Raw genomic sequence first — 118,721 nt, forward strand, 5'->3', positions numbered from 1 at the left:
TATTTTTAGGTCCAAAATCAGGGTATAACAGCCGAGTCCGAAGGAATCGTTTGTTGTGTATTGTAATGCTTCTAAGATGGGTCTTGGTGGTGTGCTTATGCAGAATCGCCAGGTCGTGGCTTATGCTTCGAGGCAGTTGAAAGTGCATGAGAAGAATTATCCGACTCATGACTTGGAATTGGCGGCAGTTGTGTATGTGTTGAAGATTTGGAGGCATTATTTGTATGGTTCTAAGTTTGAAGTGTTCAGTGATCACAAGAGTTTGAAGTATTTGTTTGACCAGAAAGAGTTGAATATGAGGCAAAGAAGATGGTTGGAATATCTTAATGATTTTGATTTTCAACTAAGTTATCACCCTGGGAAGGCGAATGTTGTTGCCGATGCTTTGAGTAGGAAGTCGTTGCATATGTCTACTTTGATGGTGAAAGAGTTGGAATTGATTGAGCAATTTCGAGATTTGAGTTTGGTTAGTGAGTTAACACCGGAGGGTGTGAGATTGGGAATGTTGAAGCTAATGAGTAATATTTGGAAGAGATCAAGAATGGACAGAAGGAAGATTTGGAACTTGTAGATCGAGTGGTTTTGGTTAATCAAGGTAAAGGTAGAGTGATAGATCTCTGGCAAGTGCACCAAATACTATCGAAGTAGTAAAAATATCGTTCCCACGAGGACTGTTTTTAACTTCAATAATTCAATCGCGTTATAAAAATAGGATGTATAAAGGTTTATTTTTGTTTGCCACTAGGCAGTAGATTTGGTTTGATTTTATGAAATCAAATAAAAGAATAAGATTTGATTAAGAAAATATGGAGAGAGATGAGATCAGGTCTTCGAATCCTCTATATTTCCCCTAATTGGTTACTGCACCTATTATTACTAATGATTTTCTAGTTTCACGATAGTTAACAAATTAGCCCTAATCAATCCCTTGAGTTAGGACCCTCTTCTTAAACTACAGCCCCTAATTCCTTAGGTGGTCTAATAATCCTTGAAGGTTTTATGAACGTTAACCTAATATCACTAACAAACGATTATCTATTCCTAGACTAACCATGTTTATCAGAACAATTCAATTAGGTCTAAGTCGAAAGCTATGGTCAGTAGTCATTCGATCTCACAAAATCATGTTTATATTTGATCAGGATATAAAAAGCATTAAGAACAATTGAATTGAATAAAGACTAGAAATTCATTAATAAATAATAGAGTTTCACAGCAACATATGATCAATTAGGGTTACATAGGTTCATCTCTGACCTAATCTCTAAGAGATTTAGCTACTCATAATTGAGTTTACAAATAGCATAATCAATGGAAGAATTAAAACATACATAAACTGGGTTAGAGATGATGAAATCCTCTCCGCTGCAGCCTTCTGGGTGTTAAAATCGCACTTTAGTTCTCCAAAATCGTAATCCCCTTTGTTTGAGACTGACTTCAGCTTAAATAGGCAAGTTCTGATCGCCCAAAATCGTACCACGATGGCACAAATCGTACCACGATTGGTACTTTGAACCCTAATTTCCTTTAAAGCCCTCCTTGAAATCGTATCACGATGGTATGGATCGTATTGCGATCCAACTCTTCAAAAAAACATGCTTTCTGACTTCAAGAAATCGTATTGCGATTAGCAAATCGCAGTACGATTGGCTTCTTCCAGTTCTTCCATATTTGATGCTTTTAACTGCTCCTGGACACTTAATGTTGCTTAGAACTCTATCAAAATGTCAAAATAAGTCCTAAAAATTACATAATGACAGCATGTCATCACAACCCCAAACTTAAACCATTCCTTGTCCTCAAGGAATTTGCTTGCAACAGTGACAAACGACAGTAAAATAACAGTTACCTGACAAAACGATAGTACCCAAAAGTTCATTCTCCTTCTAGCTAAAGATGAGCTAGTTTGACTTGTTCGCATCCACCAATTCACAACTCCACGCATTCAATTGAAACAGGGTTCTACCAGTCGACATGCAGGTCTACATATTACCATACGCTTGAAAAGTTTCTAAACATCAATCAAAGTCAATATCATTACACACTTTTGAGGTCTTTAGGGTTATAACGGGGCTTAGGTGAAAGGTGGGATATATTTGGATAAGTAGGCTACACAAAATTTGAGTTAGGCATTCCTACGGAAGTTAAAGCACAAAATTCAATCCTTCAATCATTCACCTTGTGGAATAACAATTAATGCAAAGGTACTAGAGAATATTTTTAACATTTAGGGACAATCGAGTTTGAAGTTACTCGGATTTTAAATGTTTTGTCCCTTTTTCATCATTCAATTTCTTTTTTTTTTTTTTTTTTGATACACCATTTTTGTGTATATTTTGCATGACAATTTCTTTTTCTTTCATTTTTGTTCTCTTATTCTCTAGTACCCCCACCCCAAACTTAATTTGGTTGCAAATTCCAATAGCAACCCCAAACTTAATCTTTAGCAACATTCTACAATGCCTTAACTCAGAAAATACATTAAGGGACAAGTCCTAAAAGTCTCTAGGCTTGTAATGTAGTTTGTCACCGAACAAAAAGTTCTAATCCTACCGGCTCACAATTGGTTAAGAAAGGATAAATTCAACAAATTAAAACAGGGTAGGCTTCAAAAAGGCTCACAGGACCAAGCACTTTTGCCTCAGTGTGTAATTGACAAAGACCAATTAATAATAGAGAAACAATGCAAGTTCTAGAAATGTAGTTGCATGGAAAACTAATCTAAATATAAGTAAATTGAAAAACAAGATTTGGCAATGAACCTTATGGCTGAGATTTGTGGGAGTATGTGACTACCTAGCAACGCCGTACACTTCGCCTTTGAATCAAGTCACCCCTCCTTTTGAACTTTTAGAATACCGTTTCATCAGACAACTGTTACTAAACTGGAATAGGTCACATAACACAAATCAAATTCATTAATAATAAACAAGTGCAGGAGCAATTACAATAGGGAAATAAGTTCAATGGACTTCGACATTAAAAAGAAAATAAAAAGAAAATACACCAAAAGAAAAATGACTGAAAATAACATGTAGTGGGTTGCCTCCCACCCAGCGCTTCTTTATCGTCACTAGCTTGACTGCTAAGGATTCTCAGAGGTCCTTCAGAATGAGTGCCACCCTTCCTTTTGGTAGTTCACCACCTAGGTATGGTTTAACTCTTTGTCCATTTACTTTGAAACTTCGATCTCCTTCAGGTGTCACTAGTTCAACAGCTCCATATGGTGACACACTTTTGACCAAGAATGGTCCAGACCATTTTGATTTGAGCTTCCCAGGAAACAGCTTCAACCTGGAGTTATACAACAAAACTAGCTGTCCACAGTTAATATCCCTAGGCACTAAGTTTTTGTCATGATACCTTTTTGTCCTGGCTTTATAGATGAGCGCATTTTCATACGCTCTAAGCCTCATCTCCTCAAGTTCATTAAGTTTCAAAATTCTTTTCTTACCAGCGGCTACTTGATCAAAATTTAAGGCCTTAATGGCCCAATAAGCTTTATGTTCTAGCTCGACTGGAAGATGACATGCCTTCCCATATACTAACTGATAGGGTGAGAACCCAAGATGGGTCTTAAAGGCTGTCCTATATGCCCACAGTGCGTCATCTAATTTCCTAGACCAATCTTTCCTATTTGACGCAACTGTCTTCTCCAGAATCTGTTTCAGCTGTCGGTTTGAAACCTCTGCTTGACCACTAGTTTGTGGGTGATAGGGAGTTGCAACTTTGTGCTTAATGTTATACTTTTTGAGCACATTTTCAAGAAAATTATTGCAAAAATGCTTCCCCCCATCACTGATCAATACTCTAGGGGTTCCAAACCTAGTGAAAATATTCTTTTGAAGGAAGTTGACAACCGTTTTGGCATCATTAGCAACACATGGTATCGCTTCAACCCACTTTGTGACATAATCAACACAGACTAGAATATGGAGATAAGAGTAAGAGGAAGGGAATGGTCCCATAAAATCAATACCCCAACAATCAAATGGTTCAACTTCAATGATTCCTTTTAGGGGCATTTCATTCCTCTTTGATATGTTACCTGTCCTTTGGCATCTGTCACATCTTGTGACAAAGTCGTGGCAATCTTTGAAAAGGGTGGGCCACCAGAATCCACTTTGCAAAATTTTTGCAGCTGTTCTTTCTCCACTGTGGTGGCCTCCATAAGCTGAGCTATGGCAGTGCCACATGATACTATGTGCTTCCTCACCTGCAACACAACGTCTAATCAAACCGTCAGTACCTACCTTAAACAGATATGGGTCATCCCACAAGTAGTGGTTTGCATCTTTGAAGAACTTTTTCCTCTGAGGGTAGGTCAGATCATCAGGAACTATGTTGCCGGCCTTAAAGTTTGCCATGTCAGCAAACCAAGGTCTTTCTCCAATAGCAAACAGCTGTTCATCAGGGAACTCGGCCTTGATGGCCTTCTCCTTCTTTGTTACCTCATCATTCTCCAGCCTTGAGAGGTGGTCAGCTACCACGTTCTCGACTCCCTTCTTGTCACGAATTTCAAGATCAAATTCTTGCAATAATAGGATCCACCTCAACAGTCGAGGCTTTGAATCCCCTTTAGTTAAGAGATATTTGAGAGCTGCATGATCTGTAAAAACAATGACTTTGGAGCCTATTAGATAAGAACGAAATTTTTCCAATGCAAAGATTACCGCAAGCAACTCCTTTTCAGTTGTGGAATAGTTAACTTGATTTTCATTTAAAACCTTGCTTGCATAGTAAATTGCATGAAAAAGTTTGTTCTTGCGTTGGCCTAGGACTGCACCAACAGCATAATCACTTGCATCACACATAAGTTCAAAAGGTAAATTCCAATCGGGTGCAATGATTATTGGTGCAGTCACCAACTTGTTTTTAATCAAAGAAAAAGCATTTAGACATTCAGAATCAAAATTAAACTCATTTTCTTTGACTAAGAGGTTACAGAGGGGTTTGGAAATTTTAGAAAAGTCTTTTATGAACCGCCGATAGAAACCGGCATGCCCCAAGAAACTCCTCACTCCTTTAACATTGATGGGTGGAGGAAGTTTCTCTATAACCTCTATCTTGGCTTGGTCTACCTCAATGCCTTTAGCACTTATTTTATGCCCCAAAACTATACCTTCAGTTACCATAAAATGACATTTTTCCCAATTCAAAACAAGGTTAGTTTCGGTGCATCTTTTAAGTACAGCATTTAAATGGAACAAGCATTGCACCTTTGAAAGGTTGCCGGCGCATTACACAGCCCAAAGGGCATCCTTCGATAAGCAAACACTCCAAATGGACAAGTGAAGGCAGTCTTTTCTTGATCTTCCGGAGCCACTGCAATTTGATTATACCCCGAATACCCATCCAAGAAGCAATAAAAGGCTTGGCCAGCTAATCTCTCAATCATTTGATCCATGAATGGTAATGGAAAGTGGTCCTTTCTTGTTGCGGTATTCAACCTCCGGTAGTCTATACACATTCTCCAACCAGTGACGGTGCGGGTAGGTATCAATTCATTTTTTTCATTTGCTACCACCGTCATTCCTCCTTTCTTGGGTACCACATGAACTGGACTCACCCATGAGCTATCTGAGATAGGGTAGATCATACCTGCATCTAGTAACTTCAGCACCTCTTTCTTCACCACTTCCTTCATTGTTGGGTTAAGTCTCCTTTGAGGTTGAACTACCGGTTTGTATTCAGCCTCCATGTGTATTTTATGCATGCAATAAGCTGGACTAATACCCTTCAAATCAGAAATGTTCCACCCCAAAGCTCCTTGATTGTCTCTTAACACCCTCATTAATTTTTCTTCTTCCAAAGGTGTCAAGGTATTGCTGATGATTACTGGTTTAGAGGCATCCTTAGTGAGAAAAACATATTTCAAGTGAGAAGGGAGTTCTTTTAATTCTGGATTTTTCTCTCCTTCTCCACTCAAAATAGGAGCATCCATAGAGTGCTTACCCATTAATTCTTCTATTTTTACCGGACCCAACTCTTGCTTGCTTGCTGCTAGTTGCTTCACACAATCACTTACTTCAAGATCTTCATCATCTTCACCTTTTGCTATAGAATTCACAATTGCACGTTCAAGAGGGTGTGTTGGTTGATGTTCACAAGAGTCATCTTTAACTATTTCTTCAACAATGTCAATCCGGTAACACTTGGGATTTTCATCTTTGTGCTTCATGGCCTCAAATATATTAAACACTACTTGCTCCTTATGAAATCTCAACATTAGCTCTCCTTTCTCAATGTCAATCAAAGCACAGCCAGTTGCAAGGAAAGGTCTTCCTAGAATGAGTGGCATATCCTCATCTTCAGCCATATCTAAGATCACAAAATCTGCTGGAAACACCAAGTCATTAACCTTGACTAGTACATCTTCAAGTATACCGAAGGGATAAGAGATCGACCGATCAGCTAAAGTAATGGTCATTCTTGTTGGTTTTGGTTCCCCACACTTAAGCTTCTTCATCATTGAGAGTGGCATCAGATTTATACTTGCTCCCAAATCACATAAAGCTCTACCAATGTCTACCGGTCCAATTGAACAAGGGATAGTAAAAGCACCAGGATCCTTCAGCTTAGGTGGTAGCTTCTTTTGAAGAATAGCACTACAATTCTCAGAAAGTGCAATGTTCTCATCATCCTTAGGCTTCCTTCGTTTAGTCAACAAGTCTTTCATGAACTTAGCATATAACGGCATTTGATCAAGGGCTTCACCGAAAGGAATATTCACCTGAAGTTGTGAGAAAAGTTGCATGAACTTCTTGAATTGGCCTTCATCCTTTTCTTTCTTCTTTGAAAGGTGAGGGTATGGAAGCTTCACATATGATGGAACAATTTGTGGTTTATCTCCATCTTTCAAAATTTGACTCTTCGACTTCCTCAAGATTGAATCTTCATCAATTAACTTCTCACTTTTTTCTCCCTCTATTTTTTTCTTCCTTTCATTTTCAACTACTCCCTGATCATTTTCTTTTTCAACTACACCCTCATCATTTTTTTCAACTACATCATTCTCCTCCACCTCAACTACATCATCAACCTTCTTTGGAGCTTTTGGAACTAAAGGTGTCAAAACCTTTTTGCTCCTCAATTCAATAGCATTACAAGACTCATTCTTAGGGTTGTCTTTAGTGTTACCTGAGAATCCGCCTTTACTTTGTTCAGCCAATTGCTTAGCTAATTGCCCCAGTTGAGTTTCAAGCATCTTCCTAGAAGCTTCATTGTTCTTTCTTTCAGCTTCTTGACTCTTCTTCATCTCTTCAAAGTTGCCTTGAGTCATCTTCATGAAATTCATCATAGTTTCCTCAAGAGCTGATGGCTTCCTTTGTTGTTGTTGAGGAGGAGTGAGCATCTGAGAGTTCAAAGCATTGTTATTTGAGTAGCTTAGATTTGGATGCTTGTTAATGCCTGAATTGTAGTATTGATTCTGCCTTTGATAACCTCCCATGAAGTTAGCTTCTTCATTTGATCCTTCTGGAACACATTCACCATTGGGATGTTCTTCACCACATAAGTCGCACTTGATTGCAGCTACTTGTTGTTGCTTATGAGCCAAAGTGAAGCCTTGAAACTCCTTAGTTAGAGCTTCGATTTGTTTGTTCATCGCTGCTTGGTTAGCAAGGATAGCAGTTTGTTCACTCACCCCAAACACTCCTCTTTCCTTCTTCTTAGCTTCAGCACGATACTCATTTCCAGCCATGTTTTCTATCAAAGCTTGGACTTCATGATCAGTTTTGCTCTTGAGACTACCTCCTGCGGAAGCATCTAAGAACATTCTTGTGTTTGGTGTCACCCCCTCAGTAAAGATTTGGAGGTATTGTTTCTCGGTGAACTCATGATTAGGGCATCTCTTAAGAAGCAAATTGAATTGCTCCCAAGCATCATACAATGATTCACCTTCTCCTTGCTTGAAGTTAGAGATCTCCATCTTCTTGTCCCAATACTTAGACATCGGGAAATATTTCTCCAAGAACTTCAGCTCTAACTCTTCCCATGTTTGGACAGTCCCGTTTGGAATTGTTAGCAACCAATCTTTTGCTCTTCCCGTCAAGGTGAAAGGAAATAGCCTTAGCTTCTTTTGTGCTTCAGTCACGGTGGCTGGTTGCACACAAAACTCGCAGGTTTCAGCAAAGCGACTCAAGTGTTCATGAGGACTCATAGCTTCAGTCCCATCGAATTGCTTGTCCCTTAAACCGTTGAGGACAGTTGTCTTGATGTCGAAAGCTACGGGGTTAGCTGGTTGAAAAGTGTGGGTCAGTTGACCGCGATGAGTGGCTAACCCGTAGTCTCCTAGTTTAGGTCTTGGTGGTACAACTCCTTCTCCTTCCATAGTTGCAGATTTAGGAGAAGAGATTGTTTCAGATTCACTTGAGAGTTGCTCCGGTACTTGTTCTCGAACACCCGGTGGAACGGATTGAGCTAACCTTTGCGATCGGACAGCTTTCCGAAGTGCTCTAGCAGTTCTTTCAATTTCCGGATCGTACTCTAAGTCGTCAGAGCTCTGTTTACCTCGCATAAACAGCAAAATACCTCAGTAGCACTGCACAACGCAAAGTAATCAAGTGAATATGAAAACAGAAAAATAAAAATTAAAACAGAAAATTAAATTGCAAAAACCCTAAATTATAACGTAATTGCCTTGTTGAAATAATTCAACAGTCCCCGGCAACGGCGCCAAAAACTTGATAGATCTCTGGCAAGTGCACCAAATACTATCGAAGTAGTAAAAATATCGTTCCCACGAGGACTGTTTTTAACTTCAATAATTCAATCGCGTTATAAAAATAGGATGTATAAAGGTTTATTTTTGTTTGCCACTAGGCAGTAGATTTGGTTTGATTTTATGAAATCAAATAAAAGAATAAGATTTGATTAAGAAAATATGGAGAGAGATGAGATCAGGTCTTCGAATCCTCTATATTTCCCCTAATTGGTTACTGCACCTATTATTACTAATGATTTTCTAGTTTCACGATAGTTAACAAATTAGCCCTAATCAATCCCTTGAGTTAGGACCCTCTTCTTAAACTACAGCCCCTAATTCCTTAGGTGGTCTAATAATCCTTGAAGGTTTTATGAACGTTAACCTAATATCACTAACAAACGATTATCTATTCCTAGACTAACCATGTTTATCAGAACAATTCAATTAGGTCTAAGTCGAAAGCTATGGTCAGTAGTCATTCGATCTCACAAAATCATGTTTATATTTGATCAGGATATAAAAAGCATTAAGAACAATTGAATTGAATAAAGACTAGAAATTCATTAATAAATAATAGAGTTTCACAGCAACATATGATCAATTAGGGTTACATAGGTTCATCTCTGACCTAATCTCTAAGAGATTTAGCTACTCATAATTGAGTTTACAAATAGCATAATCAATGGAAGAATTAAAACATACATAAACTGGGTTAGAGATGATGAAATCCTCTCCGCTGCAGCCTTCTGGGTGTTAAAATCGCACTTTAGTTCTCCAAAATCGTAATCCCCTTTGTTTGAGACTGACTTCAGCTTAAATAGGCAAGTTCTGATCGCCCAAAATCGTACCACGATGGCACAAATCGTACCACGATTGGTACTTTGAACCCTAATTTCCTTTAAAGCCCTCCTTGAAATCGTATCACGATGGTATGGATCGTATTGCGATCCAACTCTTCAAAAAAACATGCTTTCTGACTTCAAGAAATCGTATTGCGATTAGCAAATCGCAGTACGATTGGCTTCTTCCAGTTCTTCCATATTTGATGCTTTTAACTGCTCCTGGACACTTAATGTTGCTTAGAACTCTATCAAAATGTCAAAATAAGTCCTAAAAATTACGTAATCACAGCATGTCATCATAGAGACTTCAGGTTGGGTGAGAACGGTGTTTTGATGTTTCATGATCGTGTTTGTGTACTAGATGTTCTTGAGCTTAAGAGAAGGATTTTGGATGAAGGTCACATAAGTAGTTTGAGTATTCATCCAGGAGCGACCAAGATGTATCAAGATTTGAAGAGGTTGTTTTGGTGGCCTGTAATGAAGAAGGAGATCGCAGAGTTTGTATATGCTTGTTTGGTTTGTCAGAAGTCTAAGATTGAACATTAGAAGCCGTCAGGTTTGATGCAACCGTTGTTTGTGCCAGAGTGGAAGTGGGATATTATCTCTATGGATTTTGTTGGAGCTTTGCCGAAGACTGCAAAGGGTTTTGATTCGATTTGGGTGATTGTTGATCGGTTGACGAAGTCGGCACATTTTGTTCCTATCAAGACCGGTATGTCTGTGGCGAAGTTGGCTGAGATTTACATTGAGCAGATTGTTAGGTTGCATGGTATACCTTCTAGTATTGTGTCGGATCGGGATCCGAGGTTTACTTCTAAGTTTTGGGAGAGTTTGCAAGCTGCTTTGGGGACTAAGTTGTGGTTGAGTTCTGCTTATCATCCCCAGACTTATGGTCAGACGGAGATGACTATTTAGAGTTTGGAAGGTTTGTTGAGGGCTTGTGTTTTGGAACAAGGAGTCAGTTGGGTTGAATGTTTACCGTTGATTGAGTTTACTTACAACAACAGTTTTCATTCTAGTATTGGAATGACACCGTTTGAGGCTTTGTATGGTAGGAGGTGTAGAACTCCGTTGTGTTGGTTTGAGTCAGGTGAAAGTCCCTTGTTAGGACCGGAAGTTGTGCAAGAAACTACGGAAAAGGTTAAGATGATCCAAGAGAAGATGAGAGCGTCTCAGAGTAGGCAGAAGAGTTATCATGACAAGAGGAGGAAGGACATTGAGTTTCAGGTTGGTGATCATGTGTTTTTGAGAGTGAATCATGTAATCGGTGTTGGTCGTGCTTTGAAGTGTTGGAAGTTGACTCCTCGTTTTGTTGGACCGTTTGAGATTGTTGAGAAAGTTGGGGTTGTAGCGTATCAGATTGCGTTACCGCCATCTTTGTCGAATCTTCATGACGTGTTTCATGTGTCTCAGTTGCGGAAGTATGTGTATGATGCGTCTCATGTGATTCAAACGGATGATTTGGAGGTAAGAGATAATTTGACCGTTGAGACTTGACCAGTTAGGATTGAGGATCGTGAAGTAAAGCGTTTGCGTGGCAAGGAGATCGTTTTGGTTAAAGTGATTTGGGTTGGACCGACTGGTGAGAGTGCCACTTGGGAATCGGAGAGTAGGATGAGGGTTGCATATCCAGAGTTGTTTCCTTCAGGTAATTTTCGAGGGCAAAAAATTTTTTTTAGTGGGGGAGAGTTGTAACAGCCCGATTTTTCGATTAGATTTTTTTTGTTATTCTTAAATGTGTTATATGTGCTCTTGTGTGATTATTTGCCTCTGTGTGTATTTTTGGTTGGGAATTGTAGAATTCGGTGTTAGAAGGGTATTTTAGTCATTTTGAACTTAGGGGCATTTTGGTCATTTTGAGAGCAGGGGTAATTTTGTAATTTTTGCTGAAGGTTATTTTTAGTGCTTTGTGAGAGTTCTTATTTTACTAAGTGTTGGAGAGTGGGGTAATTATTTAGTTTACCGTTAAGTGACCGTTAGTGTTATATTTTACCGTTAAGTGAGTAGTAACATTTTTGAGGTTAGAATAGAAATGGGTTAGACCCATTAAGGTTTGTGAGATGAGCCCAATTAAGTGAGCATATATAAACTAATGTTAGTAAAGAGTTAGGTTTTTTCACCAACATTTTTCATTTGAGAAGAGAAGAGATAGAGATAGAGAAGAGATAAGAAGTGAAGAGGAAGGCTAGAGCTAGAAGAGGAATTCATCATCTAGGTACTAAATTGAAGCTTGGGTTAGAGATTCTTGGTGCTAGAGGTAAGAGGGTTAGAATTCAACCATAATTCATAACTTTTCATTTCTACCCATTTTGTGAAATTGATGAATTGAACCTAATTAATTGTAAATTCGTGCTTATGTTTTGATGCAATGTTTGGGTATGCAAATTGAATGTTAATTGAGTTGTTGATGATGAAACTACATGCTTATGTTGTGGTTATATGTGTGCTTTGCATTTTTGTCCAAAAATGATGATATGAGGTGTTGTTGTTGATGAATTATTGATGAATTCATGATGGTTAGTTGATATTGTTGTTAAGAGATGTGGTTGTTGATGATTAAAACCTTGGGTAATCATAATTGTGGAGTTTGCTATGACCTTGTGTTGTTTTTGAAGTTTTAATGAAAAATGAGTCAAATGGTGATTTTTGTTAAGAGAATGTTTTGGGGCAAATTTTCTATGGAATCGAGTGTCTTTTCATGTTTGGAAATGTTTAAACAAACTTTGGGATCAAATTTGAGCTTTGGGATGTCAAAATTGGGGTTTTGGGGTGAAAATGAGTTTTTTTCCCGAGACTGAACTGTCATAACTCGCCTCGCGAGTAAACTTACTCGCAACGGCGAGTAACTGATCACTCGCCTCGTGAGTGGACCTGCTCGCAACGGCGAGCTGCACAGGTCAGTACTCCCTGTTTTGCGTTTTTGTGCCTTTATTCCTCGTTTTTGTTTTGAACTGGCTTTTGGTATAAACATGAAAATTGTAGATAATATTTTTAGCTTTCTAGAGGCTTTGGTTTGACTTGGATATGGTTTTTGGTTTTCAACTTATGGGGAAAATACTCTTGAAAAGTTTTATCGAAAAATCCCGCATAACTAGTTCTAAGTCGACCCAAACCTTGTGGACTGTTTATAATCTTTGAAACTTGATTTTTTTATGAGTTCAACTAAGGTATTTAAACTGTGATGTGGTGAATCTAACTTGTTTTCTTTGAAAATGGAAATTTTGTGGAAAATGATAAAGTGAGACGAACTTTGGGTTTTTATTTATTTCGTCACACTTGGCCGGTGAAACGCCAAGGCATCCTCTACTGCACTCATATGTGGCCTAGGGGTATGTTTAGTTGAGGCATTGGAACTTATTTACTTGGTTTTGGCTTAAAGGCTCGATTAATTTTAAGTTGTGATTTAAGAGACGAACTTTGTTGAAAATGGCTTTAAGAATCCTTTGTCTTGTGAATTCTTGTGGATATTTGATATAAATTATGTGGAGATGATTGGTGGTGTATGTGTGTGACAACTACATGTGGATTGAATTATGAATGTTGTCGGTGATTCTAAAATTTGTTATATAAAGGTCTATATGAGCAAATCTAGTTGATTATGTAATAAAATGATTGTGATATCACTTGCTGTGAGTAAAGATCACATCCTCAAGAAAATTATGAACAATTTGAATTTTTTAGGTAAGGACACTGATGTATTTTGCTTATTATATATATATATCATGGTATTTTATTTTTGTCAATGTTAGTAAATACAGATATTGCAGCAAAGTCAAACATAAAATTTGTATCTTAAAGAAACAACAGTATCATCCGATCATTTGAAAATGTTAGCAAGACGAGAATGCTCTTTATTAAAGATTATGATTTTATACATACAAGAAACTTGCGATATTCTGATTTTAAAAGGAGGTTCTTTCAACAACTCAATATGAAGATATTTTAAGAGCTGCTAATTTGGAGAAGAGAATGAAGATATATCATATCTTTCTACAGAGTCACCGCCAAGTAAAGATTTTGAGTAACTACTATAAAAGATTCTGAATTTCTTCGTTGTCTTTATGAGGGGGAGACAAAAATGTGTTCTGCACTCTTTTTCCCTTAACCATGGTTTTATCCCTTTGGGTTTTCCTGGTAAGGTTTTTGACGAGACATATTATGACACAAAAAGATGTTGTACTCTTTTTCCTTCACTAAATTTTTTTTCCCATTGGGGTTTTCTCTAGTAGGGTTTTAATGAGGCATATCCTTCATGGACATCCAAGGGGGAGTGTTATGAATAATATTAATTTGAGTGAATGCCAATATTCATTGTTAATGACACTTAGTCTTATGGCCTTTCATGTACTTGTAACCTACCACATTTGTGTGATATAAATAGGACTTATATCTCAATGTAAAACACACACTTGTGAAGAGAATAATACAAAGTGCTTTCGTCTTCTTCTTCCTCTTCTTCTTTGATCTTGTGCTTTTAGTTTATTTTTAACAAGTAGTGTGATTTTACTGCGTATAAATCCAAATGGTTGAGCTTTTATTGTTGTTTATTCCCTATTTTGTTGGAAGTGATATATACACCAATGCCTTGAAATATTTCTGGTTACTCCAATGCCTTGAATTTTTTTTGCTGGTGTGTTTTCATTTTAAGAGTAATAATAGTGGCAAACACCTCATAATGATAGGTGTGGTTCAGTTTCATATTTTTTATTTAGGACCTCCATATATTTTTTTGGCAATTTGTACACCTTTGTAATATTTTTTTACTATGCTCCTAGCACGAACATGTCTGGTAATCTTACTACTCTTACTTCTCGAGCCTCCATGTCTGAATTTGTTATCTTAAAGCATTTCGATGTTAAAGTTAAACCTCCTAAACCTCAAATCATCAAAGAAGTAATTTGGGCACCACCCATTGCAAACTGGGTGAAGTGTAACTCAGATGGTGCATCTATAGGTTGTCCTGGAGCTACAGCCTGTGGAGGAGTTTTTAGAAACTCAAATTCAGACTTTCTAGGAGCTTTTGCAGTTAATCTAGGAATCTCTAATGCTTTATGCTTAGAACTGATAGGTGCTATGTTGGCCATTGAGATAGCTCACGAGATGAATTGGCGGCATCTTTGGTTAGAAACCGATTCCATGTTAGTCTCCTTGGCTTTCAAGTCTTCCAAAGTGGTCCCTTGGCATTTACAAAACAGATGGAACAATTGTATTCATCTCATCTCTTCCATGCATTTCTTTGTCACTCATATTTACAGGGAAGGAAACAAATGTGCTGACATGCTTGCAAACATTGGTCTATCTACTGCCTCCCATGTTTGGTTTTCTCAACCGCCTGATAATATTAGGGCAGACTTAGTGACTAATAAGCTAGGTTTACCTAATTTTAGAATTGCTTTTGGTTTTATGTCCCCCCCCCCCTCTTTTGTTTTGTACCTTTTCTTTATCTACATATCTATTTTGGGGTTGCAGCTGCTGTAATCTCCTTTGCTTAATTTTTTTTTTTACTATGCTCATTTTGCATTGCTCTTGCTTTATTCTACCAATATAGGATACAACTATCCTTTGTTATATATGCTAATATCATCTAAACTATTTCAGCAACTCATATAAACTATTAATTATTTTAAAGCAACTATGTGGCAATGATCATCATAGGCAATAGTTAGGTAATGAAACATGAAAAAATCTTCACTGCTTACGATGGATATTGAAAAATGACTGGAAAGTAGTTCTATTCACCATATTTCCATTGGAACTAATATTAATACATAAATCAATTAGTACATTAGATTTGTGTCTCTCCATTTTGGGTACTTCTGGTACAAATTTATAATGCAAGTATCTTTTCCTAAAAAAATATTAGGAAGACGTGGTTAAGATGACTTGGAGTCTATAAAGTTGTTGCCCTTGCTATTTGCACATCAACTATTTGGAAATTAATTGCATAAAATATGTCAATATAACCATTTCGTGAAGACGTTGATCAATTTAATCATGTCCGGCGCGTGTTCATCTATATTTGTTATAAGAGCAATGTTATATCTCTAGAAAAATAACATCAAGAATTCTTCAAGAATAAAGAGTAGCCAATCACAATGCACTATTTGCCACAATTCAAGGAGGTGTGGCTGGAAAATAGGAAGTGGACAAATAAATCATCCAATTAAAATTTGCAAATTGTGTCTTGAAAAATTCTTGAAGCTATTTTTCTTGAGAAGTAGCATTTTCCTTGTTCTAATTATGTGAATTATAACTGAGACTTGATTATTTGATGTATTGACTTTTAGATTTTCCTGTAAGCTATAATAGTTCTTTTTTAAATTATCGTAGGGTATGCTTTTCTTTTGTCTAACATACAAATAAACTAGACCATCCACCCGTGCTGCCACACGGGTCATATCGATTTGAAACAAATCATGCACATAAGCTGACATTAAAATGCTTGTGGTGCAACATAAAATGTTTGTAAAGAAAAGTAATATAAAAAAATACTTCATGTTGGTAGAAAGCATTCAAATCTGTCTGTAAGCTACATTATAAATGCTTTCCATGCGTTGACTATCTCTTGGAAACAAAACATGTAAATAACATTGCCGCGTCATTTTTCGGACGGTCGAAAGGCCATTTTAATCTGGTGTTCGACCCGCTTTTGATTGGTTTCACGACTGAACATTTAATTCTTTTCAAAAGAAAGTGGAAAAAGGTTCAAATACCACATTTTTTAGGGATTAAGGGTTCGGGGGTTGGTTATTTTTAGGGAAGGTGTTAAGCACCCTAAATATTCGTAGTACTCTACGAGAACCTCTTGATTTTATTTAACTTTTGTGCTATAAACTTGCTTGCTTTAAAAAATGGAATTTGTAATGATAAAAGAAAATAAAGACCTAATTTATCTACATTTTATCGATTTGGAAAGACGCGTGTCCCTTGCCTACGTACCCGTGAGGGATCAAAACCTCGTAGTTCGGGGTAGAAATTGACGTTTGATTGGTTTTTGTGTTTTTTATGAGTTTTGAAAAAAGGTTTGAAATAAAAAGCCAAGTGGCAAATTGGAATTTGTTTGTCTTTTTGATATTGAAAGAACGACGACTCAAAGTAGAATTAAGATTGATTTGAAATTTGATTAAGAAAATAAAATAAAACGACGATCGCTTGATTTGAGATCAAGGTTTATTTATGAAAATATTTTTTGTGATTTTTGATTATTTGAATGTTTTTGTTATTTTTAATAATGATATGAAAATTATATAAGCAGAATGAGAAAAAAAATAATGTTAAGCTGAAATATGAGGTTATTTTAACACGGACCAGAATACTCTGGAGAATGATTTATATAAGCGGAAATAAAAATATTAACAGTTGATTTAGGACCAGAGCACTCTGGATTAATTTAATTAACAAGGACCAGATCGTTCTGGAGAATAATTAAATTAAACGAAAATATAATATTAACAGTTAATTAGGACCAGAGCACTCTGGATTGAAGTGTGTATTAAAATGACAAAATTTAAATATGCATATGATAATAGTAGATGATATAATGTAATGCGAAAATAAAAATAAAAATGAATGCGAACTAAAGTGGACCAGAGCACTCTGGATTGAAGTGTGTATTAAATGACAAAATTTAAATATGCATACGATAATAGTAGATGATAGAATGTAATGTGAAAATAAAATAAAAATGAATGCGAAAATAAAATAAAAATGCATGAAAAAATAAAAATGCTAAGGAAATTAAAATGCATGAAAGAAATAAAATAGGGTGCCGGGGGGGGGGGGGGGGGTGCAAGGAGTTATAAAGGGGGTAGAGTAATTAAAAAAGTCAGATTGGGCCACAGAGAGAGCTGCCAGCGCATTGGGCCTTGTGGCTGGGTTTAGGCCGGTTCAGACCGGTTCAAGGTCTGAACCGGTTCGGCCTGGGACTATATATTTGTGATGCTGGTTTTTTCTCTCATTTTTTCATCTCACTTCTCTCTCTACCCTTTTTCTAGAGAGAGACTCTCATCTCTCTCTTCTTTCTTCTTCTTCTCCGACGAGAAGACAGGGTAGCCGGCGGTGGTCCGACGCGGCGGTTAGCCGTCTCCGACGGCGGCGCCGCCGCGGTTAACCCTTTTTATTTTTTTATTTTTTTTTGCTCTTTCCAACTCTTTTCCCCTCCTCTTTCCAATTCTTCCCTCAAAATCTCCAAACAAAACTTACAAAGCCCTAGATCTAGAAAACAAAACGAATCACACTACCTTTGTTCTTTTCAAAAGAAGACGGCTGTGGTTCAGTACGTGTGTGTGTCGGTTCGTGGTGGTTTTGGATCGGTGATTCGATTTAAATGGCTTATTTGCTGTTTGCGGTTTCAGTGACGGTTTGAGGGTGTTGATTTGAGTTTGTGGTGATTGATGTTGGATTGAATGGTTTGATGGTAAGGGTCGATTTTGTAGTGTGGGTTGTGGGTGTTACAGGTTTTGATCTGTATGATGTTTGAGTTGTTGTTCTGGTTCGTGCGATTTGTGTATGTGTGGTAGTGACTTTGGATTAAAAAAAGGAATGGAAATTATTGTGATGTGAAAATTTTCCTGCAGGTTTATGCGTGTTTTTGTTGTTTTCTTGCTGGAAAAAAATTCCTCTTTTGCTGGTTGCATGGCTTGTATTTATAGAACTGGATTGAGACATCCTGTCTGTGAAGACAGGAACAGAAAACTGCCCTGGTTTGGGTTGAAGGAAACACGACAGCCTGCTATAAGCTGGCTTTGGATATTTTCTTGGACAAAATTTGGACTTTTGATATAAATAAATAATAATAATAATATTAATAAACGAATAAATAATAATAATAACAATAACAACAACAAGAATAATAATAATAATAATAATAATAATAATAATAATAATAATAAAAAAGAATGACTAAAATAAAAAATAAAAAATTGAGAGAAGAGGGCCCGTCTCGGAACCAAATCTGAGGTATTTTAAAATATCTCTCTGCCGAATTTTTCACTGAAAAGTCAGAGACTGGTCGGGGTTAAAGGACATGTGTCAGTGTTGTATGAATGTAGGATCCTTAGGTCAAAAATTGGGGTATGACAGATGCCCCTATTTAAGTTTTCTTCGTCCGGAGGTTTGAAGATGGAATCTTTGATTTGATGGGCCGAAGAGACTTAAATATATAAGTGCACCAATTTTGACCTAAGATGTTATGAATGCTCGTGATGTAATTATGAATGCAGGATGACAAAGATGATTTGACTGAGACGAGAAAACACTAACGGGATACCCAAGTTCATTGAAGAGAGGGATCCGACTCTGCTAGGGGAATGTAGTTTCACTGGGGAAGGATATTGTCTGATATCGTATTGGTTTGAAACGATAGTTTAACAGGGACAAAACTTTTTAATGACACCTCTCGACCAGACATACTGGGGATGACATTTTCGAGAAATTAAAATGTGATCTCAAACTGTTCATTGATTGGAACTGGCTGTTTGAAACATGATGAAAGGTAAACTCAAGCGGTCCGTTGTTTAGGACTGGCGGCCTGGAACAAGATAGAAAGGTAAACTCAAGCGGTCCGTTGGTGGACTGGTAGCTTGAAACAAGATAGAAAAAGTAAACTCAAGCGGTCCGTTGGTAAACTTGGTGACTTGAAACAAGGTAAAAGGTAAACTCAAGCGTCCGTTGGTGAACTTGGTGACTTGAAACAAGATAAAAGGTAAACTCAAGCGTCCGTTGGTGAACTTGGTGACTTGAAACAGATAAAAGGTAAACTCAAGCGTCCGTTGGTGGACTGGTAACTTGAAACAAGATAAAAAGGTAAACTCAAGCGTCCGTTGGTGAACTTGGTGACTTGAAACGGGATAAAAGGTAAACTCAAGCGTCCGTTGGTGAACTGGTGACTTGAAACAAGATGAAAAGGTAAACTCAAGCGTCCGTTGGTGAACTTGGTGACTTGAAACAAAGTAAAAAGGTAAACTCAAGCGTCCGTTGGTGAACTTGGTGACTTGAAACAAGATGAAAAAGGTAAACTCAAGCGTCCGTTGGTGAACTTGGTGACTTGAAACGGGATAAAAGGTAAACTCAAGCGTCCGTTGGTGAACTTGGTGACTTGAAACAAAGTAAAAAGGTAAACTCAAGCGTCCGTTGGTGGACTTGTAGCTTGAAATGATTGATTAGTGACATCTTTGGAACAGATATATTGGGGATGACACCTTTGAATTTGAAATTGATTGATTTGACTCAAATCGCCCTTTTGTCGGAACTAGACACTTGAAATTGATTGGTTAGTGACATCCCTGGACCAGACACACTAGGATGACACTTTTGATGATAGAAAGGTAATTGACAACCGTTTGTTCATAAAACTTGCTGTTTGGCATCATGATAAACGAGGACTTGACTGAAAGGACAAAACCAAAGTTCTGGGTGACCAATGCGACCATGTATGAATGACATTGTGTATATGTTGTGTATGCATGAATGTATGAATACGTGAAATTATTTAATGTATGAATGTATGGATGTATGAATGTATCAGTGTATGAATGTATGGATGTATGAATGTATCAGTGTATGAATGTATGAGTGTATGATTGGATTGTGACAGGTGAACTAGATGAAATGAGATAAGATAGGTAAGATGGGAGGCGGACTGACGACGCAGTACAAACACTCGACATACTTCCCTGGATTGTTCCTTCATTGGCATGCTTCAGCAGTCATGTTTTTCTTTGAAAAATCCCTAACTTTTTCCTGGACCGCCCTTTCGGGTTTTCAGTCCACCGGGACGCTCTCTATTGCCTAAGCTGCCTTTTCAGGTTTTCAACTTAGCGAGCTTTTCAGGTCCTCTCCATAATGCTTAGCCATGTTTCTCTTCTGCAATGTAACTGTTCTCGAGGCAGATGCTGATGTACGCTTCACCTACTCGTGAGTTCAAAGAGAGCGTGTTTGTTGTTCATACTAAAAGATGTAAAAAGGTTTTGTATTTTTTTTGAGAAAATTTTGCTTCAAGTATTGTCATCAATAAATAGAAGAAATTTTTGCAAATAGAATAAATGAGAGTTCCAAATAAATGGGCAAAGGCTCAAATTTGATGAATTGAATGATAGCCTGCCAATGGCATGACTCCACGGATCTTTTGAAATTTTTTGGAAAATGGGAAATATAATGGGAAGCGTACATTGAACACAGTAACCGTTATACTCCCTGACAACTTTGAATGCCCCTGTTCTGAGTCTTGGATCTGCAGATGCTTCGAATCGGAGGTCTTTTGATAACTGGATGCCCCAAGTGGACTGTGCCTGACCGGATGCAGTTACTTTGTCATGATCCTTAACTTTTGCATAGATCGCCCTTGCGGGTTTTCAATCTATCAGGATGATCATTTTTGTTCATGTCTCTAATTTTGCCTGGACCGCCCTTTCGGGTTTTCAGTCCACCGAGACGCTCATTTTTGCCTAAATCGCCTTTTCAGGTTTTCGACTTATCGAGCTTTCATTTTTTTGACAAAGTATTTCTTGACTGCACCGGCTTGCGGATGTGCAACATCCGTAGTCACAAGAGTTATTGCACACGAGCCTTCATAGTTAGGCGTCCACTTGCCCCTGGAGTCTGGTTGAAAAGATTTTGTCTTTTTTGAGCACAAGGTTTCTTTCTAGAAATTTACGGGGACGAACCTTCTTGTTGGAAACTTGTTTCAACCTCTTTTGACATAGCTGTACAAGGTCGTCATGCATTTTTAAGTTCAATCAAGTTTGGACTTTGGCAGAACTCCGATCGACGGGACTTCGACCTCCATGGGAAGCACGTCCTCCATGTTGAATACTGAGGGAAAGAGGGGGGGTTGCCCCTGTTGAAATGTGTACTGAAGCATGATACTCATGTAAAGTAAAGGTAACATCTCTCGTTAGTCTTTGTAAGTAAATGTCATCATCTGGGCAATCTTTTTTTTTTGTTGGCAGTTTTGACGACTAAGATGCCCCAGTATGCGAGAGATCTCATCGGGAGTCTCTTCATTTTCCTTTTCTTCATCTTCGGACACAGATAACTCAAAGTTGGAAGAAAGTACATGGTTACTGTATTCAACGGGTTTATTAATGCATGATTTGATTATTGATTTTGACAAGTATACGTTATGATCATGCAGATATTTTGAGAATGATTAAAAAAGATTTTTTTTGGTTTTTTTGTATTACCATTTTTTCCAGAAAAAGCACAAAATAAAAGCAAAGTCGGGATCGAAGCGACTTTTTATTAATGATGGAAAATACATGAAGGAAAAAAAAAATCCTATACAAGCTCACTTTCGTCTTGGGTGGGACAAAAGGATGTTTTTGAAAAGATAGTAAACAAACAAAAATATCACTGGAAACAAATTGAGTAGCGGAAGAAGACATCAACATCGACCTAATTGCGGCTAATCCCTCTTTATGTTGTAACATCAGATGCTATGATCCAGTAGCGGATTGACTTGCACATTTGGGTTCAATTCTTTTTGGCTTGAATCAGCTTCTGAACTTCGGTTTTCAAAGCGTAACAATGCTCAATGTCATGGCCGGGTGCCCCTTGATGGAAGTCACAGGAGAGATCAAATCGATACCAAGCCGGCAACTTGATAGGCACCCGGGGAGGCGCTCTAGTTTGGACAAGGTTCTTCATGAGCAAGATGGGAAGCAGCTCCGCATACTTTATGGGAATTGGATCATAACGTGCTCCCCGAGCCTGATTATGCAAATTGGATTGTTGAGGGGCCTGTTGTCGGGGATGTTGTACACACAACGACTGACATGGTGGTTGGGGCCCTTGCTGGAGTTGTGGCAGGTCCTTTGTAACCATTAGCGAAGATACCAGGTTGGTTAACTTCTCTACCTCGGAACGAAGCTCGCGGACCTCTTGCTCAAGTTGATCCATTTTCTGGGTTTGCACGAGTGTTTGCATATGCGAGCTGAGATTGAATGAAGACATGGTACCCTTTGTGGAAAAGAAAATTCAGTGAGACTCGGACTTGAAACTATGAAATGCAAGATGATGCATGATATGTTTATGCAAAAATAGACATGATTTTTTTTATTTATCGAAGGACTTATAAAAGTATTTTTAGTAAACGTCATAATTGAAAATTTTATTGAATAGTTAAAGTATTACGAGATAATTCCCTTTCTAAACACAAAGCCAAGGGATATACTTACAAATAGAAACAAGATAATTCCCTTTTTAACAAAACTGAGTCAAGGGATAGACTCTAAAGTACATGATAGAGAGCTAGAAAGTAACATAAAGGATAGAACAAAATGGGAAACTCTTGAGCCCTTGAAGTAGACTACTCATCGAAATCTGAATGTGCACCATCAAACAAATCCATGAAATCCATGCGCTGCTTCTTAGTGGTACGCTTTTCAAGCAGCCTGTCCTTTTCTTAGAGTAGATCATCTCTCTCGATCATTTGTTGTCCTAATTTGAGAATCTCACTTTTCTGCTTTCTTATTTCTTCATCTCTGTCTTCTACCATAAACATAGCCTCATCATATTTCTTTTTCCAAGTGGCAACTCCTCGGTCTTTATCAGCCAATCGTTCCTGGTGCTCTTCCATAGTTTTAGAGGGTAAGGGTAAAGATGATGGTGGGGCTGTTGCGGATACGAGTCTCGGCATGGTGTAAGGCATTTTATTCTGAATTGCTTTACCGATGACCCATTGAATATAGGATCCATGCAGAAGATCATCCCTTTTTCCTAGTTGGTTCCTGTTAAGTCTGTGAATACTACGCCAAGTACGCACAAATTCCTTTCTTTTGCCCAGGCGATCATTGTCATTGTAGTAAAACTCATTGGTTAAAGAAAGGTTACTTGGTTTGGTTTTCATTAGGTATCCCAATTGATGGCGGGCGAGGATTGGGTTGTAGCTAATTCCTCCCTCCATGCCAAATGAGAGGCACGTTGGGGTATTCACCACACCTGATAATATCTGTCCCGTTATCCCAGATTGGATGGTACCAAACTATATCAGATGGTGTTAGGGCCATGATTTTCTTAGACCATGGGATACCTTCAAGGTTGGCTATGAAAGAACGGGGTTGAGGTAGATGAGAGACGAACCATTTGTAGAGTAAAGGTGCACAACAAAGGATAGCTCCATGACTTGCAAGAGTTCGATCATGGATGGAATGGTAGGTGTTAGCTAAAAGAGTAGAGGTAGGGTTTTTGGTGAGAAAAACTTGGATGGCACGGATGTCGATGAAGTCAGGAATGTTCGGGAAAAGCACAAGACCATATATGAGCAGGGCTATGACAGAGTAAAAGGCGTAGTTGGTGCCTGCTTCCTCAAAAATGGAGGCTTGATCGTAAAGGAAATTGGTAGAGAAGCCTGAGAGACTCTTTTTGACTTTGACAATAAGATTGTCTTTTATGATGGAGGCTCTAAGATGGAGGGCTTTAGCAATAGTTGAGTATTTAGGAGCAGGCTCAAGGCCACTGAAGGGTACTTTGTTAAGCACGGGCATACCAACCAAATAAGAGTACTCTTCCAATGTAGGGACAAGCTGATAGTCTGGGAAAGTAAAACAGTGACAATGACGATCATAAAATTGGACCAAAGTCGCCAAGACTTCTTTTGTAGCGTCTATCTTGAGGATATCAAGCAATTTCCCATGACGTTCGTGAAAATCGTCCTGACTAGCTACCTTTCTTCCTAGCTCCCTTAATTTGGACACATCTGGTCTCTGGAAAGTATAACTCCTAGTGTTTCTCATAGGAATCTCCATCTACGATGTTTACAAGAAAATTTCTATAAGTCCTTTGATATTTAATGATGAAAAGGAAAAGTTTTATGAATGAATGCATGTATGCATGATTATGCTAAAATACGGAGAAAATATAGTGAGTTTAGGTCCACAATGTTGGAGTTAAGGGTAACAACGCCATTTGGTAAGGACTATGGTTTTCAAATGTACTTGTATCACGGGTTCTACCAAGTTCCCAGAGTTATCAACCACTCCCGAACACTATCGGGTTACGGAAATACTTCTGATCCAACAATGTTCGTAAGAAAGTCTCGTCTGAGTGTGGTATCTCGTGTCAACTAAACCAAGATTACTCATGATTAGCCTCCGCACCACGTCCTAAACGGCCAAGAGGGGTTAAAGGTAACTAAAGGTCCTCAACTTTTGACAGTCACTTGAAAATAACATGCCAAACAGGAATACTCATGCCAACATAGTATACTTCCAAGATCCCTCAGTTAAGTGGGGTTATCACATGTGTCACAAACCAAAATTCACTATTGGTAAGAGACTATGATTATACCACCGTCCTATCTTAAATTTCTCTCAAGTCTGGGTGTAGGACTTATCTCACCACTCACATTAGAAAGAAGAAAGAAGAAGGATGAACAAATATACACGTATTTCCATCCTTTTTTTGGATTTTTAAGCAAGTTATAGCACAACAATTAAATAAGACCAAGTTAGGCTCAAATATACACGTATTTCCATCCCCAGTGAAGTCGCCATTTCTGCCGCGTCATTTTTCGGACGGTCGAAAGGCCATTTTAATCTGGCGTTCGACCCGCTTTTGATTGGTTTCACGACTGAACATTTAATTCTTTTCAAAAGAAAGTGGAAAAAGGTTCAAATACCACATTTTTTAGGGATTAAGGGTTCGGGGGTTGGTTATTTTTAGGGAAAGTGTTAAGCACCCTAAATATTCGTAGTACTCTACGAGAACCTCTTGATTTTATTTAACTTTTGTGCTATAAACTTGCTTGCTTTAAAAAATGGAATTTGTAATGATAAAAGAAAATAAAGACCTAATTTATCTACATTTTATAAATTTGGAAAGACGCGTGTCCCTTGCCTACGTACCCGTGAGGGATCAAAACCTCGTAGTTCGGGGTAGAAATTGACGTTTGATTGGTTTTTGTGTTTTTTATGAGTTTTGAAAAAAGGTTTGAAATAAAAAGCCAAGTGGCAAATTGGAATTTGTTTGTATTTTTGATATTGAAATAAAGACGACTCAAAGTAGAATTAAGATTGATTTGAAATTTGATTAAGAAAATAAAATAAAATGACGATCGCTTGATTTGAGATCAAGGTTTATTTATGAAAATATTTTTTGTGATTTTTGATTATTTGAATGTTTTTGTTATTTTGAATAATGATATGAAAATTATATAAGCAGAATGAGAAAAAAAATAATGTTAAGCTGAAATATGAGGTTATTTTAACACGGACCAGAATACTCTGGAGAATGATTTATATAAGCGGAAATATAAATATTATCAGTTGATTTAGGACCAGAGCACTCTGGATTAATTTAATTAACAAGGACCAGATCGTTCTGGAGAATAATTAAATTAAACGAAAATATAATATTAACAGTTAATTAGGACCAGAGCACTCTGGATTGAGGTGTGGATTAAAATGACAAAATTTAAATATGCATATGATAATAGTAGATGATATAATGTAATGCGAAAATAAAAATAAAAATGAATGCGAACTAAAGTGGACCAGAGCACGCTGGATTGAAGTGTGTATTAAATGACAAAATTTAAATATGCATACGATAATAGTAGATGATAGAATGTAATGTGAAAATAAAATAAAAATGAATGCAAAAATAAAATAAAAATGCATGAAAAAATAAAAAGGCTAAGGAAATTAAAATGCATGAAAGAAATAAAGTAGGGTGCCGGGGGGGTGCAAGGAGTTATAAAGGGGGTGCAGTAATTAAAAAAGTCAGATTGGGCCACAGAGAGAGCTGCCAGCGCGTTGGGCCTTGTGGCTGGGTTTAGGCCGGTTCAGACCGGTTCAAGGTCTGAACCGGTTCGGCCTGGTACTATATATTTGTGATGCTGGTTTTTTCTCTCATTTTTTCATCTCACTTCTCTCTCTACCCTTTTCCGACGAGAAGACAGGGTGGCCGGCGGTGGTGATGAATCATAGATTAGTCTAATTTAATGCTTTATTTAATTTAGTTTTATTAAAGATTTAGTTTTATTTTATTGCATTTTATTTCCTTTTAGAATATTTTACTTTAAATTGCTTTTTATTTTATTTTAGGAACGAATATATGGTGGAAGGTGCCTTGGAGCGAAAGAAAGAGGACTGGAGCAAATACAGCGCAAGAATACGAAGATACGGGACAAAAATATAATCCCACCAAGTCAGAAGCTTGGCACGGCCCGTGCCAACATGTGGCACGGCCGTGCCTGTCTCCAGAACCTGTTTTGCTGCTTTTTCTTCGGGCCCAAGTTACCCTGTTGCAGCTTTACCGTTTTATCCCTTTAGTTGCTTAGTTTCTAAGTTGGTTGTAAAGCTATAAATAGAGTAGCTCTCCACCATAAACATGACCCTTTACTTTGCTTAGAATATTTCTATTTTCAATAAAAGTCTTTATTTCTTTACTTTCTTTCTCGCAATTTTACTTTACTGTTATCTTCTCTCTTCTTCCTCCATGTCTACGATGAACATGAGTGAGTAGACTTCTTCGTATTAGGATTGTTGGGGAGTCTAAATGACATAATCCTGAACAAACCAAGCTTAAACCCTAATTTCTATGTAACCCTAATTTCTAATCTAGATTCACCGTCTTAACGTGGATTAACAATTATCAAACTGTGGAAGCGAAAGCGGAGGGTTTGATAATCGTTAATCCATCATCCCAAACATCAATTCATAAAGCGAGAGCGGAGTTTTGATGTTGGAACAAGTGAATCTAGACAATAATTGCAAAACAGTGAAATAGTGTTTGCAATTATTGAGACAAAGAGTAGTTTCAATCCTCTATGCATCTTCTAGTAATCAAGTCAGCGAAATAGGCTTGGTTACTAGAAGTAAACTCTCACCGAACTTTCATCGGAAAGGTGAGGGGCTAAGGGAAACCGGTCTTTAGAAATTAGTGTGTAAACCATGAAATTAGATGTTTAAGTCTTGTCTAGTGAAGGGTTTGTTATTATGACAAACCAATAATCCTAAGGCTCTTTATTAATATTGTTATTTACCTTCAGCAATCAAACTCCTCTTTACTAAGCTTTCTCTCTTCTAATCATTCTTTAAAAAAGTTAATTAAGTTGAACAACTCCCTAGCGGAACGATACTCTTATTTACTACCATTACTTCGATAGGCCGTGCACTTGCGGTTTGGCCCTATCAGGTGGTCCGACGCGGCGGTTAGCCGTCTCCGACGGCGGCGCCGCCGCGGTTAACCCTTTTTATTTTTTTTATTTTTTTTGCTCTTTCCAACTCTTTTCCCCTCCTCTTTCCAATTCTTCCCTCAAAATCTCCAAACAAAACTTACAAAGCCCTAGATCTAGAAAACAAAACGAATCACACTACCTTTGTTCTTTTGAAACGAAGACGGCTGTGGTTCAGTGAGTGTGTGTGTTGGTTCGTGGTGGTTTTGGATCGGTGATTCGATTTAAATGGCTTATTTGCTGTTTGCGGTTTCAGTGACGGTATGAGGGTGTTGATTTGAGTTTGTGGTGATTGATGTTGGATTGAATGGTTTGATGGTAAGGGTCGATTTTGTAGTGTGGGTTGTGGGTGTTACAGGTTTTGATCTGTATGATGTTTGAGTTGTTGTTCTGGTTCGTGCGATTTGTGTATGTGTGGTAGTGACTTTGGATTAAAAAAAGGAATGGAAATTATTGTGATGTGAAAATTTTCCTGCAGGTTTATGCGTGTTTTTGTTGTTTTCTTGATGGAAAAAAATTCCTCTTTTGCTGGTTGCATGGCTTGTATTTATAGAACTGGATTGAGACATCCTATCTGTGAAGACAGGAACAGAAAACTGCCCTGGTTTGGGTTGAAGAAACACGACAGCCTGCTATAAGCTGGCTTTGGATATTTTCTTGGACAAAATTTGGACTTTTGATATAAATAAATAATAATAATAAAATTAATAAACGAATAAATAATAATAATAATAATAATAATAATAATAATAATAATAATAATAATAATAATAATAATAATAATAATAATAATAATAATAATAATAATAATAATAAAAGAAGGACTAAAATAAAAAATAAAAAATTGAGAGAAGAGGGCCCGTCTCGGAACCAAATATGAGGTATTTTAAAATACCTCTCTGCCGAATTTTTCACTGAAAAGTCAGAGACTGGTCAGGGTTAAAGGACACATGTCAGTGTATGAATGTAGGATCCTTAGGTCAAAAATTGGGGTATGACAAACATGAAAATAAAAAGGGCTACATTATAAATGCTTTCCATGCGTTGACTATCTCTTGGAAACAAAACATGTAAATAACATGAAAATAAAAAGGTTGCAGTGCAAATTAAATTGGTTAAAACAGAATTACAGTAAACAAAGCCCTCAAGTGGGTAGATTGCGGAAAAGCTCCTTGTAAACTACATTAGAAATGGTTTCACTTTTATCTATTCATCTCATATACCCTTTACTTGCACGCATATCTACAACATTATGTTCACAGAGACATACAGTGAGCCACAAAACTTTTAATGGTTGCACGACTATCTTTTTTTATCTCTTATTCTCCGTACTTGCATAGCTATCTAACGTGGTTCTCTCACAGATACGTAGACATAGAGTCACGCAATCTTTAATGCTTGTATGTCTATCTATTCATCTCCTATATTCCCCGCTTGCAAGCCTATCTATAATGATTCATTCATAAATGCACATGTTGATCGACACAACTATTAATGAGTACGCGCCTATCTAACAGCTTATAGGCATATTTACCATTGTTTCTCACAATATTTAATGTGTGCACGCTAATAGACACACTACTTCGTTAAGCATTGGAAAACTCAATAATTGCACGCCTACCATTCATTGAGCCATGCAAAATTTAAAGATTGCACGGCTATCATTCATTGAGTCGCGCAAAAATTTAAAGATTACACTCCTAAGATTCATTGAGCCTCACAAAATTTAAAGATTGCACGCCTATCATTCATTGAGCCAAAAAAAATTTAAAGATTGCAACTTACCCCTTATTAAGCCACCCAAAATTTAATGATTGCACGTCTAACATTCGCTAAGCGACACAATATTTAAAGATTGCACACCTACCATTTATTGAGCCACGTAAAATTTAATGATTGCACGTCTACCATTCATTAGAAAGAGAGAAATTTGGAATTAAATACACTTTTTTCCAATGATAGTAATTAACCAAGTTAAAGAAGGGTCAAAATGGGCCTAGAGTGGTTAAGATGACAAAATTTCACACTAAAAATTTTAATAAACCACGAAAAAGATTGCCTCAATTATCTTAAAAAAATTTCATATATTTTATGAATATTATTTAGAGATTGTGATATTTCATTGACTAAAAGTGATAGTTTCTTCATTTTTTTGGGAACCAAATAAAATATTTTTTATAAGTTATATTAGAATACATATTTTAACATGCAGAATGCTCATTTTAAATAAATGGATTGCCTTCCAAAGAATCAAATATTTCTTTGCATATTGCTAGCATTTATATCTCAATGAATCACAACATACACCTATTCTTTTTTTTTTTTTTTAATAACTTACACCTATTCTTCTTTTTCTTTTTTTTTTGCAAACTTACATCCATTCTTCTTGAAGCTAAAAGAGACATGGTGTGACCCTTTAGACAATTCAAAATATATGGCTAGTGGTTACGATTCAATGGCCTTCTTGGTTGGTTTTACAAATGCTTGTCATGAATATTTCTAAGAGCGTGCATGATGGAATACTAAACCAGCAAGAAGATACCAAACACAATATAGTAGAGGAGGGAATGTTCAAAATAGAATTGATAGCAAATTGTGACTATTGAAGAAAATCAGTAACAACCTTTCTAGAAAAATCAATTAGCAATGTCGAAAGTTATTCAATATCAGTTCACAATTCATATAGAAAAAACAATGTCAAATAATCCACAAAATATTGACTAAATATGTCATTGGTAGTTAAACTTACATTAGACAGCCCTTTGCATCAACACAGGGACACTAAATTGGTCGTTCATGACATATTGTCTTGCTTTTGTCATTGGTCCTTACTTATACAAAAGTTGTTCAATTAAGAAAGTAATGATAAAAGGAAAAAGGTATAGCAGAACTTATATATCTTAGCTCAGCAACTTCTCCCACAAATTGACAAAATCCCTTAAATCTTTTTCAGAAAATTCGTGAGGAATTAATTCCCCCAATTGAGACCCATGTTGTGGAAGCTGGAAGGGCACAAAGAAGAGATATAGACCTGCACCCAATCCTTTCGTCAAGTAAATTCCTTGATTGTTCCTCTCACGTATAATCTTAATATAATTAGAGCTACAAAGAAGAGATATAAACAGCATAACAACAAACAGGAAACTCACGTATAATCTTAGTATAATTAGAAGAACATAATCCAAATCTCTTTATAGTTTTATCTCTTAATATAAGAACACAATCCACAATAGGAAACAACATAGAAAAAAGAACAGAGTCCATAATAGGAAACGATGTATAAAATAATAAAACAGTAAACAACATAATAGCAAATAGGAAACTTACGTATTCAACATCCAACTCTATCAGGTAAATTCTATATTGCAGCCGCAATTCATTGATCATCCTGTCCATCTCAGTCTGAGGATTTGGATCGAGAGGAGCTTTAAAGAAAACATTAAACAAATAAGAAAAATTAGACAATGATTACATACGAAAATAAAACGTTAACAAATGATATAAAGCTATAAATGGATTAATACCAATCAAGCAATGGTAGGAGAGCATTGAAAGCAGGTTATTGTGAGCCATCTTTTAACCCAAAACGGAAAAATAATGAAGGCATGGTGAAGAGATGCGTTTCTTTTATAGGAGGTAATGACAGAGCTCGTTGCTCTTTATTTGCCTTGGAAACACGCACCTCAATTGTAACAAATGGAACATGAAGAGTTGTGTAAATTGCTTAAAAAACCTAGTTAAGTGCCTCGTAATGGGAAATATTCATTTAATTAGCATCAACAGATGCATTAAGCGCCTAGGCATAAGTTAAGAGGAATTTGAATTTTGAAAATCGCATTAAATGAGTAGGTTTGCAAGATTTCCCGCTCAAACTAAAGAATTAGGGTTTTGCATATTTGTTTACATTGTAGGTTAGGATTAGATAATAAGGATAAGGATTGTATAAAATCAATTTTAGATTCCGATGGAACTAAAATGGAAGCTTTGGTTAGATATAAAATATTACAATTTTTTAAGGTGTTTTTAAACAAGTATAATTATGTTTTTAGATCCCTTAAAACTAAAATAAAAAAATTGGTTCCTTCAAAAAAAAATTGGTAAGATTCAAATGTCATTGAAGGTTAATATTGAGATAAATGTCATTCAAATTGGTAAGTTACAGTCTCAATAACGTCATTGAGAAATATTGATCAATCATTAGAATCTTTGCAATGAAACATGTTTGATAATTGTAAAAAGAGGAAAAATACATCGTAAAAATATATATAATAATGTCAACAAGCAACATTTATTAGAAGATTTATGTACTAAGGATCCATATCACTATTTTTTATATGAGTTGTGTTATTTTAACATCATATATAGGACAACTTTTGAAACAACCAAAATTTTATAAAGAAAATGATGTATTGACATAAAAACCAAAGCAATAGAGAGATAGATTAAAAACATAGAGCAGTGATATTTTAACAATCATTTTGGTACAACCTTTGAGACAACTTTGTTGTTCTCTCTTCTCATTGGTAAAAAATAATAGAGAGAGAAAAAGGAAGAGAGAATAAAAACATAATGTGAGTATGAAAGAGAAAGTTGTACAAAAATTGTACCAAAATGATTGTACAAATATCATTTCTCAAAAACATATTGTGAGTATGAGAAAGAAAGTTGTCATAAAAGTTGTTAAAATTGTTCAAATATCATTTCTCTTTTTATATAATCTCATTGCATACATAATGTTAATACAAGACAAATTTGTAACTAATTTTTTTTTTATTATCTAATGTAATTACACAATGTAAAAACAATTTTTGCTTCAAACTTACATGACCATTTAATATGTTAATAAAAATAAAATATCAAGAAACAAATTGGGTTCTGCGCTCTTCTCTACCAAAACAAATAAAGATACAATATCCATGGTTAAAATTGTTATAACATTCAACTCTAAAAAACCCGTGCGGCGCACGGGTCAGCGTTCTAGTAGTTTAAAAAGAAGAAAAAACTAACACAATTCAACCCCCCTTCTTGTATTTTTCTCACCTTCACGTATTAGGGTATTCCTTTCCCAAGTAGATCTCTGGAGTCCCAACCCCTCCGCCATGAAGATCTCCCCTCCCTCCGTCATGGAGGTCTCTCCTCCCTCCTTTATGGAAGCTCGTCTCCTCCTCCATGGAGGTCCTATTCTCCTCCGTTATGGAGGTATGTTTTTCCCGTTTACCCCTCCTCCATCTCTTCCTACCTCCACTGTGAGAAACCCACCACCACGCCAACTACCACCAACACGCACATGACCTTAACAACAATAGATATGTTCTTGTCTGATCGGCCGCCACCAAAGCCTCCACCCATTTCCTCCGCTACCATGAAGTCTATTGTGCCGCTAGATCCAGATTTATGTCGCCCACCACCAAAGTCTCCATGGGTGATTTGTTGTTTGATCTATTTTGTGTTGTTTAATTTATGTTTTAATGTTTGTGTTTGTAGGTAACTAGGTGTTTTACGTGTGTTGTATTTTGTTTTGGATCTTGTATTCAAGTTTAGTTTGTATTAAGTGTGTATGTCAGCTGAGTTTTGATGTTTGGAATCACATAAGGTGTGCAGTTCTTTATGAGGCTGCTCCTGACTTCACTTTGTTTGCCTTTTAACAACTGCTTCTTATCCGGTGTGACATAGTGAACAAGATCGAGACCAATTATAGTCGAAATGCGCGTGATGAAGTTGAAAAATGATTTGTAGCTGAATAGAAATAAAGACTGTGGATTCTCGCATTTTCTTTGTCAATATCAATCGATGGACATTGTTGAGGCATTGGTTATTTGGATATGATAGTTGGTTTAAGTCCTCACATTTCTCTGCAAATTTTATGTGTAATTTACATCACAATTTAGTAGACTACCTCTATAGTATTTACTCTTTGAAATTGTTAGGGAATTCCCCCATCAATGTTAACATTATCCCTTTGTAATGTTTTACTCTGTCCTTCCTACAATAAGTGAATCATTTGCAAAAAAAAATATTGTCCCCAAAAAATTGACTCATTTCACTTTTCTTTTTTTGTAAAAAAATATTTTCCCCAAAAAATTGACTCATTTCACTTTTCCATACAACATTAATTATTTTTTTCTTCCAAATATAACTTTAATTAATACTACTTTGATCACCCCCAATTCAATATATTCCACTTTGCATTTATGATAGTGAGAATGCACCAATACTTAACAAAAACAATTAAAATCATTTTTCTCTCTCCTTCATTTATACATTTATCTTAATATTTGTGAAATGAGCAAATGACTCAGTTAATGTGGGACGGAGGGAGTATATTTTATGGAATGATGAAGCTTTGTTTTACTGTAAAAAAAAAGGTAATAAAAAATCATATATATGATGGTGTCAGTGCAATTCACATTGAGGAGAATTTCCATGTCTCCCTAGAAATAGCATAAAGTTTCACATGTAAGATATACTAAATATACTCACATTTGGGACGGGTGGACATCATTTATGTATGTGTGAAAATATACAATAACCCAAAAATTGTATGCAAATATGCATGGGTGAATGAAAGAATAATCTATCAAGATATGCCAACTACATGTAATAATCTATCTTCTCGTTGCTTTTCCTAAGATAAGTTTTTTTTCTTTCTCTCATGCGAAAACGCTCTCCTCTCTCTCCTGCGAACAAGTTTTCCCAAACCGCCTTACCTTTCCCTCAGATTAAAACTCTTCTATCACCATGTAGCCTTCAATTTCTCGGTGGTGCGATGATCGACCTTCCATCTGCACCACCTCTGTGCCTGACTTTTCGGCGGAAGCTCAGGCTGTTTTCGTGGAGGGCCCAGTTCTGTCTGATTGTTGTGCCAGTGGTCGATTGTTCTTCTTCTGAGTTCGCAGTAGCTGGATGGATGTTCTTGGGTCGATCGCCGACGTCGTTGTGACAGTTCTGATGTTGCTCCGGGCTTTTTTTGTGTTAGCCTATTTTTTATGTTCCTCTGTTTGAATCAGTGTTTTGTTTACAGGAAGATATAGTTGGTGGAGTTTTGATCTGGATATTGATTTGTTGTTAATCTTAAATCTGGATTTTCTAGATTTAGGGTCTGGTTTCAAAAAATTTTGTTGCATCTGTGTGGATTTGATTCGCCGGATGTTACTCGAAAGATTTTGGTACGTAGATGCTCCGTGTTGGCGAGGGTAGTCGTTAATCGTACCTTCAGGGCTATTTAATCTGTCGCGGTTGTGTCATAGGTGGACTGAGTTTCGTCGTTAGTTTATTGATATGGACTCCAATGGGATTGATTTGGCTTGAAAGGGCGCTTTGGCTTGCTGTTGATTTTTAGGGAGCTGTTGGACCTTGGATCGTTTATGTGTTGGCAGACTATTCATATGCCTACCTAGATACTCTAAACTCTCACTCTACGTTTTTTTGCAGTTCGGTTTCGTATCCACACGTGGGTTCGCTGGACTGTCCACAGTCGTGTTGTTTAGAGTTGCTTTTATTTACCACTTATGTACTGATTTGTTGTATAACCCGTCAGGGTTTGTATTTGTGGTTATCTGGGTCAGGTTCACGTCCCCCAGTATTGTACTTAATTTTAATTTAATTTAATTTCTACTTTGCTTAAAAAAAATGTTTACAATAATATACCGTGGGAAATTCCAAAAATATTAAACTTTTTATGTGAAGTCCAAATATATTGTACCATCGAGATCAAAGTTAATTAAGGACCAGTTTCCCTTAAAGAAAAAAAGTTATTAGGATAGCTTTGTCAATTTTTATTTTTCATTCTCTTAGATCATTTGAACTATGCATATGACTGGTTTTGTGATTCAATAACTTAACTTATAATCAAATGTGGTTCGACATCTTTCTTTTTTATGATAGAATATGCGATTCACACCTAAAATTCCAAAAATAAAAAACTACAATTGTTTAATTACTTATTTCATATAATTAAAATTAGGAACATAAAAAAACGTTAATATATTCTCAGTCATCCAATAAACAATAAAAATAAAGACTCAAGGAAAAACTTCAAAATAACATACCATTTTATTCCGCATGGTTGTTTTTTTCTTGCCATACCATTTTTGCAAAATTCACATGCAACAATTTATGTTAAGACTAATATAAGTTGTCATCACCCAATTCAATTCAGATGAAGTAGAAAATTATGTTACCTGGCCATGATATTATTTTGGTATAAATCTAAATGCATTCTTCTTTGATTTCCTATTTATTTCCTTTGTAGCCTTCATGTGTATTGAGTTGGAATTCTTAGAGTCATAGAGAAAAATATTAGGAACAAACACTTGAAAGATTTAAGAAATAACATCATATCTATATAAGAGAATAAATTGAGCAATGCAAATGAAAGAGGATAAGTATAAAATTACATTACCTAACCATATGATTATTTTGGTACAAATCTAAACGTATTCTACTTTTATTTCCTTTTTATTTCGTTCATATGTATTGAGTTTGAAATCTTAGAGTCATAGAATTCAAATTGGCCATAACAATGTAACAATAAAAAAAATTGGCAATAAGATTGAAAGCATGCAATTAAAAGAATTAATAATATAGTGGTTTCTTAGTCTAATGATAATCATCAGCAAACATCACTTTCCATCCGACTACGCCTTATTCAGTTTCTGACACTTAGTACTGATGTGACCAGATTCTCCACAGTTGTAATAAACCACATCCTTACTTCTGCATTTGTTTGCACGGTGCCCCGTATTCCCATACTTAAAACAAGCCAAAGTTGGGTTTTTGCACAGTGCCACGACACTCGAATCTCCCCACGTCTCCCCCATTTTGCTCATTCCCACCAGTAACCTTCTATAACGAAAGGTTTGCTATGGTCTTGACCCTTACTATAACAAAATCGAGTATCGAGGGTACTTCTATACCTGTTGCATACAAGGGAATTAATAAAGTTATAACTTGGTCTGACTGGACCGACCTACTATGATACCAACTATGTAACACCCTAACCCAACTAATATTTTTTAAATTAAAAATATAATTAATATTTAAACATATGAGGGTGTCACACATTTTCATCGTTCAAAATTACTTCAATTTAATTATAAATAGTGCAGCAGAAATAAGTTCAAAACAGAGCCACATCATCCTAACAATTAAACCAATCTCTAGTGTTACAAAATCAAAGCATTGATACAAAACGATTCCCAACGACAATAAAAGTTTACGAGAACGACTCCACACCATCCTCTAAGACTCACAACTTCTAAGAATCTTCGTCCTAAGTATTTGTACCACATAAGGGTACAAACATCTAACAAAAGAAGGGGAGTGAGCATACATTCAAAATAATATGGGTGCATAAACATCATGAGTAGATAGAAAACATGATACACAATTAATTATCATCATTTAATAATCACCATTCAATCATCATCATTTAATAATCACAATTCAATCACCATTATTTAATAAACCTCAATCAATCATCATCGTTTAATAATCACAATTGGTCACTCAAAATATAAACATGACAATTATCATTTATGAATTCAAACTCATCAACAAAATACATTTATGTATGCAATGCTCCTAAACTCGACCAAACATGCATGTGGTACCAATCCTACTCACCAATTTTTGATATAAGAGGTATGTTACTGATTTTATCCAACCTATTTTTAAATACGCATCTTCAAATAGACATGACAATGAATGAATGTCACATCATAACTTATCAATATACATAATTAAAAACTCATCATTACACGTCATCAAATAACCCAACATTACACATCGTCAAATAATTCATCATTACACTTCATCAAATAATTCATCATTACACATCGTCAAATAATTCTTCATTACGCTTCGTCAAATAATTCATCTTTGCCCATCATTTAATTTCACATCAATTCAATTTATTATCTAAAACATATTATTTCAAAACATATCAAGTTTGGACACTCATCCTATCATAACTAACATTGGAAGTTAATCTCTTATGGTCTTCATCCTATTACATTTAACCCTACTATTATCCAAGTACACTCCACAGTTAATCCTCAACTAACTGATTTGATTTACTAATTTAAGTTCACTAAAATACCTTTAAACATGATTTTTCTGAATACAGAAAACCAAAATCGCGCCTCCTTCTTCCTCTCAGAGAAGACAATGAAGGTGAGAAAAACACAAGAAGAGGGGCGGGGGGTTGAATTGTGTTTTGAAAAATTCTTCGTTTCTCCTAAAACTGAACACACTGATCAAAAGCTAAGTGAAACAGCTTCTGAAGTGATAATCAGAATCTACACGCAGCAGAATAAAACAGAGAGAGAGGAGAAGAACGACACAAAGCAATTATACCGGTTTATACCGGTTCCTTCCACAATCCGGAAGTAGTCCAGTCCCCCTTGCACTTCCAAGGAGATTTCACTAAGAGTAATATCTGATTACAATTGCTCAAGCACACCTGCAAGAGACTTCCTTTGCTCAAGCACACTTTGCAAGAGTCTTCCTATGCTCAAGAACACAATCAAGAGACTTCCCTGCTCAAGCACAACTGCAAGAGACTTCTAACTAAACAAAATTACACAGAAAATTGTTTAAGGTTGAACACTTGATATACAATCAGAGGTGCTCACAATACAAATCAGATACAGACTCAATAACTTAAGAATTTCTAAAATGAAACTTTGAGACACAGAAATTCTAAGTGAATGCAGAACAATTTCAGTAGAGGTTTGGCACTTGTAATAATGTTGTGAGTCTTTCGTTCAGCATTACCAAATCTCTAAGTCTTCACTCCTTTATATAGAGGTGTGAAACAGACGTTGTGAAATTGCCAGCACATCAAAGAGTCGTTGTTGAAGCTTGATCTTTCACCAATGATCTTTTGCCTGATTTGGTTGTTGTCCTATGAAGAACCAATTTGAAATCCATTCCCATTGTGAAGGAACATCTTTGCAGGCAAGCTGTTATTCTGGAGCTGTTTTCTTGTCCTGTAGCGTGGACACAAAACAGAGTAATGGAGAAGGTGGTTGTACAGTTCGTACAAAGTACAATGTCAACGCTTTTTGAAGATAAGGTTCTAATGCCTTCAAATCTTCACCAAAATGACCGTTGCAACCATCGACTAGTCTTCTGTAGTGTTTTCGAATCCAATAAACAGCTTTTGAAGTGTTGATCTTTAAATCTTCAGCTTGTGGTGATAATCAGCTTCTGATGAGCTTCAGCTTCTGATAAAGTCGCTTCTGAACTATCTGTTTCTGATGACTATTCACTTCTGAAGGCTATCCGCTTCTGTTGACCTTCAACTTCTGATGACCTTCAGCTTCTGACGACTTTCAGCTTCTGATGACTTTCAGCTTCTGATGATCTTCAGGTTCTGATGACGTCATCATTCTTCAGTAGCACTTATGACTTCAGATGCACTTCTTTTCAGATGCTTTCAAGCTTCCTTTTAGTCCATAGCTCTCTATTTGTTCTTCAGAACCTTTATATGATGTAAAATTTTAACTATGGTCCTGTACACTTGAACAAATATTAGCTAGTCCAATTTACAATTTTTAATACCTTGTTATCATCAAAACTCTTTAAGGTTCATTGTTAAACACATTTTGTTCCAACAATCTCCCCCTCTTTGATGATGACAAACAATAGTATTTAAAATTGATCAATTGTTGTTAATCTAATTAACAAGTTGACTTTGGGGTTCTGAGGTTTGTAAGCTCAGAATCTGAGGTTTGTAAGCTCAAACTCCCCCTGAGTCTGATAGTCTTTAAGGTGAGGTTTGTAAGCTCCCCCTAAGTTCTATCCAGGTTAATTAAAGGCCAAATACCTCCCTGGGTCCTTTAAGTTTCACGTTTGTAACATATAGGTCCTTTAAGTTTCAAAGGTTACAGATAGGTCCTATAAGTTTCTAAGGTTTCAGATAGGTCCTTTAAGTTTCGAGTTTGTTTCAGATAGGTCCTTCCTATCAACCTCCGTTAAAGACCTATCTGAAACCTTAGAAACTTAAAGGACCTATATGTAACCTTTGAAACTTAAAGGACCTATCTGTTACAAACGTGAAACTTAAAGGACCCAAGGAGGTATTTGGCCTTAATTAAATTCATTTAGCGCACAATAAAAATATCAGAGCTTTAAAAATTGAAAGAATTAACTTATAGAAGAGAAGAATGGTTCAATTAATTTTATTTGAAATTTGATACTCATTCTTTCGTTCATAGCTTATACCTTTAAGGTAAAAATGATAGAAGTTTTTCAAAATAATTTTCAAATATCATTAATGGGGCTCAGAGCCTTTAAATACTATCACATATACTCCCCCTTTTGTCATTATCAAAAATAACAAATAAACATAAAGGACAAAAGGATTTGAGAAAAACTCAAACAAGAAGAGAGTATAAATATGATCAGAACCTATAGTCTTATCAATAATATAATCAAAGCAAAAATAAATCACTAAATCAGAGCAATGAATGTAAACAAAAATATTCAGGCATTGTTAGTCAGAACCATTAAGAATTCAGAAGCAGTAAGAAACGTAAGACAAGAGGTATTCAGAAGCAAGAAATAGAAAAAGATTAAAACAAACAACAAACAAAAATAAACACTAAGGTGTGCAACTAAGGTTTGGTTTGCAGTTGTTTCATCATCTTCTCCATTTCTTCTGCTTGCTTCTTCAACTGTTCTTCAAGAAGTTGTTGCCTCTGGAGAAGAGCCAATTCCCTTGCCTTAGCTTCTTGCTGTTGATGTGCCATCTGCTGCCTCAGAAGCTTGAACATTCTAGCTTCTCTTGTCATATAGTCAGCTTCTGAGTAGAATGGCTTGTTTGAAAGAAGCAGCCTTGAACTTCTCTTGGCTAACTCCATATCATTCAAAAATTTCCTTACAGTAGCAGCCTTGATTCTGATGCATTTCCTACTTACAGATGCTATCAGATCAGTAGCTCTTTTCTGCAGGGATTCCCATTACTCTTCATAAGCTGATGACAAATCAATTTCCCATCTATGATTAACCAGATGATGTACATCAGAGAGGATCTTGAGTAGCTCAATGTCAATGTACTCAGATTCCAGTATGTTCAAGGGTGGTTGTTCAAGAATTTCTAGGTCTGAGGATTGGTCAGAAGCACTAGGGGAAATGTCTTGAACAAGGTTAGGTTCTGGAATGGTAAGATGTTCAGCTTGGGTTGAGGATGATGGTTGGTCAGGATCAATGTCCATGGGAATGTATTGGGGAGAGGATTCTTCTGGTTGTGGTTCAGGTTGTGGTTCAGTATGCTCTGGTTGTGGATTAGATTGAGGTTCAGTTTCAGGTTCAGTGTTGGTTGGTGGTTGTTGTGGTTAAGTTTGTTGAGTTTGAATGTTGGGTTGGGGGTCAATGTCAACTAATTGTGATTGTGGTTGTGGATGTGAGAAGGGTTTGTGTGGTTCTGGTGTTTGTTGTTGGGGGCTTTCTAAAACAACTTTTTCAGAAGCAACTGTTTCTGGGGTTGTTTCAGAGGCTTTCTCTGAGTTAAGTTCAACATTTTCTGGTATGATCATGTTGAGAGGTTGAACGTTGAGAGGTTGGGAATGATGGCAAAGTATACTATCAATGACTTGGTCTCTCCTTACAGCTATTTCAGCTAACTTTTCATTGATAATATGACCCACTAGCTCATAAGTGCTTGACTGAGAAGGTTTTGTGTTGGTCTTGGTTGATGTTGGATGGCTTTTTACTGTTTTTCGAAAAAGAAGTCCTATGGGTATATCATCATCAGAATCAGAAGATGATGATAATGGGGTTTCTAAGGAAGTTAAAGGAGAGTCACTGGATATCCCATGTATTACCGGTTCTGACTGTTCAGCTGTCCTCTTCTGATCATCTTCAGTAGTACCAGGTATGTTAAGAAGTTATGAAGCCTCTGTCATGACCATCTCTTGAAGATCAGAAGCAATCTCTAAAGCTTTTCCAATAGCTTCAGAAGCAGTAGTAACAGCTTCTGCTTTCTCAGTAACATGAGGAAAGTCCTTGGTCCTCCTTACTGCTGGCTTCCTCTTCTTCTTTGGTATTGCAGGTTGATCAAGAGCAATACCAACATCCAGGATCAACCTTGAATCCATGTCTTCAATAGCTTCTTCAATTGATGGTACTGAGGAACCACCAATCTTGAGCTTGTCAGAAGCAACTTTTGCTTTCTTAACAGACTTTTCAACCTCCAGATACTCTTCTGCAGTCATCTTCCTCTTTGATTTTCTACCTCTGGCTTGTGGCAGTGCACCACCATACATCTCCTCAGGTACATCTTCCAACCTGATTCTTTCATTGGTTGCCTCAAAGTGCTCCTTGATGTAGTACATCTGCACATCAAGAGGATCCTTCTTGCAGATACGAGGAAAGTCTTTCATGAGATCAGACTTTGCATTGGATTCATTCAAATCAGTTTCAAGCTTGGTGACCTCACTGATTAGCTTCATATTTTTGAATGTATGAGCATTGATGAACTTCCCAGTCTTAGTGTCAAGTATCTTATCTGTGAAGGCTTCAACTCTGCTTAATCTGTCCAAAACTCCTCCTTGATAGAATATTTCTGATAAGAGCCTTCCATAAGGAACCCAGGGTCTATTTTGCAGTTGACTCTGTTTCAGACACTCTATCAAGTACTTGAACATGTATTTTGGCACGTTCACTTTTCCTTCTTAATGAAGTGCTGGAGAAAGACTTTCTGTGCCAAATTGGGTTTATCATTCCCACCACATGGAAGCAAGTTTTCATTCTGAATCTTCAGAAGCAGCTTCTTATCCATGCTTAGCTCAGAATACTTTCCTGCCTGCGTGGAGTTGTACAGAGCCAAATTCACTTTCTCTTTACAGATGCGTTCTTCAGCAGTGCTTGAAAGATCAATTCCAGAGTATTTCCCAGAAGCTTCTCTACGGAGTACAGCTTCTATCTGCCATTCTGCAATGCTCACTGGAATACCACAAATACTTGACCTGATTTCAACACCGGTAAATGGCTCAAGTCCCATTTCTTCTCTGGTTTTCCCTTCCAGTTCTGGATAAATCAAAACCATTTGACTTTCTTCAGCTATAGACGCAGCTTTGTCATACACCTTAGCTCTCACCCAGAAGTGTCTAACCAATGCTTCGTATGACGGTCCATTCAACATCTTGAAGTAATGCATAAGTTCTTTCACTTCATAGTAGCTTCTGATCCAACACTCATGGAAAGCGAGTGATTCAAAATCCACCGGATTTTCTATTTGAACCTGTAGTTCCCACTCTTCCAATTTCATACTTCTTCCTCTGTAGTCATATTCAGGAACCTTTCGTGCTGTAGATTCTGAAACTCTTGAACTTGATGATGCCATTGATGATTGAAGAAAATTTGAAAAAGATGATGATTTTAGGGTTCTAGGGTTGAGAGGATGCGCTTACTTCGCAAGAGGTTTGAAAGCAAATGTGTTTGTTGTGAGTGAGTAGTGTGTGAATTGACAAAGTGTAAGAGTAAAAACGATTGCAATTCAAAAGAGACAAACAGACATAACATTAATGACAAATTGGGGGCGCGTGAAAGTACTTTTCAAAGCTATTAAATCATCATTGCCCTTTTAGTTATACACCAATTCAGACAGCCCACGTCAGACACGTTAAGAGTAACTACCAAGTTAGTGGGCCAGAAGTTACCATAAAAAGTAACTCCCAACGTTTCCACTAACTCTACTATTCAGAAGCATAAAATCCAGCTTCTGGACTTCAGTTGCTGACGTCATCATCAGAAGCGAGTTTTCCTCAGAACCTTAAAAAAGAGCTTCTGATGGACTACTGCTTCTGAACTAACTTCAGAACCTAAAATCCTATTCAGGAGCAAGCAAACATTTAATCAGACACAAAGTGCATGTTCAAATTTTTCTTTATAAAATCAAACCTTTCAACAGTTAAAGGCTTAGTAAATATATCAGCCCATTGATTTTCAGTATCAATGAATCGTATATCTAAAATTCCTTTTTGAACATAATCTCTGATAAAATGGTGCTTGATTTCAATGTGCTTAACTCTTGAATGCAAAATTGGATTTTTAGACAAACAAATAGCAGCAGTATTATCACAATAAATGGGAATACTGTTAGCAATTATCTGATAGTCTTCCAACTGATGTTTCATCCAAAGTAGTTGTGTACAACAACTTGCAGCTGAAATGTATTCTGCTTCTGCTGTAGACATAGCAATATTTGTTTGTCTTTTGCTAGCCCAGGATATAAGATTATCACCCAGAAATTGACAATTGCCACTGGTTGACTTTCTTTCAATCCTATCACCAGCATAATCAGCATCACAGAATCCAATTAGCTTATAATCTAAGGATTTCCTATAAAGGAGTCCAAGATTAGATGTTCCTTTCAAATACCTGAAGATTCTCTTGACAGCAGTCATATGAGATTCTCTAGGATCTGGTTGGAATCTTGCACACAAGCATACACTGAACAAAATATCTGGCCTGGATGTAGTGAGGTATAACAAAGAACCAATCATACCTCTGTACAGCTTCTGATCTACTTTAGCTCCTTCATCTTCTTTGCTCAAGGTGCACGTAGGGTGCATTGGAGTGTTCATCACTTTACAATCTTCAAGCTTGAACTTCTTCAGAAGCTCCTTTGTATACTTTGATTGATGAACATAGACTCCATCTTTGCATTGGTTAATTTGAATGCCCAGGAAGAACTTCAGCTCTCCAATCATACTCATTTCAAATTCATCATGCATTAACTTAGAGAATTCCTTGCAAAGAGATGCATTCGTAGAACCAAATATTATATCATCAACATATATTTGCACAACAAGAATATCTTTCCCAAGGGTCCTTCTGAAGAGTGTTGTATCAACCTGTCCTCTTTTAAAATCATTTTTGATTAAGAAATTACTTAGCCTATCATACCAAGCTCTGGGAGCTTGTTTCAAGCCATATAGTGATTTCTTCAGTTTAAAAACATGGTCAGGATATTTGATATCCTCAAATCCATGAGGTTGCTTAACATAAACTTCTTCTTCAATGACACCATTAAGAAAAGCACTCTTGACATCTATCTGATATAATATTATGCCATGATTAACTTCATAAGACAGAAGTAACCTGATTGCTTCCAATCTTGCAACTGGAGCAAATGTTTCAGTGTAGTCAATGCCTTCTTGTTGACTATATCCTTGTGCAACAAGTCTTTCTTTGTTTCTTGTTACTTCTCCTTGCTCATTCAACTTGTTTCTGAATACCCATTTTGTTCCAATAATGTTCTTGTGCTGAGGTTTGGGTACCAGATCCCACACATCATTTCTTTGAAATTGATTCAGCTCTTCTTGCATAGCTAAGATCCATCCATCATCTGAAAGTGCTTCATCAACTGTTGTAGGTTCAATCATTGAGATCAGTCCAATCATTGATTCTTCTTTTCTGAAGTATGATCTTGTTCTTCTTGGACTATCTTTGTTTCCAATGATTAATTCCTCATGATGTGAAGACTTGTGCTTGAATGTGTTTCTGGGAGGATCTGCTTGATGTGAGCCATCTTGTGCTTCATCAGAATCTGCTTCATCTTGCGCTTCTGATGTGGGTTCAGCTTCTGGACTTTCTTCAGATTCAGCTATCTGATCAGGTTCTAGAGTAGCATCAGGAACCTGTATCTCTGCAAAACTTTCACCTTGCTTTGAAGTTTTATCTTCAAGCTCTTTGTCATCAAATTTAACGTGCATAGATTCTTCAACACAGAGTGTCTCTGAATTATACACTATGTATGCCTTTGACCTTTCAGAGTAACCTAGGAAGATTCCTCTTTGGGCCTTGGCATCAAATTTCTTTAGGTAGAGCTTGTTATTCAGAATGTAACATGTACATCCAAATTGATGAAAGTAAGAGATATTGGGTTTCCTTCCTTTAAAGAGTTCATATGCTTTTTTCTCCAAAATAGTCTAATATAGATCATGTTCTGGACATAACATGCTGTATTCACTGCTTCTGCCCAAAAATGTTTTGGTAAATTGTTTTCATGGATCATGGTTCTGGCCATTTCTTGTAAAGTTCTATTCTTTCTCTCTACAACCCCATTTTGTTGTGGAGTTCTAGGAGAAGAGAATTCATGGACAATTCCATGTTTTTCACAAAAAGCTTCAAATGGCTCATTTTCAAATTCTCCACCATGATCACTTCTGACTTTCAAAATCTTTGATTCTTTTTCAGATTAAATTTGAATGCAGAAACTACTGAATACATCACAAGCAACATCTTTACTCTTTATGAATTTCACCCAAGTCCATCTGTTGTAATCATCAACAATGACTAATCCATATCTACTTCCATATAAGGATGCAGTACTAACTGGTCCAAATAAATCAATATGGAGTAGTTTTAAGGGTCTGGAGGTTGAAACAATGCCTTTGGTTTTAAAAGATAATTTCACAATTTTTCCTCTCTGACATGCACCACAGAGTGCATCTGAATGATAGTCAATGTCTGGTAGCCCTTTGACAAGTTGTAACTTACTAAGTTTAGAGATTAATCTCCAGTTAGCATGTCCCAACCTTCTGTGCCACATCCATTTCTTATCATTCACTGATAGAAGGAAAATCACCTTCTGATCAGCCAGTTCAGAAAAATTGATTTTGTAGACATTATCAACTCTCTTTCCCTTGAACACAATGGATTTGTCTTCCTTGTTGATTACAGTACAGTTGGTTTTCTCAAAAAGCACATCATAATCATTATCACAAAATTGACTAATGCTCAAAAGGTTATGTTCAAGACCATCTACCAACCATACATTATTAATTAAGGTAGAGGAATTACCAATAGTTCATGTACCTATGATCTTGCCAGTTTGGTTGCCTCCAAATTTCACACTTCCTCCTTCCTTCATGGTTAGACTGAGGAAGCTGGAATTTTCTCCTGTCATGTGTCTTGAGCAACCGCTGTCTAGGTACCATGATTTTTGCTTTGGTGTTGCTCTTAGACATACTTGCATCATTGACATTTTCAGATTTAGGTACCCATTGTCCTATGGGTCCTGAAAGGTTAGTACTTGAGGTTTTACTCTTCACTTCCTGTACCTTGTGCTGTGAGTTGGATTGCTTTTGATTAACCATCACCTTAGGTTTTGGTACTTCAGAAGCAGTAACTGTCTTCTTCTGAAACTTAGACTTCAGAACCTCAGATTTTGGTTTCACCAGACTCTGAGGAACATGTTCTGATCTTTTCAGGATCCTGATCTTTGAAGTTTTGGATTCAGATTTAATCATAGCCTTTGGCTTAGAGTTCTTTGGCTTTGAAGTAATCTTAGCCTTAGAGCCAGAAGCTTCAGGTTCTGATTGAACAACAGTTTCCAACTCAGCACCTTCAGGTACAAAGAAGGTTTTCAGACCTTCCTTGATGCATTCACAACAAGATTTGAGATTGGTTTTCTCACGTTTAACTTCTGGAAAACCAATTCCTTTGCCATTGTTCTTGTAAATGCTATAAATCTTAGAAGCCACTCTGCTTCTGTCAATGCCAGATATGATAAAATCTTCAAGAGCAATTTCATGGTTGCTTAAAGGTTTTTCATTACACTTTTCTTGTAGCTTCTGACATAAGAACCTGAACTGATCTTCATAAGTTTTACACATGAAGTCAAAGCCCCTAAGTCCTTGTTCAGAAGCTTTCAGATCCAATAGAGTTGATTTTTGTTGTTTTACCAAATCAGCATATTTTTCTTTTAAATCCTTCAACTCATTGGTTCTTACTTCAAAATGTGTAAGAAGTTCTTTAAGTGACTCAACAAGTTCATTTCTGGGAATCTTAGAATATACCTCATTTTCATCTTCAGAATCTAATTCTGATCCAGCTTCTGAAGTTGCTGTGGCAACTAACCTAACTGCTACCTTTGCATCTTCATCATCTTCCTCTTTATCAGATCCTGATTCACTTCCCAAATCATCCCAGGTTGCCATTAAACTCTGTTGGAACAAAATGTGCTTAACAATGAACCTTAAAAAGTTTTGATGATAACAAGGTATTAAAAATTGTAAATTGGACTAGCTAATATTTGTTCAAGTGTACAGGACCATAATTATAAAGTTACATCATCATTGGTTCTGAATGAGCAAATAAAGAGCAAAGGAAATGAAGCTTAGATGATTCTGAAGGCAAAGCGCTCCTGAAGTCAAGCTGCTCCTGAAGAAATAGCGCTCCTGAAGTAAGCTGCTCCTGAAGAATAGTGCTTCTGAAGACAAGAGGTACAGAAGCCACATCATCAGAAGCTGCGTCACCAGAAGCTGCAGAAATCATATCATCAGAAGCTGCATCATCAGAAGCTGCCTCATCAGAAGCTATTTCACCAGAAGCTGAATCTCAACTGAATTTACAAAAGATTCAAGATTTGAAGAATTATCAATGCAAAAGCTGTCTATTGGATTCGAAAACGCAAACAAAGGATTAGTGGAATTTTGCAACGGTCATTTCAAAGGTGTTTGAAGGCTTGTGCTTGCAATTTGGACGAAAGCGTTGACATTGTACTTTGTACGAATTGTACAACCACGTTCTCCACTACTCTGTTTTGTGTCCACGCTACAAGACAAGAAAACAGCTCCAGAATACAGCTTCGCCTGCATAGATGTTCCTTTGGATAAGGAATGGATTTCAAATTTGTTCTTCATAGGACAACAACCAAATCAGGCAAAAGATCATTGGTGAAAGATCAAGCTTCAACAACGACTCTTTGGTGTGCTGGCAATTTCACAACGTCTCTTTCACACATCTATATAAAGGAGTGAAGAATTAGAGTTTTGGTAATGCAAGAACGCTAAACAAAAGACTCACAAGATTTTCACAAGTACCAAACCTCTGCTGAAATTGTTCTGCATTCACTTAGAATTTCTGTGTCTCAAAGTCATATCTTAGAAATTCTTAAGTTCATTGAGTCTGTATCTGATTTGTATTGTGAGCACCTCTGATTGTATATCAAGTGTTCAACCTTAAACAATTTTCTGTGTAATTTTGTTTAGTTAGGAAGTCTCTTGCAGTTGTGCTTGAGCAGGAAGTCTCTTGATTGTGTTCTTGAGCAAAGGAAGTCTCTAGCTTGTGTGCTTGAGCAAAGGAAGTCTCTTGCTTGTGTGCTTGAGCATTTGTAATCAGATATTACTCATAGTGAAATCTCCTTGGAAGTGCAAGGGGGACTGGACTACTTCCGGATTGTGGAAGGAACCAGTATAATTGCTTTGTGTCGTTCTTCTTCTCTCTCTCTGTTTTATTCCGCTGCATTTAGATTCTGATTATCACTTCAGAAGCTGTCTCACCTAGCTTCTGATCAGTGTGTTCAGTTTTTAGAAGAAACGAAGAATTTTTCAAAACACAATTCAACCCCCCTTCTTGTGTTTTTCTCACCTTCAAACTCTGCTTGATCTGCTTCTTGAATTTGCTTGGTTTGAACGTTGACTTCTTTGACTTGTCCTTTGACTTCTCCTTCTGAAGATCAGGATATTCAGCAATAAAGTGTCCAGGCTTCTTACAGTTGAAGCATCCCTTCTGATCTTCTTTCCTTGAGCTTCTGGAGTTACTCCTTCTTGCTAGAAACTTTATGTTCTTCTTGGACAGATACTGAAGTCTGTTGGAGAGCATGGCCATTTCAGCAGCATCTGGTTCAGAATCTGAACTTGATTGTTCTTCCTCTTCAGATTCAACCACTTTGAGAGCTTTTGATGACTTGCCTTTGGAAGGAAGAGCTATTGATTTACTCTTCTTAGTAGACTCATGTTCATTAAGACTTAACTCATGAACTTTGAGAGAATTAACAAGATCTTCGACACTTAAAGTGTTTAAATCTTTAGCTTCCTCAATGGCAGACACCTTTGGTCTCCATCTTGCAGGCAAGCTTCTAAGTATCTTGCTCACATGGTCAGAAGCAACATAACTCTTCTTTAGAATTTGTAGTCCAGAGACTAAGGTTTGAAACCTTGAGTACATCTCCTCAATAGTTTCATCATCCTTCATCTTGAATAACTCGTACTGATGTACAAGCATGAGAGCTTTAGTTTCTTTGCCCTTTTTGCTGCCTTCGCAGTTAGAACAGAGAGAAGCAAACATAGCTTTAGCAGTGGATTTGTCACTCATCTTCATGTACTCTGCTTTAGGTATGGCAGTGACAAGAGCTCCTCTGATAATGTGATGCTTCTTGTAGAGTTTCCTCAACTCAGGAGTATGTTTCTTTCTATCCACATCAGCTCCTTCTTCATCAAGGTCTAAGCCACTAACACCATCTTCTAGAATATCCCATAGTTCTTCATCTAAGCTCATGATATAACTATAGAAGTTGGTTTTCCACCAAGAAAATTCTTCAGCATCTCCGTTGAACTTTGGAATCTTTCCAACACTAGATTTCTTGTCAACATTGTAATCATATGCAACACTTTTGTTGTTGTTGCCATATCCATTTCCAGAAACAGATTCGTCAGACATGTTTTTCTCTGATCTTGGACTGTTACACTATTAGGTGTTATCAACAGAACCAAGGCTCTAGATACCAATTGAAGGTGAGAAAAACACAAGAAGGGGGGGTTGAATTGTGTTTTGAAAAATTCTTCGTTTCTCCTAAAACTGAACACACTGATCAGAAGCTAAGTGAAACAGCTTCTGAAGTGATAATCAGAATCTACACGCAGCGGAATAAAATAGAGAGAGAGAGAGAGAGAGAGAGAGAGAGAGAGAGAAGAACGACACAAATCAATTATACTGGTTCCTTCCATAATCCGGAAGTATTCCAGTAACCCTTGCACTTCCAAGGAGATTTCACTAAGAGTAATATTTGATTACAATTGCTCAAGCACACCTGCAAGAGACTTCCTTTGCTTAAGCACACTTTGCAAGAGTCTTCCTATGCTCAAGAACACAATCAAGAGACTTCCCTGCTCAAGCACAACTGCAAGAGACTTCTAACTAAACAAAATTACACAGAAAATTGTTTAAGGTTGAACACTTGATATACAATCAGAGGTGCTCACAATACAAATCAGATACAGACTCAATAACTTAAGAATTTCTAAAATGAAACTTTGAGACACAGAAATTCTAAGTGAATGCAGAACAATTTCAGCAGAGGTTTGACACTTGTAATAATGTTGTGAGTCTTTCGTTCAACATTACCAAATCTCTAAGTCTTCACTCCTTTATATAGAGGTGTGAAAGAGACGTTGTGAAATTGCCAACACATCAAAGATTCGGTGTTGAAGCTTGATCTTTCACCAATGATCTTTTGCCTGATTTGGTTGTTGTCCTATGAAGAACCAATTTGAAATCCATTCCCATTGTGAAGGAACATCTTTGCAGGCAAGCTGTTATTCTGGAGCTGTTTTCCTGTAGCGTGGACACAAAACAGAGTAGTTGAGAAGGTGGTTGTACAGTTCGTACAAAGTACAATGTCAACGCTTTTTGAAGATAAGGTTCTAATGCCTTCAAATCTTCACCAAAATGACCGTTGCAACCATCCACTAGTCTTCTGTAGTGTTTTCGAATCCAATAGACAGCTTTTGAAGTGTTGATCTTTGAATCTTCAGCTTGTGGTGATAATCAGCTTCTGATGAGCTTCAGCTTCTGATGAAGTCGCTTCTGAACTATCTGCTTCTGATGACTATTCGCTTCTGAAGACTATCCGCTTCTGTTAACCTTCAATTTCTGATGACTTTCAGCTTCTGATGATCTTCAGCTTCTGATGACGTCATCATTCTTCAGTAGCACTTATGACTTCAGATGCACTTCTTTTCAGATGCTTTCAAGCTTCCTTTTAGTCCATAGCTCTCTATTTGTTCTTCAGAACCTTTATATGATGTAAAATTTTAACTATGGTCCTGTACACTTGAACAAATATTAGCTAGTCCAATTTACAATTTTTAATACCTTGTTATCATCAAAACTCTTTAAGGTTCATTGTTAAACACATTTTGTTCCAACAGACAAGCCTTCCTTTAATTCTTCCTCGCGCCGCCCCTCTATTTCAATTCCGATGTAGCCAAAACAATGGGTGGTGCGACGATTGGTAGTAGCCACCCGCACCACCTCCTTCTAGATCTGCCGGAGGCCGTGTTGTCGGTTGGGGATCTCTGGTGTGGTGGTAGTTTGCGGTCTCGTTGCTATCACGAGGTGGGGTTTCTAGCACCGCCTGTTGGGACTATTTCAAGGGGCCTCCAGCGAGCTTGTCTGCTCTGTCGTGTGGACCACTCTGGTTCGTTTTAGATCTGCGGTTTCTCAACCCAAACATGTGATTCTACTCACGGTGGTGGTGGGTTGCGGCCACTCCGTTGTTATGTTAAAATCCGACAGTGTCTGTTTTAAAAATAAAAAATAAAAAAACGCAGTTGTGGCTTCTCAATGACGGTGGCTAGTAGGCCTTCGTGGTTATGGATTTGCAGAGTCGATCTGGTTGATGCAAAGGTAGTTCTATTACTTCAGTTCAAACCTTCACTTACGTCGTCAAACGTGGTTCTTTTGCAACCCTTGATATCTAATTTTATCTGAATATGTTGAGATTTGCAGTTTCTTGTGTTGGGGCCGAAGGTTGATTGGAGTAGGTTGGGTTCGTGGTCATCAACGTTTTCAAAGTCGGTTGGTTGCGTGACTAAATCCAGACTGTATAGCCAGAATTGGCGTGAAGAATTTTATGTCTCTTTGATAGTAAATGGTTGGGGAGGTGATGAATCGTGAATGGTTTCTGTGTTGGAAGACGATTCATACGCAAACTTAAGATTCGCCATTTAAAGGGTCGTTTAGCTTGCTGCCATTCTTGCAGGGAGTTGAGGTACATGAACCGCTTCAGTGTTGACTGAGTTTTCAATCACCGATCGCAGACCTTTAATTAGTTTTAGGTTTAGTTAGAGGTTGATACACTTGTGTGTTATTTTCAATTTTTGTATCACCCATTTGGGTCGACTTACACACTTGTGTGGTTTTGCTGGGTCAGGTTTATGCCCCCCCCCCCAGCTTTTTTGTATTGTTTTCCTTTTTTTAATAATATTTATGAGCATTTTGACAAAAGATTTGAGTAGGATACCAAATTAGTTGGGAGCCACTCTTTTTGATGTCATTTTGCTCTTGCATTATCAAAAAAAAAAAAAAAACCTTTAAACCTTATACTCATATCCCAATTTAACATGATAAGAACTAAGTCTCTTGATTACTCATCATTTTGATTTATCATTTGAAATATATTATTTTATAACTAACACACACTCGCCATCATTCAACACTACAACCACTACTCCCACCCAATTGGCCTACATATTAACAACATCGTATTTTTTCCTTAAGTCAACAACATAAGTTGTCTTGCGACTTGGGAACATAATTCCTCCCTTTGCGACGTCTTTTAAGGCCTCTTGAATCTTCATTCATGGTCTTCCCAAGATCTTCAAAAGACTTCAAATGTTTTGTTTTTCCGATTTGCATGATTTCTTCTTAAATTAAATTAAATTAAAACACCATAGAATTGTTATGTTTAGGAAAAAACTAGAATTATATGACTCGATTAGAAAACATTACAAATATCCCGAAAACCAAAGGCAATTGTTCCAATACTCCTTCATTCTGGATTAAAACTAACTTAAAATGATTGAAAAATACGCTAACAATAACATAAGATAACATGTCATCACGATGCATCATTTATCTTTATAACATGCATTGTGTAATTACTCCATGTTTTTTTTTTGTATATATATGTTGTATTTATATTATGACCTCTACTATTGTGATGGATTAGTTTGAGCGACTTAGACATTAATAGATTAAGTTACATAGAACTCGCGATAAAAACTGAACCATAGAAGAGAAATGATTTGGATTGGTGACCAAACACTTTTGTATTTGGTGTCACCGGGGGTTCTCTAGTACCCAACCAATGTTGTCTTTTAAGTTCAGTAGAATCCTAAGGATCTTTCTGAAGTTATCACTTCTTCATTTATTTTGGGTATATATTTTTTTTTTTGTGTGCTTTGAAGTTGCGCCTTTCCAAAAATCATATTCAATCTTATCATCATTTTAGAAGAGAAGTTGAAACAAAAAATTACTCAAACTTAATGAAAGTATGATCATGTCTAAAATTTTAAATCTTTTTTAGAAGTTGATTAAAAAAAAAAATACTGTCGCTGTTAAAAATCAGGGTGCAACATAAAATGAATTGCTATATCAAAGACGACACAAGACAATAAACAATTAATTGTATACACTTTTTATTTATCATTTCTTTTAGAAGATAACAACCCCTATATTTATATTCCCTAAAAAAAACCTATATTTATATTAAAAAAAATTAATGTAAGAAAAATATAAAGTTAAGTGAGAAAAATTACAAAAGTAGGAAAATTATGATATAATATATAAAATAAAAGGCTTAGAAAAAAGTATTAAAAATCAAATTTTCAACTTAAATGTTAAAGAAAATTTGAGAGAAATACTAAATATTATTATGTAAATATATAATATTTAAATATAAAAATTAGATGAATAAATTGAATGTCATGAAAAAATTTCAAAAACCAAGAGAGAATAAGACAATCAAATAATATTATTTTTGGTCTTGTGGAGCCAAAACTGCTACAGTTGCAAAACTTAGGGGCGCGGTTTTGTAGTTTTTTTTATTAGGGGGTCAAAATCTCAACTTTGAAAAAGTTAGGGGGCAAAAAATGATATTAAGCCTTTATTTTTTTACCATCAGCTTAGAGTACAACGGCATAACTACACATTCTTTAAATTAAAAAAAAAACAAAAAAGTTAAACAATTGGGGTGCTAACCCAATAACAAGATGAAAACTTATGGAATATTCTAGGTGGTGTTTGTGTACTCTTTTAGGTATGGTAAAAATACAAAATCATGTAAGCACATAATCTTTTTGGGTGATCACTAGTTTACACTTACATATTTTACCCACACACTTTCGTATTTGAGGAGCTGTACACCTTTTATGTACACAATCTTCATCGTGAAAGCAACTCATATAGGCTGTTGTAATGAAGAAAGATAATAAGATAATGTAACAAAAATACGATAAAATATCGTGTACAGAGTAAAAAAGGAAATTTGATAAAAACGGCTTACCTTCAATATTGACTGCAACAAGAATTAGAGAAAGAAAGATAATAATAACATAAACATACTTGACAATTTCAACCATATTCACCCCGTTTTCATATAAGAAATAGTTTTATCACTGAATAATTTATAAAACACATGCTTTCCATACCTTAAATAAGTATATTTTAGCCCTTATGGAGATTTAAAAGCCATTCTAATATTATAATATTTATTAAATGTCTCTTAAGTATATTAATGTTTTCTTTTTCGTAAATCATCACACTTAGGCTCTGTTTGGATTGATGGAATATAATGGAGTGGAGCGGAATGGAACATAATGAAATGGAAAGGAACAGAGCAGAACAGAACAAATATTCCATTCCTTTGTTTGGATAATGAAATAAACATCGCATATCATTGTTTATAAATTGAATGAAATGGAATGAATTATAGCTTTTTTCTTCCATTTTTACCCTTAATTCTTAATAAAAAAGTTGTTTTCCATTGAAACTTTTTAGTAGAAACAATTAAATTTTTAATTCTAACTTTTTTATTTTCTCTCAAAAAAAAATTCTAACTTTTTGATTTCTAGTTTCATCCTTCAAATTAAACTAGGCTTAATTGCATGTTTGATCCCTTATGTTTATTTTATGTTTCAAATTGGTCCCTTAAATTTTAAAAGTTTCAAGTTGGTCCGTTACATTTTAAATGTTTCAAGTTGGCCCAAAATAATACTCACGTTGCAATAAGTTTGTCCCTTTCACAACATGATATTTAGTTTAATAAAATAAAAAAAATAAAAAAAATAGTTTAAAACTGATTTTCTAAATAAGTAAAATTTCATCACTCATAGTGTCAACCCGAATCTTTAAACGGCCAAGTGACAGAAGGGACTAACTTATTACAATGTGAGTAACGTTTTGAATTAAATTGAAACTTTTAAAACATAAAAGATCAACTTAAAACTTTTAAAACATAAGGGATCAAATTGAAACCTAAAATAAACGTAAGGGACAAAACATGCAATTAAGCCATTAAACTAAGAACACACTAGAACCATGACCCGTGCTGACGCACGGGTCTTATTTTCATATAGAATAAGTCATAATAAATTTAACAATAAGCCGTAAAACATAAAGAGTACAAAATTTATGATACATTCCAAGCCATGAATCATAGGAATAGTAGAACTTTAACTCTGTTAAATAATAGAAAGTACACAACTTAGGGAAAATTGTCAGGCATAGATAGTTAACAATGAAGAATATTAATTTCGGTCAATCCTTCCAAGTACACAATTTAGGATACATTGCGAAAAACTTCGTGATAAACTACATTAGAAGTTAATTACATCAGTGTCTTCACCATCATCATCAGATATTAATATCTTCAAACTTTCTCTTGAAGTAACCCTTGACAAAGCCACGTACAATTGACCCTGAGAGAAGATAGGCGATGACAAATATACGCCAACATGTTTCAAAGATTGACCTTGGCTTTTGTGTATAGTCATTGCAAAATAAACGGTAAGCGAAAACTGCTTTCGTTGAAACTTGAAAGGAATTCTAGTATCAGACGGTATCAAAGATATCCTTGGAATAAAAACTTTATCACCTATGTTAGAGCCAGATATGACTTGTCCTTCAAGCACAAACTTACCCATCCTTGTAATGACCGACCTAGTTCCGTTGCACAATCCCAAACTCTGATCTATATTTCTCAACAACATCACTGGAACTCCTACTTTTAAGCGCAACTTGTGATTTGAAAGTCCAGACACAACTATTGTGTTGAGAAATTCAGGTGTGTGAAATCGTCCGCTGCATCGGTACCTGTTTTATTTGCTAATGGGCTATCATAACTCAAATATATTTTTTGTTCTCCTGGCAGCAAGTCCAACACATACTCGTTTATCCGATCAACAATGGAATTTTTAGGGGCTAATATAGCTCTGTTTCGGAAGTAATCTATATTGCTCATATCTTCTAAAAGATTTTGGTAAGTGTTAGAAACAATTGAAGCAAGAGGATCACCTGATGTTATAATAAGTAAGTCAGATGGAATACTAACAGTAATATCCACATCATTGATTTCCCCAACTGTACCATCACCAATACTCAATACCCAATCTAAAAATAGCTTTCTTTCTTCAATGTCTGACTCATGTGCATCGTGTAGAATTCTCATATTTTTGGTGAGAGTGATAACCTCACAAAATCTCCAAAGATGAGAAGAATTAATTGTCGCATGTACAACTTCTGGTCTTATTTTCATATGCAAACCGTGTGTTTTTTTCGTCACCGCAATTAATTGATTTTAATATGCAAACCGTGTGCTTTTTTTTTTAACTTGCAAACGATTCTGTTTTTTTTAATATGCAACCGTGTGACCTTTTTTTTAAAAAAAGAAATTTTCAACCGTATGGTTTTAATGCTAGTTAATGTACAATCGATTGGGTATTATTTTATTTCCATTATGCAAACCGTGTGGTTTTCTTTTAATATGCAAAATGTGCTGTTTATTTTAATATGCAACTGTTTGACCTCTTTTGTTTTTAAAAGAAATTTTCAACCGTGTGGTTTTAATGCTAATCAATATACAATTGATTGTGTCTTATTTTATTTCCATTATACAATTTTGTACGTAAATTACGGGTCTAATTTGGGATGTCAATTAATACAGCAATCGTGTGTTATTCTATTTCAAAAATTAAAATTATATGCAATCATGTTATAATAATTATAAGGAAGTTTTCAACCGTGTGGTTTTAATACTATTTAATGTACAATTGATTGGTTCTAATACTAAAGAAATTGTGTTATAATGCTAATATATATACAAGTGATTGTGTGTTATTTTATTTCCATTATACAATTTTCTGTGTTATTTATTCACATTTCAAATTTGGGATGACAATTAATATGCAATCGTGTGTTATTCTATTTCAAAAATTAAATTAATATGCAATCGTCTTATAAATGGAAGTTTTCAACCGTGTGTTATTTTTATAGACTAAAATTAAAATAATATGCAATCGTGTTATAAATGACAGTTAAAATTTCCTGCAATGAAATAAAATAATATGCAGTCGTGTTATAATGGCGTGTATTAAGGGTGAGGAGGTCAAACCTACACATAAATGTGTTATTATGGCTTGTATTAAGAGTAAGGAGGTCAAACCTACACATAAATGCTTGAGAAAGAGCGGGAAAAATCTAGGTTAGTTTTAGGGTTAGGGTTAGCTTGACCAAGCTTTAGTAAGTAAGATTTTTTTATAAACAAAATATTAAGGGATTTAAGTTGAAATAAAAATGTCTTATAGTACTTGACCACAAAAGATGTTTTATAGTATAAAATTATCTTTGAAATGTTCAAATATATAGACCTACAATTAACAGCTCCCCTTAAAACAAAGGGCATATACAGTTGCAAACTTTAATATATAGCATGGGAAAAATCAAATTAAATGGAGAACAATTCGTCTAAAAAACAACAAGAATTAAGAACCACACCCATACATAAACGTGCCAGTAAGAAATAGATAATAAATTGACATGAATCATCAATCAAACCAGCCATTGAGAAAAAGTAGCAAAATAAATTATGAAGAACGAGCCATAGAGAGTATTTGGTGTATGTTAATTAATTTGGTAATAGTTTTAAGTCTTTGGATTAAATGAGATGAATGGATAAAATTTGATGTCAAATTAATCTTGACACCATGGTGTCATTTGATCCTGACCCTATATCATCGTCATTTATAAGTATAATCCTACAAGTTCTTCCAAAAATTTCCCTCCAAATTTTCCTTCCATATCGTTTTATTAATTAATTAAATCAAAAATGAAAAGAAAAAACCCGCTACCCATGTTTCCCTCCACAATTCTCTTTCTAATAATTCTCCTATTAATTAAATAATTAATAATTAAAATGGTAAATAACTATAATGCTATTAATTAAATTAAAAAATAAAGAAAAAAACCACTTCCCAGATATCACACTTCACACCTACGTTCCATAATATGAAACTAAACAAACACACCCACCTTCCATAACATGTAACTTCTTCTGATTAAATTAAAAAATTGAAATTTAATTAAATATCCCACAAGCTCCATAAATATGAAACTAACCACAATCACCTTTCATAAACTTCTTCCAATTAAATTAAAAAAATTGAAATTTAATTAAATTTCCTGCAAACTCCTTAAAAAAAAATCCTACAAGTTCTCCTATAATTTTTTTCATTAGAAAAAAGTAGAGAAACGAGAGTATGGAAGAAGAAAGACCATTATGGAGAATATTGAAACGTTACTCAATGGTTTTTTGGATGAAGTCATTAGAAGTGAAAAATTGATCCATTATTTCTATCATAAGGAGTTCAACCGATGTCAAAAACAATGGTAGCCTTTTTACTATTTTTCAATGAATCTAGCATTTGTCTCAATCTCTTGATATTTAAAATAACAATTTCATGTGAACCTTTTGATTTATGTTTTCTTTTCTGACTAAGATACGAATTACCTTTATGGAAAACATGTGAGGGAAGAGACTATTTGAACTTTGAAGCATTAGCCTACAACAGAGATGCTTATATTCGTATTTGAACATCTCAAGAAAAGTTCTCTATCAACAAATTATGATTGTCAGGTAGAACAACCTTCAATTGCATAATATATTTTCGCTCGCGGTTTTTTAGTTTCGATGATAAGTGTAGCACTGCTCATTGATTAGTTTGTCTAACTTTTTTTTTTGTGAGATTATTGTACACATATGCTCAATTCTTCTCTTTTTTTTGGGTGATATTTTCTCTCATATGCTCTTATCTTTGTTTTAGAGAATAATTTGTTGCAAAAATAATTCTACAACACTCAAACTACCGGCGCATAGGGAAACCAGTTATAGAGAGTATATGTAAACTAATTTGTAGATCATTTTACTTTTAATGCAATGCATTTTACATTTCGTTTAAGTTTATGCATTTAAACTTTTACCCTTTCCTTTAATTTTATCTTGTTTTTACTTGCAATCTCAAACCTGTCGAGAGACAATGCCCTTTTCACTCTCAAACCCGTCCTGCTCTCTAAGTAACCTGAGTGCTTTTCGTGGCCTTTTTCAAACTATTTCGATCAAAACCTTTGCACAACATGTCTTGAGATTTCTAGTTTGGTCTCGCTTGTAATAATCAGAACTAACCCGTAGTTTGCCGAAAACACAGATATGTCGCACATGTAGACGTCTAGTGTGTGTGTGTGTGTATAAAAGAAGGGTCATACTAACTTGTGCCCTTAGAACACATGTTCCAGATTCCATAAATGATAAATATTATTACAAAACACTAATTCTCAATCTTTAGAAGAATAAATTGACACAATTTTCTAGACAAACTTTTCACTTTATGTTCCTTAACATGTGTTATAAGGGCACAAGTTAACATTCCCATAAAAGAAATATTTGTTGGCTTTTGATTTGCATTTAATAATGAATCTAAAAAATATTGTGATCCATTTTTGTTTTAGCTTAACCATTTTGTTTTTAGAAAAACGAGACCTTAATAACGTAGAGTTTAATCACAAGATAAGTAAAATCTAGCTAAAATTACTCTAATCATGACTAAAACTCAGATTTTTCCTGAATTATTTCTTTTTATCTGATTCTCATTAATCACTTGATTATATTGAGGTCTACTTTACTTTTTTTTTTGTTTGAGGGAATTGAGGTCTACTTTACTGATAAATCAAAGATTTGAGTTATAAATCAAAATATTGACGGTAAGTCCAAGATTATGAACCGTTAGAAGCAAATATGCAAATGTGTATATCACCATGCATGTAGTTTTGATAATGATGGAACACCAAATAAAACAACCAAAATGTCTATTACTAGTTATTATGAATTGTTTGTAGGATTTAAACACTTTTAGATAGTCACGAGAGATGCCAACAAAAAAAGGACAGAAACAAAAAGGAAAGGCAAAACACTGAAACACGTAGAGAAACTTCTCTTCTACGTATGCAATCTCATCATATATACAATTATTGTCGGATAGCCAATGAGTAATATGATTTTGGCTGTTAATGTGTTTTTTTTTTTTTTTAACAAATCTGATCTCACAACTTTTTTATATTCATTTTGTAATTGTTAATGTACATAGCTTGAAACTAATTATGACACTAATTTATATAATTAGTCACTAATATTTTGTATCACATGTGATTTTCTTCAATTAGTTGCGTGCAAGAGATGCCATTTTATAGTGGTTCTATAGTTATTGATTAGATTAGGCTATTATCCATTTTGATCCGTGCTTTTTTAAATCTAAATAATTTAAAATCGAAAAAATAGTAACACAATACTAGTATTTGCTTAAAACGGCTAAAAACTACTGAAGTTGTATTTTGGTCTCAATTCCAAAGGCTCTTGGGTTTGTGCAATGTACATTTTTTTTTATAGGGAAATGTACATATGAAAGGAGCGATGTTATTTTAATATCTAAAAAATCAACAACGATATCAGTATAAAAATACATCATTTGGAGAGAGAGAGAGAGAGCTAATCAAATATTAGAGTTTAGTCTGTTTTAGTCATGCCATTTCTTATATGTAATTGAGCATCCTTGTTCTTAGAGCTAGTTTTTGAAGTGAAAATTAAGTTCATTTTAACATGGTATCAAGATCGGATTATTTAAACATGTGCGAAAATTGAACGCATGTCTACATTGTACGTGAGGATAAGTATTGAAGTGAGATCCAATTTTATTTAACATGGTATCAGAGTCAAAATTTGTAGGCATGCTGTGGAAATTGAACTTATGCTTATACATTGCACGTGGGAATGAATGAAGTTTAATTTGAGTCTCAATTAGTATTGTTTTTAGGATGTGTAATGTATACATGTACTTTGACACCTTTATTTTTAGAGTTAGTTATTGAGTAAGATCAGTGGCGGAGCCACAGATTTTATAGAGTCTGGACAAAAATTATAGAGCCAAGAAGTCTTGTGTGTGCGCCTGTGAAAATATTGAGTTTGCCCAAAAAAAAAAAATTAAGTGGGTTAATGGAGTATTGGGTTGGACTAAATATAAAAAAGTATCAATTGAGCCCGGGCAAGTGCCCGGGGTTGCCGGATGGTGGCTCTGCCCCTGAGTAAGATTAAAGTCTATTTAACAAAAAAAAAAATTATTGTTTAATACACAAATCTCCATGAGAATTTTCAGAGCTTAATAATATTTCCAGTTCCTCCAAATTATGTCATTCAAATATAGAAGTTCATTAATGTTGATTTAAAATAGTACCTTACTTGATAAATGACATCCTATGATATACATCTCTCATTCTCATTTCCAATCTCATGTCATGATCACTCATTTCCTCCTGAAGCTTTTGATACTTTCTTTCTTTTTCATGTCGGTCTATTCAATTATTTTTAGGTATGAAAGAACATTAATTAATAATAAGTGGTATATTATTCACAATTTTATAGAATATCTCTAAGTTGAGATGATATGAAGTGTGGAAAAGAAACCATGCATTAACTGTAAGGCATGCTTGTGAATGTGTGAAAGAGGCTTTTGGTGGGGCTAATAGAAAGAGTGTGAAGAAGGCTGTAATACATATGGATCCAATTCAAGACAAATGACTTGATAATGGACCTTGACCCATGCAGCAGATCATGCTTTCTTAGGGAAATTAATACAGTACATCATAGCTAGTACCACATCACATTCCCACATAAAATGACAACAAAAATATTAATTGCATGCATATTTATAGGATGAAGATCAATCATATTTATATCGTATGGAGTATACTTTATTGATGACAAAAAACAAATAATATGTCGACATCGATCTAATTAAATCTTTGGTCGATTTCCCATGGGGAATGTGTTGTTAGCCCAAAGTGGCATCACAGAAAATGGTGATGAATTGGGTATGTAAACAGTTATACATTTTGGAGGGAACCCAGGTAGCATCAATTATACATTTGTTTATCTCGATCATTACAAAATAAAACCTAAGTCGGCTAGTATTTTCAACTTATTTATCTTTGTCTTGTTATTTTTAAAATACTTAAAAAGATTATTGCAAAAGATATTTGCAAAAGATTATTTGTTACCCGCACTTTAAAGAGAACATTCTCCCGTTATCATTTATCTTATATTTTATAACAATTTAGCCATTTAACTATCTTTCTTTCCGTTCAGATAATTTATCTTTTACAATATGATCATGATTTCTTCGTCTCACTTTTACGTTCAAAAGATATTTGCGTGTCTTTTGCAAATCAACATATTATAGTGACTCAAATTCAAATAATTATTATAATTATAGGCGGTTTTTACTTTAGGTACATGTCTAGTTTTTGTTTTTTTGTGGTGGTTGGTAGGGCTGGAAATGAGTCGAGTCGACGAACCTGTCTGAGCTCGACTCGACTCGATAAGAATTGGTTCGGCTCGAAACTCGACTCGAGTTCGAAACGAAGCTTTTTTTGAACTCGAGTTCGGCTCGTTTAAAGTTCACGAACAACTCGGTTGGCCTCGTTAGGTTAAACTCGTTTGCTCGAATTGCATATGTTCACTTTATTTTAAAACGAAGCTTTTTTTGAACTCGAGTTCGGCTCGTTTAAAGTTCACGAACTCGGTTGGCCTCGTTAGGTTAAACTCGTTTGCTCGAATTGCATATGTTCACTTTATTTTATTTTATTTTTACTAGTACTGTAGCGCCAGTCCATTTACTACATTCCATTCATCATTGCATTGCGCTTATATATACTTCTTCTCTTTAATATTTTCAGAACTCCTCGATGTGGGACTATTTTGTGTACATGTTTATTTAAAAGCCTTCAAAAGATAACATTAACCTTTTGTCCTCCCTCTATTATTACAAATTTACAATTATCGTTGATTTTTAATAAATTAGTAATAATACCTATGAAAAAAGTATATAATTATTAGTAATAAACTAGTAATATATATATATATATATCGAGCTGGTTCATGAACCAAACGAGTCGAACTATACTCAGCTCAAGTTCAACTCGTTTATTTGACGAGCTTAATTTTCAACTCAAGTTCGACTCATTTGGTTCATGAACTAAGTTCAACGAATCAATTATCGAATCGAGTATCGAGATATTTTCGAGTTGGTTCGGTTCATTGTCAGCCCTAGTGGCTGGGGTTTGAACCTCAAACCTTACACATATATTATGCATTGCCGAGCTAAGCTCACGATGACATGTTTACTTTTTGTTAGAAATATATTGTTGGTTTACAAGTTTTAGTAAGTTTCCTTGTGTTGTACACCCAATTTTCATGGACGAAGAGAAGACAAAATTCACCGCAACGTGGAAGGAAATGACACATAGGAAATATATAATTAGTTTTTTTAAGTTTTTATTTTAAGATGATGAGTAAAAATAAAAAAATATTATTATATGCTAGTATAAATGAATTTTATTTTGTCATTGTGTAAAAATTTATTTATTTTGAAATATATACACACACACATTTTTTCTTTATATAGCTTAAAAGTTTTGAATTTTGTTGTACTGCGAAATCTTTGGAAGATATTAATCCTTTTTATAGTGCATTATAGTATATTATTATTTTTTTTCCAAAAGAAATGAGGGCTCTTGCCCACACAATGGCCAAGATAGGGATCATTCGTGCTAAATATGATCGTGGAAATTTAACTAATCCTTCCCTCCTCACATTTCCACGATCATATTTAGCACGAATATCTCTATCTTGTGCTTGTGCTACAACACATGGTTGGAATTTATGGAGTGCTTTCAATCAGGTCATCCCTCCTCACATTTGTTTCAAAATTATTAGCGGTAATCCACCTTCTTCTGGTAAAGATGATTTCCTATTTGGGATAAATTTATTACTATGGAAGATGGTGATTAGAGCTTCATTTTAAGTCTTGGGTTATCAGATTTTATTAACATTAATCGTCAAAAGAGTGTACCAGATACAGATCAGTGGCACTTGTCTAATCTTTTTTGGAGTGTACCAGATACAGATCAGTGGCACTTGTCTAATCTTTTTTGGATCATGACAAATATGTTGTGGTACAACAGAAATAAATTGGTTTATTCCAGGACTAAATTAAAATATATTTGCTATTACTCACTATAGTCTTTATTATAAGAAAAATTTCAAACAAAATGTTGGTTTTATTTATAAGAAAATGTCAAGTTTTTAAGGTGTAGCTATTGTTTAAAAGATATCTTCACACCTCATTTAATACTTATCTTTTCAATAGTAATGAGTGTTTTTAATGTTTCACCGTTTTTTATAAGTATATATATATATATATATATATATAGGGTGTATCAAATGAGAGGAGTGTTATAATGAGAGGATCAAATGGTGACCATTGGATCAATCTTTACTATGATCTTTAACTTTTATAACCACAGCGTAATCTTTTCAGCCTTTCATCCCTTTTGCGCCGTCTCCTGCTCTTCTCTCCCCTGTAAATGCTGCAATTTCTTTTCTTGTTTCAAATTTGACTTTCCAAATTCTTTGGCAAGGCTATTTTGTACCTTGATTGTTTGCCACCGCTCTTTACACAATCCCACTATCAAAGAAACAACCAGCAAAGAGTTTTGTTGCAAATGCTTGTTCTTTAATTTTGCTTTGTTTAAAAATAATTGTGATTTCATCAAAAATAAAATTAAAATAATTATGAAGAATTGGTGGAGAAGAATCGATCTATACACTGGATTGATCTTTACTATGTTATTTAATTTTTAAAACTGCACTGGATAATAAATTCATCCCCTTGTGGTTCTTGGCCTGCTCCCATCTCTCGTGTTTCAGTTTCATCTTTTAGATCTTGGGCAAGGCAAATCAAGTTTAACTGTTAATTATTAATAAAAATAATCATCCACACCTTTAGGATAAGACGAAAGAGAAGGTTGGATGATTTTTTTTCTTCACGCCGTTCATTTTCGAATTACAAATCTATGAAGCATGAATCGTCATATTGAAACCTCTGTAGAAAAAAAAAATATAATTGAATTCAATAGGGTAGATCTCTTTGAACCCAGAATCATAAAAATATAACTTTTTTTGAGACAATCCATAGGAAGAAGGTATGAAACAAGAGGGGTTGGTGTTGTTGTGATGACGATGAACCGAATGAAAATTAATAGAAATGAGAAGATGGAAGATAGATGAATGGCATGAACGGTAAATTGGAGGTTTTATGGTAGTTAAATTCCTGACCCTCTGTGATGGTGTGAAATAATTTTGAATGAATAATCAAATTCATTCAAAATCTGGATATGAGTTGTGAGTATCTACCCTTTTTTCTCCTGACGAAGAAGAGAAGTAGAAAAGGGAGATCTAGAATATGAGAAGGAAAGAAGCGATAATCCAGAGGTGAGAGACCACAGAAGTAAAGTTTCATTTTGAACCGTTAAGATTGATCCAAGGGTTGTAACTTAACACTCTCATCTCTCACAATAAAAACCCTCTCACTTGAAATGCCCTATATATATATATATATATATATATATATATATATATATATATATATATATATATATATATATATATATATATATATTGGGGCTGTTAACTTGCACCCACCTAAAAACATTAAGGTGCAAGTTAACAAGCTGCACCTACTTATACTTTACTAAAACATCTTTTTGTCTCTATTAAACTTTATTTTAATTAAAATGACATTTTTGTAAATAGCATAAATAATATTTGTTTATAATAGAAAAACATGGGTGTTTTGGTAAATAACTAGTAAGTGCAGCTTGTTAACTTGCACCTTAGTGTTTTTAGGTGGGTGCAAGTTAACAACCTTAGTGTTTTTAGGTGGGTGCAAGTTAACAGCCCCATATATATATATATATATATATATATATATATATATATATATATGGGTTATGATAGAAGACACATTTTATGAAGGTGTCTTTTATCAAGTTACTCTATAAGCATTTGCGAAAAGACACCAACTTACTTTTATGAAGGTGTCTTTTAGCAAAGTTATAATTAAAAAGTGAAAATCACACCTTAAGGTGTGACTTGTTAAAAGACACCACCAAAGGGTGGCTTGTAACAAAACCCTATATATATATATATATATATATATATATATATATATATATATATATATATGTGTGTGTGTGTGTGTGTGTGTCTATATTTAAAAAGTTACAATAGTTGAAAATATTCATCACTTCTCTGTTCAGTACGTAATTTTTTTATATGTATCTTGTTAACTTTTATTTTATGTCATGTATTTCGTTCCTTCGTAAATTGAAACGCACAATGTAAGAATCATGAATTTTGTATGGATTAGGTATGATTTATTAAATTTGAATGGATTATGTATGAATGTTTAAAAATTAAAGTTTTTTGGTAATTAAAAAATTTATTCTTTCTATCAAAAAATAAATAAATATAAAAATTCATTGGTACCCATGAATACCTTAATACCCGCATGTTACTCGTATAGTGGGTATCCACGTGGACACGAGGACGGATACATGTATCATATTTATCCAACGGAACGAGAGCGGGTGTCATACTATTTGTATTCATGGATATTCATTGACATCCCTATTTCTAAGTAAACTAAAAGTTTATATCGAACTAAATTAATTGACCAGCAATGAAAAGAACTCTACTACCCCTATTTGATTCTTCAAGCTAATATTTATTGATTTTTTTAAAAGTATTCTAGGCTCTGTCAAAATAAAAAGGGTATTTTAGGCTTGTCTTATGTGGTTTCTACACATGAGAAGCATGGACAACTACAATATTGTAGTCAACTATATCGTATCTTCAATTTAGATGAGGATGGAATTATATGTAGGAAAGTACGCGAACTACCAACCCAACACAAAATATCTAGAAGAGTTGAACAGATCTATATAAACAACCATTTTTCAGTTATTTTTTTTTAAGGAAGTTATTCAAATGTCAACCTTTTTAATATACACCCTCCGGTCACTAATATAAACAAAAATTTGGTTTTTAGATTCATTCATTAAATGACATATGTAGTCTATAATAAAGACTACATACGTCATTTAATGAATGAATCTAAAAATCAAACTTTTGTTTATATTAGTGACTGGAGGGTGTAATTTTGATCTTAACAATCAACTGACCATTTGTCTCCTAGTGTGCAATGCATGCCTGAATATTTTTTGCTATTTTCTTTAGAATACCTTTATGTTTCGATTATGAAAGTTTCTGTGCAAAATGGGAGTATGTTTAATTAATTTATAACAATGCCATGTACTCCCTTTAATACAACAATTTGCGTATAAAAATAACAAAATTCAATAGTTAAAAAAATGGAAGAACTTAACTATAAATAAAATAATTGAGACATTTTAATCCCTTAAATCATTTAGTAGTACTTTTAGAGTCCACTTCTTGCTCATATTATAAAGAAAAGGGAAAGTGTAAAAACTACCATTATAACGCGGAGCCAACGAGTCTTTAAGTAAGTGGGTGTTAAGCGTAACTAGTCTAAGGTTACAGAAGGGTTTGTCAAGATAGGTAAACGCTTTGCAAGCAAATAGAGCAGAGAACTTGCTGTTTGTTTCTATTGGAGCTTGATGTGGTCAGTCTGTGAAAGGATAACTCGCTGCTTACTTGTTATATCCCCGCGTTCTTGCACGACTCGTTCTTCGAGCCCTGCTCCCCCCCATTCCTTATACTGTCCAAAAGCTGTACTTTATTTTATGGGTTAAATATGTTTTTAAACCTTCTAAATATATTAGCTTTATTTTTATTCTGTCTAAAATAATTCTTTAAATTTCTATCACTCAAAATTTTCTCTTACCAATTTTAGTCTCTACTTTCTTTTTTAAATTAATAGGGATGACAATGGGTACCCAATGGGTATGGTACTACAGTGCCCTTCCCCATACCCGCATTTGTAAAAAAATACTCGTACTCGTGCCCGTACCATCGTGGGCAACAACTTTAGTCCCCTTCCCCATACCCTATGGATACCTAAGTGCCCATACCCGCACTTTAACTATGAAAAGACAATAAAAACATCACAATTGAAATAAAACTACGGTCCAAATTTTTTAAAATTAACTCTTATAATAGTATGAATCGTAGTATTTTGTCAAATAAAAAACATCCAAAATATCCTTACAAATTTTACACCGACATGATGGAGTTGTTATTGTATTAAGCAGTTTTTTTGTTTAACTTTAGGTTTAGGCTTAAATAGCTAAATAAATTAATTAGTTATACAGCAAAAATAAATAAATTATTTATGATATTATATAAATATGTATATGTGAGGTTGCGAGTATGGGCAGTATAGTACCCTTACCCGTGCCCATACACATTTAAATTTGTGGGTATTACCCGGACTTGTGCCCAGACCCATAAAAATGGGGTTTTACCCTACCCATTGTGGGTATTTTTTGCGGGTACCCATTAGGTCTGGGTCCAATTGCCATCTCTACATGACATATAATTGATAAGACTTCAAAATAACATTATTTTAATATTTAAACTATTTAATCTTTATTTATTTATCTATAACTTTAAATTAAAAGATTAAATAGATTAATTATTAAGTTAATGATATTTTAAGGTATTAACATTAATGACATGTTCCCTTAAAAAACAATAACGACATGTTATAAAAAAAATCACTTAAAACATGCAATGTGAAGTTTTGTGAAAAATAAAAAGTAAAATTGGTATTCAAAAATTCAGCTGATCAAAGTTTGAATGAAATTTTTGGAGAGATTAAAAATCAAAGTTTGTATATTTAAATGGATTAAAAACATATTTTAAACATATTTGAATAGAGGAAAAACAAAATATTAAAGTATATATAATTTAATTTCGTTTTTTTATAACAATGAGGCCGAAACCCTAAAACAAAAACAAACTACAATGGAATCAAACGAGGGGTAGCCATCCCCAATACATAGGCTAATAATAAGTACCTAATTTGAGTCGGACATGACTCATAAGCATTCATATATTGTAATCCAAAGAACATTCATATATTTGTTAAGGTATCCGCACATTGCATATTTGTTCCTCAATATGAATGAGAGACCTATACATTCCATTCCAACTCCGGTATAAGTCTGAATTTTTTAGCAAGGCTCGACCTAAAATACTATCCGTTTCTGCAGACTTAACCACCTGAAAAACAGTTATAGAATCAACATTTAATTCCCAAACTCCTAGCATAACTCCCATTTTTTAGTTAAAGTTCTTCTATATTCCCCATTCGCGTAAGAAAGGAAAATGTATATAGGGCAAAGGTAAAATAAAGTGGTGAACAATATTTGCTAAGAGTCTCCGTAAAAAAAAAATTGTTAAGAGTCCTACGTTAGATTATAAGTGGGACAATCAAGATCTTACAAATTAGTATTGTAGAATTAAATTAGGTCTAACTAAAATTTTAATATGAAATAAAAATATATTCGGTATTTATTAGATCATCTCTTATCAAATCACTCTCTATAGAACACTTCTAATAGCTCCATATGTTCATTTTTGGATGTTAGAATAGTGTTAAAAGTTCTATAGTACTAAATGATATTTTTATCAACAAATAATAATCTTTTCCTTCAAAAAATAAAAACAAATAATAATCATTATTGAAAAAGGATAGACAGAAGAGAAGGTTTCAAAGGTCAATTCAAATTCTAATAATATTGTCATCAAACTCATATAAAATATTGAAATTCGTTATGATAATTCTATCGTAATCATCTTTAAGAAATGCTGATTGTCACATAGTATATCTTTAAAACTTTTAAACCATTTCATTTATGTTTGTTACCCTTTAGTATTTTGTAGCAACAATCTAACAAAATAAATGTATGTCACGAAATTGCATGGAAATTTAAGGTAGGGTGATAAAAAACCAAGAGTGGGTCAATCACGTTGTTTACGTGGCCCTCGATCGTCATGCCAAACGTAAAAAAACGTGACGAAACTCATCTAGCTGTCATTATGAGAACTCCTAAATTAGGGTACATTCTCAATTAAGGTTAGACATGTTACAGGATTAACAAAACAATTTGAGGCAAAGTTGATTGGAGAAAAAACGTCAAGAATCATTTGCATTTGCACGTTGGTGAACTGATCTGCCAGTGCCGTCTCTATGAAACTGGAGGCTCGACTTTCATAGTAAAAATAGGCTCCTAATAAAAATAACGCACAATTTGGAATTTAGTCACTTTAGGAGGTTTAGTTCGGCTGAACTCTTTGCACTCCCAAAGAACGACCCTGTCCGATGCAACCTGCATGCTTCCTTGATGGAAACGTGGAATGTTATGCCATGTACGGCGGCTCCCAACTCCTGACTTTTTACTCCTCACATTATCATTAGACCCAAGAATTATTCTCCTTACAAAAAAAAAAAAAAATTTATTTCATGAAAAGAAATCTTGCTGATTAACTTTAAAATAACCCTTGGAAACACATACTACTAAAAAGCGAAATGAAAATAAAACTGTATTATAATGGACGCTTTTAAAAAATTTAAGAAAAAGTTCCTGAACAAAAAATTTTAAGAAAAATATCAACAAATTCTTGTTATATATCTTGTTTGTTGGGAAGAGGCTACTGCACTTGAAACCTGAAATGTTTAATGATTATGCATGTAAAACTCAAAGCGTATGGGGTTGCCACACTAACCTTTAGGTTCGATTCGCCCCCACCAATAACTGTAATTGGATGCAATAAGGAATGACCGGCCAATCCCCTTCAGGATACTATGAGTTCCTTGACGTGTATTGCACAACCACACCAAGCGTATCTCCTAACAGTATTTTACAGATTTATGGTTCCAGCAATTCACTCATGCATTAGAGAATTGATGGATGATTTAGAGTAAGAGAATGATGAAGAATTATGTTGTTAGTGCAACAAAATTCTGTCCAAAATTGTGTGTGCAATTAATGCCCAAATGCCAAGTATTTATAGTGCATTATATGACCCTTCATATGAGAGAAAACACCCCTTTGACTTGAATCAATGTTATGGTTCATTAAGCACCATTTTGCCAAAGGTTATGATCATTCATACTTGAACCAATGCTATGGTTCATTAAGCACCATTTTGCCAAAGGTTATGATCATTCACACTTGAACCAATGCTAAGGTTCATTAAGCACCCCTTTGCCAAAGGTTCTAATGTATATGAAAGCTTCTCATGAAGATTTACAACTCTTGATCTAAAGTGATTACATTATTTTGGAAATCACCAACAATCCCCCACCATTTTCAAAATACTAAATCTCATAAATCCGGAAATTCCATGCCTTCAGATAATGGTATCTCACGATTTGAACCATTACTTAGTAAGTTAAGTTTTCGCTCATTCCCAAATAGTATGGTAGGCAAGCTTTGAACCAACTATTCATTAGAACAAGTGTGCATAACTTACACATAGAATCTCGGTACCGTTGATAAAGAGACTTGTAAAATGACACATTAAGAAGGCCTTGTGTCATATATCCCTTTTCATGAGAATTTAAGAGTCAAGCCCTTGAACTCCGTGAAGCGGCCAAACTTCATTCTCACATAGGTAGACTATATCGGGAATGCCCCATAAGTATGCATTCCAGCAAATATATGCTATATGTCCATTAAGAGGAAAACCTCATCCTACCTTTTTTTCTTCTTATGGTCCAAGTACTTTTACCCTTGGGATGTATCTATTGTCAAGTACTACAATTACTCTAATAGTGTACTTTCACCATTGAACCCAAGACTTGATGCTACTCAAGTGTGGGTTGAGTTTCCACTATTGGTAATCAATTAGATATGGGCTTGAGTCCCATCCCCAATGATGTCTTCAACACCATATCCTTTGTCAGCCCTTTCGTCAAAGGATCTGCAAGATTCTTCTCTGTTCTTACGAACATGATGGAAATTACTCCATTAGAAATCAAGTCTCTTACATAGCTATGTCTTAAACCAATATGCCTTGATTTCCCATTATAAACTTGGCTATAAGCTTTTGATAGTGTGGATTGACTATCACAATGTATGGATACTGGCGCCATTGGCTTTTGCCAAACTGGTATGTCATACAATAAATTTCTTAGCCATTCTGCCTCTTTACTCCCTGCAGCCAATGCAATAAATTCTGCAGCCATGGTGGAGTCGGCAATGCATGTTTGTTTCTTTGAACCCCAAGAAACTGCACCTCCACCAAGGTTGAAGATCCATCCACTTGTGGAAGCATGATCTTCAACATATGTTACCCAACTAGCATCTGTGTATCCTTCCAAAACAGAAGGCTCTCCACTATATGTTAAACAATAATTCATTGTTCCCTTTAAGTATTTTAATACTCTTTTCACAGCGTGCCAGTGTTCTTTACTTGGATTGCTAGTATACCGACTTAACCTTCCAACAGCATATGCTATGTCAGGTCTAGTACAAGTCATAGCATACATCAAGCATCCGATTACTTTAGAATATTCAAGTTGTGCCACCGGACAACCTTTGTTTGGTTGCAAACTGACAGTTTGGTCAAATGGGGTAGATATCGGTTTACAATCTAAATGATTGAATTTCTGAAGCACCTTTTCTATGTAATGAGATTGGGATAAACCAATATGGTTACCATCTCTTATGATTTTAATTCCTAAAATCACATCAGCTTCTCCTAAATCTTTCATATCAAAATTTTTGGATAAGAAAGCTTTAGTTTCTTCTACCTCATTTATACTTGTACCAAAGATCAACATGTCATCTACATATAAGCAAATCATGACCCCTTTTCCATTTTGGAATTTACTGTAAATACACTTGTCAGATTCATTTATGATGTATCCGTTGGCTAACACAACTTGGTCAAACTTTTGGTGCCATTGTTTGGGTGCTTGTTTCAACCCATATAAAGACTTAGTTAATTTACACACTTTATCTTCTTGACCTTTGATCACAAACCCTTCCGGTTGTTTCATATATACCTCTTCATCCAACTCTCCATCTAGGAAAGCAGTTTTAACATCCATTTGATGGATTACAAACTTATGGATGGATGCCAGTGCAATTAGCATTCTGATTGATGCTATTCTTGCAACAGGTGCATATGTATCAAAATAATCAATGCCTTCTTTTTGTGTAAACCCTTTAGCAACTAGTCTAGCCTTGAATTTATCAATGGTACCATCCACTTTCATTTTCCTTTTAAAGATCCATTTACAACCTATCGGTTTGGATCCGGGTGGGAGATCTACCACTTTCCAAGTTTTATTACCCATAATTGAATCCATTTCTTCTTGAATAGCTTCTTTCCAAAAGGCTGAATCTTGAGATTTTATAGCCTCTTCATATGTTACCGGATCATTCTCAAGGTTAAAGCAAATTGGTCCATAACTATTTATGGATTTACCTGTTCCTTCTACAAGAAACATGAAGAAATCAGATCCAAAATCTTTCTCTTTCCGGATCCTTTTACTTCTTCTAAGTTCTGAACCATCCAATGTATCTACATTAGATTCATTGTTTTCTAAATTTTGTACATTAGAATGAACAATATCCTTGGGATAAGAAATTGAGTTAAATCTATCTTCTTGAAAAATTGCATCTCTTGACTCAATTACTGTATTAACAGAATATGAGTCATTCGATTCAATAGTCAAGAATCTGTATGCTTTGCTATTTTCTGCATAGCCTAAAAATACACATTCAATTCCTCTTTCACCCAATTTCTTTCTTTTTGGTTCAGGCACTTTCACAATTGCTCTACAACCCCAAACTTTTAAATAATTAAGAATCGGCTTCCTTTGTTTCCAAAGTTCATATGGGGTTATTTTGTTCCTTTTGTTTGGAACCCTATTGAGGATGTAACATGCTGTTAGCATTGCTTCACCCCAATATCCTTTAGATAATCCAGAATAGGACAACATGGCATTAACCATTTCTACCAAAGTCCTATTCTTCCTTTCTGCTATTCCATTTTGTTGTGGGGTGTATGGTGCAGTTACTTGATGCACAATACCAGTGGATTCAAAATAACTCGGATGATAGAACTCTCCTCCCCTATCACTTCTAAAGCATTTAATGAAAGTTTCATGCTGAAGTTCTACTTGTGCTTTAAATATTTTGAATTTATCTAAGACTTCATCTTTTGAATGCATTAAATAAACATAACAAAATCGAGTGCAATCATCAATGAAAGTAACAAAATACTTTTTACCACCAATGGTGGGCCAACCATGTAAATCACATACATCTGAATGAATTAAATCTAGCACTCTAGAACTTCTTTTAACACTTTTAAAAGGTTGTCTTGTAATTTTAGTCAACATGCAAGTAGTACATGAATCAAAGTTTTTATCAAAATTAGGAATTAGATTTGATTTCATCATATCCTCCAATTTTCTAAAATTAACATGTCCTAATCGCATATGCCATAAATCACAAGACTCAACAATATAAGCAGAAATCATATTATTATTATTAATATTTGCAACATTACATTTGAACATATTCTCACACAAATATCCCTTACCTACAAACACACCCCCCTTTGAGAGGATAAATTTATCTCCCTCAAATACAGATTTGAACCCATTCTTATTAAGTAATGGTACAGAAATCAAGTTCTTCCTAACTTCAGGAACATAAAATACATCTTTAAGAGTAAGTGTTTTTCCAGAAGTGAATTCAATCTCAATGGTCCCTTTTCCTTGGACTTGCACAGTTGAAGCATTTCCCATGTACAAAACACTCCCATCTTCATTGATGGTCTTGAACATTTTCTTGTTTTTGCACACATGGCGAGTAGCACCAGAGTCTATCCACCAAGAATCAACATCTTCAATCATGTTGATTTCAGAAATGACCGCAACAAAATCATCATTTGTTGCTCTTGAATTCTTTTCTTTGTTCTTCTTTTTAAAGAACCTGCACTCATTCTTGAAGTGTCCTTCTTTCCCACAAAAGTAACATTCACCTTTCCTTTTCTTTTTGTTGTTATTACCATTGTGGTTTTGATGAGACTTATCATTTTCATGATTTCTCTTTTTGGAAGATTTGCTTGAATTTCCTTCTTCCATAACATGAACCTTCTCTTGAGTGACATGATTCTTAATACCTTCTTGTTTTCGGTATTCTTCTTCTAAACGAAGGTGATTGCCAAGTTGCTCAAGAGAAATGTCTTCCTTCTTATGCTTCATGGTTCGTTTGAAATCTTTCCATGAAGGAGGAAGTTTGTCAATTATGGATGATACAATAATTGTTTCATCCATATTCATGTTATGTTGTTTGTAGTTGTTAAGAATACGTTCAATCTCATATAATTGTTCCATAACAGACTTATTATCTACCATTTTGTAATTATTAAAATGAGATACAAGGAATTTCTTACTTGTTGCGTCTTCACGCATGTATCTGGTTTCCAATTTGTCCCACAAGTCTTTTGCAGAAGGGCTGCTCTGGTAGATATCGAATAGAGAGTCAGACATACCATTCAGGATATGTCCCAAGCAGATGTAATCATCGTTATCCCATTTCTGTCTATCTCTTGTCTCAGCAACAGTTTCATCATCCTTCTCTTCAGGCCTTGCCATGTTCAGAACGTATGACACTTTCAATGTTGTAAGAAGAAACTTCATCTTCTTCTGCCAGCGGATGAAATTTCCCCCATCAAACTTTTCCAACTTAACAAAGTCAGAAGTCATTTCTTTCAATGAAGCAGCCATAGAAATCGAACCTAAAGATTGTTATATATCTTGTTTGTTGGGAAGAGGCTGCTGCACTTGAAACCTGAAATGTTTAATGATTATGCATGTAAAACTCAAAGCGTATGGGGTTGCCACACTAACCTTTAGGTTCGATTCGCCCCCACCAATAACTGTAATTGGATGCAATAAGGAATGACCGGCGAATCCCCTTCAGGATACTATGAGTTCCTTGACGTGTATTGCACAACCACACCAAGCGTATCTCCTAACAGTATTTTACAGATTTATGGTTCCAGCAATTCACTCATGCATTAGAGAATTGATGGATGATTTAGAGTAAGAGAATGATGAAGAATTATGTTGTTAGTGCAACAAAATTCTGTCCAAAATTGTGTGTGCAATTAATGCCCAAATGCCAAGTATTTATAGTGCATTATATGACCCTTCATATGAGAGAAAACACCCCTTTGACTTGAATCAATGTTATGGTTCATTAAGCACCATTTTGCCAAAGGTTATGATCATTCATACTTGAACCAATGCTATGGTTCATTAAGCACCATTTTGCCAAAGGTTATGATCATTCACACTTGAACCAATGCTAAGGTTCATTAAGCACCCCTTTGCCAAAGGTTCTAATGTATATGAAAGTTTCTCATGAAGATTTACAACTCTTGATCTAAAGTGATTACATTATTTTGGAAATCACCAACAATTCTAAGGTGATAGCAGTCTATTTTTTTTTAGCAGTCTATTTTTTTTATCAAATGAAAAGAAAATAATATCATTCTATTCGATTTTTTAAGATGTTCACTTAAGGTAATTATTAAAGTGGGACAAACTTTTATGGAATCAATATTTGAAATGATGAAAGTAGGTGTGAATTAGTGAGTTGGATGTAAATTAGTGAGATATGTTGAAATTTGGGACCTAACTCATCCTTACAAAACAATACACCCCCTCACGCCAGGACTTTTTGGGCTTGGTGCGTGAATAGATTTAGGCGGCCCTTGAATTCGACAAGCTCTGATACCATGTTGAAATTTGAGGTCTAACTCATCCTTACAAAACCGGCTTGTGAGGTGAGGATTGTCTCCTCTTTATAAACTCTTCTCAAGATTCTTATCTATTCGATGTAGGACTTGGGTTTTTCCCAATAAGATAGACTTATAAATATAAGTGTAAATAATCAAGTGGGTGTAAGTTGCTAACTTGCACCTTAATAATTTTAAGTGGATGTAGCTTGCTAACTTACACCTTGATAATTTTATATGAATGTTAGTTAACAGTCCCATAAAAGATATTCTTGATGATAATCGATTTACCATATAAAAATTCAACAATATTAGGTGGGATCAAAATTCAACAACAAAGGCAAAACCATTGAAGCAAACAAAAGTAGTACTAGGATAAAGAGGAAGGTCTAGAACATTGGAGACGGTCATGTCATGTGCGAACGAATCATAGACCGTGGACTCGTAGTCCCTACATTTTTCTTACACGTGCTTACATATGGTTGGGACATGGGTGTCACACGTGGGAAGCCACAAAAAGCATACCAACTTGTATTGTTAATCCTTCAAAAAAAAAAAAAAAACTTGTATTGTTAATCAATAATCACCAAGGTGTATTCCACCTCTGAACTTTGTCAAGAGTAGCGATGTGGGAATACTCTCAATTCTTTCAGCACTTCATTTCCTTTTTATTTTTATCTTTTTTATTATATAAGAATCATATATTACATTTATTATATGGTCCTTTACAAGATGTCAATTGGTTTATAGGTGTTTATTCGTTGTAGACAAACTGACGGCACGTATCGTAAATGAACTGGCGTGCAAGAAAGATTCACTTGAAATTGTGCATATTTTACATTCGGTGTTGAAATGAACCTAAATTATACATTTTCGAAAAGTTTCATACGCAAAACACATCGCTTGGCCATGATGTGGGGTGAATTTAGTCATTCGAGGTCGTCTGAATGCCCAAAACCGCATTTTAATATTTCAGCATATTCTAGATTTTTCTATTTTATTTCAGTTTGTTATTTTTCAACCCACACGGGTTTGTTATTATTTCCTCTAGTATTTAAACAGAACTTATGCAGTTTAAGAGACATTTTTCCATTCAAGAAAATTATCGAAACTTTTTACAATTCTGATGGATTTTGAAAACCCTTATTTAATAGGTTTATGCTTGGAACCTGACCATTTATCTTTTAGGCTTAATGTTTGTTAATCCTTTGCTTATCTTCTGCGTCATTATCGAATCATTCTCTTTTTTTAAACAGATTCTTTCTTTACTTTGTCATCATTTAAGATATTATTCTGGTTGATCAAAATTAAGTAAGTAACGGATAAAGAAAATTGTGACAACGTAGTGTACAAAGGAAGATTGAAGCGTTGTTTTTTATTTTCTTTTTGACAATAGCGACTACATTTATACGAGCCTCTCTTTGTTAAGACAATTTTTTTAGCTTAATGAAGAAACATTAAATAAGCGAGTAGATATCGTCAAAAAAAAAAAAAACGAGTAGACTAATGACTAGTAAAAAAAAAGTTATTAGATTAAAACATTTTTAATGGACATAACTTAAATAATTCACTTAAGATAGTTTATTTCTTATTTCGTGGACTCCATTGTACCACATCATTTTTTTTTTGGGCACAACAATCCACGATAGTCTTACTTCAATGATGCATATTGTAGCAACTGATCATAAGGAACAATATCTTAATTAATTATCGTGTTCATCGACTGTACCATAGTTAATTATATATTTATATGGAACGTTAACTTAGATAAGGTATTTTGGGTGGTTTTATGTCTTTTTTTTTTTTTTTTTTACCTATAATCACTCTTTTGCATCTTTTTTCCTTTTTTTTTCAATTTAAATAAGCGGTTTTCACACATATCAAATTTTATATATTGTATTTTTTTGGCTAAATTGCAGTTTTGACCCCCTAACTTTGACAATGTTGCGATTTTGACTCCCTATTAAAAAAAATTAAAAATTAAACCCCTATGTTTTAGCCCCTTTGCAAATCAGACCTTTTGGTCAATTTTGACCTGGTCAACGCAGAGGTGGCATGCCACATGTGTATTTTCTCTTTTTTTTTTTTTAATTCAAAAGGCCACAAAGTTTTTCCCAAGATTGGCAAGTGAGAGGTATTTCACATTCTAGGGTTAAAGTTTTTCCCAAAATTTAACATCACTGAAAAACCACAAACCCTTAAGTTTCCAAATCAATTCTTCATCCATAATCTCCTTCCAAAATCGTTTCCGAAATCGAATATTCAGGTTATTCTTCATCTCTGTTTGTTGCGAAAATGAAGTGGAAAGAAGATGGAAAGGCGACGACGAGTACCGGTTCGACGAAGAAGAAGAAAAATGCGACGGGGAGTACAAGAACAAAGAATAAGAAGAACGATGCGGCGACGAAGACTAAAGGTTCAGAGAAGACGAAAGATTCGAATATGGAAGTTCCATCAACTGAAGGAAACGTGTTTTCTGGACAGATTCCCGACATGGATGCTTCAAAGTAAGCGTTTTTTTGTTTTCATATGTCTGTTTAACTATAAAGCAAGCTCATGTTACATTATTTCTGAATAAAAAAGGGTTGTTGGAAGTATTGAATACTGTATTTAAGTATGGACAGTTGAAAACTGGAAAATGTTAATTTTATATGGCTTTTTTGGGTTAAATTTTGTATGACATGAGTATGAGTATAAATACAGTGTGAAAATACAGTATTCATACAATATAGATACGGTATGAAAATACAATATTTTTACAGTATAAATACGGTATGATAATACAATATTCATACACTATGAATTAAATATTAAATCATATTTATTTAATCTTTGTAGGGCTGTTGAGGACCATTCAGTGAAGATAAGGTTTCACCACAAAGGGTATTTCATCTCTGACCCTGTTATAGCTTATAAGAAGGGTGAAGTATATGAATTTGGTGGTGAGTTATGCTTAGATAAGACAAACCTCAAAGATTTGTACAATCTAGTGAGAGAGGTTGGTGTGGAAGGTGAGTTTAAGTTGTTTTATGTCAGCCCAGGTTGGGAGTTGAGTGATGGTCTTAGGCCTTTGAAAACTGATAGGGATGTCATTAGATTCATAAATGATCATATAAATCATGGAGTTGCTGATTTTTATGTGGAAGCTGATAAGGATTTGGAAGGACTTGATAGCAGGTATGTGAGTGATGAGGAAGAAGTTGTTGTGTTAGATAAAGGGAAAGAACCAATTGAAGTTGAAGAGGAAGAAGAATCTGATCCTGAGTATGTTGGTGATGGGGATGATGATGGTGATGAGCATGAGTCTGAAGCTGAAACTGGAAGTGTTGATGACAGTGATTTTGATGACAGTGATTTTGATGAAGAATGGGACTGGACTTCTGTGCTGCCTAACCAAACTTTGAACCCAACTTCTGTTGCTCAGTCATCCAACTCTTGTCAGGCTATTGTTGGTGTTGAAGCATCAAGGAACACTGAGGCCACAACTGAGCTAGATTTTGAAGATGAGAATGAAGACTTTGATTTTTTAGATAGTTGTGAATCAAGTGAGGAGGATGCTATTGGAAGGAAAAAGAAGAAATACAATAGGTTTAAGTTTCCTGGAAATGATGAGACTGTGATATTTGAAGAGGGACAGATTTTTGCTACTGCTTTGTTAATCAAAAATGTTGTGAAAGAATATGCTCTACAAAACAGGAAGAATGTTCACTTGAAAAAAGTGAGACAAGGAGAATTATTGTGAAGTGTAGTGATGGATGTCCATATCACATGAGATTCAGTAGGGTTCCACCTCAAACTTTTTATGTGTTGTCTAGTTATAATTCAGCACATAAATGCACTAATACTGGTAGAGTAAGACTATTAACCACAAAGTTGCTGGCTAAGAAGCTGGTACCAACCTTGAGACACACACCTGATATGACCATTAAGGCACTGCAAGATTTGTGTAAGCGTAACTGGTCTGTGATTCTTAGTAGGATTCAGATGTATAGGGCAAAGTTGAAGGCTTTAGAATTGATACATGGGGCTAGTGAAGAGCAATATGCTCATCTTAGAAACTATGCAGAAAAGCTTTTAAGAAGTAATCCTGGGAGTTCTGTGAAGATTAAATGTAAAGAGATAGCTGGGGGTTTTGCATTTCAGAGAATATATGTTTGTTTTAATGCTTGCAAGAGGGCCTTTGTCCAAAGTTGTAGACCTTTGATAGGGCTGGATGGTTGTTTTCTGAAAGGGATGTATGGTGGACAGTTACTATCAGCCATTAGGAAGGATGGTAACAATCAAATGTTCCTCATAGCATTTGCTGTTGTAGAAGCTGAAACCAAAGAGAGCTGGGACTGGTTTATAGAACTGCTGCTTTCAGATTTGAATGGCATTCAATTCAAAAGATGGTCTTTCATATCAGACCAGCAGAAGGTAATTTTCTAACTATTTACTTATTTGTATGCTCTTAACTTTTTATTATGAAGTTTAATTTTGTATTTTTGTAATGATCAAGGGTCTGGTGAATACAATAGCCTCTATTGGTGATAATGTTGAGCACAGACTGTGTGTGAGACATTTGTATGGTAATTTTCGAAAAAGACATGCTGGTGAGCACTTAAAAGAAGCTTTGTGGGCTGCAGCTAGGGCAAATACTATGCCTGATTTTAACAGGGTTGTGGACAAACTGAAAAGTCTTAGTGAGGCAGCTTGGGATGAGATGAGGCAATATCCACCAGGTATGTGGAGTAGGGCATGATACACTACTCACACATGTTGTGACTTACAAGTCAATAACATGTGTGAGGCATTTAACTTTTCAATCATTGAGTTAATAGAGCAACCATTCATTTCACTTATTGAGGGACTCAAGTTCTATATGACTAATAGAATAGTTAGACTAAGGGATTACATGTTGAGGTATTCTGGTGATATTTGTCCAATGATCAAAAAGATATTGGACAAGGCTAAGAAGGATGCAAATAATTGGTCACCAACTTGGCATGGTGATAGAGAATATGCTCACTTTAGTGCTTCTGATGGAAGTGATACTTATGTGATTAATCTCAAAGAGAGCACATGTGCATGTAGAAGGTGGGAATTAAGTGGTATTCCTTGCCCACATGTTGTTGCAGCAATCTAGTACAATAACCAAAACCCAGATGAATATGTGGCACATTAGTACAGGTGAGTTGGTTTATGCTTTATGAATTCTACTTTATATGATTTATGTATTCTTAATTTAAGTGGTTAATTAAGTATAATCTGGTTGGTTTCACATGACAGGAAGCAAACTTTCTTGGATACATATGATAATTTGATCATGCCTTCAAATGGACCAAAGCTATGGCCAGAAGTGAACCTTCCACCAATACTGCCACCTTCAGTCAGAAGGGCACCTGGGAGGCCAGAGAAGCTTAGGAGGAAGGATAATGATGAGACTAAATCAACTAGCAAGAAGGGAAAGAGAAATCAGGAGACTGTGAGGTGCACAAGGTGTAAGGAACTTGGACATAACATGAGGACTTGCAAGGGTAAAACAGCTACTGATAGGTCAATTAGACCTGGAGGGAACAAGGTAATAACACACTTTCTAATATATAACTTTGTCATATATAACACAGCTTCAGATAGATAACACAGCTTCTGATATATAACTTTGTGATATTGTAGGATAATACTGATATTCAACACCCTGAGGCTTCAAATGCACAAGCTTCTCATGCACACCACTCAAATGCACAAGCTTCAAATTCACCTGCAACTGCAACTGTAACATCTTCTGTCATACAACCTGCTAGAGATCCCAACACCAATGCACCTGTAACTGTGGCACACAAAAGAAGCAAAAAAAATACTAACACTGCTGCTGCAAAGTCAAACAACAAAGGGCCTACAAATGTTACATCTGCTACTGCTGGTACAAACATCCATGTTGGTTCTGTAACTGCTGCTCCTATAACTGTTACTCCTGTAACTTCTGCTCATGTTAATGCTGCTAATGTGACTGCTTCTCATGTAACTGCTACAACCAGTAACACATCTAGCAAGCATGTTATTGTTGGTGATTCATCTTTGTTTGTGCCTAGAAGGTCAAGGTTTGGTGGAGCTAAAAGGAAAAGTGATGAGATGGCAACTGTGGGGACTCAACAATCAGTGAACAAAACTTAAGTTAGGAATGGCAATGAATGACACTGAGACTGATGTTATATTTTGGTTAATTTAGGTTATTTAATGTCAAGTACTCTTTATGTTATATTTTGGTTAAATTTGGTTATGTAAGGTTAAGCACTCTAAAGTTCTAAAGTACTTTACAGTACTGGTTATGATCTTTTGGTTAGGTTCTCTGTTTTGGTTATGGTTATGTAATGTTAATGCAATTTTTAAACCTATGTCATCTTAAGTACTCTAATGTTAAGTACTCTTCATGTATTTTGCATTTGGTGAATGTGAAGTAATACCATGTTATGTTCATTTCAATGTCAAGTATTCAAGTACTATAATGCAATATACTTTGCCAAAACATAAAACCTGTTTCATTAATTCTTTGCCAATAGCAGAAATTACATCACAATCATAGCAACATTACATAACTGATACATTATATCATACCAATATTACATCAATCCATAAGTTAACCAAGCTTAATGAAAATCACAAACAAACTTAAAAACAACAACATCCCTAAAACTACAATTGTTAACTTCAACTTTTTCTCCTTCTTCTTCATTGCATCATTCTTCTTCAAAAGTCCTCTAATTAATTTCTTCTGCCTCTCAGGCACTTCTGGATCAAACCATCTGAAAAAGCTGCATTTTCTTCTCTGGAAATACTTTCCACAACCATGGAACCTCCTTCCTGGGTTTTCGTCCGTCCAAGCAGTGACCAGAGGTGATTCAACACCACAAAAACAAACCAACCTCGATTTGGCCATACTTGATGACCCATAAACAGTTGAAGATGAATTGTTACCAGCCATGTTCTCTTTTTCCGATCTGCAAACACACAAAACAAATCGAAGTGGAACGAAGAAAGGAGGTAGAGGAAGTATTGATGTGGAAGAATCGATGTGGAAGAAAGGAGAAGAAGAACAAATGAAGGTGAAGGTTCGATTATGGAGAAGAAAGGATGAAGAAGAGCAGATGAAGAAGAAGGGTAGAAGAATTGGGGGGTTTTTAAGGTTGGAGATTTTTACCGTTACATACTCTCACGTGCCAATCTTCCTCCTATTTTCATTTTTCTTTTTTTTAATTCAAGTATTACACAGGTGGCCTTTTGAATTAAAAAAAAAAGAGAAAATACACATGTGGCATGCCACCTCCGCGTTGACCAGGTCAAAATTGACCAAAAGGTCTGATTTGCAAAGGGGCTAAAACATAAGGGTATAATTTTTAATTTTTTTAATAGGGGCCAAAATCGCAACATTGTCAAAGTTAGGGGGCCAAAACTGCAGTTTAGCCTTTTTTTGTTGATATTTACGTTTTAGTGCGGCGTTGTGTTGTTCGTCGTTTTGTGCGACGTTTGATTTCATGTCTTGTTGCGGTGTTCATTTAGTTCCTACTGAAATATCAACTTCAGTCAATTACATATTCAATCAATGATTTGGGCAACGATGTTGCAGATCCTGAAACATGAGTATTTCGGTGACTTAGAATTTATCATATTATTTGTAGGCATTTTGTCGTTGTAGGCTATTAACTTGGGTGTTGTGAGTTTGTTCGCAGATTCACCCTTTACATTTTTAGCGATGTTGAACATGTTATTATATCTGATGTACTCTCAATTTGAATGAATGAATATCGTTTTCTTTTTGTCAAAAAGAAAACTTAGATAAGGTTTTATTATCACGTAGATGCACTTCAATAGAAACAAAAGTTATGGAACAATTTCCTGATGTTTGCAATTCAATGATGAAACCCGTGTTGGAGATGCTCTAATAATAGTAAAAATTTGAGTATTTTTAATGTTTTAATTCAAAAGGTTTTATACGATTAGAGCACACACTGTAGGAAGACAAAAAAATACTGCAAAACTTGAACAACGACGTCTCTCTAAAAGAAGATAAAATTGGTAGAGTTCATCATAGAGTTGATCGTTGACAGTGTCCAATTTTTGCTTTCCATTAGAATATCCAAGGTTTGATTTAATTATGATAAGTGCAACACCCCGTTTTCCCAACATGAAAATTTCATATTAAATCAGAGTATTTAAATCTTAAACGGAATGTCACATGCTACTTGAAAATTCTTATAATAGATATTAATAAATATCCTTCCAGGTTCAACATCATAAAAGTCTGAAAATACGCAGCGGAAATAGTTCAACATGAATAAAAGTCTTGGCACGCAGTCCTCATCCGAAATCTCATAATTTTAGTTCAACATTTATTCATAAAAAGTTCATAAAGGCACGTAAGGAACAGAAGTAAAAGCAAGCCCCCATCCCGTTACGTATCAGAGCACCTAGACAAAATGTGAGGAGTCCACTCACGTACGCCTTTAGTCTTTATTACCTGCAAGTGACCCATACGAAGGGCAACATTTTCAAGCAGAAGGGGTGAGATTTCACAGTCAATAAATTAAGCATATAATTCATTAAAATGCATTTAGCAACATAAAACATTATTAACATATCAAACATTTATCACTTAGCATATTATCATTTCATAATCAAATACCATCATCAAATATCATCATCATTAAATATCATGTTCAGCTTAACACTTGACTCAACAACACGACTCAACTTGACAATGCAACTCTTATCAACTTAACAACTAAAAACATCGTGAAACTTCTTGATATGCAAATGCATGTGGTACCAATCAACAACATAAATGAGCGTAATTAGGCTCTTCAACGTGTGAGCATAAAGCTGCTGGGCTTAAAGCCCCCAACGTAGTTTGAGCACAAAGGTTGCCGGGCCTAAAGCCCCCAACTTTAATGAGCACAAGGCTGCCGGGCCTAAAGCCCCCAACTTTAATGAGTATGCAATGGACTCAATCTTCCTTCAACTTAGACAACAACGTGAACATCTTATTCAACTCAATATTCATGGACAACTTCTTAAATTCTTGCAACTTAGACCGACTCATGCAACTTCAAGACATTAACAATCAACAGCAGCAAACAACAACAATTACAGCATGTAACAGTGCTTAAATAACATATCATCATTAGAGGAAATGAATCATAACAACTTATCATCATAAAGCATCATAAATAATTCTTATACATCATCACTACTAATCTCAGTCACTTAAACAGACTCCTGGAACTTTTGAAAGTATCCTAAATAACCCTCATTCTTACTTCTAAGATCAACTCATGACTACACGTGCGAAAGGATCGCATCGGAACAATTTTGGGCAACTAACAGCCTAACTTGCCGTGGCGAGTAACTTAGCTCGCAGTGGCGAGCTCAGAGGTCCAGCTCGCAGTGGCGAGCGATGCTGCTCGCAGTTGCGAGTTCAGGTCTTGCTCGCAGTGGCGAGCGATTCTGCTCGCAGTGGCGAGCGGTCTAGGTTAGCTCGCAGTTGCGAGTGCTCTAGCTCGCAGTTGCGAGCGATGACAGTTCAGGCTCGGGCAGAAACCTAAAAACTTCAACTTTTCATCTCTCTTCATGATTCTAACACCAAAACATCATCTAATTAACACCATAATGTATATCTAAGGTCTGTACACTAATTTTGCATCAATCTAATATTTTGTTCATGGTTTAATCATCAAATCGGTCTTTTAACCCTGATCCCAGTTCTCACCAAAACACAACCTAATCATGTTAAATTCATTCTACAGAATTATACCCTTAATAATATTGAAAGTTGGTCTCACCCTTACCTGGTTATAGATGAAAATCGACAGCCTCCTCTTGTTCTTCTCTCTTTCTGACTTTCTCTCCCTTTTCTCCAAAAACATACGTTCTGCCTAAAACTTTTCTCAACCTAACTCCTTCTATTTATAACCTCACTTCTAATTTCTCTTTACACCTCTAAAAATACTCTTTTCACATCACAGCCCAAATTCTAATATTTTTATTTCCTTTTCATATCTTATCTTATTTAGTAATAAAATAAGTTACTCAACATAATAATTCACAACATCATATACCTCACATCAATCTTGTAAATCACATAATTCATCTATAAATCATATAAACATATATATATATATATATATATATATATATATATATAGATATATATATAAATATATATATTAAACTTCGTTAAATTAATTAAATAATTAAGACGGGCGTTACAACTCTCTCAACTTATAGAATTTTCTTCCTCGAAAATTTACCTCAAGCAAACAACTCTGGATAAGACTCCATCATCTTACTCTCTAGCTCCCACGTCAAGCTTTCACCAGTTACTCCACTCCAAACAACTCTCACTAGAGGTATCTCCTTGCCTCTCAACGTTTTCACCTTGTGATCATCAATCCTCAAAGGTAAGGTCTCCACCGTAAGGTTGTCTCTAACTTGCACATCATCTCTCTGAATCATATGGGACGGGTCTGGAACATACTTCCTCAGCTGCGACACATGAAACACATCATGCAAATTCGATAAATGCGGTGGTAAACCCACTAGGTACGCCACCGTTCTGACTCTTTCCGATATCTGATACGGACCAATAAACTTCGGAGTCAACTTCTTTGACTTCAATGCACGACCAACACCGGTCGTTGGAGTAACCCTCAAGAACACATGGTCACCCTCTTGAAACTCAAGGTCTTTCCTACGCTTATCATGGTAACTCTTCTGTCGACTCTGCGACGCTTTCATCTTTTCTTGAATCATTTTCACCTTCTCAGTAGTCTGTTGAACAATTTCTGGTCCTAAAACCACACTTTCACCTGTTTCAAACCAACACAACGGAGTCCTACACCTCCGACCATACAAGGCCTCGAAAGGTGCCATTCCAATCCTTGAATGATAACTGTTATTATAATTGAACTCTATCAACGGGAGATGACTATCCCAAGTTCCACCTTGCTCAAGTACACATACTCTCAATAAATCTTCGAGTGACTGAATCGTTCTTTCCGACTGACCATTTGTTTGGGGATGATAAGCCGAACTCAATCTCAACTTAGAGCCTAAAGCCTCTTGTAAACTCTTCCAAAATCTAGAAGTAAATCTTGGATCTCTATCTGACACAATGCTTGAAGGAACACCATGCAGCTTCACAATATCTCGAATATAAATTTCTGCCAACTGAGCTACAGCAAAACTGATATTGATCGGAATGAAGTGTGCCGACTTTGTCAATCTATCAACAATCACCCAAATGGCGTCATTCCCTCTAGGAGTATTCGGCAAACTCGTCACAAAATCCATGGATATACTATCCCATTTCCATTCTGGTACATCTAACGGTGTCATCAATCCAGCAGGTTTCTGATGTTCTACCTTTGACTTCTGACAAGTCAAACAAGAGTACACAAATTGTGCTACATCACGTTTCAATCCAGACCACCAAAACAACTTCTTTAAGTCATGATACATCTTTGTAGCTCCCGGATGAATACTTAAACTACTCCTATGACTCTCTTCAAGAATCATCTTCTTTATCTCATCATTATCTGGAATACATATCCTACCTCGAAACCTCAACACACCTTGATCATCTACCTTAAAGTCACTATCTTCAGTTTGATCACTAGCAACCAACAAGTCTACAAACTTAACATCAACCTTCTGCGCCTCTCTAATACTCTTCAGGAAATCATTATCAATTTTCAGCATTCCTAGCTTAACACTCTGAGACGACATTTCACAAACTAAGCTCAAATCTCTAAACTGTTCAAGCAATTCAAACTCTTTAACCATCATAGCGGACATATGCAAAGTCTTCCTACTTAAGGCATCTGCAAGAACATTAGCTTTACCCGGATGATAATTCAAGCCAAAGTCATAATCTTTCAACAATTCTAGCCACCTTCGTTGTCTCATATTCAATTCTTTCTGATCAAACAGATACTTCAAGCTCTTGTGATCACTAAACACCTCAAATCTCGAACCATACAAGTAATGTCTCCAAATCTTAAGCACAAATACAACTGCAGCTAATTCAAGATCATGAGTAGGGTAATTTCGTTCATGGATTCTCAACTGTCTTGATGCATAAGCAACCACTTTACCATCTTGCATAAGCATACCGCCTAAGCCCAACTTGGACGCATCACAATACACCACAAAAGGTTCATCAGGTTTTGGCAAAATCAAAACTGGAGTCGTCGTCAATCGCTTCTTCAATTCATTAAAACTGTTATCACAATGTACATCCCACACAAAGGTTTTACCTTTACACGTCAACTGCGTTAACGGAAGTGCTAACTTAGAAAATCCTTCTATGAATCTTCGGTAGTAACCTGCTAGACCCAAAAAGCTTCTAATCTCTGTAACTAACTTAGGAGTCTCCCATTGTGATACTGCTTCAACTTTAGATGGATCGACTGCAATACCACTACCAGAAATAACATGGCCAAGAAAACTTACCTCATTCAACCAGAATTCACACTTAGACAATTTAGCATACAACTTCTTCTCTTTCATCACTTGCAAGACAATCTTCAAATGTTCCAAATGTTCTTCTTCGGTCTTAGAGTAAATCAGAATATCATCGATGAATACAACCACGAAGCGATCCAAAAATGCATGAAAAATGCAATTCATATACTCCATAAACACGCCAGGCGCATTACTCACACCAAAAGGCATCACCTTATATTCATAATGTCTATATCGCGTCCTAAAAGCCGTCTTCTGCATATCTCCGTCTCTTACTTTAATCTGGTGATAACCCGACCTCAAGTCGATCTTGCTGAACACACGTGCACCCACTAACTGATCCATCAAGTCATCAATTCTAGGAAGTGGATATCTATTCTTTATAGTTACTTTGTTCAACTGTCGATAGTTAATACATAACCTCATACTACCATCCTTCTTCTTAACCAACAATATCGGCGCTCCCCAAGGTGAAACACTCGGTCTTATAAACTTCTTATCAAGTAAATCTTCTAACTGTTTCTTCAACTCAGCCAACTCAGAAGCTGACATACGATAAGGTGTCATAGACACAGGCTTCGTTCCCGGAACAAGATCAATAGAAAATTCCACCTCTCTCTCCAGCGGTACATCAGGAATTTCATCAGGAAAAACTTCAGGAAAATCGCACACCACTTGCAACTTATCAATCACTGCTTGATTCTCTAAAGATAAGGATGCCATCAAGGAAAACATCAAGATTCCATCGCGTTCTAATTGCTTCAGCTGCTTGGTAAACAAAAATTCCGCTCCACTTTCCTCTTCAGCAAAAGAGAAACGCACCGATTTACTAAAATAATTAATGAGGACGTGATTGTACTCTAACCAGTTCATACCAAGAATCACATCCATTCCACTCAAAGGTAGACAAACTAAATCAATCTCATAATCACGATCAAACATAGACAAGGGACACCGTAAACAAACAAGACAAGTGGTCACCGAACCCTTAGCTGGAGTTTCGACAACCATTTCTCCATTCATATCAAACATAGCAAGGCCCAACTTAGAAGCACAATCAAAAGCAACAAAACAATGTGTAGCACTAGTATCAATAATAGCAACTAAAGGAGTATTGTTAATATAACAAGTACCTCTGATCAAACGATCCTCATTTTCAGTCTGAGTACCAATCAAATCAAACACTTTCCCTCTGGTCTGAGCTTTCTTCGGATTCTTGCATTGAAACCCAATATGACCCTCTTCATTGCAGTTAAAACACACAACGTCTCCATGCTTACACTCTGCAAGTGTATGTCCTTTACTACCACAATGAAAGCATCGTTTAATATCCTTAGTGCAAGCATTACTCTTATGGCCTTTCTCGCCGCAAGTGAAACAAACAATCTCGGCACCAGCATCTTTCTTATTTGACCTTCTTTCATCATTAGCTCTTCCTTTTCCTTTGTCAGCAGGAGCACTGTAAGGCTTTGGGCGACTTTGCTGGCCCTTACCCCTCTTCTCACTCATAATCTTATAATGAGCTTTGCTATCATCTTCATAGATTCTACATCTGCTCACCAAAGCAGAAAAGTCACGGATATGTTGGTAACCAATGGCTCGCTTAATATCAGCACCCAAACCATTCTCAAACTTGATACACTTAGAGAACTCAACATTGTCCCCAGTATAGTTTGGATAGAACTGAGCCAGCTCCACAAACTTTGCTGCATACTCTGTCACCGACATGTTTCCTTGCTTCAGCTCAAGGAACTCGATCTCTTTTCTTCCGCGAACATCTTCAGGAAAATATCTGTTTAGGAACTCTCTCTTAAACACAGCCCAAGTAATAACTGTATCATCCTGCTCTAGGGTAGGTTGGAGGCTCACCCACCAGTCATCAGCTTCCTCAGCCAGCATATGCGTTCCAAAACACACCTTCTGACCATCAGTACATTGCATAACTCTGAAAACTCTTTCAATCTCCTTGAGCCATGTCTGTGCTCCATCAGGGTTGTACCTTCCCTTGAAAGTGGGATGATGGTTTCTCAGAAAGGCCTCCAACATTCTCACGTCAGCATTAACACCAGCACCAGCATTTGGCTGTTGTCCTATAGCTTGGGCCATAGCTTCCAATGCAGCAGCCACCGCAGGATCATTCCTTCCAGCCATTCTAGTTCTCTTATAGCAGATAAAATTCACAGCCTCCAGGTCTCTTCTCTGCACAACACACAACAATTAGAATAACATAATAATGGTATTCCAACTGCTAAAGACACAACTCGACTCACTACTTGGCCGGACGGACCGACCTGCTCTGATACCAATTGTAACACCCCGTTTTCCCAACATGAAAATTTCATATTAAATCAGAGTATTTAAATCTTAAACGGAATGTCACATGCTACTTGAAAATTCTTATAATAGATATTAATAAATATCCTTCCAGATTCAACATCATAAAAGTCTGAAAATACGCAGCGGAAATAGTTCAACATGAGTAAAAGTCTTGGCACGCAGACCTCATCCGAAATCTCATAATTTTAGTTCAACATTTATTCATAAAAAGTTCATAAAGGCACATAAGGAACAGAAGTAAAAGCAAGCCCCCATCCCGTTACGTATCAGAGCACTTAGACAAAATGTGACGAGTCCACTCACGTACGCCTCTAGTCTTTATTACCTGCAAGTTACACATACGAAGGGCAACATTTTCGAGTAGAAGGGGTGAGATTTCACAGTCAATAAATTAAGCATATAATTCATTAAAATGCATTTAGCAACATAAAACATTATTAACATATCAAACATTTATCACTTAGCATAATATCATTTCATAATCAAATACCATCATCAAATATCATCATCTAAATATCATGTTCAGCTTAACACTTGACTCGACAACACGACTCAACTTGACAATGCAACTCTTATCAACTTAACAACTTAACAACTTAAAACATCGTGAAACTTCTTGATATGCAAATGCATGTGGTACCAATCAACAACATAAATGAGCGTAATTAGGCTCTTCAACGTGTGAGCATAAAGCTGCCGGGCTTAAAGCCCCCAACGTAGTTTGAGCACAAAGGTTGCCGGGCCTAAAGCCCCCAACTTTAATGAGCACAAGGCTGCCGGGCCTAAAGCCCCCAACTTTAATGAGTATGCACTGGACTCAATCTTCCTACAACTTAGACAACAACGTGAACATCTTATACAACTCCATATTCATGGACAGCTTCTTAAATTCTTGCAACTTAGATCGACTCATGCAACTTCAAGACATTAACAATCAACAGCAGCAAACAACAACAATTACAGCATGTAACAGTGTTTAAATAACATATCATCATTAGAGGAAATGAATCATAACAACTTATCATCATAAAGCATCATAAATAATTCTTATACATCATCACTACTAATCTCAGTCACTTAAACAGACTCCTGGAACTTTTGAAAGTATCCTAAATAACCCTCATTCTTACTTCTAAGATCAACTCATGACTACACATGCGAAAGGATCGCATCGGAACAATTTTGGGCAACTAACAGCCTAACTCGCCGTGGCGAGTAACTTAGCTCGCAGTGGCAAGCTCAGAGGTCCAGCTCGTAGTGGCGAGCGATGCTGCTCGCAGTTGCGAGTTCAGGTCTTGCTCGCAGTGGCGAGCGGTCTAGGTTAGCTCGCAGTTGCGAGTGCTCTAGCTCGCAGTTGCGAGCGATGACAGATCAGGCTCGGACAGAAACCTAAAAACTTCAACTTTTCATCTCTCTTCATGATTCTAACACCAAAACAGCATCTAATTAACACCCTAATGTATATCTAAGGTCTGTACACTAATTTTGCATCAATCTAATATTTTGTTCATGGTTTAATCATCAAATCGGTCTTTTAACCCTAATCCCAATTCTCACCAAAACACAACCTAATCATGTTAAATTCATTCTACAGAATTATACCCTTAATAATATTGAAAGTTGGTCTCACCCTTACCTGGTTATAGATGAAAATCGACAGCCTCCTCTTGTTCTTCTCTCTTTCTGACTTTCTCTCCCTTTTCTCCAAAAACGTATGTTCTGCCTAAAAAAATTTCTCAACCTAACTCCTTCTATTTATAACCTCCCTTCTAATTTCTCTTTACACCTCTAAAAATACTCTTTTCACATCACAGCCCAAATTCTAATATTTTTATTTCCTTTTCATATCTTATCTTATTTAGTAATAAAATAAGTTACTCAACATAATAATTCACAACATCATATACCTCACATCAATCTTGCAAATCACATAATTCATCTATAAATCATATAAACATATATATATATATATATATATATATATATAAATATAAATATATATATTAAACTTCGTTAAATTAATTAAATAATTAAGACGGGTGTTACAATAAGAGCTTTGGCTTTTGTTGACCTTTGTTTAGATCATATCTTAGTCTTCAAAGCTTCTTCTTGAGTATTGTAACAACCTGTTTTTCGCTAGAATTATTTTAATTATTTATTATGTGTGTTCATATGTGCTTGTATGTGATTAATTGTCTCTGTGTGTATTTTATTCGGGATTAGTGAATTTTGGCTTAAGAAAGGTATTTTAGTCATTTTAGACTCAGTGGTATTTTGGTGATTTGGTGAGCAAGGGCAAAATAGTCATTTTATTTAGAAGGTTATTATTAGTGTTTTAAGTGGGAATAATTATTTTTACTAAGTTACTAGTGAGTTGGGGTAATTATTTAGAGACGGTAATTATTCGTTATTTTGACGGTTTAAGTGTGTAGTAACTTGGTGAAATAGTTGGTAAGAATATTGAGCTCATCTTTTATTCTTAAAGCTTATTAGGTTAAGCTATCACTAAACCCTAATATTTTCCCTCTAATTCTACTGCATTAAATGCTGAAGAGGTTAACCCTACTTTATTTCCCTCCCACAATCTTGCCAATTTGAATTTCAAAATGTTTTCCTTTTGTTGCCAGACTTTATAAATTCGATGGGATTAACCAAGCTATGTTGTTAAACGTGATACATTATACATGCTTGAACATTGAAAAACATTAAATAAGGCCATTGCACTGCCACGTTGAAAACCAAACAACTATCCATCTTGAAAACAATTCAACTATAGAATTTTGTAGGCTTTATGACTTTGTCTCTCACCTTCAAAATTTTCTTCTTTTTCCAAAGAAACAAATTAAGTCTCCACTTTCTCTTTCATTTCCTCACATAAATCAATCCAGTCAACACTCTTTCATTTGTTGATTCAAATTCAATTCTTCATTTCTACCTTTCTTCTCAATTCCATAGACAATATGTATCTCAATTCTTCATTTCTACCTTTCATTTGAATCTCACACGACAATTTTCTACTTCCAAACTAAATTTCTTAACCCTAATTCTTTCTATATCTATGCTATGGTTGGTCATTATGCAATCAACTTGATGAAATTTACTAAAAATCGTTGGTCATTGTGAGAAAAGATCGACAAAAAGATAATTGGAACTCGCAGAATGATGTGTGGATGATGGTGATTCTTCTTTTGCTTTATGTTATAGCTCCATTTATTTTTAGGTTTCATCTTAAAACTTTGATTTTCATTTGTGTGTTGATGGTTTGAGAAATTATGTTGTGTTTTTAAGAGACACAAGGACACGCTAAATTAGTGTTTGTTTTTATTGATGTTTTTTTTTTATGTTAATCAATGATGGCTGTTTTCGTAAGCAATTTAAACTAATAGTAATTTTTTGTTTTGTTATTTGGTGTAGTTTCAAGGAGGATGTGTAGACACTGAAACATTGAGGACAATGGATCCTCATGCTAGACCGGTTACAAATTTCGATAATTCACTGTCTGCGATAGACTTCTAAGACAACACAACCCAAATCATCCATTATGTGTGTACTCCCAATGAAGATGGACTTTGTTTAACAGTTCAGTAATCTCAAAGTCTTGCTACTAATATGAGATGACTGGTGTTTCCAATTTGTGATCAAAGTTTGATGTTCGATAAGTCTTGAATCCATGATACCTATGTTATAGAAGTTTTTTGGGTACATGTAACAGTGTAATATACTCCAGGAGTAGTTAAATATGTAATACCAAAACTGCAGCTATTGCATCGCATCTGAACAATCTGTGATGCTAATTCAACAATCCAACATAATTTATTTATTTTGGTGTATTTTAGTTTATTTACAATTTTTCTATTGTGGGTTTGCTTTTAAATGAAACATGTGTAACTCAAAAAGTGCAACAATTATCAACATATGAAGATCGTGTATGATAATATCTATATTGATAGTTTAGATTACTTTTCATTTTGCGTTTAATACATCCAATATTGAACATGTGGGCAAATGGATTTTTTTTTTTTAAAGCGGGTGAAATAGTGCTTCATCAGTTCAATACTGGTGAAAATGTGATGTAATTGATATTCGATAATGGTATATAATTGAAATTCGTTATCCCAATATTTTGTCTCTGCTATTGTTTCATGTGCAATACGTTTGTACATTTTATACATTAATTTTAAGAAAAATAGGTCAGCTTTATTATTTTATTTTTTTGGTTTCAATGGTAGTTCTTTTGAAAGTAATTTTATAGACCATACTTCCTTTTCTTTTTGTCATCAAAGCAAGCTAATGAATGTAGTTTTTTTTAAAGTTTTTTTACAGAGCATACTTTTTTTTTATTTATCAAATTATGTCTCTTTTATATCAATGTCTTTGCCTTTTGCCGTTTGATTTGTCTAATTTCTTAGTATGCGATAAATAATTTTCACAGTGTATTTTCATTAACTTTGTTGTCTATATTATTTATTACCTTTGTTGTTTAAACTCTAATATAATTACTTTAAAACTTTTATACAATTTTTTCTTCAAAAATAAAATACTTTTATACAGTTTTGGTTGATAAATAAATAATAAATCTAACCATTAAAGCTTTTATGTTGTGATTAACCAAGCTATGTTGTGAAACGTGATACATTATACATGCTTGAACATTGAAAAACATTAAATAAGGCCATTGCACTGCCACGTTGAAAACCAAACAACTATCCATCTTGAAAACAATTCAACTATAGAATTTTGTAGGCTTTATGACTTTGTCTCTCACCTTCAAAATTTTCTTCTTTTTCCAAAGAAACAAATTAAGTCTCCACTTTCTCTTTCATTTCCTCACATAAATCAATTCAGTCAACACTCTTTCATTTGTTGATTCAAATTCAATTCTTCATTTCTACCTTTCTTCTCAATTCCATAGACAATATGTATCTCAATTCTTCATTTCTACCTTTCATTTGAATCTCACACGACAATTTTATACTTCCAAACTAAATTTCTTAACCCTAATTCTTTCTATATCTATGCTATGGTTGGTCATTATGCAATCAACTTGATGAAATTTACTAAAAATCGTTGGTCATTGTGAGAAAAGATCGACAAAAAGATAATTGGAACTCGCAGAATGATGTGTGGATGATGGTGATTCTTCTTTTGCTTTATGTTATAGCTCCATTTATTTTTAGGTTTCATCTTAAAACTTTGATTTTCATTTGTGTGTTGATGGTTTGAGAAATTATGTTGTGTTTTTAAGAGACACAAGCACACGCTAAATTAGTGTTTGTTTTTATTGATGTTTTTTTTATGTTAATCAATGATGGCTGTTTTCGTAAGCAATTTAAACTAATAGTAATTTTTTGTTTTGTTATTTGGTGTAGTTTCAAGGAGGATGTGTAGACACTGAAACATTGAGGACAATGGATCCTCATGCTAGACCGGTTACAAATTTTGATAATTCACTGTCTGCGATAGACTTCTAAGACAACACAACCCAAATCATCCATTATGTGTGTACTCCCAATGAAGATGGACTTTGTTTAACAGTTCAGTAATCTCAAAGTCTTGCTACTAATATGAGATGACTGGTGTTTCCAATTTGTGATCAAAGTTTGATGTTCGATAAGTCTTGAATCCATGATACCTATGTTATAGAAGTTTTTTGGTTACATGTAACAGTGTAATATACTCCAGGAGTAGTTAAATATGTAATACCAAAACTGCAGCTATTGCATCGCATCTGAACAATCTGTGATGCTAATTCAACAATCCAACATAATTTATTTATTTTGGTGTATTTTAGTTTATTTACAATTTTTCTATTGTGGGTTTGCTTTTAAATGAAACATGTGTAACTCAAAAAGTGCAACAATTATCAACATATGAAGATCGTGTATGATAATATCTATATTGATAGTTTAGATTACTTTTGATTTTGCGTTTAATACATCCAATATTGAACATGTGGGCAAATGGATTTTTTTTTTTTAAAGCGGGTGAAATAGTGCTTCATCAGTTCAATACTGGTGAAAATGTGATGTAATTGATATTCGATAATGGTATATAACTGAAATTCGTTATCCCAATATTTTGTCTCTGCTATTGTTTCATGTGCAATACGTTTGTACATTTTATACATTAATTTTAAGAAAAATAGGTCAGCTTTATTATTTTATTTTTTTGGTTTCAATGGTAGTTCTTTTGAAAGTAATTTTATAGACCATACTTCCTTTTCTTTTTGTCATCAAAGCAAGCTAATGAATGTAGTTTTTTTTAAAGTTTTTTTACAGAGAATACTTTTTTTTTTTATTTATCAAATTATGTCTCTTTTATATCAATGTCTTTGCCTTTTGCCGTTTGATTTGTCTAATTTCTTAGTATGCGATAAATAATTTTCACAGTGTATTTTCATTAACTTTGTTGTCTATATTATTTATTACCTTTGTTGTTTAAACTCTAATATAATTACTTTAAAACTTTTATACAATTTTTTCTTCAAAAATAAAATACTTTTATACAGTTTTGGTTGATATATAAATAATAAATCTAACCATTAAAGCTTTTATGTTGTGATTAACCAAGCTATGTTGTGAAACGTGATACATTATACATGCTTGAACATTGAAAAACATTAAATAAGGCCATTGCACTGCCACGTTGAAAACCAAACAACTATCCATCTTGAAAACAATTCAACTATAGAATTTTGTAGGCTTTATGACTTTGTCTCTCACCTTCAAAATTTTCTTCTTTTTCCAAAGAAACAAATTAAGTCTCCACTTTCTCTTTCATTTCCTCACATAAATCAATTCAGTCAACACTCTTTCATTTGTTGATTCAAATTCAATTCTTCATTTCTACCTTTCTTCTCAATTCCATAGACAATATGTATCTCAATTCTTCATTTCTACCTTTCATTTGAATCTCACACGACAATTTTATACTTCCAAACTAAATTTCTTAACCCTAATTCTTTCTATATCTATGCTATGGTTGGTCATTATGCAATCAACTTGATGAAATTTACTAAAAATCGTTGGTCATTGTGAGAAAAGATCGACAAAAAGATAATTGGAACTCGCAGAATGATGTGTGGATGATGGTGATTCTTCTTTTGCTTTATGTTATAGCTCCATTTATTTTTAGGTTTCATCTTAAAACTTTGATTTTCATTTGTGTGTTGATGGTTTGAGAAATTATGTTGTGTTTTTAAGAGACACAAGGACACGCTAAATTAGTGTTTGTTTTTATTGATGTTTTTTTTATGTTAATCAATGATGGCTGTTTTCGTAAGCAATTTAAACTAATAGTAATTTTTTGTTTTGTTATTTGGTGTAGTTTCAAGGAGGATGTGTAGACACTGAAACATTGAGGACAATGGATCCTCATGCTAGACCGGTTACAAATTTTGATAATTCACTGTCTGCGATAGACTTCTAAGACAACACAACCCAAATCATCCATTATGTGTGTACTCCCAATGAAGATGGACTTTGTTTAACAGTTCAGTAATCTCAAAGTCTTGCTACTAATATGAGATGATTGGTGTTTCCAATTTGTGATCAAAGTTTGATGTTCGATAAGTCTTGAATCCATGATACCTATGTTATAGAAGTTTTTTGGTTACATGTAACAGTGTAATATACTCCAGGAGTAGTTAAATATGTAATACCAAAACTGCAGCTATTGCATCGCATCTGAACAATCTGTGATGCTAATTCAACAATCCAACATAATTTATTTATTTTGGTGTATTTTAGTTTATTTACAATTTTTCTATTGTGGGTTTGCTTTTAAATGAAACATGTGTAACTCAAAAAGTGCAACAATTATCAACATATGAAGATCGTGTATGATAATATCTATATTGATAGTTTAGATTACTTTTGATTTTGCGTTTAATACATCCAATATTGAACATGTGGGCAAATGGATTTTTTTTTTTTAAAGCGGGTGAAATAGTGCTTCATCAGTTCAATACTGGTGAAAATGTGATGTAATTGATATTCGATAATGGTATATAATTGAAATTCGTTATCCCAATATTTTGTCTCTGCTATTGTTTCATGTGCAATACGTTTGTACATTTTATACATTAATTTTAAGAAAAATAGGTCAGCTTTATTATTTTATTTTTTTGGTTTCAATGGTAGTTCTTTTGAAAGTAATTTTATAGACCATACTTCCTTTTCTTTTTGTCATCAAAGCAAGCTAATGAATGTAGTTTTTTTTAAAGTTTTTTTACAGAGAATACTTTTTTTTTTTATTTATCAAATTATGTCTCTTTTATATCAATGTCTTTGCCTTTTGCCGTTTGATTTGTCTAATTTCTTAGTATGCGATAAATAATTTTCACAGTGTATTTTCATTAACTTTGTTGTCTATACTATTTATTACCTTTGTTGTTTAAACTCTAATATAATTACTTTAAAACTTTTATACAATTTTTTCTTCAAAAATAAAATACTTTTATACAGTTTTGGTTGATATATAAATAATAAATCTAACCATTAAAGCTTTTATGTTGTGATTAACCAAGCTATGTTGTGAAACGTGATACATTATACATGCTTGAACATTGAAAAACATTAAATAAGGCCATTGCACTGCCACGTTGAAAACCAAACAACTATCCATCTTGAAAACAATTCAACTATAGAATTTTGTAGGCTTTATGACTTTGTCTCTCACCTTCAAAATTTTCTTCTTTTTCCAAAGAAACAAATTAAGTCTCCACTTTCTCTTTCATTTCCTCACATAAATCAATTCAGTCAACACTCTTTCATTTGTTGATTCAAATTCAATTCTTCATTTCTACCTTTCTTCTCAATTCCATAGACAATATGTATCTCAATTCTTCATTTCTACCTTTCATTTGAATCTCACACGACAATTTTATACTTCCAAACTAAATTTCTTAACCCTAATTCTTTCTATATCTATGCTATGGTTGGTCATTATGCAATCAACTTGATGAAATTTACTAAAAATCGTTGGTCATTGTGAGAAAAGATCGACAAAAAGATAATTGGAACTCGCAGAATGATGTGTGGATAATGGTGATTCTTCTTTTGCTTTATGTTATAGCTCCATTTATTTTTAGGTTTCATCTTAAAACTTTGATTTTCATTTGTGTGTTGATGGTTTGAGAAATTATGTTGTGTTTTTAAGAGACACAAGGACACGCTAAATTAGTGTTTGTTTTTATTGATGTTTTTTTTATGTTAATCAATGATGGCTGTTTTCGTAAGCAATTTAAACTAATAGTAATTTTTTGTTTTGTTATTTGGTGTAGTTTCAAGGAGGATGTGTAGACACTGAAACATTGAGGACAATGGATCCTCATGCTAGACCGGTTACAAATTTTGATAATTCACTGTCTGCGATAGACTTCTAAGACAACACAACCCAAATCATCCATTATGTGTGTACTCCCAATGAAGATGGACTTTGTTTAACAGTTCAGTAATCTCAAAGTCTTGCTACTAATATGAGATGACTGGTGTTTCCAATTTGTGATCAAAGTTTGATGTTCGATAAGTCTTGAATCCATGATACCTATGTTATAGAAGTTTTTTGGTTACATGTAACAGTGTAATATACTCCAGGAGTAGTTAAATATGTAATACCAAAACTGCAGCTATTGCATCGCATCTGAACAATCTGTGATGCTAATTCAACAATCCAACATAATTTATTTATTTTGGTGTATTTTAGTTTATTTACAATTTTTCTATTGTGGGTTTGCTTTTAAATGAAACATGTGTAACTCAAAAAGTGCAACAATTATCAACATATGAAGATCGTGTATGATAATATCTATATTGATAGTTTAGATTACTTTTGATTTTGCGTTTAATACATCCAATATTGAACATGTGGGCAAATGGATTTTTTTTTTTTAAAGCGGGTGAAATAGTGCTTCATCAGTTCAATACTGGTGAAAATGTGATGTAATTGATATTCGATAATGGTATATAATTGAAATTCGTTATCCCAATATTTTGTCTCTGCTATTGTTTCATGTGCAATACGTTTGTACATTTTATACATTAATTTTAAGAAAAATAGGTCAGCTTTATTATTTTATTTTTTTGGTTTCAATGGTAGTTCTTTTGAAAGTAATTTTATAGACCATACTTCCTTTTCTTTTTGTCATCAAAGCAAGCTAATGAATGTAGTTTTTTTTAAAGTTTTTTTACAGAGAATACTTTTTTTTTTTATTTATCAAATTATGTCTCTTTTATATCAATGTCTTTGCCTTTTGCCGTTTGATTTGTCTAATTTCTTAGTATGCGATAAATAATTTTCACAGTGTATTTTCATTAACTTTGTTGTCTATATTATTTATTACCTTTGTTGTTTAAACTCTAATATAATTACTTTAAAACTTTTATACAATTTTTTCTTCAAAAATAAAATACTTTTATACAGTTTTGGTTGATATATAAATAATAAATCTAACCATTAAAGCTTTTATGTTGTGATTAACCAAGCTATGTTGTGAAACGTGATACATTATACATGCTTGAACATTGAAAAACATTAAATAAGGCCATTGCACTGCCACGTTGAAAACCAAACAACTATCCATCTTGAAAACAATTCAACTATAGAATTTTGTAGGCTTTATGACTTTGTCTCTCACCTTCAAAATTTTCTTCTTTTTCCAAAGAAACAAATTAAGTCTCCACTTTCTCTTTCATTTCCTCACATAAATCAATTCAGTCAACACTCTTTCATTTGTTGATTCAAATTCAATTCTTCATTTCTACCTTTCTTCTCAATTCCATAGACAATATGTATCTCAATTCTTCATTTCTACCTTTCATTTGAATCTCACACGACAATTTTATACTTCCAAACTAAATTTCTTAACCCTAATTCTTTCTATATCTATGCTATGGTTGGTCATTATGCAATCAACTTGATGAAATTTACTAAAAATCGTTGGTCATTGTGAGAAAAGATCGACAAAAAGATAATTGGAACTCGCAGAATGATGTGTGGATAATGGTGATTCTTCTTTTGCTTTATGTTATAGCTCCATTTATTTTTAGGTTTCATCTTAAAACTTTGATTTTCATTTGTGTGTTGATGGTTTGAGAAATTATGTTGTGTTTTTAAGAGACACAAGGACACGCTAAATTAGTGTTTGTTTTTATTGATGTTTTTTTTATGTTAATCAATGATGGCTGTTTTCGTAAGCAATTTAAACTAATAGTAATTTTTTGTTTTGTTATTTGGTGTAGTTTCAAGGAGGATGTGTAGACACTGAAACATTGAGGACAATGGATCCTCATGCTAGACCGGTTACAAATTTTGATAATTCACTGTCTGCGATAGACTTCTAAGACAACACAACCCAAATCATCCATTATGTGTGTACTCCCAATGAAGATGGACTTTGTTTAACAGTTCAGTAATCTCAAAGTCTTGCTACTAATATGAGATGACTGGTGTTTCCAATTTGTGATCAAAGTTTGATGTTCGATAAGTCTTGAATCCATGATACCTATGTTATAGAAGTTTTTTGGTTACATGTAACAGTGTAATATACTCCAGGAGTAGTTAAATATGTAATACCAAAACTGCAGCTATTGCATCGCATCTGAACAATCTGTGATGCTAATTCAACAATCCAACATAATTTATTTATTTTGGTGTATTTTAGTTTATTTACAATTTTTCTATTGTGGGTTTGCTTTTAAATGAAACATGTGTAACTCAAAAAGTGCAACAATTATCAACATATGAAGATCGTGTATGATAATATCTATATTGATAGTTTAGATTACTTTTGATTTTGCGTTTAATACATCCAATATTGAACATGTGGGCAAATGGATTTTTTTTTTTAAAGCGGGTGAAATAGTGCTTCATCAGTTCAATACTGGTGAAAATGTGATGTAATTGATATTCGATAATGGTATATAATTGAAATTCGTTATCCCAATATTTTGTCTCTGCTATTGTTTCATGTGCAATACGTTTGTACATTTTATACATTAATTTTAAGAAAAATAGGTCAGCTTTATTATTTTATTTTTTTGGTTTCAATGGTAGTTCTTTTGAAAGTAATTTTATAGACCATACTTCCTTTTCTTTTTGTCATCAAAGCAAGCTAATGAATGTAGTTTTTTTTAAAGTTTTTTTACAGAGAATACTTTTTTTTTTATTTATCAAATTATGTCTCTTTTATATCAATGTCTTTGCCTTTTGCCGTTTGATTTGTCTAATTTCTTAGTATGCGATAAATAATTTTCACAGTGTATTTTTATTAACTTTGTTGTCTATATTATTTATTACCTTTGTTGTTTAAACTCTAATATAATTACTTTAAAACTTTTATACAATTTTTTCTTCAAAAATAAAATACTTTTATACAGTTTTGGTTGATATATAAATAATAAATCTAACCATTAAAGCTTTTATGTTGTGATTAACCAAGCTATGTTGTGAAACGTGATACATTATACATGCTTGAACATTGAAAAACATTAAATAAGGCCATTGCACTGCCACGTTGAAAACCAAACAACTATCCATCTTGAAAACAATTCAACTATAGAATTTTGTAGGCTTTATGACTTTGTCTCTCACCTTCAAAATTTTCTTCTTTTTCCAAAGAAACAAATTAAGTCTCCACTTTCTCTTTCATTTCCTCACATAAATCAATTCAGTCAACACTCTTTCATTTGTTGATTCAAATTCAATTCTTCATTTCTACCTTTCTTCTCAATTCCATAGACAATATGTATCTCAATTCTTCATTTCTACCTTTCATTTGAATCTCACACGACAATTTTATACTTCCAAACTAAATTTCTTAACCCTAATTCTTTCTATATCTATGCTATGGTTGGTCATTATGCAATCAACTTGATGAAATTTACTAAAAATCGTTGGTCATTGTGAGAAAAGATCGACAAAAAGATAATTGGAACTCGCAGAATGATGTGTGGATAATGGTGATTCTTCTTTTGCTTTATGTTATAGCTCCATTTATTTTTAGGTTTCATCTTAAAACTTTGATTTTCATTTGTGTGTTGATGGTTTGAGAAATTATGTTGTGTTTTTAAGAGACACAAGGACACGCTAAATTAGTGTTTGTTTTTATTGATGTTTTTTTTATGTTAATCAATGATGGCTGTTTTCGTAAGCAATTTAAACTAATAGTAATTTTTTGTTTTGTTATTTGGTGTAGTTTCAAGGAGGATGTGTAGACACTGAAACATTGAGGACAATGGATCCTCATGCTAGACCGGTTACAAATTTTGATAATTCACTGTCTGCGATAGACTTCTAAGACAACACAACCCAAATCATCCATTATGTGTGTACTCCCAATGAAGATGGACTTTGTTTAACAGTTCAGTAATCTCAAAGTCTTGCTACTAATATGAGATGACTGGTGTTTCCAATTTGTGATCAAAGTTTGATGTTCGATAAGTCTTGAATCCATGATACCTATGTTATAGAAGTTTTTTGGTTACATGTAACAGTGTAATATACTCCAGGAGTAGTTAAATATGTAATACCAAAACTGCAGCTATTGCATCGCATCTGAACAATCTGTGATGCTAATTCAACAATCCAACATAATTTATTTATTTTGGTGTATTTTAGTTTATTTACAATTTTTCTATTGTGGGTTTGCTTTTAAATGAAACATGTGTAACTCAAAAAGTGCAACAATTATCAACATATGAAGATCGTGTATGATAATATCTATATTGATAGTTTAGATTACTTTTGATTTTGCGTTTAATACATCCAATATTGAACATGTGGGCAAATGGATTTTTTTTTTTTAAAGCGGGTGAAATAGTGCTTCATCAGTTCAATACTGGTGAAAATGTGATGTAATTGATATTCGATAATGGTATATAATTGAAATTCGTTATCCCAATATTTTGTCTCTGCTATTGTTTCATGTGCAATACGTTTGTACATTTTATACATTAATTTTAAGAAAAATAGGTCAGCTTTATTATTTTATTTTTTTGGTTTCAATGGTAGTTCTTTTGAAAGTAATTTTATAGACCATACTTCCTTTTCTTTTTGTCATCAAAGCAAGCTAATGAATGTAGTTTTTTTTAAAGTTTTTTTACAGAGAATACTTTTTTTTTTTATTTATCAAATTATGTCTCTTTTATATCAATGTCTTTGCCTTTTGCCGTTTGATTTGTCTAATTTCTTAGTATGCGATAAATAATTTTCACAGTGTATTTTCATTAACTTTGTTGTCTATATTATTTATTACCTTTGTTGTTTAAACTCTAATATAATTACTTTAAAACTTTTATACAATTTTTTCTTCAAAAATAAAATACTTTTATACAGTTTTGGTTGATATATAAATAATAAATCTAACCATTAAAGCTTTTATGTTGTGATTAACCAAGCTATGTTGTGAAACGTGATACATTATACATGCTTGAACATTGAAAAACATTAAATAAGGCCATTGCAATGCCACGTTGAAAACCAAACAACTATCCATCTTGAAAACAATTCAACTATAGAATTTTGTAGGCTTTATGACTTTGTCTCTCACCTTCAAAATTTTCTTCTTTTTCCAAAGAAACAAATTAAGTCTCCACTTTCTCTTTCATTTCCTCACATAAATCAATTCAGTCAACACTCTTTCATTTGTTGATTCAAATTCAATTCTTCATTTCTACCTTTCTTCTCAATTTCATAGACAATATGTATCTCAATTCTTCATTTCTACCTTTCATTTGAATCTCACACGACAATTTTCTACTTCCAAACTAAATTTCTTAACCCTAATTCTTTCTATATCTATGCTATGGTTGGTCATTATGCAATCAACTTGATGAAATTTACTAAAAATCGTTGGTCATTGTGAGAAAAGATCGACAAAAAGATAATTGGAACTCGCAGAATGATGTGTGGATGATGGTGATTCTTCTTTTGCTTTATGTTATAGCTCCATTTATTTTTAGGTTTCATCTTAAAACTTTGATTTTCATTTGTGTGTTGATGGTTTGAGAAATTATGTTGTGTTTTTAAGAGACACAAGGACACGCTAAATTAGTGTTTGTTTTTATTGATGTTTTTTTTATGTTAATCAATGATGGCTGTTTTCGTAAGCAATTTAAACTAATAGTAATTTTTTGTTTTGTTATTTGGTGTAGTTTCAAGGAGGATGTGTAGACACTGAAACATTGAGGACAATGGATCCTCATGCTAGACCGGTTACAAATTTTGATAATTCACTGTCTGCGATAGACTTCTAAGACAACACAACCCAAATCATCCATTATGTGTGTACTCCCAATGAAGATGGACTTTGTTTAACAGTTCAGTAATCTCAAAGTCTTGCTACTAATATGAGATGACTGGTGTTTCCAATTTGTGATCAAAGTTTGATGTTCGATAAGTCTTGAATCCATGATACCTATGTTATAGAAGTTTTTTGGTTACATGTAACAGTGTAATATACTCCAGGAGTAGTTAAATATGTAATACCAAAACTGCAGCTATTGCATCGCATCTGAACAATCTGTGATGCTAATTCAACAATCCAACATAATTTATTTATTTTGGTGTATTTTAGTTTATTTACAATTTTTCTATTGTGGGTTTGCTTTTAAATGAAACATGTGTAACTCAAAAAGTGCAACAATTATCAACATATGAAGATCGTGTATGATAATATCTATATTGATAGTTTAGATTACTTTTGATTTTGCGTTTAATACATCCAATATTGAACATGTGGGCAAATGGATTTTTTTTTTTAAAGCGGGTGAAATAGTGCTTCATCAGTTCAATACTGGTGAAAATGTGATGTAATTGATATTCGATAATGGTATATAATTGAAATTCGTTATCCCAATATTTTGTCTCTGCTATTGTTTCATGTGCAATACGTTTGTACATTTTATACATTAATTTTAAGAAAAATAGGTCAGCTTTATTATTTTATTTTTTTGGTTTCAATGGTAGTTCTTTTGAAAGTAATTTTATAGACCATACTTCCTTTTCTTTTTGTCATCAAAGCAAGCTAATGAATGTAGTTTTTTTTAAAGTTTTTTTACAGAGAATACTTTTTTTTTTATTTATCAAATTATGTCTCTTTTATATCAATGTCTTTGCCTTTTGCCGTTTGATTTGTCTAATTTCTTAGTATGCGATAAATAATTTTCACAGTGTATTTTCATTAACTTTGTTGTCTATATTATTTATTACCTTTGTTGTTTAAACTCTAATATAATTACTTTAAAACTTTTATACAATTTTTTCTTCAAAAATAAAATACTTTTATACAGTTTTGGTTGATATATAAATAATAAATCTAACCATTAAAGCTTTTATGTTGTGATTAACCAAGCTATGTTGTGAAACGTGATACATTATACATGCTTGAACATTGAAAAACATTAAATAAGGCCATTGCACTGCCACGTTGAAAACCAAACAACTATCCATCTTGAAAACAATTCAACTATAGAATTTTGTAGGCTTTATGACTTTGTCTCTCACCTTCAAAATTTTCTTCTTTTTCCAAAGAAACAAATTAAGTCTCCACTTTCTCTTTCATTTCCTCACATAAATCAATTCAGTCAACACTCTTTCATTTGTTGATTCAAATTCAATTCTTCATTTCTACCTTTCTTCTCAATTCCATAGACAATATGTATCTCAATTCTTCATTTCTACCTTTCATTTGAATCTCACACGACAATTTTCTACTTCCAAACTAAATTTCTTAACCCTAATTCTTTCTATATCTATGCTATGGTTGGTCATTATGCAATCAACTTGATGAAATTTACTAAAAATCGTTGGTCATTGTGAGAAAAGATCGACAAAAAGATAATTGGAACTCGCAGAATGATGTGTGGATGATGGTGATTCTTCTTTTGCTTTATGTTATAGCTCCATTTATTTTTAGGTTTCATCTTAAAACTTTGATTTTCATTTGTGTGTTGATGGTTTGAGAAATTATGTTGTGTTTTTAAGAGACACGAGGACACGCTAAATTAGTGTTTGTTTTTATTGATGTTTTTTTTTTATGTTAATCAATGATGGCTGTTTTCGTAAGCAATTTAAACTAATAGTAATTTTTTGTTTTGTTATTTGGTGTAGTTTCAAGGAGGATGTGTAGACACTGAAACATTGAGGACAATGGATCCTCATGCTAGACCGGTTACAAATTTTGATAATTCACTGTCTGCGATAGACTTCTAAGACAACACAACCCAAATCATCCATTATGTGTGTACTCCCAATGAAGATGGACTTTGTTTAACAGTTCAGTAATCTCAAAGTCTTGCTACTAATATGAGATGACTGGTGTTTCCAATTTGTGATCAAAGTTTGATGTTCGATAAGTCTTGAATCCATGATACCTATGTTATAGAAGTTTTTTGGTTACATGTAACAGTGTAATATACTCCAGGAGTAGTTAAATATGTAATACCAAAACTGCAGCTATTGCATCGCATCTGAACAATCTGTGATGCTAATTCAACAATCCAACATAATTTATTTATTTTGGTGTATTTTAGTTTATTTACAATTTTTCTATTGTGGGTTTGCTTTTAAATGAAACATGTGTAACTCAAAAAGTGCAACAATTATCAACATATGAAGATCGTGTATGATAATATCTATATTGATAGTTTAGATTACTTTTGATTTTGCGTTTAATACATCCAATATTGAACATGTGGGCAAATGGATTTTTTTTTTTTTAAAGCGGGTGAAATAGTGCTTCATCAGTTCAATACTGGTGAAAATGTGATGTAATTGATATTCGATAATGGTATATAATTGAAATTCGTTATCCCAATATTTTGTCTCTGCTATTGTTTCATGTGCAATACGTTTGTACATTTTATACATTAATTTTAAGAAAAATAGGTCAGCTTTATTATTTTATTTTTTTGGTTTCAATGGTAGTTCTTTTGAAAGTAATTTTATAGACCATACTTCCTTTTCTTTTTGTCATCAAAGCAAGCTAATGAATGTAGTTTTTTTTAAAGTTTTTTTACAGAGAATACTTTTTTTTTTTATTTATCAAATTATGTCTCTTTTATATCAATGTCTTTGCCTTTTGCCGTTTGATTTGTCTAATTTCTTAGTATGCGATAAATAATTTTCACAGTGTATTTTCATTAACTTTGTTGTCTATATTATTTATTACCTTTGTTGTTTAAACTCTAATATAATTACTTTAAAACTTTTATACAATTTTTTCTTCAAAAATAAAATACTTTTATACAGTTTTGGTTGATATATAAATAATAAATCTAACCATTAAAGCTTTTATGTTGTGATTAACCAAGCTATGTTGTGAAACGTGATACATTATACATGCTTGAACATTGAAAAACATTAAATAAGGCCATTGCAATGCCACGTTGAAAACCAAACAACTATCCATCTTGAAAACAATTCAACTATAGAATTTTGTAGGCTTTATGACTTTGTCTCTCACCTTCAAAATTTTCTTCTTTTTCCAAAGAAACAAATTAAGTCTCCACTTTCTCTTTCATTTCCTCACATAAATCAATTCAGTCAACACTCTTTCATTTGTTGATTCAAATTCAATTCTTCATTTCTACCTTTCTTCTCAATTTCATAGACAATATGTATCTCAATTCTTCATTTCTACCTTTCATTTGAATCTCACACGACAATTTTCTACTTCCAAACTAAATTTCTTAACCCTAATTCTTTCTATATCTATGCTATGGTTGGTCATTATGCAATCAACTTGATGAAATTTACTAAAAATCGTTGGTCATTGTGAGAAAAGATCGACAAAAAGATAATTGGAACTCGCAGAATGATGTGTGGATGATGGTGATTCTTCTTTTGCTTTATGTTATAGCTCCATTTATTTTTAGGTTTCATCTTAAAACTTTGATTTTCATTTGTGTGTTGATGGTTTGAGAAATTATGTTGTGTTCTTAAGAGACACAAGGACACGCTAAATTAGTGTTTGTTTTTATTGATGTTTTTTTTTATGTTAATCAATGATGGCTGTTTTCGTAAGCAATTTAAACTAATAGTAATTTTTTGTTTTGTTATTTGGTGTAGTTTCAAGGAGGATGTGTAGACACTGAAACATTGAGGACAATGGATCCTCATGCTAGACCGGTTACAAATTTTGATAATTCACTGTCTGCGATAGACTTCTAAGACAACACAACCCAAATCATCCATTATGTGTGTACTCCCAATGAAGATGGACTTTGTTTAACAGTTCAGTAATCTCAAAGTCTTGCTACTAATATGAGATGACTGGTGTTTCCAATTTGTGATCAAAGTTTGATGTTCGATAAGTCTTGAATCCATGATACCTATGTTATAGAAGTTTTTTGGTTACATGTAACAGTGTAATATACTCCAGGAGTAGTTAAATATGTAATACCAAAACTGCAGCTATTGCATCGCATCTGAACAATCTGTGATGCTAATTCAACAATCCAACATAATTTATTTATTTTGGTGTATTTTAGTTTATTTACAATTTTTCTATTGTGGGTTTGCTTTTAAATGAAACATGTGTAACTCAAAAAGTGCAACAATTATCAACATATGAAGATCGTGTATGATAATATCTATATTGATAGTTTAGATTACTTTTCATTTTGCGTTTAATACATCCAATATTGAACATGTGGGCAAATGGATTTTTTTTTTTTTAAAGCGGGTGAAATAGTGCTTCATCAGTTCAATACTGGTGAAAATGTGATGTAATTGATATTCGATAATGGTATATAATTGAAATTCGTTATCCCAATATTTTGTCTCTGCTATTGTTTCATGTGCAATACGTTTGTACATTTTATACATTAATTTTAAGAAAAATAGGTCAGCTTTATTATTTTATTTTTTTGGTTTCAATGGTAGTTCTTTTGAAAGTAATTTTATAGACCATACTTCCTTTTCTTTTTGTCATCAAAGCAAGCTAATGAATGTAGTTTTTTTAAAGTTTTTTTACAGAGCATACTTTTTTTTTTATTTATCAAATTATGTCTCTTTTATATCAATGTCTTTGCCTTTTGCCGTTTGATTTGTCTAATTTCTTAGTATGTGATAAATAATTTTCACAGTGTATTTTCATTAACTTTGTTGTCTATATTATTTATTACCTTTGTTGTTTAAACTCTAATATAATTACTTTAAAACTTTTATACAATTTTTTCTTCAAAAATAAAATACTTTTATACAGTTTTGGTTGATAAATAAATAATAAATCTAACCATTAAAGCTTTTATGTTGTGATTAACCAAGCTATGTTGTGAAACGTGATACATTATACATGCTTGAACATTGAAAAACATTAAATAAGGCCATTGCACTGCCACGTTGAAAACCAAACAACTATCCATCTTGAAAACAATTCAACTATAGAATTTTGTAGGCTTTATGACTTTGTCTCTCACCTTCAAAATTTTCTTCTTTTTCCAAAGAAACAAATTAAGTCTCCACTTTCTCTTTCATTTCCTCACATAAATCAATTCAGTCAACACTCTTTCATTTGTTGATTCAAATTCAATTCTTCATTTCTACCTTTCTTCTCAATTCCATAGACAATATGTATCTCAATTCTTCATTTCTACCTTTCATTTGAATCTCACACGACAATTTTCTACTTCCAAACTAAATTTCTTAACCCTAATTCTTTCTATATCTATGCTATGGTTGGTCATTATGCAATCAACTTGATGAAATTTACTAAAAATCGTTGGTCATTGTGAGAAAAGATCGACAAAAAGATAATTGGAACTCGCAGAATGATGTGTGGATGATGGTGATTCTTCTTTTGCTTTATGTTATAGCTCCATTTATTTTTAGGTTTCATCTTAAAACTTTGATTTTCATTTGTGTGTTGATGGTTTGAGAAATTATGTTGTGTTTTTAAGAGACACGAGGACACGCTAAATTAGTGTTTGTTTTTATTGATGTTTTTTTTTTATGTTAATCAATGATGGCTGTTTTCGTAAGCAATTTAAACTAATAGTAATTTTTTGTTTTGTTATTTGGTGTAGTTTCAAGGAGGATGTGTAGACACTGAAACATTGAGGACAATGGATCCTCATGCTAGACCGGTTACAAATTTTGATAATTCACTGTCTGCGATAGACTTCTAAGACAACACAACCCAAATCATCCATTATGTGTGTACTCCCAATGAAGATGGACTTTGTTTAACAGTTCAGTAATCTCAAAGTCTTGCTACTAATATGAGATGACTGGTGTTTCCAATTTGTGATCAAAGTTTGATGTTCGATAAGTCTTGAATCCATGATACCTATGTTATAGAAGTTTTTTGGTTACATGTAACAGTGTAATATACTCCAGGAGTAGTTAAATATGTAATACCAAAACTGCAGCTATTGCATCGCATCTGAACAATCTGTGATGCTAATTCAACAATCCAACATAATTTATTTATTTTGGTGTATTTTAGTTTATTTACAATTTTTCTATTGTGGGTTTGCTTTTAAATGAAACATGTGTAACTCAAAAAGTGCAACAATTATCAACATATGAAGATCGTGTATGATAATATCTATATTGATAGTTTAGATTACTTTTCATTTTGCGTTTAATACATCCAATATTGAACATGTGGGCAAATGGATTTTTTTTTTTTTAAAGCGGGTGAAATAGTGCTTCATCAGTTCAATACTGGTGAAAATGTGATGTAATTGATATTCGATAATGGTATATAATTGAAATTCGTTATCCCAATATTTTGTCTCTGCTATTGTTTCATGTGCAATACGTTTGTACATTTTATACATTAATTTTAAGAAAAATAGGTCAGCTTTATTATTTTATTTTTTTGGTTTCAATGGTAGTTCTTTTGAAAGTAATTTTATAGACCATACTTCCTTTTCTTTTTGTCATCAAAGCAAGCTAATGAATGTAGTTTTTTTAAAGTTTTTTTACAGAGCATACTTTTTTTTTTATTTATCAAATTATGTCTCTTTTATATCAATGTCTTTGCCTTTTGCCGTTTGATTTGTCTAATTTCTTAGTATGCGATAAATAATTTTCACAGTGTATTTTCATTAACTTTGTTGTCTATATTATTTATTACCTTTGTTGTTTAAACTCTAATATAATTACTTTAAAACTTTTATACAATTTTTTCTTCAAAAATAAAATACTTTTATACAGTTTTGGTTGATAAATAAATAATAAATCTAACCATTAAAGCTTTTATGTTGTGATTAACCAAGCTATGTTGTGAAACGTGATACATTATACATGCTTGAACATTGAAAAACATTAAATAAGGCCATTGCACTGCCACGTTGAAAACCAAACAACTATCCATCTTGAAAACAATTCAACTATAGAATTTTGTAGGCTTTATGACTTTGTCTCTCACCTTCAAAATTTTCTTCTTTTTCCAAAGAAACAAATTAAGTCTCCACTTTCTCTTTCATTTCCTCACATAAATCAATTCAGTCAACACTCTTTCATTTGTTGATTCAAATTCAATTCTTCATTTCTACCTTTCTTCTCAATTCCATAGACAATATGTATCTCAATTCTTCATTTCTACCTTTCATTTGAATCTCACACGACAATTTTCTACTTCCAAACTAAATTTCTTAACCCTAATTCTTTCTATATCTATGCTATGGTTGGTCATTATGCAATTAACTTGATGAAATTTACTAAAAATCGTTGGTCATTGTGAGAAAAGATCGACAAAAAGATAATTGGAACTCGCAGAATGATGTGTGGATGATGGTGATTCTTCTTTTGCTTTATGTTATAGCTCCATTTATTTTTAGGTTTCATCTTAAAACTTTGATTTTCATTTGTGTGTTGATGGTTTGAGAAATTATGTTGTGTTTTTAAGAGACACGAGGACACGCTAAATTAGTGTTTGTTTTTATTGATGTTTTTTTTTTATGTTAATCAATGATGGCTGTTTTCGTAAGCAATTTAAACTAATAGTAATTTTTTGTTTTGTTATTTGGTGTAGTTTCAAGGAGGATGTGTAGACACTGAAACATTGAGGACAATGGATCCTCATGCTAGACCGGTTACAAATTTTGATAATTCACTGTCTGCGATAGACTTCTAAGACAACACAACCCAAATCATCCATTATGTGTGTACTCCCAATGAAGATGGACTTTGTTTAACAGTTCAGTAATCTCAAAGTCTTGCTACTAATATGAGATGACTGGTGTTTCCAATTTGTGATCAAAGTTTGATGTTCGATAAGTCTTGAATCCATGATACCTATGTTATAGAAGTTTTTTGGTTACATGTAACAGTGTAATATACTCCAGGAGTAGTTAAATATGTAATACCAAAACTGCAGCTATTGCATCGCATCTGAACAATCTGTGATGCTAATTCAACAATCCAACATAATTTATTTATTTTGGTGTATTTTAGTTTATTTACAATTTTTCTATTGTGGGTTTGCTTTTAAATGAAACATGTGTAACTCAAAAAGTGCAACAATTATCAACATATGAAGATCGTGTATGATAATATCTATATTGATAGTTTAGATTACTTTTCATTTTGCGTTTAATAAATCCAATATTGAACATGTGGGCAAATGGATTTTTTTTTTTTTTAAAGCGGGTGAAATAGTGCTTCATCAGTTCAATACTGGTGAAAATGTGATGTAATTGATATTCGATAATGGTATATAATTGAAATTCGTTATCCCAATATTTTGTCTCTGCTATTGTTTCATGTGCAATACGTTTGTACATTTTATACATTAATTTTAAGAAAAATAGGTCAGCTTTATTATTTTATTTTATTGGTTTCAATGGTAGTTCTTTTGAAAGTAATTTTATAGACCATACTTCCTTTTCTTTTTGTCATCAAAGCAAGCTAATGAATGTAGTTTTTTTAAAGTTTTTTTACAGAGCATACTTTTTTTTTTATTTATCAAATTATGTCTCTTTTATATCAATGTCTTTGCCTTTTGCCGTTTGATTTGTCTAATTTCTTAGTATGCGATAAATAATTTTCACAGTGTATTTTCATTAACTTTGTTGTCTATATTATTTATTACCTTTGTTGTTTAAACTCTAATATAATTACTTTAAAACTTTTATACAATTTTTTCTTCAAAAATAAAATACTTTTATACAGTTTTGGTTGATAAATAAATAATAAATCTAACCATTAAAGCTTTTATGTTGTGATTAACCAAGCTATGTTGTGAAACGTGATACATTATACATGCTTGAACATTGAAAAACATTAAATAAGGCCATTGCACTGCCACGTTGAAAACCAAACAACTATCCATCTTGAAAACAATTCAACTATAGAATTTTGTAGGCTTTATGACTTTGTCTCTCACCTTCAAAATTTTCTTCTTTTTCCAAAGAAACAAATTAAGTCTCCACTTTCTCTTTCATTTCCTCACATAAATCAATTCAGTCAACACTCTTTCATTTGTTGATTCAAATTCAATTCTTCATTTCTACCTTTCTTCTCAATTCCATAGACAATATGTATCTCAATTCTTCATTTCTACCTTTCATTTGAATCTCACACGACAATTTTCTACTTCCAAACTAAATTTCTTAACCCTAATTCTTTCTATATCTATGCTATGGTTGGTCATTATGCAATCAACTTGATGAAATTTACTAAAAATCGTTGGTCATTGTGAGAAAAGATCGACAAAAAGATAATTGGAACTCGCAGAATGATGTGTGGATGATGGTGATTCTTCTTTTGCTTTATGTTATAGCTCCATTTATTTTTAGGTTTCATCTTAAAACTTTGATTTTCATTTGTGTGTTGATGGTTTGAGAAATTATGTTGTGTTTTTAAGAGACACGAGGACACGCTAAATTAGTGTTTGTTTTTATTGATGTTTTTTTTTATGTTAATCAATGATGGCTGTTTTCGTAAGCAATTTAAACTAATAGTAATTTTTTGTTTTGTTATTTGGTGTAGTTTCAAGGAGGATGTGTAGACACTGAAACATTGAGGACAATGGATCCTCATGCTAGACCGGTTACAAATTTTGATAATTCACTGTCTGCGATAGACTTCTAAGACAACACAACCCAAATCATCCATTATGTGTGTACTCCCAATGAAGATGGACTTTGTTTAACAGTTCAGTAATCTCAAAGTCTTGCTACTAATATGAGATGACTGGTGTTTCCAATTTGTGATCAAAGTTTGATGTTCGATAAGTCTTGAATCCATGATACCTATGTTATAGAAGTTTTTTGGTTACATGTAACAGTGTAATATACTCCAGGAGTAGTTAAATATGTAATACCAAAACTGCAGCTATTGCATCGCATCTGAACAATCTGTGATGCTAATTCAACAATCCAACATAATTTATTTATTTTGGTGTATTTTAGTTTATTTACAATTTTTCTATTGTGGGTTTGCTTTTAAATGAAACATGTGTAACTCAAAAAGTGCAACAATTATCAACATATGAAGATCGTGTATGATAATATCTATATTGATAGTTTAGATTACTTTTCATTTTGCGTTTAATACATCCAATATTGAACATGTGGGCAAATGGATTTTTTTTTTTTTAAAGCGGGTGAAATAGTGCTTCATCAGTTCAATACTGGTGAAAATGTGATGTAATTGATATTCGATAATGGTATATAATTGAAATTCGTTATCCCAATATTTTGTCTCTGCTATTGTTTCATGTGCAATACGTTTGTACATTTTATACATTAATTTTAAGAAAAATAGGTCAGCTTTATTATTTTATTTTATTGGTTTCAATGGTAGTTCTTTTGAAAGTAATTTTATAGACCATACCTCCTTTTCTTTTTGTCATCAAAGCAAGATAATGAATGTAGTTTTTTTAAAGTTTTTTTACAGAGCATACTTTTTTTTTTATTTATCAAATTATGTCTCTTTTATATCAATGTCTTTGCCTTTTGCCGTTTGATTTGTCTAATTTCTTAGTATGCGATAAATAATTTTCACAGTGTATTTTCATTAACTTTGTTGTCTATATTATTTATTACCTTTGTTGTTTAAACTCTAATATAATTACTTTAAAACTCTTATACAATTTTTTCTTCAAAAATAAAATACTTTTATACAGTTTTGGTTGATAAATAAATAATAAATCTAACCATTAAAGCTTTTATGTTGTGATTAACCAAGCTATGTTGTGAAACGTGATACATTATACATGCTTGAACATTGAAAAACATTAAATAAGGCCATTGCACTGCCACGTTGAAAACCAAACAACTATCCATCTTGAAAACAATTCAACTATAGAATTTTGTAGGCTTTATGACTTTGTCTCTCACCTTCAAAATTTTCTTCTTTTTCCAAAGAAACAAATTAAGTCTCCACTTTCTCTTTCATTTCCTCACATAAATCAATTCAGTCAACACTCTTTCATTT

General features: G+C 34.1%; 4 protein-coding genes, 1 long non-coding RNA gene, 1 other non-coding gene and 1 pseudogene across 14 annotated transcripts; 3 read left to right on the top strand and 4 right to left on the bottom strand.

Annotated features, from left to right (window-relative positions):
- The first annotated feature begins 7,832 nt into the window (after positions 1 to 7,832).
- Positions 7,833 to 7,939, top strand: LOC146908018 (small nucleolar RNA R71). Its single transcript, XR_015020969.1, has one exon. It is a non-coding gene; the product is annotated as a small nucleolar RNA R71 (small nucleolar RNA).
- Positions 7,940 to 23,435: 15,496 nt separating this feature from the next.
- On the bottom strand, positions 23,436 to 24,293 carry LOC146908019 (uncharacterized). The gene has a single exon (XM_085729213.1). The coding sequence runs from the start codon at positions 24,291 to 24,293 to the stop codon at positions 23,436 to 23,438; it is 858 nt and encodes a 285-aa protein (XP_085585339.1).
- Positions 24,294 to 30,421: 6,128 nt separating this feature from the next.
- Positions 30,422 to 54,955, bottom strand: LOC146908020 (uncharacterized). 8 transcript variants are annotated; one of them, XR_015018057.1, is made up of 6 exons: positions 54,807 to 54,955; positions 54,627 to 54,710; positions 35,773 to 36,000; positions 31,249 to 31,406; positions 31,052 to 31,149; positions 30,422 to 30,755 (listed from the first exon to the last, which is right to left on the bottom strand). It is a non-coding gene; the product is annotated as an uncharacterized LOC146908020 (long non-coding RNA). The 8 variants fall into 8 exon arrangements; XR_015018056.1 differs by lacking the exon at positions 31,249 to 31,406; XR_015018060.1 differs by lacking the exons at positions 31,052 to 31,149; positions 31,249 to 31,406.
- Positions 54,956 to 56,118: 1,163 nt separating this feature from the next.
- On the bottom strand, positions 56,119 to 56,969 carry LOC146908021 (uncharacterized). The gene is made up of 2 exons (XM_085729214.1): positions 56,689 to 56,969; positions 56,119 to 56,614 (listed from the first exon to the last, which is right to left on the bottom strand). The coding sequence occupies exons 1-2, from the start codon at positions 56,967 to 56,969 to the stop codon at positions 56,119 to 56,121; spliced, it is 777 nt and encodes a 258-aa protein (XP_085585340.1).
- A 22,821-nt stretch (positions 56,970 to 79,790) lies between these two features.
- LOC146908022 (uncharacterized) lies at positions 79,791 to 82,659 on the top strand (annotated as a pseudogene). Its single transcript, XR_015020191.1, has 3 exons — positions 79,791 to 80,002; positions 80,334 to 81,911; positions 81,994 to 82,659. The product of XR_015020191.1 is annotated as an uncharacterized LOC146908022 (transcript).
- Positions 82,660 to 82,765: 106 nt separating this feature from the next.
- Positions 82,766 to 83,954, top strand: LOC146908023 (uncharacterized). Its single transcript, XM_085727700.1, has 2 exons — positions 82,766 to 83,055; positions 83,151 to 83,954. Exons 1-2 carry the CDS (start codon positions 82,801 to 82,803, stop codon positions 83,646 to 83,648), a joined length of 753 nt encoding a protein of 250 aa, XP_085583826.1. The 5' UTR covers positions 82,766 to 82,800; the 3' UTR covers positions 83,649 to 83,954.
- A 157-nt stretch (positions 83,955 to 84,111) lies between these two features.
- On the bottom strand, positions 84,112 to 84,456 carry LOC146908024 (uncharacterized). Its single transcript, XM_085729215.1, has one exon. It carries the CDS (start codon positions 84,454 to 84,456, stop codon positions 84,112 to 84,114), a length of 345 nt encoding a protein of 114 aa, XP_085585341.1.
- Between the last annotated feature and the right edge of the window lie 34,265 nt (positions 84,457 to 118,721).

This window comes from Medicago sativa, chromosome 7 (assembly GCF_051527215.1).
Source record: "Medicago sativa cultivar Bolivia chromosome 7, Bolivia_mono, whole genome shotgun sequence".
Classification (NCBI taxonomy): Eukaryota; Viridiplantae; Streptophyta; class Magnoliopsida; order Fabales; family Fabaceae; genus Medicago; species Medicago sativa.

Coding starts and splice junctions, on each gene's coding strand:
- LOC146908019 (XM_085729213.1), bottom strand. CDS start 24,293: ATGGAGATTCCTATGAGAAACACTAGGAGTTATACTTTCCAGAGACCA.
- LOC146908021 (XM_085729214.1), bottom strand. CDS start 56,969: ATGAGAATTCTACACGATGCACATGAGTCAGACATTGAAGAAAGAAAG. Junction 56,615..56,688: donor ATTGTTGATCGGATAAACGA/GTATGTGTTGGA, acceptor CAAATAAAACAG/GTACCGATGCAGCGGACGAT.
- LOC146908023 (XM_085727700.1), top strand. CDS start 82,801: ATGCCTTCAAATGGACCAAAGCTATGGCCAGAAGTGAACCTTCCACCA. Junction 83,056..83,150: donor TTAGACCTGGAGGGAACAAG/GTAATAACACAC, acceptor GTGATATTGTAG/GATAATACTGATATTCAACA.
- LOC146908024 (XM_085729215.1), bottom strand. CDS start 84,456: ATGGCTGGTAACAATTCATCTTCAACTGTTTATGGGTCATCAAGTATG.